This window comes from Felis catus, chromosome A1 (genome assembly GCF_018350175.1).
Source record: "Felis catus isolate Fca126 chromosome A1, F.catus_Fca126_mat1.0, whole genome shotgun sequence".
Taxonomy (NCBI): domain Eukaryota; kingdom Metazoa; phylum Chordata; class Mammalia; order Carnivora; family Felidae; genus Felis; species Felis catus.
This window is the reverse complement of record NC_058368.1, coordinates 27588384-27732562: the sequence shown is the minus strand read 5'-3', so window position 1 is coordinate 27732562 and position 144179 is coordinate 27588384. Positions and strand designations below refer to the sequence as shown.

Here is a 144179-nt window from a genome sequence, read left to right as displayed (position 1 = left end):
ACCTAGACATTCCACTGTTCATGTGCTCACCAAGTCCAGTACAAGCATGATTCATCAGAGTTTAAAACACAAACTATTTACATACCTATCAATAGTAGATGGATTGTAAATCAAACCATCCTGCTGTATACTTTGAACTTATACAGCGACGGATATCAATTATATCTTAACTAAACCAGAAAACTACGCGAAATAAGGCAAAGACAAGATAACCGACAAATAAATGGTGGTATATTCCTACAGTGTAATACTACATATGAGAAGTTCTATAGTCGTCGTCCTAAAGGGCTAGTTGGCCATTTCTCTAACTTCCTCAAGCTCTTTTCAGGCATGATGGTGTTTCTATCCAGCCCCTCTCACTCATGTCACCTAGATTAAACTACAGGTTCAGCCGCAATGGTCGAGACTCAAAATAACTGTGATTTAGCAGCTTAGAAATTGTCTCTTAGGTGCTCGTCTCAGCACACGCAGGCCAGGGCTGGCACAGTGATGGTGTTACTTACTATGGTGTCAAGGGTCCAGGCTTCTATTGTGTTGCTCTGTCTTCTCTCGGGTGCTTCCCTTATCTACATCAAATGCATAAATAATCCAGCCAGTGAGGAGGGAGAAAGGGAAACTGCAGGGCGAGTTTACCTCTAGGTGTACAACCCAGAGATTGTACTCATCACTTTTGCTCACACTTCACTGGTCAAATTTAGCTGCACAGCTACACCTAGTTACAAGAAAGGCCAGGAAGTGTAGTCTTACTTTAGTCACCTAACACACATTTCTTGAGTATCTAGTATAAACCAGACACTGAGGCTACAGTAGTGGATAAACCCAACAAAAATCCCTCAGGGCACCTGCGTGGCTCAGTTGGTTAGGTGTCCAACTTTGGTTCATGTCATGATCTCGCAGTTTGTGAGTTCTGGCCCCGCATCGGGCTCTGTGCTGACAGCTCAGAGCCTGGAGCCTGCTTCCGATTCTGTGTCTCCCTCTCTCTCTGCCCCTCCCCTGCTCATGCTCTGTCTCTCTCTGTCTCTAAAATAGATAAACATTAAAAAAAAATCCCTCTGCCACATTCTTTCATTCTAGATGGGCAACTCACAAAGCAAGTAAGTAAAATATGTAATGTGTTAGATACTGTTAAATACTGAGGTAATCAGATTTCAAGCCAGCCTCCAGTGATTCTCGCTTCCTACCCCAAATTTGGGATAAATTGTAATGCAGCAGGAAACAACTTATAGATTATAGCACCTGGAAGTGTGGTGCAGTCTAAAATGAAAACATGGGCTTGGCTTCAGAACTGGTCTGAGGGCAGGAGCTGGAAAGTCTTTGAGGACAATGCTGGCACAAGTTTAGGAACATTATAGAAGGGGTCCCTGTTATTTGGTGTTAGATAGCAGCACCGTTACCTGTGGTGACGTGGGAAGCAAAGGTACCTAATGACCTAAGTGAGCTGGGTAAGGAGATAGCCAGGCAGAATGTGGAAGGTCCTGCCTGATTCATTCTTGCTGCTTATAGTAAGATGTGGGAAGATAGAGATAACCTAAATGAAAGGTTATTGCCCAAAAAGGAGCTAGGAATTGCTGATTTTGGTAGTTCTCAACCTCTGTAAATGGCAAACTATGCTAAGGTTAAGAATTGGCTCCAGGAAGAGATCAAATCAGAGAACCATCATGAAAGCCTGATTTAAAGTGGAAAATGCGAGAGTGGCTATTAATTCCTTCGTTAAGAAGACATCAGAACGATCCAAGGAAATAAATATCTCAAGGAACCATTCAGTCAAAGAATAAAACTTTCAGAAGCTTAAAAATGTTGTCCTTTAACAGTCTGGCAGAAGACCAAAGAAGACAGAAGACAAGATATGGTTTTTGTCCAATGGGATAAGCCCAAGTAAGATTTATAAAAAACCCCTCAGACTTTTTAGGACAATTGTATTTTCAGAAATACCACCAGTTTGGACTGAAAGGGACAGATTCATGATGAAATGAAAAGTCTCATTATGACAGAGATCAGGCGGGGAACACCAGCAACCACATACATGGGTTGTTTTTCATGGAAAAGGAAACATAACTCAAAGGGCAGAACTTAAAGCCCACAATGTGTAGCCAAATGCCACAAACAATTATTCTCATGCCTTGAGTCCTAATCAAGGAAGTACCAACCCCTATCTTGCTGGATTTTAAAATCGCTATAGCCCAATGGCACCAACTTCCTCCCATTTTCCCCCTTTGAATAAACACCTATACTGGTTATCCTATGCACATCCTACCACTTTATGTGGGATACGTTGGAAGCAGATAACTTGACCCTTTACTTCACAGGTCTCAGGTCAAGAGAAACCATACTGGATGAGCTATACGCAAGAACTACATGTGTGGAGTCTCACCTGCACCAGACTTGCTTTAGATAACAAGAGTCTAGATTTTGAGCTGATGCTGTAATGGCATGAGACTTGGGGGGAGGGGGTCTTGGGAGGAGATGAGGATAACTTGCATGTGAACCTGTGGGGACCAGTGGTCGTATTGTGGTAGCTGGTCTCCAAGGTGGCCTCTAATGATTCTTGTGTTCTGCTATTCTTGCCCTTAAGTAGTTTCCTCCAACTTTGAAGGCGACCATCTGGTGTAACCTCCAGCCCCTATCACGATGACCCTAACTCTAGCTGACATCTTGGTGCAACGTGAACACGAACCACACAGCCAAGCTGCTCCTGAATTTCTGCCTTCCAGAAACTGTTGGGGGAAACACATACTGAATGTTTTTTTTAAGCCACTATATGTTGGGGGTAATACATGATGCAGCAATGGACAACGAATACAAGTACAAGGAGAAAAATTAAAGTGGAAATTGAATGGGAAGTAAAATCTGTATGAAATTTTAGATAGGGTGGCCAGGGAATATCTTCTTGTGACCTCTCAGTAGGGATCTCATGGATGCAAGGGTACAGGAAGAGCGTGTTGATACTCAAAACATTAAACAACCAATATGACACAGGTACTGACCAATCACAGCATGTGTCCCACCCAATAAAAGCTAATACAGTTCAAAAACATTCCCTAGGGCCCCATGTTGAAACCCAGCTGAATTTCAGCCTTGAGCAAATGGAATATAGTCAAATATCCTGAAGTGAGAGAATGTCTGTCTTTGATAAACAACAAAAAGTTTGATGTGAGCAGAAGGAGAGAGTACTAGGAAATGAGGATAAAAGCCTAATATGGGGCCAGACCATGTAGGGTCCTTTAAGTCATAGTAAAGCTTTTGGCTTTTACTCTGCATGAAATGGGAAGCATTTGGAGGATTTGGTGCAGGGGAGTAACATGATATAGCATGTCTTAACAAGGTCACTCTCACCGATATTTTGAGAATAGATAGGAAGGAAAGCAAGAGTAGAAACAGGGAGGCAAGTTGAGAGGCAGCTGCAATAATCCAGATAAGAAATGATGTTGGCATGTACACATGTGCACACGTGCGCACACACACACACACACACACACACACACACACAGTAGAGGTGGTGAGAAATGCCTAGATTCTTGATATATTTTAAAAGTATAATGAACAGGATTTTAAGTGTAGGATGAACAGAAACAGATTGGATTTGACTTGTAGAAAAAGAGTCAAGGATGATATGTAGGTTTTCAGCCTTAGAAGATAGAGTTACCATCAATGAAGTTAGGGAAGGCTGTGAGACGGGTGTTTCTGGTATTGGTGGTGAGGAAGGGTATTGTCATGAGCTCACGTTTGGACATGTCGAGTTTTAAGAGCCTATTAGACATCCAAGTAGAGTAAGCTGTTGAAGTTCAAGTGTGGTTTCAAGGAAGATGTCCAGACTAAAGATACAAGTTCGGAACTCATTAGCTTATGAAATGTTTTTAAAGTCAAGTGGTTGGATGAGACTACCTAGAAAGTGAGTTTAAACAGAAAAGAGAATTTGGGTGTCCTTTTCCCTAGTTTTAAATTATAGAAGGAATTTTATCACTATGGAAGAGAAACATCAATATCGAAGGAGAACTAGAATTCTCTCCCTGCTTACTCCAGATCTAAGCCCATGAGTTAGTAAGAATGTATAGGTATCCAGGAGTGGGCATTAGCGAGTCAGGCCAATGTTTTGGTGGTGTGGGGTGAACACTGAGAGTGTAAGAACAAACAGACATACCCGAACCTCCGAAACTCAAGTCCGATCAGGAACACAATCACAGACAAGGTGGAAAAGCTGTTGACCAACACTGCAGTTGGTGAACCAACTCTTTATATTCTAGCTCAGTGGTTCTCAATGTTGGCTATACTTTGGAATCACTTGGAGAGCTTTAGAATCACTGAGGCTTGGGTCCCACCCCAGATTTCCAATTTCATTGGTCTGGGGTATGGCATGGACACTGGGGGTTTTACATACTTGCCAGGGATTCCCATGTACAGCCAAGGTTGAGAATCAGCACTGTGGATGAAAAACAACACTACAGTTCATAAGGTATCCTTATCAGCTCCTTTAGGAGCAGCTCTTGGCTTGCTTTTTGTCCAGAAGGACATTACAGAGAGGTTACTAAACTGTAACAAAACAAGAGCTTAGAAGACTGAAAAAAAAAAAAAAAATATATATATATATATATATATATATATATATATATATATGGAGAGTCTTGAACTTATATTTTGTATTGCTTCCCGTAGGTCATTTCTCAGAACATTAGGCCTAGACTAAGTGCTGGCTGCTCGCAGAACAACAATTCGGGGTTTTTTTTTTTTTTTTTTGAGGTTTGTGATAGAGTAGGTGTTGTACCACATAGAGCAGACTCATTGGCTGGCCTGTGAACAAAGGACAACAAAATATGCACACAGAGTGTACTAAAACACAGGCTGTTCCATGAATGGAATACCTGACACTTTTTAGGAGACTGTGGAAAAGGTAAGGATATAAACATTGTTTACCGACGTAAGAAATTTCTGGTCCGGCAGTGCTTTCAAAACTCCTTCTGAACACACATCTGGGAAATCTGTTTGTCAGAGATTCTGTGGGTTCTGCTTGGCCCCCCCGTGCAGCTGACCCTGAGAAGCTCACACTGTTCTTGTGGCTGGAATATGGGGACGTCAGCTTGATGACGTGAGTTTTGTGGCACAGTGTTATAGAAATAAAAGTATTTTGAAGAGCAAGCCCACATCAGCCATACTCCCTTGTGCATTCAGTAACTTATCACGGCTGTAAAGTAGGAAGAACAAGAAAAATGTGCGGGAAGTGGCACAGTTTGTACTCTGTCAGTACTAGATAGGGGTTCTTTACTGCTCAAGGTAGATTAAAACAACCCAGTAGATTTGGTCTCAAAACCTCACATATTCACACAGAGGCTGCCACAAGACACGAAGTCGGGACCCTAACAAAAAAACCAGTGTTTTGTATTTCCTAGTTGTGTTTGTCAGCAATGCTTTTCAGACGCAAATGGCCTTGCATCATCATGCTGTTATTCCCTTTTAGGGGGTGTATTTAATCCAAGAAAAAAAACATGCTCCTCTCTCTCTCTCTGCCCCTCCCCTGCTCATGCTCTGTCTGTCTCTGTCTCAAAAATAAATAAAAAAAAAAACATTAAAACAAAATTAAAAAGGGGCGCCTGAGTGGCTCAGTCGGTTAAGCGATCGACTTCGGCTCAGATCATGATCTCGCAGTTCATGAGTTCTAGCCCCGCGTTGGGCTCTGTGCTGACGGCTCAGAGCCTGGAGCCTGCTTCAGATTCTGTGTCTCCCTCTCTCTCTGCCCCTCCCCTGCTCATGCTCTGTCTCTCTCTGTCTCTAAAATAGATAAACATTAAAAAAAAAATCCCTCTGCCACATTCTTTCATTCTAGATGGGCAACTCACAAAGCAAGTAAGTAAAATATGTAATGTGTTAGATACTGTTAAATACTGAGGTAATCAGATTTCAAGCCAGCCTCCAGTGATTCTCGCTTCCTACCCCAAATTTGGGATAAATTGTAATGCAGCAGGAAACAACTTATAGATTATAGCACCTGGAAGTGTGGTGCAGTCTAAAATGAAAACATGGGCTTGGCTTCAGAACTGGTCTGAGGGCAGGAGCTGGAAAGTCTTTGAGGACAATGCTGGCACAAGTTTAGGAACATTATAGAAGGGGTCCCTGTTATTTGGTGTTAGATAGCAGCACCGTTACCTGTGGTGACGTGGGAAGCAAAGGTACCTAATGACCTAAGTGAGCTGGGTAAGGAGATAGCCAGGCAGAATGTGGAAGGTCCTGCCTGATTCATTCTTGCTGCTTATAGTAAGATGTGGGAAGATAGAGATAACCTAAATGAAAGGTTATTGCCCAAAAAGGAGCTAGGAATTGCTGATTTTGGTAGTTCTCAACCTCTGTAAATGGCAAACTATGCTAAGGTTAAGAATTGGCTCCAGGAAGAGATCAAATCAGAGAACCATCATGAAAGCCTGATTTAAAGTGGAAAATGCGAGAGTGGCTATTAATTCCTTCGTTAAGAAGACATCAGAACGATCCAAGGAAATAAATATCTCAAGGAACCATTCAGTCAAAGAATAAAACTTTCAGAAGCTTAAAAATGTTGTCCTTTAACAGTCTGGCAGAAGACCAAAGAAGACAGAAGACAAGATATGGTTTTTGTCCAATGGGATAAGCCCAAGTAAGATTTATAAAAAACCCCTCAGACTTTTTAGGACAATTGTATTTTCAGAAATACCACCAGTTTGGACTGAAAGGGACAGATTCATGATGAAATGAAAAGTCTCATTATGACAGAGATCAGGCGGGGAACACCAGCAACCACATACATGGGTTGTTTTTCATGGAAAAGGAAACATAACTCAAAGGGCAGAACTTAAAGCCCACAATGTGTAGCCAAATGCCACAAACAATTATTCTCATGCCTTGAGTCCTAATCAAGGAAGTACCAACCCCTATCTTGCTGGATTTTAAAATCGCTATAGCCCAATGGCACCAACTTCCTCCCATTTTCCCCCTTTGAATAAACACCTATACTGGTTATCCTATGCACATCCTACCACTTTATGTGGGATACGTTGGAAGCAGATAACTTGACCCTTTACTTCACAGGTCTCAGGTCAAGAGAAACCATACTGGATGAGCTATACGCAAGAACTACATGTGTGGAGTCTCACCTGCACCAGACTTGCTTTAGATAACAAGAGTCTAGATTTTGAGCTGATGCTGTAATGGCATGAGACTTGGGGGGAGGGGGTCTTGGGAGGAGATGAGGATAACTTGCATGTGAACCTGTGGGGACCAGTGGTCGTATTGTGGTAGCTGGTCTCCAAGGTGGCCTCTAATGATTCTTGTGTTCTGCTATTCTTGCCCTTAAGTAGTTTCCTCCAACTTTGAAGGCGACCATCTGGTGTAACCTCCAGCCCCTATCACGATGACCCTAACTCTAGCTGACATCTTGGTGCAACGTGAACACGAACCACACAGCCAAGCTGCTCCTGAATTTCTGCCTTCCAGAAACTGTTGGGGGAAACACATACTGAATGTTTTTTTTAAGCCACTATATGTTGGGGGTAATACATGATGCAGCAATGGACAACGAATACAAGTACAAGGAGAAAAATTAAAGTGGAAATTGAATGGGAAGTAAAATCTGTATGAAATTTTAGATAGGGTGGCCAGGGAATATCTTCTTGTGACCTCTCAGTAGGGATCTCATGGATGCAAGGGTACAGGAAGAGCGTGTTGATACTCAAAACATTAAACAACCAATATGACACAGGTACTGACCAATCACAGCATGTGTCCCACCCAATAAAAGCTAATACAGTTCAAAAACATTCCCTAGGGCCCCATGTTGAAACCCAGCTGAATTTCAGCCTTGAGCAAATGGAATATAGTCAAATATCCTGAAGTGAGAGAATGTCTGTCTTTGATAAACAACAAAAAGTTTGATGTGAGCAGAAGGAGAGAGTACTAGGAAATGAGGATAAAAGCCTAATATGGGGCCAGACCATGTAGGGTCCTTTAAGTCATAGTAAAGCTTTTGGCTTTTACTCTGCATGAAATGGGAAGCATTTGGAGGATTTGGTGCAGGGGAGTAACATGATATAGCATGTCTTAACAAGGTCACTCTCACCGATATTTTGAGAATAGATAGGAAGGAAAGCAAGAGTAGAAACAGGGAGGCAAGTTGAGAGGCAGCTGCAATAATCCAGATAAGAAATGATGTTGGCATGTACACATGTGCACACGTGCGCACACACACACACACACACACACACACACACACACACACACAGTAGAGGTGGTGAGAAATGCCTAGATTCTTGATATATTTTAAAAGTATAATGAACAGGATTTTAAGTGTAGGATGAACAGAAACAGATTGGATTTGACTTGTAGAAAAAGAGTCAAGGATGATATGTAGGTTTTCAGCCTTAGAAGATAGAGTTACCATCAATGAAGTTAGGGAAGGCTGTGAGACGGGTGTTTCTGGTATTGGTGGTGAGGAAGGGTATTGTCATGAGCTCACGTTTGGACATGTCGAGTTTTAAGAGCCTATTAGACATCCAAGTAGAGTAAGCTGTTGAAGTTCAAGTGTGGTTTCAAGGAAGATGTCCAGACTAAAGATACAAGTTCGGAACTCATTAGCTTATGAAATGTTTTTAAAGTCAAGTGGTTGGATGAGACTACCTAGAAAGTGAGTTTAAACAGAAAAGAGAATTTGGGTGTCCTTTTCCCTAGTTTTAAATTATAGAAGGAATTTTATCACTATGGAAGAGAAACATCAATATCGAAGGAGAACTAGAATTCTCTCCCTGCTTACTCCAGATCTAAGCCCATGAGTTAGTAAGAATGTATAGGTATCCAGGAGTGGGCATTAGCGAGTCAGGCCAATGTTTTGGTGGTGTGGGGTGAACACTGAGAGTGTAAGAACAAACAGACATACCCGAACCTCCGAAACTCAAGTCCGATCAGGAACACAATCACAGACAAGGTGGAAAAGCTGTTGACCAACACTGCAGTTGGTGAACCAACTCTTTATATTCTAGCTCAGTGGTTCTCAATGTTGGCTATACTTTGGAATCACTTGGAGAGCTTTAGAATCACTGAGGCTTGGGTCCCACCCCAGATTTCCAATTTCATTGGTCTGGGGTATGGCATGGACACTGGGGGTTTTACATACTTGCCAGGGATTCCCATGTACAGCCAAGGTTGAGAATCAGCACTGTGGATGAAAAACAACACTACAGTTCATAAGGTATCCTTATCAGCTCCTTTAGGAGCAGCTCTTGGCTTGCTTTTTGTCCAGAAGGACATTACAGAGAGGTTACTAAACTGTAACAAAACAAGAGCTTAGAAGACTGAAAAAAAAAAAAAAAAATATATATATATATATATATATATATATATATATATATATATGGAGAGTCTTGAACTTATATTTTGTATTGCTTCCCGTAGGTCATTTCTCAGAACATTAGGCCTAGACTAAGTGCTGGCTGCTCGCAGAACAACAATTCGGGGTTTTTTTTTTTTTTTTTTGAGGTTTGTGATAGAGTAGGTGTTGTACCACATAGAGCAGACTCATTGGCTGGCCTGTGAACAAAGGACAACAAAATATGCACACAGAGTGTACTAAAACACAGGCTGTTCCATGAATGGAATACCTGACACTTTTTAGGAGACTGTGGAAAAGGTAAGGATATAAACATTGTTTACCGACGTAAGAAATTTCTGGTCCGGCAGTGCTTTCAAAACTCCTTCTGAACACACATCTGGGAAATCTGTTTGTCAGAGATTCTGTGGGTTCTGCTTGGCCCCCCCGTGCAGCTGACCCTGAGAAGCTCACACTGTTCTTGTGGCTGGAATATGGGGACGTCAGCTTGATGACGTGAGTTTTGTGGCACAGTGTTATAGAAATAAAAGTATTTTGAAGAGCAAGCCCACATCAGCCATACTCCCTTGTGCATTCAGTAACTTATCACGGCTGTAAAGTAGGAAGAACAAGAAAAATGTGCGGGAAGTGGCACAGTTTGTACTCTGTCAGTACTAGATAGGGGTTCTTTACTGCTCAAGGTAGATTAAAACAACCCAGTAGATTTGGTCTCAAAACCTCACATATTCACACAGAGGCTGCCACAAGACACGAAGTCGGGACCCTAACAAAAAAACCAGTGTTTTGTATTTCCTAGTTGTGTTTGTCAGCAATGCTTTTCAGACGCAAATGGCCTTGCATCATCATGCTGTTATTCCCTTTTAGGGGGTGTATTTAATCCAAGAAAAAAAACATGCTCCTCTCTCTCTCTCTGCCCCTCCCCTGCTCATGCTCTGTCTGTCTCTGTCTCAAAAATAAATAAAAAAAAAAACATTAAAACAAAATTAAAAAGGGGCGCCTGAGTGGCTCAGTCGGTTAAGCGATCGACTTCGGCTCAGATCATGATCTCGCAGTTCATGAGTTCTAGCCCCGCGTTGGGCTCTGTGCTGACGGCTCAGAGCCTGGAGCCTGCTTCAGATTCTGTGTCTCCCTCTCTCTCTGCCCCTCCCCTGCTCATGCTCTGTCTCTCTCTGTCTCAAAAGTAAATTAAAAAACATTAAAAAAATTAAAAAAAAAAACATGCTCCTGAGTTACGGAATATGCCAAGAGGAATGTTCAACCCGCTGGGAAAATAAATGAAGCAAACAAAAGTATTCTGTTATGATAGTAATAGGTGGATTCGTTCTCTGGTACCATCAACAATCTCTGCTTCAAACCAGTGTTTACTTCTGGCTAGGATGTGTTCCAAAGAGATGAGTGACACGGGCACTTTAGGAATTTTAAACAAGAAAAGTTCCCCATGTTGTCTCTTCTTAAAAGCGGCATGACCTTGAGCGAATTATGCGACTCTCTGAACCTGTTTCCCTCTGTGTACAACCACTCTTCCCCATTTGCTTTTACATGACTTCAGGGCCAAATGTGATCCTTCCACACTGGAAATCATAAAGGTTTTTGTTTTTTATACTTATTACTTAACAAGTTAACAATGGCATACCCAATAATCTGGATCTATAAATAGTATCGTAAGCATGCAGTAGTGTGATGGTAGCATTTTTACAGATAATGTAAATGTTCTCTGCAGGAGAGGTTCAAGGTTAAAAAGAAATTTTCCATTTATTATCTCATTATTTACCCTGACACAACCTGTGAAGAATGTTAGTTTCTTGATCTTTAATTTCAAGCAAGCAATTCAGAACTATTGCATAAGAATTCTTTTCAACGTTTGTTTATTTATTTATTTATTTATTTATTTATTTATTTATTTATTTTTTGGGACAGAGAGAGACAGAGCATGAACGGGGGAGGGGCAGAGAGAGAGGGAGACACAGAATCGGAAACAGGCTCCAGGCTCCGAGCCATCAGCCCAGAGCCCGACGCGGGGCTCGAACCCACGGACCGCGAGATCGTGACCTGGCTGAAGTCGGACGCTTAACCGGCTGCGCCACCCAGGCGCCCCGTATTGCATAAGAATTCTTACACACACACACACACACACACAACACACACACACACAACACACACACACACACGTGTGTGTGTGTGTGTGTGCGTGCACATATTTACATATACATTTACTGGGTACATACTGCTGTGTGTCAGACATGGTTAGGCATTTTTACCTGTGTTATGTCAGTTCCCAAAGTAGGCTTCAAATCGAATTCCTCTAATTCTCTACTACCCTCTGCACTATCTTACTCTGCTTCATCGTATTGGGCATTTTAAAGGAGATACTATCCAGTAAGAAAATAAAAATTAAAAGATACTGACATAGTCCGTTTGGGCCTACTAGAACAAAATACCGCAGACTGGGTGGCTTATAGACAGAAATGTACTGCTTACAGTTCCAGAGCCTGGAAGTCCGAGATCAAAGTGCCAGCATGGTCAGGTGGGGGCCTTCTGGGTAAGACTTCTTGTTTTGTATCTTCACATAGCAAAAGGAGCGGAGAAAGCTCTGTCAATCTCTGTTATAAAAGCACTAAGCCCCTTCATGAGGGTTCTACCTACATGACCTAGCTGCCTTTCTAAAGGCCTACCCACTAATGCCATCACCTTTGGGGGTTAGGATTTCAACCCTAACACACATATTCTGACCACAGCAGACACAGTGACATCACTTGCAAGACTTCCATTGGTATGTGGATAAAAGATATGTGCATAGAGAAAGAACAAATATTTTTATATGTACATGGAAATACATTATTGTATAGCTCTTTCAGTTCCTCTTAAATACTCAAGTTCAGAAAATCATATACATAAGATGCTGCTGTTAATAGCAAGCAAGTGATTTGATTTATCTTAGTTTCCTAGGGCTGTTGTAACAAAAGTACCATAAACTGGGTGGCTTGAAGCAGCAGAAATGTATTCTCTTACATTTCTGGAGGCTGGAAGCTTGGAATCAAGGTGTTGACAGGGTTGGTTCCTTCTGGATACTCTGAGGGACAATGTGTTCTGTGTTTGCCTTCTAGCTTCTGGTATTTGTTGGAAATCCTTAACTTGTAGCTGTATCACTCCTATCTCTGCCTCTGCCATCACATGGCCTTCCTTGTGTGTCCATGTGCCTCTAAATCTCTCTCTCCTTATAAGGACACCAGTCATTGTATTTAGGGCCCACCCTAACCAGTATGCCTTCAAGTTTACCTTGATTATATCTGCAAAGATCCCATTTCCAAATGAGGACACATTCACAGGGATAGGGTTAGATCTTCAACATTATCTCTTCGGGGGATCGCAATTCAACCTTCAGCAACACACAGCCCCATTACACGTAAATACTTGAGCATGCATTTCCTAAAAATGGAGACACTTTTCGACATAACCATAGTATACACATAAAAATCATGAAATTAACATCGATACCATACTACCATCTAGGCCACATATGCCACTTAAATTTTACCACTTGCCTCAAAAAATCCTTCATAACTAAGCAAACAAAGAGCAAACGTTTTCCCCCATTCCCCCTTTCTTTGTGATCAAAGATCCAGTCTAGAAGAATCTAGCTGTCGTGACTCTTATCTCTTTCAAGCTAGACCTGTTCCCGATTTTTCCTTGTTGCTAGTGACCTTGACATTTTTTGAAGAGTACAGGCCAGTAATTCTGCAGTGTTCTTTGCAAAGGTTTGTCTGATGGTTCCTCAAGATTCCAATAAAGCTATGCATTTTGGCAGAAATACAACAGAGGTTGTCTTTTTTCCTCAGTACATCAGATTGGGAAATGTATTATGGCAGTTTATTCCAATATTGGTCATGCTATTATCATTTGCTGAAAATAGTACATGTTCAATTTCTCCATTGTATACTTAATGAATAATTAATAAGCAACTGGTCTGTCATCTGTGGGAAGATACTCTGAGACTATGTAAATATCCCTTTCCTCATCAGACTTTTACACACTGGTTTTAACATCCACTGATATTTTTTTCCTGAATCATTTGTGATTGCAAAATTAATTCTGGCTCCGTCATCTCTTCAACACTTATTAGGTGACATTCTGCTTTAAGGAAGAGTTTTCTCTTTTCCCTTATATATCCATTTATACAAATAAGGACTCATGGGTATCTATTTTATTCAATGGGTTATAATCCATTATTATCATTATTTATTTAGATTGCCACATTTGGCCAATGAGAAATCCCTTCATGCTGGCTCCTGATACTTTTGACCTGTCCCCATCATTTTTTGAGTACTTCCTTACTTTCTGTTACAAGATGTTCCAGGCTTATCTTGTACTTTTCCTGCTTCAACCATACAATTATCCAAGAAACCCTCTCTCCATTTAGTGAGGAATGATATTTAGAAACCATTTGAGTGCAAGGTGTATATATTTTTACTGGGGTATCATTGTTTCTAAGCTCTTTCCAAAGACATGCATAGGAAATACACACACACACACACACACACACACACACACACACTCTTCCATATCCATCCATACAGATATTTTAATCCATTGGGATTAATTCCCATGATTCCCATAACAATATGGGAAAAAAAAGAATTCTAAAGATAGCTTCCCTAAGATTCTTGTCTCTCATTTATTCAATCAAACATTAATGTAGGTATTGCTCTTAAGTGGTTTTGCAGATATCATTCAAGCCCCAAATCAGATGCTTCAGGTAGGTAAGTCTTGCCTATTCAGGTGAGTTCTTTAATTTTTTTTTTTCAATGTTTATTTATTTTTGGGACAGAGAGAGACAGAGCATGAACGGGGGAGGGGCAGAGAGAGAGGGAGACACAGAATCGGAAACAGGCTCCAGGCTCTGAGCCATCAGCCCAGAGCCTGACGTGGGGCTCGAACTCACGGACTGCGAGATCGTGACCTGGCTGAAGTCGGACGCTTAACCGACTGCGCCACCCAGGCGCCCCAGGTGAGTTCTTTAAAAGTAGAGAGTTTTCTTCAGCTGGAAGCAGAAGAGAAGTCAAAGATGTGAAGCACAAGAAGGTTTGACATGTTGCTGGCTTAAAGGTAAAGATGAAGGGACAATATGTTGAAGAATGCAGGTGGCCTCCAGTGGCCGAAAATGGCCCTGACAGCCAGAAAGAAACAGGGACCTCAGTCCTACAACCACAAGGAACTAAATTCTGTCAACAACCTGACCAAAACAGATTCTTTCCCAGAGCCTCCAGATAAAAGCCTAGCCTGACGGACACCTTGATGTTAGTCTTGTGAGACCTTGAACATAGAACCCAACTGAACTCCCTTGGATTTCTGACCTACAGAACCAAGAGCCAATTAATAAATGAGTGTTGTTTTAAGTCACTGAATTTGTGGTAATTTTATAGTAGCAATAGAAACTTATACAGATAGACTATGAGATAAATATAAAACGGAATTTACACTGATTCTGATTGAATACCACAGGGGTTTTCTGATCTTCCCTTTTTCGTATCTGTACCTCTCATAGGCCAAGGGCTCAGACCCACAAAATTGCAACCTCAGTCTCACTTCAGATGCCAAATACAAGTCCAGGTTGTTACCTGTGCTTCTGATAGACTGACTAGAATTTGGAGGTTCCTAAGACTGCCTCCTTGGGTTTGATTAATTTACTAGAGTAAGTCACAGAACTCAGAGAAACATTTACTTTTGTTAACCAGTTTCCTCTGAAGGATGCTGTAGAGGATACAGATGAGCAGCCAGATAAAGAGGTGCATAGGATAAAGTCCAGAAGAGTGCCAAGCACAGGAGTTTCTATCCCCTTAGAACTGGGGTGCAGGATGCTCCTGAGTTCACCGACCTGGAAACTCATCAAATCTCGTAGTTCAGCACTTTTTAACAGCCTAAGGTGCAGCCTCCAGCCCCTTCCTCCTTCGCAGAGGTTGGTGGGTGGGGCTGAAATTTGCAACCTTCTAATTACTTGGTTTTTGTGACCCCCTTATCCTGAGGCTATCCAGGGACCCCACCCTAAGCCACTCATTAGCATAAACTCAGACTGCTCCAAAGCAATTTAGTTTGGATAACAAGAGATGCTCCTCGGTATTGCTGAAGCAATTCCGAGGGTTTTAGGAGATCTGTGACAGGAACCAGGGGCAAAGACCAACTATATTTCTTCTTATACCACAATTAGGAACACGTCTTCCACACATTTCTTCTCCTTTTGGAACAGAGAGAGAAAAAGGAAGGGCCAGATTCGGGAACATGTCGAACATCATAAATTCTAATTATAATAGTCAGGTAATACAAAGAACTTGCTTTGCTATCTGGTAGAAAAAGACCTCCTCTCTCAACTGTAAATCTGGCTGAGAGACAAGGACAAAATAATTGCATATTCACCTCCGTCTTTCAATAAAAGCAGAAAGCTTTCCGTTTCAAATTTGTTTTGTTTTGTACCACATGTGGGTTAATTAGATAAAACCATGTCATGTGCCAGATTCAATCAGCCTGAAAATGATCAGAAAACCGGGTTTGGCATTGTTTATGCTGTTCTGGCTCCGAGAGACAAAAGCACAAAATGTACATTGGCTCCAGAAAATAACGTGTGCGTACGGGCGCCAGCTTTTCTTTCATGGGATTATCTCTAGCTGGCACCTGAACAGCGGAAGCCGCTCTGGGTGACCATTGGACGAGCCTACATGATGTAGATTCCCATTTTCCGGGGGTGGACGCCTCCATGAAGGGCACTTACTTCACTGCCTTTGACATAGGCCAGAACCAGCTTTCCAGCTACTGGCAGTCAGTCAACTGAAAATACGTGTTGAAGCGAAAAACTGAAAATGCATTTTTGTTTGGCTTATCCCCGTGTGACTTCCTGGAGGCTTATTTCTTTGGTTTTAAAATCTCCTATCAGATTAGAAATACGGTCCTGAAACCACGCCTCAGCTGTATTTCTTTGCCTTAGGTAGTTCAGTGAATTTTATTACGGGGAAGAAGGCAGAGTATTTCACTGTCTTCCTACTTAAGTTCCAAGGGATGAACTTTGTAGCAATTATCCAAGCCATCATGGAGTGAGCAATAGTCGTTTTAAAAAACTAATCATCTGATGGATGATAAAATCCAAATTAACTCGTTTTTTGCCTTCTCTTTGTGCTATGTAAACTATCTGATATCAGTGCACAGGGGAATAGGATTCCACATTGCTCAACTCATACTTTTTTTTTAGAAGAATATTTTTTAGAATATTCTAGAGTGTGTGATGGGAGGTGATGGATGAAACTATTTTTGCTCTGGTCACAAGTGAGCACCTGAGATAGGAAAACTAAGGGGACTCCATGAAGAATTGCTTTTTTGTTCATTTTCCTGCATTTTTTTTTTTTTTTTTTTTTGCTGGGACCTGCACCCTCCCCCCCCCCCCCCCCCCACACACACACACATGCCTTATAATAGGTATGTCCTCTCTGTAAGGGTCAAAGAGTTCATGCTTTCTTTGGAAGCTTCCAGCACAGTAGATAACATCTGAGGAGTGACCAGGTCACTTTAAGACTGTCATGTGTGTTTTCCAGACCCCTGACTCCAGATACCTGACACAACCACCACCGGCTCCAGGACATAAATGACTTATGGAGGATGCCTAGATACTTGTCTTTGTCTTTGTTCCTGGTTGCCTGAGAGGACACGTACATGAGACCACAATCCTCAAAAAACCCCGCAGACCCCAAGCAAAGGAGAGACTCACTCTACTTTCCTTTCCCAATTTCCCAGATGCTCGGTCTGTATCTGCATTCTTTCTCTATCTTCAATAAAGAAATGCTCTCACTTCCTTCCAGCTGATGTTTGATTTCTATCCTACGTGAAGCCAAGGACCCCCTTGGCTGGTCCTATGGGACCCCTTCTGGGTCCTCAGGCCTGGCCTGCCTATGTCATACCTACTTGTCAAATTCAATGGGCACATTAGACCCTCATCTTACTTGGTTTACCTACAGGTATCTGGCATTTTCCACTGTTTCATCCTTTTTGAAATTTCCTTGCTTTCCATGACCCCACTCTCTCCTGATTTCTACCTCTTCTACCTTTCTGGCTTTTTATTTGTAGTTTCCTCCTTCTCTCCCTTCCTCCCATCTGCTTTCTCAGTCTTGGTGTGCACAGAGTCTAATTCATTCTTTCTTTCTTTCTTTCTTTCTTTCTTTCTTTCTTTCTTTCTTTCTTTCTTCTTTCTTTCTTTCTTTCTTTCTTTCTTTCTTTCTTTCTTTCTTTCTTTCTTTCTTTCTTTCTTTCTTTCTTTCTTTCTTTCTTTCTTTCTTTCTGTTCTATATGTGTTTTCCTACCCCAGTAGTTGCCACTGGCAGAAATCTAAGAATCACTTCGAACTCTTCCCTTTCCCTTTTCCCTTCTATCTGCTCAATCCCCTGTCTTCTTGACACTATCTCTTCACTCCTTAGATTTCTCCCCTTGGATTAGTAAGACTACTTCGGTGACAAATATGGAAAATCCCACTAAAACCTGGCTTAAAACTAGGGTGATGGTTTCTTCAACAAGTCAATGGTATGAAAAATGTGGGGAAAGGGATTTTTGTGATTAAATGCGACTAATGTGACATAAACATCAGCTGCTGCATGTTTGTTTGGATTTTGTTCGGATCCCAACATGAACAAACCAGCTATTTTAAAGTTTTTTTTTGTAACAATCAGGGAAATTTGGATAAGTACTGGATATTAGATGACACTGTACTGTACAAGGGCAGGCTGCCCCAAGGTGGGTTTCCTTGGCATGAACACTATTTTGAGTTAAATATAATCTGAACACAGCATATGGAGGAAAAGCCCTCTTCCTGATTCTCAACTGCCTGGATATACATTGGAAAGAAGAGCCCGTACCAGACAGGGAGCTATTAACAGAAACTCCCATTTACCTAAGAAACTTACCTGTATAATAGAGCAAACTTTTTCCGAAACATCTCCTTTCACCTTCCTGCTAGTGGCCTTCCTACTTGTTGTCTCCTCAGACCCTACCCCGCTCCTTAGCTCATATAAACTTCATGTTGCCTCATTGTCTTTGGAATTCGATGTCTGTATGGATTCCTCATACGTACACCTGTTAAATTTGATTTTCTCCTCTTAATCCCTCTCATGTCAATTTGATGCCAAGTCCAGCTAGAAGAACTGTGAAAGGCAGAGGACAGTCTTCCTCCCCGACAACACAAAAGGCTACCAACTATTTTTGTTAGGTTCACAATGACGTGACATGAGAACATGTCCATACTGAAACGCCTACTGAAATAATCAGAAATAATCAGAAATGACGTGATACCTTGATTTTCTTTAAAATACTTCATCAGAAAAGGAAAATAGATGAAGAATTGCAGCAGAATCTTGACAATTGTTGAATCTGGATTTGCGGAATATGAGGGTTCATTCTACTATCTTTATGCTTTTTAAATACTTAAAGAAAAATTAAAACAAAGGGAATTTTTACTTTAAACTAAGAAGTTCAGAGATGAGGTAGACTTTAATTGAAGCTTGAAATAGTAGTTAATATCATGAGGGCCTCAGTTTCTTTTTAATCTCCTTGTGGCTTTCAACGGTGTTTGCTTCATCCTAAAGTCCTAACGTAATTATTTATAGCACTGACTTTCATTCACCTGTAACCTAGTTTGAGATGGGAACTAAAATGGTCACCGTAGCTCATGGTTGTCCCACGATTGCCAACCACAGTTAGGTCTTTACGCTTCTCTGTTCATGTCTAGCAGAAGAGAGAAAAAGCTGCTCTCCCAGAAGCACCCAGCAAATACTTTCTATAACCCCAATGTCCTAGAAGAGATATGTGCCATCCATGAAACAAACATATGCTTAGAATGATGTGATACCTTGGTTGGCTTAGGTTACTCAGGACCCACCCTGACAGTTGGGGGCAGAGTCAATCCTTGGGTCCCTTTGGGTGGGGCCAAGAGGGATTGAAGTGGGGAGGAAACTAATAAAGGTCACCATATCCCTCCTTGCCGTGTCTGCCTACGTTCCTAGTTCAGCACCCGACATTTCTTACTGAGACTTTTGAAATAACTTTCTTGCAGATTTCCCTCCTTTTGTTTTGACCCATCAATCCCACACCACTACCAGAATGATCTTCTTAGCGTGTAGATCTGATCGTGTCACTGCCACAGTCTACGTGTTTTGATGTCTTGGCTTTACCTATAAGGTCAATTCCAAATGCCTTTTCTTATTAAGTAAAGCTGTTTAATATCTGGCCCTCCTCTGGTTATCTGTCCACTCTCATCTATCTATATTCTCTTGTCTATACTTTAAGCTTTAGCAGAACTGAATTACTTGTAGTACCGCTCATACACATTGCTTTCTCATACCTTGTTCCCAAGCCTGTCTCAGTCTTATCAATCCAGCAAATCTGTATTCATTCTCCCATAGTCAGCTTGAACGCTGTCTTCCGTGAATCCTTTCCTCTTTTTTTAGACCCATCCTCCTTTATGCTCGCTGCACTTGCCACACGGGAGAGCCCTCTTTTCTGACCAGACCAGGATAGTGGTTGATGGGTTAATTGAAAAACTAAATAAATCAGGGATCATAACGATAATGAAATATGCTTTAAACATTATTATTAATATTTTATTTTATTTTATTTTATTTTATTTTATTTTATTTTATTTTGAGAGACAAGGAGAGAGTGCAAGCTGGGGTGAGGGGCAGAGGGAGAGAGAGAGAGAGAGAGAGAGAGAGAGAGAGAGAGAGAGAGAATCTCCCTGCTGAGTGTGGAGCCCAACACGGGGCTTGATCCTATGACCCTGGGATCGTGACCTAAGCCTAAATCAAGAGTTGGCTGCTTAACTGACTGAGCCACCCAGGTGCCCCTAAACATTATTTTTTAAAGATCCCTTATAAATCACTATTTCTCACTAAGGAGATTTCTTCTTCTTCTTCTTCTTCTTCTTCTTCTTCTTCTTCTTCTTCTTCTTTTTTCCTAAGTAACCTCTATGTGCATCGTGAAGCTTGAACTCACCACCCTGAGATCAAGGGTCTCATGCTCTACCAACTGAGCCAGCCAGGCACCCCTCACTAAAGAGCTTTTTCAGACTTTGATTTTTATCCTAAAAGCATCCTTCCTCCCATTGCCTGTGAAATTTTGATAACACAACAGACACACGCTGTATCTATTCATGTGCTCCATGTTGATCTTCAGGGTTAAGGCCTTTTACATGGATGTGGGTCCTCTGCCTCAGATTTCTTCCGCATAGATAATCTTCCGATATGATTCCTAATTTGGGTTCCTTTAAAATAGAGGGGGAACAAAACATTTGAAAAACAAACTGAATGTAGAATCATGCTCCATTGTTACGATTCTCACCCCATGCCTACCATTTAACAGCATTTCATTTTACTTTATTTTTAAATGTGTATTTATTATTTTTGAGAGAGAGCAAGGGAGAGCACTAGCGGGGTAGGAGCAGAGAGCGAGGGAGACACAGAATCCTAAACAGGCTCCAGGCTCTGAGCTGTCAGCACAGAACCAGACACAGGGCTTGAACTCACAAACTGTGAGATCATGACTTAAGTAGAAGTCAGACACTTAACTGATTGAGCCACCTAGGCACCCCTATTATTTTATTTTTATTTTTTAATGTTCATTTATTTATTTTGGTGGGGGAGGGGCAGAGAGAGAATCTGAAGCAGACTCCCCGTTGTCAGCACAGAGCCCAACATCTGGCTGGATCCCACAAACCACATCATGACCTGAGCTGAAATTAAGAGTTGGAGGCTTGGGGCGCCTGGGTGGCTCAGTCGGTTAAGTGTCCGACTTCAGCTCAGGTCACGATCTCGCGGTCCATGAGTTCGAGCCCCGCATCAGGCTCTGGGCTGATGGCTCAGAGCCTGGAGCCTGCTTCAGATTCTGTGTCTCCCTCTCTCTCTGCCCCTCCCCTCTCCCTCTGCCCCTCCCCTCTCTCTCTGCCCCTCCCCCGTTCATGCTCTGTCTCTGTCTCAAAAATAAATAAAACGTTAAAAAAAAAAAAAGAGTTGGAGGCTTAACTGACAGAGCCACCCAGGCACCCCTGAGTTGTTTTTTTAAAAAAATATATATGCATAAGTTGCTTTTTATGAAGTATTTCTAATGCATTTAATTTCATTTTCATAAAAATAATTTTTTCTCTCCCCACACTTACACTTTCTCATTATATATAATGTTTAATCACATTTTATCATTTCAAAGACAGGACAATCACTTGGAGATCAAACACAATCGCTGGCGGGGGCAGGGGGCAGCAATGAGAAAATACATAGGAAACAAATAGGTGAAAGAAGTCATAAACAGAAAATAGTAACTAACACTTTCATAGAATTTACAAGGCATCCAGCACTGTTTTAAGAGCTTTACAAAAGCTGGGGCACCTGGGTGCCTCAGAGGGATGAGCGTCTGACTTGAGCTCAGGTCGTGATCTCTCTCAGTTAGTGAGTTCAAGCCCCATGTTGGGCTCACTGCTCTCAGCAGAGAACCCACTTCAGATCCTCTGTCTCCCTCTCTCTGCTCCTTCCCCACTTGTGCTCTCTCAAAAACAAATAAAACATTTAAAAAAAAAATAAGAGCTTTACAAAACCCATTAATCCTCACCACGGAAGTTCCATTATCATCTCCCATTTTCCTGATGAGGAGACTGAGGCACACAGAGGTCTCTTTTTTTTTTTTTTTTTTTTTTGCTAAAAGTATTCTTAAGCAACAAATGTTTAAGACATCTTTTACCAAAATGTTTCTAAGATATATTACCAGCACCTGCCTTTCTTTTACAAAGTCTATTGAACATAATGTAACCTGTCTTTGAAATGGTGTAACTAATAAAAACGGGCTGATGAAAATGTAACGTGCCTTCCTTTTCGGGTTTCACAAAAAGCATTCCTTTTCGTTCTCAGGGAAACCAGAGAAGTGAATTTAGCTCAAGACATCTGTGTGAGGCGAGAGGGGACTTAATTGTTCATTTCCACCCTTTCCTTGGGGGTGAGGGTGACCTTAGCAACGAACCAAAAGCTGAGAACTGATAGTCTCTGTGGAAGCTTTTTCTTTAAAATTGGAGTCATCAGACCCTTCTCTGAAGATCCCTGTTAAAAGTGACCATGCCCTCCCATAAATACCAACAGCATTGTGGTAGTAACTGTGTGTAGTATACGGTAACTGCACGTACAAACTGCCTCCATATCCTTCTCTCCTCCCCCCCCCCCCCCCCCCGCCTTTTTTCATTTTATCCTTGCAACTTTCCTGAGTCTGAATGTTGGGCAATGTCATTCCCCTTCCACAGATAAGGAGCGATTTGGAGAGGTAAATGGGTATTGCAGGGACACAAGCCCAGAAAAATGATAGACCATACACTAGAACTCACACCTCTTCCAATGGTTACAAACGGCAAAAGAGGGGCCAAGAGGGTTCAGGAGTTGGAAAACCCTTCACTGGCTTCATCTGTCGGTGAATTTTTGCACCAAAGGCTTCACTTAAACATTAATAATAAAATGGGTCTTTCTACATCCAAGTCAGCACAAAACCATTTGTGGGGAGTGAGGTTTATTTCCTTGCTTATGTTTCTTCTTTGTAATTTCATCTTAAATATAACCGTCCATGCGGAGCGAAGGGTAGAATACGCAAATTACCACTTCTATTGCTTTCATGGATTGGAGAATTGCGGCATTAAACAGAAGTATGATCAGTAGTTGCGGGTGGGAAGAAAGGTCTGGTGTGGGTCAGAGACCTATAGGCAGTGCAGTTGGAGCCTCCGGGTCTCCCTAGAATAGCAATTTGATGAGAATAACATCAGACCATAGGGCTTAAGTCCTGGCCCCTGGTAGGAAGAAGGGTTGGGGAAGAGCCAGCTCCACCACACAATGCCCAGGAGGCCCAACCTTGACTTTGGGCCTCCGAATCTCCGTCAAACAAAAAATCCTACACGTCCTAGGGGGTCTCAGCTCAGAGTCTGACCCCAGGTTTCACTGGGACAAAACGGTCCCCGCCTGGGTGAGAAGGAGATCTTCTGGGGCCACGCCCTCCTTTGGGGCAGCGAGGGGCGGTGCCAACTAAACCCGCGAATGAACCGCCCTAACTAGTTTGTCCCTGCGGCCGTCTCGTAGGCGACGCCCCGGCGCCCGGAGTCCTCCCCGCCTCCCATTGCCATGGCTGCCGGTGGCGGCGTCGCTCCTGCCGGGGAAGGTCTGCGTTACGCCGAGTATTCGCCGCCGGCGACCAAAAGGGCCGATGCGGACATCGACCACGGACTGGTGAGTCCCTCCGGCCGTTCCCGCCCGTCTCCGGGCCTGCGTGCTGGCACCCCGCGGACTCCTGTAGGCCGTGCGTCACTCCTCACCCCTCTCTCCCTTCCGACGGTGGTAGTCCCGGCGTTCACGTCCTGGTCCCACCCCCTCTTTCGTGAGCCGAGCTGTGCTCCGTGCCGGGCGTGGACGAGTAGGCGTGTGTAGCCTCTGTTCCCTCAAGGAGCTTACAGTCTTGCGGGGAGATAGACCAGGAGACAGGCAGTTGCGGATACCGCGTGGTAAGTACGGTAGGATGGATTCGCCGATCACCCATCATCCTAGGTAGGATGGATTCACCTATCGCCTAGAGTGGACCCCACTCCAGCCTTGCGGGGGTAAGGAGTGAAGTCAGAGGAGGCTTCTTGGAGAAAGACGGTTAAAAACTAAGATCTGAAGAATGAGTGGCAGATAACTCAGCGAAAGGGAGAGGAAAAAGTGTTTCAGGCACCGGTAGTAGTGTCTACAGTGTCGTAAGCCAGAGAAACAGGGCCCAGTTGGAAATTGCAAGTGGTTTCTTCAGGCTAAAATGCAGAGCTGGGAAAAGTAAGTGTCCAGTAGAAGCGTAATGCAAGCCACATACAGACCTTTACGTTTTCTGTAGCCATTTTTAAAACGTGAAAAACAGGTGAAGTTAATTTAATTATCTTTTTAACGTTTATTTTTGAGAGAGAGAGCGGGGGAGGGGCAGAGAGAGAGGGAGACACAGAATCGGAAGTAGGCTCAAGGCTCTGAGCTGTCAACACAGAGCCTGATAGGGGGCTCGAACTCACAAACCGGGAGATCATGACCTGAGCGGAAGTCGGATGTTTAACCGACTGAGCTACCCAGGTGCCCCAGGTGAATTTAGTTTTAACAATGTATTTTATTTAGCCCCGTGATTCCACATTGATATTTTGACATGTAATCAATATAAAATTGTTGAGGTATTTTTTATTTGTATCCTTTTTTTATTGTACCAAGTCGTTGAAATCCAGTGTGTGTTTTACACTAATGGCACATCTTACCTGAGACTAGCCACATTTCAAGCGCTCAGCCACACGTAGCTAGTGGCTACATTATTAATCCGTGCAGTTGCCAGATATAAGTGGGGGCTAGAACATGCGAAGTATCTGATAAAACACGTGAACAAGTTAGGATATCCTGAGGGCAGTGATACCATTTTGATGAGCTTTAAGCAGAGAAGTGACAGGTTTGGCTGTTGTAGAGTTCTCTCAGGCTTTGTGTAAGAAGAGTGGAAGAAGTCTAGAAACATGGCTGTTTTGTTTCTTTTTCACGTGGCATTCCATGCTGTGCCAGCCTGCCGTGATGTAGACCTTGCCTTTAGATGCACAGCACTTAACTGTCCCATACCCTTTGTTGACTACTGTACTGTGACATTTTTTTCTTAATTTTTTTTTTCAACGTTTATTTATTTTTGGGACAGAGAGAGACAGAGCATGAACGGGGGAGGGGCAGAGAGAGAGGGAGACACAGAATCGGAAACAGGCTCCAGGCTCTGAGCCATCAGCCCAGAGCCCGACGCGGGGCTCGAACCCACGGACCGCGAGATCGTGACCTGGCTGAAGTCGGATGCTTAACCGACTGCGCCACCCAGGCGCCCCTGTACTGTGACATTTTTTATGTTGACCTGTCGTTTTCCGGTATTTTTCTAAGTTTCCTAAGAGCAGGGACTGGGGATTTTCTTCTAGTAACCGCTCACTTTGTGGGCACTCAGTTATCCTTCCTTGATTAACTGATACATTTCTGGAGCGGTCAGATTGGGCTTGCCTGGGAAGGTTTCCGGAAGCAATGTGTTTTCATTCAACAGACATTTCTTGAATACTGCTAGGTGCCAGTTATTATTCTAAGGCCTTGGGATAGGTGAGTAAACAAAACAGGTGAAAGTTTGAAGTAGTAAGCTCTGAGCTCTTACTTGTTTGAGTCATTTCATACCACAACCTTGGGAGGAAGGTTCTTTTTCTCATTTAAGAAATGAGGAGATTCAGAAAGTGGTAAGTAGGGGCGCCTGGGTGGCTCAGTCGGTTAAGTGTCCGACTTCAGCTCAGGTCATGATCTCACGGTTTGTGAGTTCGAGTCCCGCGTCGGGCTTTGTGCTGACAGCTCAGAGCCTGGAGCCTGCTTCAGATTCTGTGTCTGCCCCTCCCCTGCTCATGCTCTGTCTCTCTCTGTCTCAAAAATAAATAAAAACATTAAAAAAAAAAAGTGGTAACTTACCCAGGATCATTGTCATAATAAGTAAGGGGCAGACCTAGGATTCCCTCTACCCTTCCACCGTGACTTGCTGACTTCTTAGAAATAAGGCTTTTTGAGGGTAATATTCAGTCTGTGATGTAGACCGGGTAAGTTCTTAGGTAGAGGAATCTCTTTATGGAGAATTGTAGAAATCTCAGTACTGGACCGACTTGCAAGGCAGTTGGCAGCTCTGGTATTTTGAAGATAGAAGTAATATTGGTGATCTTTCACATCTGTAGGTACTTCATTTGGAAGAGGGTATGTGTAGAATTTAAGATGTCAGTTAGATGTCTTCAGTAGGCCAGGCACGTGAAGGCTAAAGTGTGGGCCAGTGATTCTAAAGTGATTCCTGTCCTACCTAGTGCCCCCTTTTTTACAATAAATATTTTGTAAAGTCTTCTGTAATATCCTAAAATGATCATCATAGACATTGAAATATACTCATAAAAATAACTTTTAAAAGTCAACGCAGTGCAGGGCACCTGGGTGGCTCAGTTGGTTAAGTGGCGTCTCACTCTTGTTTTCAGATTAGGTCATGATTGCACGGGTTCGTTAGATCAAGCCCCGCGTAGGACTCTGCACTGACATCACAGAGCCTGCTTGGGATTCGGTCTTCGCTCTCTCTCCCTCCTTCCCTCCCTCCCCTTCTCTCAAAATAAATCAATTAAAAAAAAAAAACAACCAATGTAGTGCTTTAACTGATACATAAAGGTGAAATATTTTATTAGAAAATAACAGGTTTGCTATTTAGGTATGTAAATGCTCAGACATGATTATATTAGAAGATAAAATGAAGTAATCAATTGCTGGCATATTGCAAAGAATCACTATGAATGTGACAACTATAAATGCAGACTGATTTCACATGCATTCTGGCATTTCAGATACCGTAAGGGCCATCATCATTGACAAACTGATTTTTCCCAAATTGTTAACAATGTTTGGTAAAATTTTGAACACAACAAAGTGGATACTTCCCTCAATTTACATAAATAATAGTTGCACTTCTGAAAAATTTGGTCTTCTTTAAAATAGCACAAAAATGGGGCGCCTGGGTGGCTCAGTCGGTTGAGCCTCCAACTTCGGCTCAGGTCACGATCTCGCGGTCCGTGAGTTCCGGCCCCGCGTCGGGCTCTGGGCTGATGGCTCAGAGCCTGGAGCGTGCTTCTGATTCTGTGTCTCCCTCTCTCTCTGCCCCTCCCCCGTTCATGCTCTGTCTCTCTCTGTGCCAATAAATAAATAAACGTTAAAAAAAATTTTTTTAAATAGCACAAAAATGATATGTTTTATATATACTATATTATAAAAGTTTAGACTAAGATGATCATAAATAAACTTTTCACCTACTTAATGCCCAGCAGATCTTTTAAAATCCTGAGGGATGCAGACAGTTCTCTGTTATACAGGGTTGTCTTACACATTTTAGGACTTCTAGGATGAATAGTTCCCCATCCACCAAATACCCTCCGTCCTATCCAAATGATTGTGACAACCAAAAGGTCCTCACAGATTTTCAAAATGTCCCTAAGGATCTGTTCTGCTTCTGTTGGAATCATTGGCCCAGGTAATGACCAATGATGTGTTCGAAGATAAGAGAACTGATAGTAATAATTTTGGGAGAGCTTGGAAGTACTGAAAGTGATGGGAAGCTGACAAAGAGTAAGTGTTAGGAAAAAAGAAACAACCCAGGAGTGGGACATGTGGGTAATCTTAGGAAATAAAATAGTAAAAAATAAAATATCAAGGAGTTGAAGAAGAAATTTTTTACATTGTTTCTTAAAAAGATCCAATATATTTTAAAGTTGTTGAAATATACTAAAGCAGCTGTAGATGTTAAATAACTCTTTCTCAGGTAAACTTCCCTTTAGAGACTAGGAATTAATGTGCAATAACCAGTTTAGGAGATTAAAAAGATAAAAATACAGGCAAAAATACCTGTGTCATACCTTGAATAAAATAGTAGCTTAAAATTAATTCTTTAATAGAGGTCATGGTCAGATTTTGCTTTGTAGCAAAACTGATTCTTATGAAAAAGTAGAGAAGAAACTTGAATGTGAGGAAAGAATATTACCAGTTTTTAAAGCATTTTGAAAAAAACCCGGTTTGTATGAAATGATAGCCTTCAGTTTTCAGTACTTTCCCAAAAAGCGTAACTCCTAGTGTCAGTAGCATAGTGTAACATGTAATTAGCCACATACACATTTCAGTATAGGCCAGCTTGGAAACGAAAACCTATCAAACATGTAAGTCATTAACTACTTACTACCAAAACAAATCACTTCTAGTATTTTTCATTGCAATTTGATTTAAAATGTTTACCTTGAAGCTTCCCTTTGAAGAAATCACATGACTTACATATTGTATACCCATATTTTTAATTTTATCTGATTTTTTCCCTCACTGTTATCATAAGCGGAGGTTAACTTTATATGATAAGAGGAGGCTGAAATCTAAGCTCCATGGGCAGGGACTTTGCTTGCTGTCTGTGTTTTTCCAGCATTTATAATGGTGCCTGATATGTGATAAGCTTTCCAAGAAGAAATTGCTGAATGAATAAATGTTACTCTGGAATGGGAAGGAATGAGAACTATTCTCTCAGTGAATGGAGTTAATAAGAATTTCCACTTGTCTCACCACTGAGTCCTACAAACACAAATACAAACTTCAGCTGCCTAAAATGTAGCTTATTATGTTCTCTCCCCATACGAGCTGATTCTCTTCTTTCCCCTGTCGTGAACAATGCCATTATCAATTCTGGTTTCTTCTCGATCTCCAGGTTTCTTCTGTTAGTCCGTTACCCTGATCTCTGATTTCTTTCTCTGACCTTGCCACTGCTATTCTGTTAGTCTTTATCATCTCTCCCCTGGCCTATTGTAATAGCCTTTAAAAAACAGTCCTCTTGGCTTCTGGTACTTTATCCTTTTTAAACTTCACACTGCCATCAGTTATTTTTATAACCTTTTTATAAGTGTACCATGGTCCAAACTTTCCTCAGGGTGGTATACAGGGCTTTCTATCAACTGACCCCCAAACAACTCACCCCAACCCTATTTTCCATTCCCCACACTGCACTGTACCCTGTGCTCTGACTTCACTTGGTGTGGTTTTCTCCTCTGTCTGAAATTCTTTGCCTGGGAAACTCCTGTTCATTTTGTGAGACTCAGGTTACTGATGTGAAGCCTTGCCTGACTCAAGTTCCCTCTCCCTAGTAATGTTTCCTCTTGTGTACTTCCTCAGAAAGTTGTACAGTTTTTTGAAATATTTCATATATCAAAATTATTCATCGTTGGGGTGCTGGGGTGGCTCAGTCAGTTAAGCATCCGACTCTTGATTTCGGCTCAGGTCATGACCTCACAGTTTGAGTTCAAGCCCTGTGGTGGACTCTATGCTGACAGTGCAGAGCCTGCTTGGGATTCTCTCTCTCCCTCTCTTTCTATGCCCCTTCTCTCTGCATGTGCACTCTCTCTCAAAATACATAAATAAACTTTAAAAAGTTATTCATCTTTGTATAAGCACCCAGGCTGTGAAGTCTTCTGAGCCAGAACTTTTTTATGCTTCTGTGATTGCACTGTAATTGACCCAGGGTAGTCACTTAATTGTTTATTAAATGAACAGCTATTAACTTTATTACTGTTGAGTGACTTAAACATGAATGTTTGATTCTGACATTGATGAATGTGTTTTTTCTGTAGGATTTCTCCTTTATGTTAGCCTCTGAGGGAGAACAGGAGTCTTTGTCTTACTTAGCACCGGGCCTGGTGCATGCTGAGTAAATGTTTGTATATGTATATGGTAAATGCTAGATAAATATTTGTGGTATGAGTGAATAGTCTCCATCTTTACTCTCTGCATCGCCAGTTCTGCCTCTTCCTGAGGCAGAATGATTTTTTTCCTTCTTAATTTCCCACTGGTACAGCTATTGTCTATCTTGAACTTAAGTGTTATAGTCTCCATACAAGTTTCAGCATTTTATAACACTTTCAGGCAATTTATATTTATTGAGAAGGTTATTTACTGCTTATGCTGTTTTGGAAGAATAAAATGCCTTAGGGAATTAGTAAACAAATTTGATGCTCTTTTTCCCCTCCCCCAGCAGTGGCAGTTGTGACGGAGTGAGCTGTTTTCCCAATTTTCAGAAATACTTGGGATTCATAGTAGTGGAACATTTAAATTTTTTGGTTTGTTTGGTTTTTTTGTTTGTTTTTTTTCTGGTGAAGATTTGAAATTAGGTGACAGTAATAGATACCAGACTTGACCCACTTGTTGATTTGCTGGTATTTAAATAGTGCTTCTCCTTTTTGAAATATGTCTTTTAAACTAAGATTAGATAGCCTTCATAGGCAGGGACCAAGTTTTAAGGATCCTCATTCTCTCAGCTCTCAACATAGTACCAGTAACCTGGTTACTGCTCCATAAATTTTTATTGAATGTTTAAATTAGCAATTGAATGAAAACAACTGGATAGGAAAAAAATAGAAGATGAGAGAAATGTTTTATAGAATTATGAACTGATAGCCCTAAGGAATAAAAAAGAATAAGATAAATGAGACTCTCTTGTTTCACTTTTTAATGGTAAAGAGAGGGCTAAAATATAAGTAATAGTATGTATAATCAGAGTATACATAATACTCTGACTTCTGATGTGCTTTTCTAGGTTTTGGTAATTTTATTGCTTATTAACCTCCAATAACACAGTCTCCAACTCTGTTTTTAAAGTTTGTCAATTCAGTTTAATTAAAAAAATTTTGGGGGCACCTGGGTGGCTCAGTCGGTTAAGCGTCCGACTTCAGCTCAGGTCACGATCTTGCAGTCCGTGAGTTCAAGCCCCGTGTCGGGCTCTGGGCTGATGGCTCAGAGGCTGGAGCCTGCTTCCGATTCTGTGTCTCCCTCTCTCTCTGCCCCTCCCCCGTTCATGCTCTGTCTCTCTCTGTCTCAAAAATAAATAAACGTTAAAAAAAATTAAAAAAAATTTTTTTTGAACACCAAATATATGGAAGCTATATACTAGATGTCTGTGGGGAGGATGTGGATAAACCAGGATTGCCACTCTCAAGGACGGATGTCAGCAAATTTATTTTGTAGAGGGCTAAATAGTATTTTAGGCTTTGCAGGCCATAGGGTCTCTACTACACTACCGAACTCTGCCATTGTAAAGCAAAAAGTAGCCATAGATAATCCATAAATGTGGCTGTGTTCCAAAAAAAACTATTCCAATAAAACTTTATTTTATTTATCCAACAAAATAGTTGGAGGGCCGCATTTGGCCTGTGGGCTTTCAGTTTGCCTGTCACTGCTCGAGAAGGTAAATTGGATCAAATTTAAATACCTAATGCAAGACCGATTCTATTAAGTGCTGTCCTACTTTAAAACTCCTAGAAGAGAAAACATGGGCAGCAATTTCTTTGATATTGGCCTTAGCAACATGTTTTAGATATGTCTCTTCGGGCAAGAGAGACAAAAGCAAAACTACCTAAATGTGAGATACGGAGTCCCATTTTATTAGGTAAAGTACTGAGGCTAAGTGCTGTAGTAAGTACAAAGATGAATCAAACATGGGTTTCTCCTCAAGAGCCTTGAAAAATATCTCATTTTTCAAGAGAAGCTAGAAAGAGAGAAAACCAACTGTAGCTTATATTAAGGGGGGAAAAATAAGGGAAAATATGTTGGGATAAGATTGTGGATATACCTGAGTGGCAGGTTAAGGAACGAGTACCTTATCTATAGGCTGTTGCAGTTTTGTAGGAGCTGTGTGATCAGTAGTGGGCTTCAGGAAGATAAAGCCTAGGGCATTGTTCAAGAAGGGTAGAGGATAGAGAAGCAAGAGAAGAGGGCAAGACCAGTTAAGATTGTATTACAGTGGACAGTCCTCTGGAGTCTAGAAGCCGTAATGGCAGCTGTAATAGTGGCGGTAGCTAAATGTTTTGTACCAGGTATTAGGCTAGTTCTTTAAATGCATGAACCAATTTAGTGCATGTAATAACCCTGTGAAACGTAGATACTGTTATAATCCCCCACTGATGGATGAACGAATCAAAGCTCAAAGCAGTGAAATAATTTGCCCAGGGCCACACAGTTGATGTGTGGATGAGCTCCAAAGGTGTTCTGCTTTGTTTTCTTTTCTTTTTAATGTTTATTTATTTTTGAGAGAGAGCCAGAGCATGAGCAGGAGGGGGGCAGAGAGCGAGGGAGACACAGAATCCGAAGCAGTCTCCAGGCTCTGAGCTGTCAGCACCGAGCCCGACATGAGGCTCGAACTCATGAGCTGCAAGATCGTGACGTGAGCCGAAGTCAGTCGCTTAACCAACTGAGCCACCCAGGCACCCCGGAATTCTGCTTTCTTTACTCTGCTTTTACTCAAAATATATTCCATCCCCATTGCCCTTCAACCTGTCTGTGTCCTCAAGGTCTAACTAGGAAAACAGACATATTTAAATTATGTAAAACAAAGGAAATGGAATGTAGAGAGTTGGTTTTACAGGTGAAGGAGTTGTTGAGAAGATGGGATTGTGAGGCAGTGCAGAGGCTGAGAACAGGAAAAAGCCACTAGCGCTCTCCGGCTGCAGGGTCAAAAGGAAGAGGTGTTTTCATAACCACTGTTCTGTAACTAGACCGTGGGGGTCTGTGCAGGAGGGAGCTGGAGCCTCGGGACGCGGCTGCTGCGAGAGCTGCTGCTACAAGGCAGAGGAAAGGGGAGAAATACCGTGGACTTCCCTTTTTTCCCACCCTCCTGTCTCCCACCATTGAGCCCCATTCATCAGACTCAACTGGAGCCAGGTGACACAGGAGCCTGCAGGACTCAGCTCTCCTCCCAAAAGAACAGAGTAGGGAAAAGCTGGGAAATGGATCAGTGAATGCAAACAGGTCTGGGACCAACACACTCTTATCTATTTTCAGCTGTAAGGTGATTTGAATTTCACAGATGTGAGAAATTTGAAAGCATAGTCTCCTACAAGCAGTGTTACCAAACACTAGTTTATAAATGGTGTGCATTCCCTTAGCCCACAGGTCTATGTAACTCACAGCGTAAGACAGAGTATTTCAGGAACTCCATTTTCACTGTCTTATGTGCTCTGAATGTTATCTAAATGCTGTTAGGGATTCAATAAACATTATTAGCTCTCGTGAAAATCTAATCACATATAACATTTTTTTTCTTTTAAAATTAGATGTTTTTTCAACTACAGTTTTAGATTTACAGAAAAGTGAGAAGAGAGCACACAGAATATCCATGTACCCACACTCAGTTTCCCCTTTTAACATCTTGTGTTAGTATGGTACATTTCTTGTAATTAACAAGCCATTGTTGCTTCATACATTATTAACCAGAGTCCCTACTTTATTCAGAATCTCTTGGTTTTTACCTACAGCCCTTCTAATGTATTCCAGGATCTCATCCAGGAGATCACATTACATGTAGTTTTCATGTCTCTTTTGGCTCCTCTTGGCCGACAGTTTCTCAGACTTGCCTTGTTTTTGATGCGCCTGACAGATTTGAGGAATGCTATTCCGATATTTTGTAGTGCCCCTCCACTGGAATTTGTCCATATGGAAGGCACGTACTAGAAACATGATTTCTCACTATTTAGGTTCTCCTTGAACTAATCTGATGACGTAGGATTTGTCTGGTTTCTCCACTGTAAAGTTAGCTGTTTTTTCCCCTTTCCCTTCCCCTACTGGACTTTTTGGAAGGAAGTCACTATGTATGGCCTACATTTAAGGAGTAGGGAGTTATGCTTCCCCTCCTTGAGGGTGGAGTTCTTTATGAAAGTACTTGGAATTTTTCTGCACAGGAGATTTGTCTCTTCTCCCCCATTTATTTATTTATTCCATCATGTATTTATATTGGCCTGGATTCATGGATATTTATACTTTGGGTTATAACAGTATTGTTTATTTTGTTGTTTAAATTATTCTTCCTTCGGCTTGGTATCTCTTTCAGTTGGTTCCCATATACCTTTGACATACCCCATTATTGTGGAGTTTTTTTGAGCACTTCCTTACTTCTGGCACTATAAGGCGTTCTAGGCTTATTTTGTATATTTCTTGCCCCTGTCCTAGAATCAGCCATTTCTCTTAGAAGCCTTGTGTGTATAACATTTTATCTCATGGGAAACTTCATTCTGGGTCACAACTCTGGATCCTAATAGTTTCATTTTTATCCTCTTACCCAACTTGTCCCCATTTTCCTTATCTTCCTCTTGTGTAGCTGATGAAGTATGATAGTAAAAGATTTCCTTGTCTTGGAGTAAGTGGCTTTGCTTTTAGTCCACTAGAGAATGTGGCATTTCTCCTATAGCTTCAGCAATGCACTTTTTTGCTTTGTTGGTTTGGCTTTATTTTTGTTTTTCAATATCTGCCAACAGAGAGTGTCAGGGGATTGTGAAATCAGAGAGAGAGAGAGAGAGAGAGAGAGAGAGAGAGATTGATTCATCAATTGTTCTGTATTTATCATTATATTTCAAGTTTGTTATAGTTTTACCAGGTCAGTGAACAGAAGTGCCTATGTCCAGGGATATGGTAAAATATCACATATTCCTCTAAGTAATTTATTATGGTCTTCCAGAGAATAATTCCACTTCCTTTTGGTATCTCTGGAATTTCACAATAACTATCATCACCATCACAACTGAAAAAATAGTTTTGGGGGTGCCTGGGTGGCTCAGTCGGTTAAAACGTCCGACTTCTGCTCAGGTCATATTCTCCTGGTTTGTTAGTTCGAGCCCACATCCGACTTCTGCTGTCAGCGCACGGCCCACTTTGGATCTTCTGTCCTCCTCTCTCTACCCCTTCCCCCGTCATGCTGTCTCTCTCCCTCAAAAATAAATAAACATTAAAAAATTAGTTTTGTATAGCAGGCATATAGAACTGAGGAGATAAGAACTAAGCCAGCCATGAAATCAGTTACAGATGGTACTACAAACAGCACTTTTCCCCTCAAATACTGCCTACATACAATGATGTTACAGTTTTATTCACCAAAAACTTTATTACTATATAGTATTTAATAATATTTCTAAATATATGGTTTTTGTAAAATTAGTAGATTTTTAAAGAGTAGATTTATTTATTTATTTATTTATTTATTATTATTTTTTTTAATTTTTTTTTTCAACGTTTATTTATTTTTGGGACAGAGAGAGACAGAGCATGAACGGGGGAGGGGCAGAGAGAGAGGGAGACACAGAATCGGAAACAGGCTCCAGGCTCTGAGCCATCAGCCCAGAGCCCGACGCGGGGCTCGAACTCACGGACGGCGAGATCGTGACCTGGCTGAAGTCGGACACTTAACCGACTGCGCCACCCAGGCGCCCCTATTTTTTTTTTTTAAAGAGAGAGAACATGAGCAGGGGAGAGGGACAGAGGGAGGGAGAGAGAGAGAGAGAATCTTTTATTTTTATTTATTTTTTTATTTTAAAGAGAGAGCATGCAAGTAGGGGAGAGGGGCAGATGGAGAGAGAGAATCTTAAGCAGGCTCCACACTCAGCATGGAGTCTGATGCAGGGCTCGATCCTACAACCCTGCAATCATGACCTGAGCTGAAATCAAGAGTCAGACACTCAACTGACACCCCTTTTCCAATGTGTGGCTTGAACTCATGACCCTGAGATCAAGACCTGAGCTGAGATCAAGAGTCGGACGCTTAAGCGACTGAGCCACCCAGGCACCCCTGTGAAGAATTTTAAATAGAAGTTTTAAAAAAGGCTCTGAATTGATACCCAGTTTGTATATTCCTTTAACTGATTCAGGGTAGCCCGTTTCAGCCTTTCCCTCCATTCTGGAAAACTTGTACTATTCTATTTAAACTACATGGAATATCATGTAGTTTAGAACTGTTGACTCATTCATTCTCATTTCTAAGTGTCAACACATCTATTTCTTTTTTTTTAATTTTTAAAAAATATTTATTTTTGAGAGAGAGAGACAGAGAGAGAGAGAGAGAGAGAGAGAGAGAGAGAGAGAGAGAGAGAGAGAGAAGGGTAGGGGCAGAGAGAGAGGGAGACACAGAATCTGAAGCAGGCTCCAGGCTCTGAGCTGTCAGCACAGAGCCCAATGCAGGGCTTGAACTCAAAAACCGTGAGATCATGACCTGAGCTAAAGTTGGATGCTTAACCAACTGAGCCACCCAGGTGCCCCTAACACATCTATTTCTGATAATAAAGTTGTCTATATTGGTATCATAGAGTTTTTGACTCTGAGATTTTGTAGAGGATTACTTTTTCACTTTTGGGGGCGCCTGGGTGGTTCAGTTGTTAAGCATCTGACTTCAGCTCAGGTCGTGATCTCATATTTCGTGAGTTTGAGCCCTTTGTTGGGCTCTGTGCTAACAGCTCAGAGCCTGGAGCCTGGTTCGGATTCTGTGTCTCCCTCTCTCTCTGTCCCACCCCCACTCACACTCTGTCTCTCTCTCTCAAAAATAAACATTAAGGGGCGCCTGGGTGGTGCAGTCGGTTAAGCGTCCGACTTCAGCCAGGTCACGATCTCGCGGTCCGTGAGTTCGAGCCCCGCGTCCGGCTCTGGGCTGATGGCTCAGAGCCTGGAGCCTGTTTCCGATTCTGTGTCTCCCTCTCTCGCTGCCCCTGCCCCGTTCATGCTCTGTCTCTCTCTGTCCCAAAAATAAATAAACGTTGAAAAAAAAAATTAAAAAAAAAATAAACATTAAAAATAAATAAAGGAGGTTTTTTTTTTTTAATTCACTTTCGGCCAGTACAAGTTTTTTCCAGATTTGTTTGCCCCAAAACACTGCCTCTTAATCTTTTCAAATGTAAGTTCTTTTATAAAATGAAAAATTTCATACCTGTCTCCTCCTGCTTCCATAATATTAGTAATATTTTCTATTTTTATTCATTGCATGTATGAAAAGAAGATAAAACTGTATGATACGCATGAATGTACTGAGTGCATGATGTGCATGCAAATGGTTAAGGAGGAAGTAAACTAACAGTTAATGTCTGCTAAGTACTAAACACTGTGATTACATTGTCCCATTTCTCATCATAACCCTGTGAAGTTAGATGCTACTTTTCTTACATATAAGAAAACCGAGGACCAAAGAGTTCTCAAGGTCATATAGCTAGTAAGTGGCAGGACTAGAATATGAAACCAATTTTGACTTTGGAAGTCCTTGACTTTTTCACTAAATTAGATTGCTGCTTCATCATTTAGATATCGGAAATTGATGAAATCCAACTCCAAGAAATGATTTATAGCCCTGATATTTGTGGTAATTTTCAGAGTCTTCAGATGCTTCAGGATAGTTTAAAATTCTTAAACCTTGAAGCAGAGTTAATTTTATCTCACCTTAACTCAGAAAGGAAGAAAAGAATACTGTGTAATGAAATTTAAGCTGTGAGTATTACCACTCTAAGAAATTGTTGCCTAAAGTAAAATAGGTTCTTGTAAGGGAGTAAAAGTAGCTTTTAGAAAGTGGCATGATTTGCCAAGCAAGAAGAATAAGCAAAGCTACAGAGTGTTGCAGGTAAGGTGTACATCAGGTGTAATCTAAGAGTTTAGGGAGTACTTGCCCAGGGCCTCTAAAGTCAGTGTAATAAAAGCTTGTAGGAGTGCATGATAGAGAAGAGGCCAGCTAGAGATTCAGCAAGATCATTTTTATGCTCAGGGTGCAAACTTAAGTGCAAGGATAAAAAGGGAGATGCCAGAGATCAGTGCATTTGTTTTTATTGGAGAGTGCCAGGAAGAATTTGTTTTTAAAGTTTATTTGTAAGTAGATAGGTCAGTGCATGTTTTACATATGCACTAATTTATTTAATTATCCCCTGTTGTTGGGTATTCTAATTGTTTCCAACTTTTTATATTATGAATAGTGCAGTTATAAATATTCTCATATATAAGTTTTTATGCACCTCTCTGATTATTTTCTTAGTGTAATTTTTTCTAATTGTAGTTACTGAGCCTAGTGTCTTGCATATATTTAAGGCTGTTGATTCCTATGCTGAAATTACTTTCAAGACAGATTGTCCCCATTTGCATTCCCAGCATCAGTTCATGAGATTGTTCATTGAGTTACTCCCTCAACAACTTGTATGACTTTCAGTTGTTGGCTAAATTGTGTGCCTTTCATTAGTACTGGTCTTTATACTGAAAGAATGACAGAGTGCCACATGTAACAATCCAGAAGAAAAGTTGAAGGAAATATGAGTAATTCCACTTATTTGCTTATTGAAGTGGTCAGTTTTATCCGCTTCCATACTTAAAAACTGAATTATTTTATATTAAATGTGAGAGTATTGAAAATACAACTTATTGGGAGTGGGTGAGGGAATATAAAATTTTGTGAAAAAATAGGGAATTATGAGGAGTAAGGGCATCAAGGACCGGTGCTAGAATCTAGTTTGGCATGAAATAATTAAATGACATTATGTTCTCTAGGTCATTAAAAAACTAATAAATAGGATAAGACATTATAAGGTGTTTGTGAATGGGTGTTGAAGTCAGATAGGGATGTTTCATTGCCTATCAGCTCACACTGGAAAGATTGACGAGTTTTTATAATCTTTTAAAAGAGCATGGCAATAATTTAAATTTTTTTTAATGTTTATTATTTATTTTTGGGAGAAATAGAGAGACAAAGTGCCAACAGGAGAGGGGCAGAGAGAAAGGGAGACACAGAATCCGAAGCAGGCTTCAGGCTCTGAGTTATCAGCACAGAGCCCAAGGTGGGGCTCGAACCCATGAAACACGAGCCGAAGTTGGATGCTTAACCGACTGAGCCACGCAGGTGCCCCATTTTTTAAAAAAAAATTTTTAATGTTTATTATTTATTTTTGAGAGAGATAGAGTGCAAGCAGGAGAGGGCATGGCAATAATTTTAAGTTGTTGCTTGAAGACATAGGGTCTTGGGGCGCCTGGGTGGCGCAGTCGGTTAAGCGTCCGACTTCAGCCAGGTCACGATCTCGCGGTCCGTGAGTTTGAGCCCCGCGTCCGGCTCTGGGCTGATGGCTCGGAGCCTGGAGCCTGTTTCCGATTCTGTGTCTCCCTCTCTCTCTGCCCCTCCCCCGTTCATGCTCTGTCTCTCTCTGTCCCAAAAATAAATAAACATTGAAAAAAAAATTAAAAAAAAAAAAAAAGACATAGGGTCTGGTCTGGAATTAGGATACTTGTATTTTAGTCCAGGTGCAGACACTAATGACCAATGCTAAACCTTGGACAAGGAATGTCACTTTTTAGGACATCAGTGTCTTCCTCTATAAAATGTGGGTTTTTCTATGCTAGATGTTTTCTGTAATTCCTTTCAGCTCTATGATTGTGACATTGACTTACCGTATTAGTCAGAAACGACAACAAAACGTTGGACACCCTATGGAAGCTGTTGGAAATAAAGCAAAACAGAAACATATCTTTTTGTAAAAAAGTATGGTGTCTCTATATCTGGAATAATTTGTGTATTTCTGCTTGTACCTTTTAAAACAGTCAAATAGAAATGGAAATTTTCCAGGGGTGCCTGGGTGGCTCAGTGAGTAAAGTGTCTGACTTCGGCTCAGGTCATGATCTTACAGTTTGTGGGTTCGAACCCCACGTCAGGTTCTGGGCTGACAGCTCAGAGCCTGGAAGCTGCTTCAGATTCTGTGTCTTCTCTCTCTCTGCCCATCCCCCACTCGTGCTCTGTCTCTCTTGCTCTCAAAAATAAATAATAAACATGGAAAAAACATTTTGATTTTTTTCCTTTTTAAATATATATTTATTTATTTATTTATTTATTTATTTATTTTCAATATATGAAATTTATTGTCAAATTGATTTCCATACAACACCCAGCGCTCATCCCAAAAGGTGCCCTCCTCAATACCCATCCCCCACCCTCTCCTCCCTCCCACCCCCCATCAACCCTCAGTTTGTTCTCAGTTGAAAAAAACATTTTTAAAGAGAAATGGAAACTTGCCAGAAAGAGATGTATTGAGGGAAGAAGTATGTATTGAGTGTGGAGGTGTGGGGAAGGGAAAGCTCATTTGAAGAAAGGCAAAATTTGTTTAGAACTGTAATTCAAGGATAGTTTAGAACTCTTAATTCAGCACATCATTGGACATGGAAATAATTTAATAAAAGTACAGGAATAAAATGGTAAAGGATATCCATTGGATAAAAAAGTCTCAGTCCTCCAAATTTTAGAAAACAGAACTGAGGATACTCCTTAAACATAAAAGAGATCAATTTAGGGCCAGCAAATTAAATAGCAGTGATGAACAAGTTAAAGTAACTCTTAGACCTAAATGAACCTTGAAGTGCCCAGAAGACCCAGCTTTTGAGAAGAGGTATATCTGAAGCTTCAGATCAAAGAACACATTTCAGAAGTTGTATTTATAGATTTGATGTGTTTAACATCAAGAGCTACAAAGGAAGAATACAGAGCCTATGATAGTTATTACTTTTTAATAGGTATTTTCCAAATGCTGTGGTTATTTTTCAGTATCATTCTGAGTTAGCTTTCTGATCAGAATTTTGCTTCAAAAGTCTTGTCTGTTTTTGGTCTGTCTGCTTAATCTTGAGATGATTCCATATTGTTAAATAGATGGAAGGTTGACTTTATGTTTTATGAGTTGTCTGATCTAATCTGTTTAAAATATTCCATAGGTAACTAGTCTAATCTGTATTTAACATTTTATAGATATTTAATATATTCTATAGATGATCCCTGCCCTCTATCACACATACACATTCACTTGGGATGACCAAAGGTCACAATGAGTTAAGGGCAGAACCCTAGTCAGAAGTCAGGTTTCCCAGCTTCTAACCTTTATTTTGTCTCTATACCTTCCCTTTTTCCTCTTTGGCCTAACCTTGACTGTGTCCTTCAGCTTTATCTGGACTCTTCTCAGAAGCCATCTATTGCCCAGAAGCAGAGTACTCAATCAGCTGGCCATCTGTCTGTCTAACCATCTGTCCCCATATACATCCATCCTGTCAACTAACTACTAGCTTATTTAGCCCATACTATATTTGGGGAATATAAAGATGAATAAAGCCTACTTTTTGCTCTCTAGAGGCTCATGATTTAGTAAGGGAGACAATTCTGGGATCACAATGGAGAAATAAACTGGGAGATAGAGAGGTGGTATTGATGTTGGAATAGGGGAGATTCCAATGACATTGATTTCTTTCATATTTGAGAGTTTACTTGATCTTGCTGCCTGTCTAGAGTAGTTCCATTTTTCTTCTTTCCTGTTTAGTAGCTGAAAAGCCATGTTCGCAACACTCTTCTCTGTTAGGGATAAGGATTGATCATATCACCTTTTCGTGAAGGGTGGTGACATAGAAGGGCAGGGACTAGTGGAGTCAGTGAGGGTAGTGGGGATATGACTCAGGTACCTCTGCTCCCTTGCTCACAGCCAGCAGCTTCAGAGGAGAGAGAACTTATTTTAATAAAAAGTGCCGTGTTCTGGATACAGGGTTGGGACCAGCTCCTACGGAAACTGTGTAAGAGTAGGTACAGGTTTCTTATTGGCAGCCTCTGTCAAATATCTGCAAAAGCCCTCTTTCAGCCTCTCAATTCCATTGCTCCCTACTACATCAACGAAAATGAAATAAAGATATTAAAATGAAGTCTTCCCCTCTCAAGTTATATCTAGTGTTAAAGTGAAAGTTTTCACAAAATTTCTAATTCCAATTACTATATGATTATAATTTTATACGCATGGAATAGTTTTTAGTTAGTGCATCCTTGTTCCAAAATTTATTGATGAACTGTGTTAACACTGGCAAAGTATGTGTACTAGATTATTCTTAGCGCTCTGGTTATCTCAGTATAATTGTATAAAGCGGTGGATCTTAACTTCGATGTTCCCACATATTAATATAGCAACACGAGAAAATGGATGGGGTTTACAACCATGTGCTTTTGCAAGTAGCCTAGAGCATGCTTTATATGTGGTCCATAATCTGACGTAAAATCTGAGCCTAAGAATGGAAGTGTCCTATGCATCAACTTTTGAGAATCATTGACAACTAGTATTGGCATACCTTTATTATCCAAGAAGTATTTCTAGCTAAAAATCTAGTAAGTTTTAAAAGGAATTAAATATACTTATGGATAAATAAAATAATGAAAGCAAACTAGTAAAATTTGAAGGCATGCATGGTTTAAGATTGTGAATCAGTTTGTAACCTTTGTGAGGTTAGTTTCTCTAACTGAAACTTACTGATCTGTTTCTCTATCCCTACTGCAGTGTCTGGTCTGTAGTAGGCACCCAGATTAAATGTTTAAATGTTGATTTAATTAGTGAATAATATATGAATCAAGGGCATATGCCTAAAAGCTTTATTTTCTGGTCCTAAAGCAGAAATCTGTATCAGTCAGGATTTTCCAGAAAACAGAACCAAGTAGTATGTATTATTTACCTATTTATTTATTTTGATGATTTGGCGTAAATAGTTATGTGGACTGGCAAGTCTAAAATTTGTAGGGCGGGCCTGCAGGCTGGAAACTTTCAGACGGCAGCTTATTCTTGAGGCAGAATTTCTGCTTCCTTAGGGAAACCTCAGTTTTGTTCTTAGTGCCTTTCAGCTGATTGTGTGAGGCCCACCAATATTATCAAAGATAAATTTCTTTAAAGATAATACGCACTAGCCACAGGTATGAAATACCTACACAATAGTGTTTAAATGACTGACGTAGCCAAATGGACATATGAAATGAACCATCACAGTGTCTTTAGGTTTAAGGACATGAAACCAAATGTACAGCCTGGTTTGGCAAACCTGTGATGAGCCCAGGAGCTCTTTGTGCTCTCTGAGGCATCCAGGGCTAGGTTGATACCGGGGCAGGATTTTGACAAGCTATGTTGAATGTGAAAAAGAAAGCTGCTTATCTTATTAGGAAAAGGGGAGATAAGGTTTACATCAGTGGGTCACTGAAGAAATGCAAAATAGTACTTGAAGACTGTTCTTAAGAAATCACTATTTACAGCAAGGATTTCAGTTTGGGGATTTTAATTATATTAGAAAGTGGAGAAATACTCAATTGGACCATGCCTGAGTTTTGTTTCTTAACTATGTTTGACTTTTGGCTTTGTTTTGTTTTATTGTTTTGCTTTGTTTTTGTTTTGCCCTTTGATTTACTATGTAGTCTTGTATAAATTAATGCTTGTATATAGTTAAAAATAAATCAAGTGACTTAAAAAATTTTTTTAATGTTTTATTTAATTTATTTTTATTTATTTATTTTTAACGTTTATTTATTTTTGAGACAGAGAGACAGAGCATGAACGGGGGAGGGTCAGAGAGAGAGGGAGACACAGAATCTGAAACAGGCTTCAGCACAGAGCTGAAGCTGTCAGCACAGAGCCCTATGCAGGGCTCGAACTTACAGACTGCGAGATCATGACCTGAGCTGAAGTCGGACGCTCAACTGACTGAGCCACCCAGGCGCCGCAAAATATGTTTTTATTTTATTTTTGAGAGAGAGAGAGAGAGAGAGAGAGAGGAAAGGAGGGTCAGAGAGAGAGGGAGACACAGAATCTGAAGCAGGCTCCAGGCTCTGAGCTCTCAGCACAGAGCTGGATGCGAGTCTCGAACCCATGAACCGCGAGATCATGACCTGAGCTGAAGTTGGATGCTTAACCGACTGAGCCACCCATGCGCCCCTCAAGTGACCTTAAAGTGGAGGAAATACAGATGTAGTTAGTTTTGCCTTCGCTTTTTACGTAATTTAAGATTTTCAGGGGAATTGGTATTTTGAGAGAGGTTCAAGAGTGTTTGCTTTTGACAATGGCTGGTAAAGGCAGGTAGATTAATGTGGACTAGTCCAATTTAGATATGATAGTCTGTGAAATTCATGTCAGCTTGAAGATTTTAGGGAAGGGTAATTGTAAAAATTATCTTCCTAATGTCATTTTATCATGACTGACATTTTTTCTTGAATGTCAATTCTCTTCCTCTCTTTCTTTTGATCTGAATGTGCAATACTTCTTTCCCAAATTCTACTGATTTGCCAGCAGTCTTTCTTGTTTCCTCTCTTTTTTCTTTTCCACTTATGTTGTCTAAATTCAAAGAGCTTTCTTTGTAGAAATTGAACCAAATAATAAGGCAGCATAAAACTCTGAGTTCAGCAGAAAGTGATTTGCTTGTGATTAACCCTTGAGAATTGAGAGTCACTGCAAGATAACAAAGAAAGAGTGTTTTTTGATACAACTTGCTCATTCTTCTTTTCCAATCGTAGACGAGACCTTTTTTTTTTTTCTCTCCAGTTGTTATGAATTCACATACTGCTTTGGTTGGGCTTTATGTGTTACACTTATCATGGCATGCTTTTAGAAAAATAAGTACCAAAAGAGAGCTTATGGCCTCCCTTTCCTCTGACTGCAGTCCTGTCACAGACTTTACTCTCAGCAAAAAGGGAACCCATTTTCCAGTTGTTTAAGGCAAATAACCTTGACATCTCTTCTTACCCCCCAGCTTTATTGAGGTATAATTGACACATAAAAATTGTTTACATGTAAGGTATACATGCAATTTGATACACATTGTGAAATGATTACCACAATCAAACTAATTAACACATACATCACCTCACATTGTGTGTGTGGATATGTCTGGTGAGACACTCAAAGACCTACTCTTAGCAAAGTCAAGTGTAAAACTTAACTCATCTTATAACTAAAAATTTGACCAACATCACCCCCATTTCTCCTACCCCCAGCCTGGCAATCACTGTTCTAGTCTGCTTCTGTGAGATCTTACAGTTTTGTCTTTCTGTGTCTGGCTTATTTCACTTTGCATAATGCCCTTAAGGCCCATCCACGTTGTTGGCAAATGTTAGAATTTCCTTCTTTTTTGTGGGTAATATCCCTTGTATATATACATATTTTCTTTATCCATTCATCTGTCAGTAGACACGGTTTCTTTCATACAGTCTCTCAACAAATCTTAATGCCTTTATCTTGAAAGTATATCCAGAATCTGACCCCTGCCCCCCTCCGGCTCCGTCACTAATCACTTTGGTCCCAGCAACCATTATCTCTTGGATATTTTAATAGGCTCCTAACGCATCTCCATACCTATGGCTTTGACATTCTATTCTTAACATGACAACTAGTGGTCATTTTACAGTTCTAACTAAGATAATGTTAGGCCTCTTCTCAAAACGATCAAGTCTCCTATCACTCAGAGAGAAGTTAAAGTTTTTATGTTGATCCTTAAGGCCTGACATGAGCTGTTCCCCATGTTATCTTCTGATCTCATTACCTTTTCCTCCCCCCCCCTTCCCCCTCCCACGTTCTGCTCTGTGTACCCTGGCCTTCTGGTATTCCTCAGGCACACTAGGTATACCCCTGCTTTGGGGCCTTCAAACTTGTTCCACCTGCCCAGTGATCTATCTTCCTTAAATATTGGCATGGCTTCTTGACTTCCTTCAGTTTTATTTTTGTTTTTTTCCAAAAATCACGTTTTCAGTGAATCTTTCCCTGCTTATTCTATCTAAATTTTCTGTTCTCAGTATATAAATACACATCCTTGTCTTTACCTGCTTAATATTCTCCATAGCACATAACACTTTCTATTGTCTCTTTTCCTGATTTATATTGTTTAATGTCTATTTCTTGTGCTAAAATGTAGCTTCAGAAGGATAAGGATTTTGTCTGATAAATCATCAGGACTTAGAATTGTGACTGGCATATAATATCGTAGGCACTCACTGAGTATTTATTGAAATCAGTCAACCAGTCAGAGATGAGAGATGGCCTCCAAATAGCTACTTGAAAAATATCTAACTCTTTTATTGGGAGTTTCTTTATTTTTCTTTGTGTAACAACTCAATCATTTCTTCATGTTTTCCTATATGGACCTGTGGATTATCTTCACTTACGTAATGAAATTTACTGACGTACGACTTTTTACTTCATTTTCTTGGTCATCCATGAGACTTTTGGATATGTATGTATCTGGTCCAGGATGTTTAGAGACATGATTATGTGTTATTTTCTTAATTAAATGTGACTGTCCTTGTCCATTATATTTTCCTATTTCAAATAAAATTCTGTTCAGTAGCAGACTCCAATGTAGTATACAAATCATACAAACTCCAAAAGGCATCTGGATAGTGGGGAACCTTCTTAAGGTCATTTTTATCTCATTATACAAGTTTTTGAAAACCTATTATGTACTGGATACTTTGTTAGATTTTAGAAATGCAAAGAGATAAACAGTCCCTACTTAGGAGGGGTTGAGGTAGACAGATAAAACCATTATTAATAATGTATCATGTATTATAATCTGTTAAATACCGTGAGAGCACTAGTGAGGGCACTAAAGAGGTTTGCTTGGGTGAGGAGGTGAATGGGGAAAGCTTCATTGGGAGATGACTTAAAGCTATTTGTTGAGGAATAAGTAGGGATTTTCCAGGTGGACTGAGGAGAGAGGAATAGAAAGGAGTAAAAGTAAAGAAGGACTAGCAGAGATCTGCTATTGTTTGCACAGTGTGCTGGTCAGTTTTTATAATCTTGTCTCATAAATCATTTTGAGCATCCTATGACGTAGGCATTCACATTGCCATTTTATCGATGAGGAAATGGGCCCAGACAGATCAGCTTAGGGTAACAGAACTGGTAAATGTTGGTTTGGATTTTGAACCTGTTTAACTTTGAAGCCCATGTTTATCTATACATTCAGGAGTGGAATGTATGGATAATCAGGGTGGAAGATTGAGAGAGTTCATACCTGCTGCATGGATGAAAAACATGAATGAAGTCTTATTTAAAAAGTAAATATTTAGAATAGTAAAGGCAAAGAGGCATGGTATGAATTTGGGTTGAGGATGATGATGATACTGAACAGATTTGAAGGTCAGCAGACATCAGAAGCCATAATTTTCTACTAATGCCATTTAGTGTGGACATAAAACTTATCTTCAGCCAGGCTTAGCAGTCTAGGGAAAAGATTGTCTATGGTAACTCTCTAACCATTTTGAAACCAATCAATGATTTCGTTGAGAAGTTACCATTCATTGGTTTCTGCATATGCTATTATGCATATGCCTGGACATTTTAAAATTTAAAATATTCATACTTTGTGTATGGTCAAAGGTAATACTTTATGAAAAGTGAAAAACGCTTTGTGGCATTTTTCACAGATATAATCTAAAATTGTCATGAATTTTTAAGACTTAATTAAATACCATTGGCCAATATCACATACATTTGTTTTGTGTATACATATAGTCTTTGTTTTCCATGGTGACCATAATGAAATTGTTAAGAGCTGAATTTCCAAATTTGGCGCAAGTAGAATATTTTCTGTTTTCCTTATATATAGACCACTGTTCCCAAACACTAGTCTGGACCGGTTGTAAAGAATTAGTTGGTGGAATTTTTAACTGACTTGTAACTGACTTCTTTCTTAGGTGAACATTTTCCCCCCAAGTTTTAATTTAAATTCCAGTTAGTTAACATATGGTGTAATATTAGTTTCAGGTGTAGATTTTAGTGATTCATCACTTACATACAACACCTGGTGCTCATCACAAGTGCCGCCCTTAATCCCCATCACCTATGTAACCCATCCCCTTGCTCATCTCCCTTCCAGTAACCCTCAGTTTGTTCTGTATAGTTAACAGTCTGTTTCTTGGTTTGCCTCTCTCCTTTCCCATGTTCATTTTTTTAAAAGTTTGTTTGTTTGTTTATTTTTTGAGAAAGCATGAGTGCACAATCAGGGGAGGGGCAGAGAGAGAGTGGGAGACACAGAATCCAAAGCAGGCTCAGCACAGAGCTGTCAACACAGAGCCTGACTCTGGGCTCACACTCAGGAACCGGGAGATCATGACTTGAGCCGAAGTAGATACTTAACTGACTGAGCCATCCAGGTGCTCACTGCCCAGGTTCATTCGTTTTTTTTCTTAAATTCCACGTAAGTTAAATTATATGGTATTTGTATTTCTTATATGTGCACATTTTTATAGAAAGATCAGCTTCTTTAAGTATGTGCTAGCCTAATTTTGTACAGAAAAGAAAAATGTATCTAAGAATTTATTTAGATCTTCTGTATACCTAGAAAATAATAGCTGCTTTTCAAACCCATATACATCTTAATCTTCAGAGAAGATGTTTCAAAACTAAAACTTGTACAAGGCGGCTTTGTGGATATTTCTGAAAACAATAACAAAAATCCTTGTATAGCATCCATATTTACCATCTTATCTCTCCTATGTATGTATGACACCTGTGACAGTTGTAGCTAAGTCAGAGTACAGTTGTATACACATATTTCTTTTCAGTTTTTTATTTTTTTATTTTTTAAAAAAATTTTTAACGTTTATTTTTGAGACAGAGACAGAGCATGAATGGGGAGGGTCAGAGAGAAGGAAACACAGAATCTGAAACAGGCTCCAGGCTCCGAGCTGTCAACACAGAGCCTGATGTGGGGCTCGAACTCACGGACTGTTAGATCATGACCTGAGCCAAAGTCGGCCACTTAACCGACTGAGCCACCCAGGTGCCCCAGTTTTTTATTTTATTGTTTAAGTTTACTTATTTTGAGAGAGAGAGACAGCACAAGCTGGGAAGAGGCAGAGAGAGAGAGGATCCCAGGCAGGTTCCCACTCAGCGCAGAGCCCCATGTGGGGCTCGAACTCACGAACCGTGAGATCATGACCTGAGCCAAAATCAAGAGTCGGATGCTCAATCGACTGAGACACCCAGGTGCCCCTACACATCTTTCTTTTTAAAGAACAGTGCCTGATTTCTTCTATTTTCAGCACCTACTGTAATTTTCCTAAGTCAAAGAAATAACATTTCTCTAGTTTTCTGTGAAATCACAGATGTACCATGTCTAGTTGCATGAGCAATTTTAGACATTTAACCTGGTTATTGCCTAGTTGTTAGAAAATGACTGTCTTTGTGGTAGTAATGCTGTGCCTCATTCACCATTTTGCTTTTAAATTGTCTTTTCAGTGTCGTTTTTGTTGTTCTGTTACTGGCAATTTAGTTTTAAAGAATCATTATTTAAAACACATTCAAAATAAAAATTGAAGTATATCGTGTGCTTGACACTGGATCAGATATGATGTTGCTTATATAAAAGAAAGAAATTAGATCCTGTTAGCCTGAGGATATAATACTGAAATTTAAGTAAATGTGAAATAGCATAGTGATAGAGCGTATGTGAAATTTTTTTTGAATAGTGGTAAATTAGAGATGTTGATGGAATTCTCTGATATTTACAGAGTTAGGCCAAATGAACCATGGGCTATTTAAACGCCCCAGTATGTTTTAGATGTTATTTTACTTTTAAAAATTAAAGTCGAATAAAGGTATTGTCAAGAATTCTGTGTGAACTACTTGCTGAGATTTCAGATTCAATCTCCTGTACTTCCTGTTTTCTACATTTGCAATTAGATAGTTTCTTTTCCCCTTTGGCGTCATTCAGATATGTGGAGGGCTGGGGGAATTTATTGTTGCCTTAGAGCTCTCTCAATTTGTGTCTGAAAAAAAATACCAATGATGTTTTAGTGCATGAAAAACTGTTACATAGCAGATAAATGTGTTTTTCTAGGAAATTGATCATATTCTTATTTTGGACCAGTTAATGTTAAAGTTTTAACTTAATTGCTTTATATCTAACAGTTTTGGTATTTCCATAGAAAACTTTGTGAGAAAGACCTATGTTCTTATTTTAGAGTCTAAGATCTGATTGTGTAAGATACATGGTATTTTTTGAAAATCTCAAGTGGAGTTCAATTTCCAAATAATATATTTTTATTTTTTATAAATGGTTTATAAATGGTTTATCGTGTAAACGATTTTAATATCAATTAATTAAAATATAATTAAAGAGGTAAATCAGTTATAGTTCTTCCAATAAGGAAGATGAGGTTGGTTTTTTTTTTTTAATATTTATTTATTTATTTATTTATTTATTTATTTTTTTTAAAGAATTTTTTTTTTTCAACGTTTATTTATTTTTGGGACAGAGAGAGACAGAGCATAAACGGGGGAGGGGCAGAGAGAGAGGGAGACACAGAATCGGAAACAGGCTCCAGGCTCTGAGCCATCAGCCCAGAGCCTGACGCGGGGCTCGAACTCCCGGACCGCGAGATCGTGACCTGGCTGAAGTCGGACGCTTAACCGACTGCGCCACCCAGGCGCCCCAAATATTTATTTATTTTTGAGAGAGAGAGAGACCAAGCGTGAGTGGAGGATGGACAAAGAAAGAGGGAGAATCCAAAGCAGGCTCCAGGTTCTGAGCTGTCAGCACAGAGGCTGACGCTGTCCTCAAACTCACAAACCATGAGATCATGACCTGAGCCGAAGCCGGACGCTCAACCGACTGAGCCACCTAGGTGCCCCAGAAAGATGAGTTTTTGATGAAAGCTGTGCACAGCTTTGTCCATTCACTGTGGGTAAATAAGATTTGACTGCAGTTTTTGGTCATATATTGAACATTCTTATCTGCGCCAGTGATCTACCTAATTTGGGTTTGGTTTCTTTTTGATTTTAAAGGTTGTAAGGCCTTTCATGTTTATCTTTCTATAAAGTTAGTCTTGAGAAACAGAGGTTAACTCTGTCATCAGTGTTATTTTTCTGGTATTATTTTGATATATTATTGTATTATTAAACTTTTCTTGTATTGTTGAATGAATGTAAAGTGAAATATATGTGGCAGGTCTTCTCATGTGCTCTAGGACCACGAAGGTAAATGATACACCCTTTTTGACCTTAGCGAGCTTATTTATTTATATATTTTTTATGGAGGTTCTCATGTTGGGCTTGTGAACTAAAGGGCTTCAGAGAAACCTTTGGATCCCTTCAAATTATGTATAAAAAATTTGCTGTGTGTACATATGTGTGGTTTTCTGGGGTGACCCATAGATTTAACCAGATTTTTAAAAGGTTCTTTGTATGTAGAAAAGCTAAAGGAGACAGAGCACATCTAACTATAAACTAGTGTAGTAAATGTTGTAATAAGCGTAAAAATAAAGGTCTTTGGGAGATTAAACGTTGGAGGCCCATCACGTTTCAGGTCCTACATAGGACTCATTTGATATGGACCTTTGCCTTGCTACATGCTATGTCTGTTGTGCATAATATAGTGACTGATGTACAGTAATTTTTGTGTCAGTGAGGGTCCTGGCAGTAATGGATGGTTTTTTTTTTTTTGAAGATAGTTTAATGAAGAGATTATTTGCAGAGGTAGGCATGGTTTAAGGTAACCAGAAATGGGTGATGAATCATCCAGGGGCTAGCAATGGTTGGGGACTGCTATCCACCCAGAGAAAGGGGCAAGAGAATGGGAATTATGTATGTTCCAGAACCCAATGAGAGTCGTGGGCATGGAAGAGGAGCTCTTTAACAGGAGCTGTGGCTGAAAAGGAAACATAACAGGAAGTAAATTGTACCATTACTTCTATCTTTTTCCACCTTTTGCTTTTCTGCTGATGCTTCCTGTTTAAGAATATGGTCTTTTGTGCACAGTTATCAATCCCACTTGGCCACATAAAAGTGGGTGCTGGGCTCAGAATACTTCCCTACCAAGAGATGAGGAGTTCACATACCCTGTGCTGGGATTACCACCTTTGTGGGATTTGTTCTGCTGAAGCATAGCCAATGGCTCTCACATATGCCCTCAGCTTTCAGTATTTCAGACTCCAGGGATGGTGTGGGGTGGAGACGGGTGAGTCCTTCTGTTGCGCCACCAGAGGGGTGGGTGTTTGTAGGCCCATTTCCCTTAGTTAGCTAGCACTGGGGGTGGGGGAGGGGGAACCCATTAGCCATAACGGACTGATGCATACAGCTGGAGCTGAACTTTGTCTTCTTTCGCGTAAGTAAAGCATTATTCAGTGCTTGACTGTGTAATGTTTTCCTTGGCAACTTTGATACCAAGATGCAACAGGCAGAAGTGTTTGGAGTCCTCTCCTGGGATTCGTCACCTGTGCCTGGTGTTCTTTTTGAAACTTCCTCTCTTTGGTAAAACCCAGACAGAAACTAGTGGGCAAGTGAGGACTTGGATAATGTGGATAAGGGGATGCAGAAGTACAGAGCAAGTCAGAGAAGGGTGGAGAATGAATCTAGAAGGACAAATGAAGAATGACAGCAGAGTGCTTAATACTTATTTGTTGAATTCAATTGAATATTGTTAAACATTTTAGATTTACATATTAAAGGGAAAAATGACCAGATGCCTAATGGTTTAATGTTTCTGATATAAATACCTCCAAATGAAAATCTCTTTGGAATTGTAGAGGCAACAATTTGTATTTTGAGTAGTTAAAATAGTAAAAGTGACACAATTATTAATCTATAAAAATGTGAAATTAGAATAACACAACTTTTTAAGACTATATTTTTCAAATATGGTTTTTTGAAATGTGAGAATTTGGATTATTTAATTTAGAGAAGACCAACTCATTTTCTAGGGCCTACCTCAAAAATTACTTCTATGAATCTTCCCTTAGACAAATTTAAGTGTTTGCAGAACACTGTTCTTTTTTCTGCTATACCACTTATATTCTATTAATAGTAGTTATTTTATTGATAATATTAAAAGCAGTTCACATTTACTGACTGTTTACTATGTGCCAACCCACTGTGTTAAGTCCTTTACATACATAATTACATTTTATCCTCACAATAACCCTAGGAAGTATAGATACTGTTGTTTCGTGCTTGAGATGCCTCACCGGACAGAAGTTCCACAAAGGCCAAAGGTCTTTATGTGCTGGTATTAATATTTCTGCAGCATTTTGTTGTTAGCATCCTCTAGGTATTCTTTTAGTTGAGTACCTTTTCATATGTTTATTAGCCATTTAGATTTTTTTCTATAAAGTCCCTGACCTTTTGCCCATGGTTCTGTTGGATTGTCTCCCTTACTAGTAATATGGAGGAATTCTGTACGTGTCTTTGGATATATGCTCATTGTCTATTATGTGTTACAAATGACTTCTCCAATTCTGTGGCAGATTTAGACTAAAGTGTTAAGAACAGGACATATCTGGTAGGCAAATATAAATATTTCTAGACAGATGAAAGACTAAACAAGGTTATAAGGAAGGAATAAATTCACACATGAAACAGTTGAGTAGTTTGTTAGGACTGAGGTTCATTAAAGTGAACCAGTGGAAGATAAGACTGGAAATTTCAAACCATACAGCCTCAGGGAAGCTTTAGAAAATGGTAAACATATACCTCAACAGAATATCCTCTTTAAATCTATACCTCCCTTCTGTTCAGGACAGACAACCTGTCTAGACAACCTGAAGGGAACTTTGGAAACTGTTTTGCCTCTCTGGGTAGCTAGCTCCTCTGCTGGGGGACAAAAATCTTTCTTTACTAGGGTGTCCAGTGTTACTGCCTGGTAAAAAAGTATATCTTAGCATTAGAACTGAGGAGGAGAACCATAGATGAACTTCCTTCATCTTGTCTATGAAGAGCTCTAGATTTCTAAGAGACAGATGCTGGATACTGAAGTTAGAGCACTCTCATAACGTCCCTCCAGGCTCAACCTCTGTCTTACTACTTCTGCACCAGTGTGAAATGAATCCATTCTGTTCCCTACTGAGGAAATTTTTTTTCTAGATGTATTTTTTAGTCTTTCCTGGATCTTACAGATTTACCTCTCACCATTAGTGAAAAACATTTCTATCGTGTCTCTCCTGAATTCTGTATCCATCAAAATTTGATTTGGCTGCAAGCGCCTAAAAATAATAGTGGCTTACAAAGATAGAATTTTATTTTTATCTTGTGTAAATAGAGGCAGTCCTGGGGTGCTATGGCGTCTCCCTGATCATCTGGGGCACAGTCTCCTTTCATTTCATTGTTTTTCCTTCTTTATCCAACATGGCTGCTCTAGGTAGAATGTCTACATTTCTAGCCGGTAAGAAGGAGGAATAGAAAAGGAGAAGGACATTTCTTCCATTCCCCAAAGGACTTCTCAGAAGTTGCATATACCACCCTGCTTATATCTTATAAGCCAGTATTTAGTTAACATAGTCATAGTCTAAGGGAGGCTTGGAAATATGTCTGACTAAAAATAGGAATTCCCGATCCGAGAGAAGAAAGGGGGAATGGATGTTGGGGTGGGGGAGCTATTGAGCTCTGTTATGTAAACCTTATCTGTTTTGATTTAAATATTTTTCTGAGATGGTAAAGGAGAAAAGCATAGAATAATATGGAGTATATAATCAATTTAAATTAGGTTTTGATCAGAATGAGCTCATAACTTTATGGATTCTAAATTCTTGGCTCTTATTTAAAAAACTTTGCATTGGTCTGTAAAGGTAGAAATAAACTAACTTTTAAATTATTCATAATTCTTACTAATTTTTGGCACTTTGACTTCTTTACTAAACATAGATCTAATGTTTTATCAAAATTTAAAATATAGCAAATGCTATTGCAAATATAAAGGAAATATGTTCCTTCTATCTTTGTAGAAGATAAATATATTTAACCACTATTAAGAATAACCTATAGAAAATATTTTAGCATAAAAGCTCTTGGGTAGAATGGATTCATATATACAGAAATTAAGTGAAATCTAGAATAATTTTAGTTTACTGAAAATTAATTTTTTTAATGTTTATTTATTTAGAAGCACAGAGATACAGAGCATGAGCAGGGGAGGGGCAGACAGAGAGGGAGACAGAGAATCTGAAGTGGGCTGCAGGCTGTTAGCTGTCAGCACAGAGCCTGATGCGGGGCTTGGACTCACGAGCCATGAGATCATGACCTGAGCCGAAGTTGGATGCTTAACCGACTGAGCCACCCAGGTGCCCCAAGTTTACTGAAGATTAGCTAATACGGTACACAGCAGGTAGAATCCCATAGACACTGCAGATTTAAAAAAAAATTGTTTTTCACAGCAGAGCTTGAGTAAAATGTAGTATTTAACATAATTATTCTCATTATTTTAAATGGTTTACTTGAAAAAAAAAGCCAGTGTAAGACTATAAGTGATAATCATTTTTTTTCCTTCACAGGCAAGAAGTTTGATAGCTGTCGGACTGGGTGTTGCAACTCTTGCCTTTGCAGGTAAGATAAGTAAAGCATACTTCTCAATAAATGTTGCAGGAGAAATATTTCCAAATAGCTTCTATAGTGATTCATGAGGATACCCTCTGTATTCTGAGGTTTGGGTTTTAAGACATTATACATTTTCATTTGTTTCTCCATTTATAGTCCCTGAACATTTGTCAGTGTAGCAAAAGCTAGACAACTGTGTAGTGAAGAAAATTAACAATAAGAAGCTAGGAAAACTAGCCCCAATAATAGTTGATCTTCATAGTATTTTTTTTTTAGTTTGAACTATAATGTACTTTAAAAACATTCTTCAGTATGAAGCAATGTAAGTGATATGGGGTTCCTCTGTTCTCCCTTGTTTTTTTGTTTGTTTATTGTTTTTTTTCTTGCAGTAAGATGTCACATTTCCTGAGCAGTCACTTTTTTTGATGAGCATAGTTATTCCCTGTAATGTATTAATTACTTCATTTTTTTTAAACACATTGATGTAATAATTTCTTCTGAAAACTTGGGAGAATTTCTTTTACTGTCCAAATCACCAAAGAATAGTTATAAAAATTTAAAGCAAAATTATTATCTCTTCCAGTTGTAAATTGGATAGCTATTTGCTAATCAGGTGTTGATCTGAGAGCATCTCTCGTTACATTTTTTGTTTTAGCATTTGTGTCTCTTAAGTTTCGTGGATTTGATTTTGTTTGTTGGATCTTCTCTTTAAGCGAAGCTACATTCCATGTGGTTATGTGGAGTTGGTAAGATCCAATTGCAAAATGGGACATAAAAGATTGTTGTTTTGTTTTGTTTTATATGATACTTAATTTCACGCAACTCTCTTAAAGCACCTTAAGCATAAACACTTAAAAATCAAGATCAGTGGTTCACATTCTCTTGGTCTTTGTGCCATCAACGTCTTGTGTCTCATCGTGATGACTACACTGAGGTTTTCTGAGAAGACTATCGTCCAAAAAGGAATTCTGACAAACGTGGCCCTAAACATGAAACGTGAATTTTAGTATCAACTATTTTAGCAGAATTGGTATAGTTATTTTGAAATTCAAATGGAAGATTTTTATTTGAAATTAAAGACAGATGCTGTACTTTTGCTAGGGTTTTCTTTCTAAAATGAGAAGAATTGGTGTGTGAATTGTGTACATACCACACTTTTGCCAAGTTCTTATTACTAACTAGAATGTTAATAGCAGGCAGCTCTCTTCCAGAGCCAAATGCAACTGAATAATGGAATTTAGGAGAAAGTACACTTAGACTTGTTGGAACTTGGTCTTCTGGTTTATGGTTAACGTAAACCTTCAGATGTCACTTGTTGAAGACTTTACCTACTTTTTTCATCAAGACTGCCTGATTATATGTGCTTTTATATTTTAAATTTTGAGATAATTTAAAAGCTATACTGTGTACTATTGTAGAATCAAATGGAAATTGACATCTATAGGACAAGAGGTTTGGATGAGTTAGGCTCTCACTTATTCAGTGTCACTTATTTAACTTATTTAATTCCCCTTTATTTAATGCCCTCCTTGAGGTCAAGAACTTTTTCTCTTCTATGTGGATTGACTATTTCCCATCTCCCATATCTAGCATCCTATTTTTCACATGTTGTTTGCACAGGAATAATAGTGTGTTTAGACAGGTAACTTCTTTTTTTTTTTTAATGTTTTCTTTTTTTAATATTTATTTACTTTTGGGAGACAGAGTACAAGCAGGAGAGGGGAAGAGAGAGAGGGAGACACAGAATCTGAAGCCGGCTCCACGCTCTGAGCTGTCAACACATAGCCCGACGTGGGGCTTGAACCCATGAAGCGCGGGATCATGACCTGGGCCAAAGTCTGACGCCTAACCGACTGAGCCACCCAGGCGCCCCTAGACAGGAAATTTCTAAGAGGTGTATGTAATTGAGCTTTCCCAGTGGAAATCTTGATTTGCAAAGAAGGTTATGGTTGGAAATTGAATAAAATCCAGAGTATCATAGTGGGTTTTCTAGCAAGACTTTTGGGAAGAGAGACACTACTGTTGATCGGTACATAATGCTGATTAGGGTACAAAAGGTAAATTAATCAGGTAATATTTTATTCTTGTTCTATGCCCTCAAAATAGTTTGGGACCTGTTTTGCTATTGATGACTCAGGAGTTTTAATTATTAGGATACCTAAGAAAATAAAGCACCAAAATAAATTATGCTTTTAGGAGAATAAATTTGGTGAGAAATTGACAGTAAATATCTTTGGTGAATATTTCTTACATAGTTGCTTTTTACTTTGTAGATAATTCCATTAAATTGTTCCTATGTTTTACAGATCCTAAATAGTATTTGTTCTCTTAAGTATTTCAAAGTGATTATCACTGGGAAAATCAGTACAGATAACCAGATGTGTGAATCTACACATACATAAAAGGACTTTATCTATAGTTTGTGTTAGAGTACTAGGATGTTTTTTTTTTTTTTTTGGTTACCTATCCTATCGTATAAATAGAAGATATTATACATAAACATTGACATTTTCTAATTTTATAATCATTGATTAGAACTTGATAAATAATAACTTTATTTTTATTTTTATTTTATTTTTTATTTTCGAGAGAGACAGAATGTGCGAGCCGGGGAGAGGGGCAGAGGGAGAAAGAGAGAATCCCAAGCAGGTTTTATGCTCAGCACAGAGCCCAATGCAAGAGCTCGATCCACGACCCTGGGATCATGACCTGACCTGCAAGAGTTGGATGCTGAACCAGCTGAGCCACCCAGACATCCCTCAATCTAATAACTATTTTAATTCTGTTAAAATGAAATGCTTCCTCCATTCAATAAATCAGACATTTGGAAAAATAGAACTTTCTGGTAAATTTTGAAATAGTTATTGAAATAATACATAGAAAAGAAACTATCGATAAATATTGTAGTTACTACCTTGTGGGTATTGTCTTTCCATATTATGGAAAATATGTTTGCTCTTATTCCTGTTGTTTTTTTAGGTCGCTATGCATTTCAGATCTGGAGACCCCTAGAACAAGTAATCACAGAAACGGCAAAGAAGATTTCCACTCCTGTGAGTTAAAGATGGCTTTAGTTAGAAGGCTTGTTTTGATTTTTGTTTATATGCCATATTTGATAGTAATTTAGAAAATGTCTTAGATTTTTCAACATTTGTAGTTTACTTTCTTCATGATACCCTTGGGGTGTTTGTCTATTTCTTGATTTGTTTCAGTCTCTTAGTCACGTTATTTTTATTTCTAATCTTATTCCTGATTTTGACATCTAATTATTATATCTCTCTTAGTAGTATTACACCAACTTTGAGGTAATTTATCTTCCTTGTTTAATTAATATTAATTCTTTTAGTGATTGTCTATATTAATTCTTGTGGTAGAAGCTGGATATAGTTGATGACTAAAACAGACAAGTTCCTTGCCCTGATGGAGTTTACCCAAGAGTTTATTTCATCTTAAAATTTGAAACTGATCCCCGTGTACCACCGCCTGATCATTTCAAACATAAAATTATAAGATTCCAATGCTGAAATCCTATAGGGCTTATACATTCATCTATAGGCATTGTAGCTACTCTGCTGAGCTAAATGTAAGTGAAGAATGAATGATAGTAGATACTTAAAAGCTACTGTGTAGTGGACTGGTTTGTAACTACTGGACACAATGCAAAGAAAACTCACTGAAGTGTTGCAGCATAATCGTTGACTTCTGGGAAATAGAAGCAGATATGGGATAGATCAACTTGGCTTGCAGCAATTGGAGAATGAATGACTTGTTTTAGCAAAGGCATTACAGGCTTGTGAGGCTTAGTTAGCCATGAACAATGACCACACTTTCAAAGGATGACATACAAATAATTAAACTCAGGTCCAAAAGAACTGCAAGTGATTTTGCAGACCTATAAATGTATGTCTGTGATTAGAGGGAGCATGTGTGTTTTTTTTTTCCTGTGTTCCTATTTATATTTTATTTGGCTACAGTATTAATAGGTATTTAGCATTCGTTCAGTAATTATTCATTAAGGGCCTTCTACATGCCAGACATTACTGTGGAGAGTGGGGGGGTATAGTCAAGGACCATATAAAGATATTGCCCTTAGGAGTGTATATTTTAGTGGACACAGACAATTAACAAGTGAATGAATAAGTAAAGTATATACTATGTAGAAGTGTTGACTGCTTATAAGAAAACTGAATCAGGCTAAGAGTTTAAAGAATAACAGCAGAGAGGAATTGATACTAGATGGGTCAGGGAAGGCCTCACTGAGAAGATGAGAGAGCAGATGTGAATCTCTGAAGAAAGAGCTATCTAGGGACTGAAACACTGCAGAGGTCCTGAAGTGGAAATGAGCTTTGCAGCAAGAATAGCCCCAGTGAAATATGCAAAGGGAATAGTGGTAGAATAGGGACCAGATCATTTGAGGCCCCATAGACTAGGATCAAAAGTGTGAATTTTACTTCAAGTATAATGGAAAGCTTTTGGAAGGTTTTGAGCATGGGGGCAGTGTGATTTGCATTTTATTTTATTTTTAATGTTTATTTATTTTTGAGAGACAGAATGTGAGCGGGGCAGGAGCGGAGAGAGAGGGAGACACAGAATCCAAAGCAGGCTCTATCCAGGCTGAGCTGTCAGCACAGAACCCGATGCGGGGCTCGAACTCATGAACCATGAGATCATGACCTGAGCCGAAGTCAGACGCTTAACCAACTGAGCCACCCAGGTGCCCGTGATTTGCATTTTAGATGATCACTTTGCTGCATGGAGGGTCAACAAGAACAAGCCAGAGTAAAAGCTCTCAATCCAGTTAAGAGGGTATTGAGATACTTCAGGTAATAGATAAATGGTGGCTTGAAATACAGGAATGAAAATAGTGGCATAGTTCCTTAATTCAGTGTTACTTATGTCTTTCCATATGTTTATAAATAATGAATGGAGAGAATTTCAGAAATTATTTCTCTTCTGTTAAGGTGATATTCAGTAGATATATTTATGCTATAAATAAAGGACTCCCAAGTTTTGTAGAACTGCATTATTTAACATTGTAAAGGAAGAGAGAGCAAGAAAATGAGAAAATTTTCACTGCTCTGTGGAGGCTCACGGATAAGGTAGAATAATTTGAGAGATTGTCATGGGTATACTAAATAGAGAAATAATGTGTCCCTCTTTCCTTTTCCTTTGTGGGCTTGAGTTAAGAAACAGTTTTTGATAAATCTGGCCCTGTTTTCCCCCACAAAATACTACTGTTGCAGTTTGCAGTGAAAATATTTTTTAGAACATCTTTATCATCGTCACTGTCATCATAATTATACCTCTGTGAAGATAAGGGTGTTTTAAACAATTCTTTAAATATTAATAATTCTAGGGAAACTGAGAAATTAAATATGTGCATGCTTTCTCTTGGCACTAATGATTCCAAAAAGTCAAACTTCATAAAACACAGCATTTACAATGTTTTGATGTTATTAATATGATTCATTATTAAACCAAATAGGGTTGTTAAAAAAATAGGAATTTGTAACTGTGTGCCACTAAATCTGTCGCTCAAGAGAACCTGGAAAGCATTCAAGGTTCAAGTTTCTATGTTTTTAAAAAAAAATTTTTTTTAAGGGAGCCTGGGTGGCTCAGTCGGTTAAGCATCCGACTTCCGCTCAGGTCATGATCTCACACTCCGTGAGTTAGAGCCCTGCCTCGGGCTCTGTGCTGACAGCTCAGAACCTGGAGCCTGCTTAGGATTCTATGTCTCCCTCTCTCTTTGCCCCTCCCCTGCTCATGCTCTCTCTCTGTCTCAAAAGTAAATTTAAAAAAATGAAAAAAAAATTTTTTTAATGTTTATTTTTGAGACAGAGACACAGTGTGAGCGGGGGAAGGGCAGTGAGAGAGAGACAGAATCTGAAGCAGGCTCCAGGCTCTGAGCTGTCAGCACAGAGCCGCCCCACCCCCCCTTCCCCCCCATCCCCGTGAGGCTCAAACACAGGAACTGCTAGATGATCACCTGAACCAAAGTCAGGTGCTTAACCAACTGAGCCACCCAGGCGCCCCTCTATGGGTTCTTTTTAAATTTCTTCTTGAAGTTTGTTTTCTCTGTACTTTATTTAACATCACTTTGTCCTTAAATCTCATCTTTGTATTTTCATACCTTTTTTTCCCCCCATTTTTCTTGAATACTACCTGGAGTAATTTTTTCATATGGAATGCATGGATGGTAAATGTTTTAAGTTCTTCTCTACTAAACGGTTTGTTTCTTTTCTCTCATTGTTAGTCACCAGCTGCTGGCTCCTTGGAAATCTGGTGAGCCAGTGTGAGGGAAGAACAGAAGTTTCTGCTCAGGGGCCACCTGGCTGGCTCAGTCAGTGGAGCCTGCAACTCTAGGCTCATGAGTCTGAACCCCATATTGAGTGTAGATTACTTAAAAAAAAATCTCTGCTCAGACTGAACCTCAGTGCCCACATACATGCTTTCCTGTATACTCTCAGCCACATTTTCTGGTAACTGAGACTCTCAGCCGGAATTTCTTGTGTTCTTATTCTTACTCCTTTGTAAGCAGCCTGTTTCGGTTTTCTTTCGTTGTTTGTGTTTTAGGTTTTTAGTTTTTTGGCAATTTTTATTTGTTTTTTAACTCTGGAAGTTTTGGTTTTTTTTTTTTTTTCTTTATTACTGATGTTCTGAAATTTCACAGGTATTCTCAGTGAAATTTAAGTGAAAACTCCCTATCTTTTATTCTAGAAGATTCTCCTATACTTTTTCTTTAATTATTTTTTCTTTTACATTTTCTCTCTTTTCTGTTGCTGGAACTCTTACTAGAGACACATTGGACCTCTGAGGCTATCCTTTATGTCACTGAACAGTTTCTTTCTTATTTTTCATCTTCTTATCTTTTTGTTTTACATTCCACAGTATTTCCATAGCTTATCTTCCAGATCACCAGATTGGGTTTTAGCAATGGCTAGTCTGTTATGTAATCCATCACTAAATGTTTTACTTCAGTAATATTTAATATCTCTTTTCATAGCAATTTACTCTTTTATGGATATAAGATACTAATTTGAAAATTGTCAAGTCCTCTTCTGCTTTCTGATTTACCTCCTTCCTCCAAAAGCCAGTTGTTACTTGTTCATCTTTCCTCTGTTTTGTTGCCCCCCGTGGTATTGGATTTGTTCAAATGTCTGACAGTCCTTGGTTATTGGTGTATGTTTGTGAGGACTGAGTTGAATAATATAAATGTTATAATAGTATAACAGTTTGGTAAACTCACTTTATTAAAAAAATTTTTTTTAATGTTTATTTATTTTTGAGAGGCAGAGCACAAGCAGGGGAGGGGCAGAGAGAGAGGGAGACATAGAATCTGAAGCAGGCTCCAGGCTCTGAGCTGTCAGCACAGAGCCTGACCTGGGGCTCGGACTCACAGACCATGAGATCATGACCTGAGCCAAAGTTGTACACTTTAATGGACTGAGCCACCCAGGTCGCCCCTGTACATTCACTTTAATTGAACAAGAGTGTTGATAGTGGGCTGTGAATACAAAGATGGTTTATGTCAACAGGCATGTTTTCCAAAGCAAGGAACCCAGAGGCAGGCTTGAGACCTCCAGAGAGAGGTTGAGGAAAGATTAAGCACTGAGTATATTTCATTCCTTGGCATAACTGTCCCCCTCACTGGCCTCCTGGGTTCTGTAGTGTGATCTGCTAGTACTCTCCTTTGCTTCTGTTGGGACCTACCACCCACAATGAGATACATCTCAGGCTAGTAGTTGTTTTTCTTAGCCAGAGGGCAAAAATGGCAGGTGGTGGGCCCCTTATGCTCTGTGTTAATGGAGTTAGAAATGGTCATCTCTGCTGTTCTGGTTTAAGTAATTATCCTGATGTCATTATTATATTTGTTGACTCTAAAGTTAGTGTTTTCCTTATTTCCTGGGAAGGCTTTTCCACTTTCCTCTGGTGTTTGAAGCTGCAGTGATGTTTTTGTGTCTTTAATTGTAATCTTACCTGTTTTCAGCTTTCTGGTTTTCTCTTTGTCTCATTTCTTGTTTTCTAGGCCTCATATGGACTTTTCTGTTTAAAAATATCTCTCTTCTTATTTCAGAGGCACTTTAGGAAGCAAAAGACCTTTTTTAATTCAATCTTCTGTTTTGAACCAGTAGTTTTTTTGCTTGACCTTTCATATGTTAGTATCTGTTATAAACTCAGTCAGTGTTTACCCCTAATTTTTTTCCTGGGGAAGAAACGCAAGTCACTCATCTTCTTCTGAGGCTTTTCTTTTTCTTTTTAATTTTTTAAAATGTTTTTATTTATTTTTGAGACAGAGAGAGACAGAGCATGAGCAGGGGAGGGGCAGAGAGAGAGGGAGACACAGAATCCAAAGCAGGCTCCGGGCTCCGAGCTGTCAGCACAGAGCCTGATGCGGGGCTCGAACTCACGGACTGTGCGATCATGACTTGAGCCCAAGTTGGACATCTAACCGACTTAGCCACTCAGGCGCCCTGAGGCTTTTATTTTTCTATTTGTGAAAATGTCCCTTTATTTGAATATAGTTTTTAAAAATTGGACTTCTTTTGTTTTATGGTTAAGTGAATTTCATGGAAACAACACAAATTAAAATCGTACCTCTGTGGCTCTATAAACGAAATAGATTATTGTAAATAATAGGAGATTATAGTTTATGGTAAATTTATTTCTTCTTAAGATTGTGGAATGATATAGTTCTTTGGTTGTGTGGAGGGCTTTTGTATTTTAAGCTCTTGGCTGAGCCAATTAACGAAGTTTTGTTGAACTTGGTTCATTTCATATCTCCTTTGATAATATGTGACACCATGGCATTTAATGCTAATTTCAGAACGAAAATGATTTTGAGGTATGTTGTTTATGTATATAATTTATGGTAGAATAACACAAAATAATAATTTGTAACGTGCAGGGTATATTTCAAATGGCAGCATAAAAGTCGTGGCATCCTGTTTCTATTCTTGGAAATTCTGTTAGAAAAATATAACCATTTACTCTATTTGATGGAGTTTTTGTATAGTTAAACTGTTCCTTATAGATATGCAGAGATTAACTTATTCATAAGAAGGTCAGTGTTTTAGGGTATGAGTCTCATCTAGATGCTATATTTTAAGTAGCTTTTTCTAGGGCACCTGGGTGGCTCAGTCGGTTAAGCATCCAACATCAGCTGAGGTCCTGATCTCACGGTCCATGGGTTCGAGCTCTGTGTCAGGCTCTGTGCTGACAGCTCAGAGCCTGGAGCCTGCTTCGGATTCTGTGGAATCCGAATTCTGTCTCTCTCTGCCTCTCCCTGACTCACTCTGCTGTGTCTCTGTTTCTCTCAAAAATAAATAAACATTACAAAGAATTTTAAAAAAAATTAAGTAGTTTTTTCTGTGTCTCCTTTTCTACCTGGGCAAACCAGAAAGTAAATCAATTGCTCTGATACAATACCTGCTGTTAGGGCTAATGAGTTTCTGACTCATGGGGTGACACTTTATGAAACATCAGTTTATCATGTTTATTATGCTGAGATTTTGGAGTTCCCTAAGGTAAATAAATACTTACAGAAATGTCAGGGAGTAAGGTACATATCTAGTAAAAATTTTGATCTGTTGAGAGAAAACTTAAAACTGGCTGTTACTCCTCTGTGAAGTCCCCTCGTTCTTTATATAATCTCCACGTGCATGTGTGTGTATAATTTGTCCAGGTTACTATGTGTACTTCCATAATTTGGTTCTTTTGCTCCCCTTACAACTTAGAGATGGGTATTTTTAGTTTTCTTTCTAGATTGTAAATTACTTGAAACTTGAAATAGTACGTCATATCCCTCACGGCACTGGTGCATTGATACATTAGCATCTATGTGATAAGGATGGAACTTGACCTGTCTCTTTTGAAATGTTGCTGGCATGTAATAGGTGCTGAAGTGTTTGTAAAATGAATTAATTGCCAGGGAATTATTCCCAGGTGGAAATTTATATGAAGCTGTTCAAAGAGAGCAGCTTATATAAATGACCAGATCTGGCTCCCTGGGACTCATTTTTAAGTTTGTTTTCTTGGTCTTTTATTTAGTCCTCCTTTTTAAAAAAATTATACGAATAGTCTGTGTTCATTGTTGAAAACTTAGGAAATAAAGAAGAAAAAAAAATATTCATAACGTCACCAACCAGAAGTAACATTTTAGTGTATATATACTTTCAGAGTTTGTTTTATGTAAACATACACTTATTTATCTTTCCTTACAAAAGTAGAGTTTCATGTTTTAGAAACATGTATACAGTACAGTCATCGATGCATTTTTTGTTTTCCTTCTAAAGTTGAGTTCGTGCATCCTGTTGCTTTGTTACGAGCTCCTAAAGAGCTGTCTCCCATTCCTTCTCTCCTGTTCTCTCTCAAACCCAGTCTCATCAGACTCTCACTCCTACTCCCTGCGACTCTTGTCAAAGACTTTGACCTCTTTGATAAATCTAGCAGTCAGTTCTCAGCTCACATCTGATTTGACCTACAGAAGTGTTTGAAACTTTTTCCCTTCCTTACTTTGGGCTGCTTTTCCTTCAGCCTTACTGCCGGTCCTACTCAGTCTGCTTACGGATTGCTCTCCATTTGTGTGCCCCTAAAACCTGCAATCTCTAGGGCTCGCTGTTTGGACGTCTTACCTACTCTTACTCCTTAGGTGATCTCATTCAGTCTCATGGCTTTACATTCTGTCTATATATACTCGTGACTCCTAAATGTTATCTCCAGGTCAGACTTTTCCATTTAGATATTTAACAGACATTTCAAACTCAATATATCCAAAACCAGTCTCCTGATACCTATTACCCTCAATAAACAACTGCTCCCTCTCTAAGTCATTTAGTGGCAGTTTGGCAATTTAGGCCAGAAACCTTAAAGTCATTTGCAGTTTAAGTTCCCTGGAACTGAGACAAAGCAGACAGACAGAAATTAGCAAGCTGGTAGTTCATCAGGGAGTGCTTTTAGGATCAACAGCTCCAGAAGGGAAGAGAAGGAAGGACAGAAGGACAATTTAGGCTGCAGTAGGCCTCAGCCAACCCCATAGTGAGCTCTGAAGCACGGGTAGCTCATTGTGGTTGTCCCAGGTTGGGGCAAGGAGCCACAAGACTGAATGATGTCACTCGATAAGTGAACATAGATAGGAAGTTTAAGGACTGAACTCAATGAACTACCATGTTTATACTCCCATATCAACCAGTCATTAAATAGAAAACTGCCCTGGGAAGGGGGCCTGAGCTTGACTTTCTTTAGCCAAGGCAACTCCTCTAACGAGTCTGACAGCTGAGTGCTGTGTGCCAGCAACAGCCCCAACGTCCACGAAGTAAGTCCTTCACGTCTGAAGGGGAAGCTGCACGTGTATAGCAGTGTTTACTGCATCATCTTTAATCCCTTTTTCATATCCCTTCTGTAATCTGCCAAGCAAATTATTAGTTTTCCTTTCAGAATACATCTAGAATGTGACCAGTTTCAAACTACCTCCTCTATTACCACGTTGGCCCATACCACCATCATCTCTTGCCTAGGTTATTGTTATCTCCTCTTAACTGGTCTCCTGATTCTCTCCTGCACCTTTCTTCCTATTCTTCACATGGTATTTAGAGTAATCCTTTCAAACAAAAGCCAAATGACATGACTCCAGTGCCCTGGTTTCTCCTACCATTGAGAATAGAATCCTAAAGATTGCTGCTACTTACAGGGCCCCCCACAATCTGGCCCCTAGTTGCCTCTCTGATACCATGGTCTTCCTTGCTCATGCATTTCCAGCCACCTTTCAGTGACCTTTCAGTCCAGTTTTGTGCTCTCTCTTGGCCTTGCTGTCTGCTATTCTGACGTCCTCCCCACTTTGTCAGTTCCTCCTCTTCCTCTTCCTTCTCTATCAGCCAGTCCAGTGGGTAAAAAAGATGTGTGTCATATCAATATTAAATGACTTGTCAAGGTTACCCAATGAGAAAATTATTGCAGAGCTTAGGAAGAGTTCGAGCCTTTGCTTCTGTTGATTGCTTTGATTCTGTTATATCTTAGTGTAGAAAAATTAATGTATTTGAATGTGAAAAAATTGTTAATGTTTTTTAAGTTCGTCTTGGTCATAGTTTCTTGTAAAGGATCCTTGTTTAGTGCCCCCCCCTACAGTTTCAGGTTGCCTTGTAGTAAAATGCATTACTCTTATTGCAGCTATGATAGGTTTGAGGTCCTGCCACCTCATACATGCAACTAATTATTTCATGCTCTTTCTTTCCTGTACAGAGCCTTTCATCCTACTATAAAGGAGGATTTGAACAGAAAATGAGTAGGCGAGAAGCTAGTCTTATTTTGGGTATAAGGTAGGTGAGCTACATAAGTCTTATTTTATTCTGTGGCCAAGCTTGTCTTGAAAAAGGGAGAAAATGTTACAGTAAAGTTTTCCTTATATTTTAAATTATGAATAGGAAGCAGAGGAAAAAATACAAAATTTTTACATTTTAAAAGCCCAAATCCCTAAAAATATCAGGCAAAGATGTGATGTGTCCTTATTCCTTAACAAGGGGCTCTGAGCTCTTATGTTTGAATACAGTAGTAAAATTTCAAAGCAATTGTCAAAATCTCCCTTACTGTGATACCCCATTCTTTCTGAACTCAGTTTTATAATTTATTATCTATCGTATTTTCTGTTATAATATAGGATCTATTTCACAGTTCTTTTCTTTTTTCACTATTTGACATCTAGCATATTTTATTATAATTGTTTCACCCTAGTATCTATTGTGTGACTTTGGACCACATAGGAGAAAGCTAATGATGTTGTGTGATTGCTCTGTGATAACATTTAACACTTAAAGTTAAGAATATGCCCCCTGCCATTTAGTTGCTAGTCGCTATATTCATTTGTTTACCTTATGTTCCCTTAGAGCCCACTCAAATTTTTGTGGGGGTTGGTTACAGTATGTCATCTGCAGCAGATCTTCTGATGATTTAATCAACATCATTAAGCAGAATAGATCACAAAGTCCTGTATTGATACAGTTTTTTGGATCTCTTGTAGATTTGCACATTTTTAAGGCCAAAACATGTTATTATTTCTTTTGACTTAGCAAGAAAAGGTAAGGGGTAGGGAGCAAAGGAAATGGTTCGGTTGAGCTTGGTGCTTTATTTAAATATAAGAGATGAAGTTTCTCACTGAGAATAGGTTTTAGGTAGGGGAGAGAACCAAAATAGGAAGTTGGCTCTATTTCTGACCATTCTTTGCTTTAATATTATTCAGGATGGCCTTGTTATTTTTCTGGAACTATTATTGGGCCCCCAGAGCATCCCATTCATAGTCTTGAAATGTGAATATGGAACTTACTATAAAACCAAACACAAAGGTTTTTGAGAGTATCAGTCGATATCATCCAAAGCATTCCTGTTGTTACGACAGGTAATTAGGAGTTGACTTAAGATTTCTGTTTTTAAAGGTTTATCTTGTTAACCTAGAAACTGTAGAAAATTTCACAAAGATGATTTGCTGGTTAAGCGTATATACTCTCAGGGAGTCTGGGTGGCTCATTTGGTTAAGTGTCAGACTCCTGATTTCAGCTCAGGCCATGATCTGACAGTTTATGAGAGTGAGTCCCGGATCTGGCTCTGCACTGACAGTGTGGAGCCTGCTTGGGATTCTCTCCCTCCCTCTCTCTCTCTGCTCCTCCCCTGCTCACTTGCATGCACATGTGCTCTCTCTCACAATGTAAACTGAAAAGTATATGCTCGTAACAGGTGAATCTATGAATACCAGTTTTACCATTTACTAGCTGCATGACCTCAGTGTCCTCATTTGTAAAATAGAGATAATAATAGTTTCTGTCTGGTAGGGTTGTTGTGGAGACCGATACATAGACAATAATGCACGTAAACACAGCACTTAGTGCCACAAGATTAGAGAATGCCACTCAGTCCTGTGAACCCCACTTCCCAAGTCCCAGTCACGTGCATTCCAGGGAACAGTTTGTATTCCTTGATGTAGGCAACATGATACTTAAAGTTATATTTCAATTTCATGGTGAAATTGTCTGTACTGGAGATACATCCGAGCTTTATTTAATTTTTGTACTGTGTTTAAGAACTAGGATTCTCCCATCCTGTTTAATCTTTAGAATAACAAATAAATGTCTTATGTATTAACAAATAACAACAAATACCAGCTGAGCCAAACAGATTCTTATCCTGCTTCTGTCACTGAAGCACTGCATTATAGGATCCCAGTCAAGTTATTTTTAGCTTTTCTGCCCTTCAGTTTCTTCATTTTTGAATGGAGTTAGTAATATTTAGTCTGGTTGAAATAATATAAAATGATATGACGATATCTTTTTATAATAGTGCCTACCAAATAACAGATGCTAAATAAATGTCGGCTTCTCTTTCTTACTGTTTGTATCACAAATGCAGAAGCTAAATATTTGCCCTTTACATATTAAACAGAAAGGTAACCCTTATTTGCTTTCCTCTAGCCTTTTCTTTCAGTCAGGTAGTGTTGTTTTTGAGAAGACTCTTCAAGATGTGAATACGTTGCTGTGGCTCCCTTCTCTGTGATCATTGAATCTAAACTACTTAGACTATGTAACAAGTAGGTAGAGGCACAGTGGAGCTGACTGTTGATGACCTATTAAAAAAATACTCTATATGCTATTAGATGAGTCTATGCATTCTTACTGATTTCTCGAAGCCTAAAATATTTTACCGAGCGGTCCAGGAAAACTATTGTTCATACTTGTTACTTTCTGAAATGATGCACATTTGAGATTTTCATACTTTCTGAACACTCCTGTGGAATTATGTTAAGCTAAATGTTATTCAAAAGACCAATAGTAAGAGTGATGAAACCAAAACTGCTCCATTTGCCACGAGATTAGAGAACACCACTCAGTCCCATGAACCCCACTTCCCAAGTCCCAGTCACACGCATTCCTGGGAACAGTTTGTATTCCTTGATGTAGGCAACGTGATATTTAAAGTTATATTTCAATTTCACGGTGAAATTGTCCGTACTGGAGATATATCCGAGCTTTATTTAATTTTTGTACTGTTTAAGAACTAGGATTCTCCCATCCCGTTTAATCTTTAGAGTAACAAATAAAGGTACTAAAGTGTATTAAATTCCTAGAGCCTTAATATAGCAGTCAGGAAAAGGGAATAAATTCTGCAGGCACACAAGAATATTTCCCTTATCCCCAGAGCTCACCACTAGGACTCTGATCATTATTATCTTAAAGGCATAATGTTTTGAATGGCCATACTTGTACATAGAAACTTTCCTTGCATTTCTTACTTCCTTCAGTATATTTCAGTGGTTGGCAGACTACAGTGTACATAATGCTTTATGGACTTTTATGTACAAAACCAAGTGTTAAAGGCAATGTAAGTGATTATGAACGATAATCTATGAGATATAATTATCAAGGATAATTTTCAGATTTTGTCCTACATGCTAAATTAAAGTTTAATATCCAGGGTAAGATGCAGCTTACCATTTATACTCCCCCCAAAGAACATAGAATGTACATTTGGATTTTACCCAATTTACATCTTCATTATCTAGTGGTTCACATTTGATTTGTTTTATGAAATGTTTTTTAAAGCACCTCTTTTTCCATTTTAAGATTTTCTGCAATACAGTAATCCTTTATAGTGTCAGTGTTTACTAATATAGAGCCATTATTTGAAGGAGTTTACCTTTTAGAGCCATTTTGTTTTGGAGGACTATATAAAATGCATTAAGCACATATTGAATATTCAATACTGGATGCTATTTTAAGATACAAATCATAGCTTCTGCTCTTTAGTATCTACCTTAAGAAGACATGTCAAATACATGCAGAACAACTAGAAAGTATAACTAATAAAGGAAAGAAGGGCTGTAGAGCACCACACAAGAGAATGAGAAATGTAAGTTTGCGGCGGGAAACTAACCATACTGGAATTAAAAAAAATAATGTGTGTTCCATTTCTTAATAGGCAATTAATAAAGTATTCACAGCCATGATGTAATTTTAATGACTTATTTTTCAAAACTTAGTAGTCTTTAGAATCAGACACTGTCTTGATTATCCGGGAAGTATCTACAAACCAAAAAGTAAGTTTGAAATGGTCCCCCAAAGGACTTTCATAAGCCAAAAGGAATACCCTAAAGTCCTTATACTAAAAGACTTTTTTATTATTAAAAAGGTTTTTTTAATTTAAAAAATTTCCCTCTTGTTTCATTGAGATATAATTGACATATAACATTGTATATTAGTTTAAGATGTATAACATAATGATTTGACATATGTATAATATGTACAGATTGCAAAATGGTTACCATAACAACTTTAGTTAACATCCTTCACCTCACATAGTTACAGATGTATTTTTTCTTGTGATGAGAACTTTTAAGATCTACTGTTCCAGCACCTTTCAAATATAAACTACAGCATTGTTGACTGTAGTCACCATGCTGTATATTCCATCCCCAGGACTCACTTATCTTATAACTGTAAGTTGTACCTTTTGACTACCTTCACTCATTTCCCCCACCCTTCTCCTCTTGCCTCTGGCAACCACCAGTCTGTTCTGTTTTTGGGAGTTTGGCTTTTTTAGATTCCACATATAAATGAGATCATACGGTATTTGTCTTTCTGTCTTTGACTGATTTTTTTACTTAGCATAATGCTGTCAGGGTCAATTCATGTTGTCACCAAGTAGCAAGATTTTCTTCTTTTTAATGACTGAAAAATATTCTGGTGTGTGTGTGTGTGTGTGTGTGTGTGACATTTTTATTCATTCATCTGCCCATGGACACAGGTTGTTTCCATGTCTTGCTACAGTGAACATGGGGGTGCTGATATCTCTTTGAGAGACTGATACTTTTTTTTAAGTTTATTCATTTATTTTTGAGAGAGACAGAGACAGCATGAGTGGAGGAGGGGCAGAGAGAGGGAGAGAGAGAATCCCGAGCAGGCTCCACACTGTCAGCACAGAGCCCAATGAAGGGCTCAAACTCACAAAACCAAGACATCGTGACCCGAGCCGAAACCAAGAGTTGGACAGTGAACCGACTGAACCACCCAGGCGTCCTGAGAGTGATTTTATTTCCTTCAGATATATACCTAGAAGTAGAATTGCTGGATCATATGGTAGTTTTATTTTTAATTTTTTCAGAGCCTCCATACTGTTCCATAGTAGCTGTACCAGTCTACATTTCCACCAACAGTGTACAGGGGTTCCCTTCACATCTTTCTAACACTTGTTTGTCTCTTGTCTTTTTGATGGTAGTCATTCTAGAAGGTGTGATGTGATATTTCATTGTTGTTTTGATTTGCATTTTCCCTGATGACCAGTGATGCTGATCACCTTCGCGTGTACCTGTTTGCCATTTTATGTTTTTGGAAAAATGTCTAGGGAGATCCTCCACTCATTTTAAAATGAGATCTATCTATCATCTGTCTGTCTGTCCGTCTATCTATCTTTGCTATTGAATTGTATGAGTTCTTTATATATTTTGGATATAACCTCTTATCAGATATATGATTTGCAAATATTTTGTCTTATTCCATAGGTTGTTTTTTCACTTTGTTGATGGTTTTCCTTTCTGTGTAGAAACTTCTTAAACTTTGATGGAGTCCCATTGTTTTAATTTTGTTGCCTAGCTTTTGATTTCAGATTTTAAAAATTACTGCCAAGAACGATGTCAAGGAGTTTACCCCCTGTGTTTTATTCTAGGAGTTTTATGGTTTCAGGTCTTTAGTTCAAGGCTTTAATCTGTTTTGAGTTGGTTTTGTGTATGGTATAAGATAAGGGTCCAGTTTTATTCCTTTGCATGTCAGCTGTCCAAATTTCCCAACGCCATATTGACAAGACTATCTTGTTTTACATTTTTGGCTCCTTTGTCATAAACTAATTGACCATATATACATGGGTTTATTTCTGAGGTCTCTCAGAACTGTTTCATTGATCTGTGTGTTTCTTTCTAAGTTAATATTATACTGTTTTGATTTTTATAGCTTTGTAATATACTTTAAATGCAGGAGGTGTGATGCCTCCAGCTTTGTCATTTACCAAGATCTTTGGCTGTTTGGAGTCTTTTGTGGTTCCATACAAATTTTAAGATTGTTCTATTTTTGTGAAAAATGCCTTTGGAATTTTGATAGGTCTTTCATTGAATCTGTAGATTGCTTTGAATAGTATGGACATTTTAACAAATTTCTTCCAACTTATGAGCATGGAATATCTTTCTATTTATTAGTGTTTTCAATTTCTTTCATCAGAATTTTACAGTTTTCATTGTACAGGTCTTAACTTCATTGATTAAGTTTATTACTAGGTATTTTATTCTTCTTGATGCAATTGTGAAAGGGATCATTTTCTTTTTTTCTTTTTTTGGAGAAAGAGTGTGTGTGTGTGTGTACATGTGAGCAGGGGTAGGGGCAAAGGAAGAGGAAGAGAGAGAATCTTAAGCAGGCTCCACATCCAGCACAGAGCCTGATACGGGGCTTAATCTCACAACTCTGAGATCATGACCCAAGTCAAAATCAAGAGTCAGATACTTAACTGATTGAGTCATCCAGGCACCAGTGGGGTTGTTTTCTTAATTTCTCTTTCTGATTATTTGTTATTAGTATATAGAAAGGTAACAGATTTTTGTATATTGATTTTATATCTTCCAACTTCACTGAATTTGTTGATCAGTTCTAAGTTTCAGGGTTTTCTTTATATAATATCATGTAATCTGCAGTTTTACTTCTTTGTTTCCAATTTGGATGCCTTTCATTTCTTTATCTTGCCTAATTGCTCTATGACTTCTAGTACTATGTTGGATAAAAGTGGTGAGAGCAGGCAACCTTGTGTTGTATCTGATCTTAGGGGAAAAACTTTGAGCTTTTCACCATTGAGTGCGATATTTGCTATGCATTTGTCATATGGCCTTTATCGTGTTGAAATATGTTCCCTCTATACCCATTTTGTTGAGAGTTTTTATCATGAGTGGGTGCTGAATTTTGTCAAATGTTTTTCTGTGTCTTTGGGGAGATCATATGATTTCTATCCTGTATTTTGTTTCGCATTTATGGTGTTTCACATCGATAGGTGGATGTTGAACCATCTTTTCGTCCCTGGAGTAATCCTACTTGTTCATGATGTATGATCCTTTTACTATAATTTTCTTTTCTATAGTGTCCTTGTCCTCTTGTGGTGTCAGGATAATACTGGTCTCATAAAATGAATTTGGAAATGTTTCTTCTTGTTTTTTGAAAAGTTTGAGGGGAATTGGTATTCTTTAAATGTTTGGTAGATTTCATTTAAGCCATAGGTCCTGAGCTTTTCTTTGTTGGGAGGTTTTTGATTAATGATTTAATCTCATTATTAATAATTGGTCTGCTCAGCTTTTCTGTTTCATCCTGATTCAATCTTGGTAGGTTGTATGTTTCTGGGACTTACCTGTTTCTTCTACATTTCCATTTTGTGGATGTATAATTGTTAATATAGTCTCTAATGACCCTTTGTATTTCTGTGGTATCACTTTTAATGTCTTCTCTTTCATTTCTGATTTTATTTGAGTACTGTCTTCTTTTTTCTTGGTGAGTATAGCTAATGGTTTGTCTATTTTGATTATCTTTAAAAAAATAATTTAGTTTCATTGATCTTTTGTCATCTTTTTAGTCACTATTTCATTTATTTTTACTCTAATCCTTGTTATTTCCTTCCTTCAGCTAAGTTTGGTCTTAGTTTTTCCTTTTTTTTCTAGTTACCTGGGGGATAAAGGAGGTTATTTATTTGAGCTCTTTCCTTTTTCTTAATATAGGCATTTATTACTATAAACTTTCCTCTTAAAACTGCTTTTGCTGCATCCTATAAATTTGTTACATTATATTTCCATTTTCTTTTGTCTCAAAATATTTTTTCTCTTTTGGTTTCGTCTTTGACTCAAGACATTTTTCATTCATAGAAGAATGTTTTATATGCTTATTGCTTTAACATGTTTGGTGATCTGGTATTTAACCTCAGAAGATTAGAAGTAGTAAGTAATGGTCAAGGAATAGCTAGAGACTGGAACAATGGCAGAATCAAGGCTTGACAGCTGATAGCAAGGGAGGCAGTTCTAAAAGTAAATAGAAAAACTTAAATGGAAAGCATTCTAGAACTCTTTAAAACAAGGGTAAGAAATCTCTGCAGACCTTAAGAATTTCTTTGCACTTAATTTATACTCATGATAATACTTTTGAGTCCTTCAAGAGACGTCAAATTAGGTTATTTATACCCCACTTTTGAAAGGAAATATGTAATGTACTTTCATAAGCATCCTTTGTCTTCATAATAATTACTAAAAACTATTTATTTTTGAACACTTTGAACACTGTATATGATGTTATGCTAATCCTTTTACTTGCATTATCTAATTTATCCTTAGAATAATCCTGGGAGGTGGTTTATTGTGTCCATTTTACTTAGGAGAGTTTAAGTGAGCAAGACAGAGTGTTGTAGCTAATGAGTGGTGGAATCTGGATGTTAAACCTATGTCTGAATATCTCTCTAAAAGTACCTGCTTTTTAGCTATTGCAGTGTGGTTCATTCATATGAATTAAATTACTTTGCGTTTTGCAACAGCCATGCTATACTTTAAGTCAGTTGCTATTATCCCCATTTGAGACCCATAAATACTAAGTAGCTTAGATAAGATAATATAGCTATTAATAAGCAATACCAGAATTTTGTTGTTGTTAGTGTTAATTTTGTTTCCTTGCCTGGAGAATGTGCTAGTGAGAAACATTTCCAATACTGGATAGATTAGTTTTTACTGAAATAATTTTAGGTTTATTTAACTTTCTCCTTTAATTTTTGTTTACAGCATAGGCTCTAACAGCTAGGATTTTCCCATAGGTTTCTCCCAAGCTAAATAAATTATGAGCTATGAAATCTAACAGAAGACCATGGGGGAGGAGAAGAGGGGAAAAAAAGTTACAGAGACGGAGGGGGGCAAACCATTAGAGACTCTTAAGGACTGAGAACAAACTGAGGGTTGATGGCGGGTAGGGGAGAGGGGAAAGTGGGTGATGGGCATGGAAGAGGGCACTTCTTGGGATGAGCACTGGGTGTTGTATGGAAACCAATTTAATAATAAATTATATTAAAAAATTATGAGTTATGAAGAGTTTTGAGATGCTCTGTTGAAATGTAATAATAATAAAAGCTAACTAGTTTGGAACACTTGATCTAGCACTTTGTTGGCTTTAACTGATTCAGTCCTTACAGTTGCTCTGTGAGGAATATGTCTTTCTGAGCCCTGTTTTACAATGAGAAAACTGAAGTATGGGGAGGTTAAAAAATTTCACCAAGGTTACCCCTATCCTAAATAGGAATGGGATTAAAATCTGGTAGTCTAGGAGCTCTGGAGTCTGAATATGTGTCTATTACACACTATATAAAATACCTTCTCCTCAAATAACTTGAAGCATAAGTTTTCAAACTGAGTATAATCTATAGACTGTGACTGTCCTACCCTATATATTGTGTTTTATTTTTTAAAGTGATTAAGAATAGAGATTGGCATTACAAAGGAGGAAAAATGCATGTGACATTGAATCAATGGTTTATTTTGATAGTTAGTAAAATTAAGGGACAAGCTGTAATTTCATATTTATCCACAAGATGGTGAAATTCTCATTAGTTTTTAATTCCTTAAAACCCATATAAACTGTTAATTTATACTCTGCATTTGACACTATTTATTATAAGCACTTTAATTTCTTTTTACAGCCCATCTGCTGGCAAGGCCAAGATTAGAACAGCTCATAGGAGAATTATGATTTTGAATCACCCAGATAAAGGTAGGCAAAATTCCTAATTTTCAAAATATGTGGATGTGAATCTGCTCTGAATTTCTTTTCAGTTTACTTAAACTCATTATAAGTGATATATGTATACACATACACCCACACACACACATACATATATTTGAAATGGAAGATTATGTGCCACATGTATTGTGATTTTTCTTATAAATAAATATGCTTTTGGGTTAGAGTTCATTGACCCACAGAAGTGGTGGGTTTATATCATAAGCTTTCAAGAATTTAGTTACTGATTTTTATGTATGTGTACCTAACTACTGTTTGAGGCTCCTAGCATTTTGATTGGGAAAGAGAAAACATGAATTGTAGACTCTGTATAAACTGATTTGGGCATCATGAGTTATGTTGGTTTAACCTTAAACATAAAAACATAAGATTTAGAGGATATCCTCTAAATCTCTGTAATATGTCATAGATAATTCTGTATTTCTTAATTTTATTCTGGAAGGCTCTGAGGCTGAGCCATTTGTTTTTAACTGGCCAGGTTTTTAATGTAAATTTATCTTACAGAAAGACAATTATTATAACTTTAACTACACTACAGCTGCTTGAGAGAGAAAGCCCATATGTTCATTACTGTTTCTTCTCTAAAATAACAGATGGTAGAAAGTTGCACTGTATTTCAGAAGTCAAGGGTGGTGGGGGGGAGTGAAGGGTTTTTTGGATTCTTATTTACAGGATTTCAGTTTTCTAATTATTTTGAAAAAAATTAAAAACAAATTTTGGATTTCTGCACATCCTAACTCACACCAAAGTAGGGCATTCTTTTTGAGTTTTCTTACTTAATTATTTCCTATAAAAATTCTTTTCACTAAACGTCATCATTGATTTTTGCATTTGCTACTCTTTAGTATGAATAAACAGAAAATAAACTTTGAAAAGAGGTTTTACTTAAAATTTCCAAATAGCTTTAACAGTTACTGAAAGATCTACTCAACTATTACTTTGTATTGTGGGGTTTCTGAGTAATTGACTCAGGCAGAAATGTGTTTAAAGTGCCTCCTTAAAGCCCTCTTTCTCCTAAACATCCTTTGTCCCTTCCAGGTCAAGTGTGTGCCCTTCTCTGATTGATTGCAGTGGGATCAGGCACTCAGGTCTTTCAGACGATTGACAAGTTGTTGACGGTGCCTACTGGCAAGGAAACCAGTTCTAAAATGGATCTAAGAGAACATCTATTTTCAGATACCTGTAGTGAAAGAAAAAAGAAAATGTGTATCTTATACAGTAGTATTCAAAAAATTACTTGATTTGTGTTGAGGTCATATATTTATCAGAGGTGGGATTGTTGATTGCCTGTAGCATGCTTACTGATAATCCTGTCTGGCCCTGTGTAGGAGGCAGGATGTTAGGGAAGGGACCTGGAAGCAGGAGGCTGGCGTTTTTCTCTGGCTTCTGCCTTCCAGCCAGCAATATGGCCTTGAACACTTCCTTAAACTCTCCAAATGTCAATTTTATGTTCTGGAAGATGAAGGGATTTATTTCTAAAGTCCTTTTGGTTATAGAATGTAATATCTTTATATACCTATTCAATTAATGAAAAACCTGTAGTCTGTATTTTTCTTTCTTTCTTTTTTTAACTTTTATTTATTTTTGAGGGATAGAGACAGAGCATGAATGAGGGAGGAGCAGAGAGAGAGGGAGACACAGAATCCAAGGCAGGCTCCAGGCTCTGAACTGTCAGCACAGAGCCCAACACAGGGCTCGAACCCACAAACTGTGAGATCATGACCTGAGCTGAAGTCAGACGTTTAACCGACTGAGCCACCCAGGTGCCCTTGTACTCTGTGTTTCTATTCGGATCACTTTTTTTTTTTTTAAGTTTATTCATTTTTGAGAGAAAGACAGAATGGGGAGAGGCAGAGAGAGGGAGAGAAAGAGAATCCCAAGTAGGCTCCATGCTGTCAGCACAGAGCCTGATGTGGGGCTCACACTCACAAACCGTGAGATCATGACCTGAGCTGAAATCAAGAGTTGGACGCTTAACCGACTGAGCCACCCAGGTGCCCCCAGATCACATTTTTAAGAAAGATACTTTTAATCATTTTGGATTATTGTACCCTTTAAGAATATGTTGGCAACTGTGTACATTTTGTCCATATAATTGCTCATTCACCCACAATTTTGAAAAAACATTTGGAGTTTCAGAGAGTTCATAGACCTCAACACCCAGCTATATGCTCACAGTTAAGAACTCCTGTTCTAGGGACACCTGGGTGGCTTACTTGGTTAAGCGTCTGACTTTGGCTCAGGTCATGATCTCACAATTTCTGAGTTTAAGCCCCACATCGGGCTCTGTGCTGTCAGCACAGAGCCTGCTTTGTATCCTCTGTACCACCCCCCACCCCCGACCCTCTTCTGCATACATGCACATACATTCTCTCTCTGTCTCAAATAAATAAACATAAAAAAGAACTGCTCTAGTACAAGTAGGGTGAATTAAGGAATACTGGAATTACTGAAGGGAGAATATTCATAGATGATGGAGTTGGGAGATAATAGTCCATAAATCCTGAAATTGTCTCTTGAGAAGGAAGGTTGTTTTATTTTATTTTTTTGTTTTGTTTTGTTCTGAATGAGAAGAAGATAACAGATTTTAAACAAAAATGCCTCACTGTCCTCAGAGAGAGAAAGCCAGAAGTATTGGGGGAAATATGAGAATGGGCAACTGTTAATTTTGTCTCCTCTTTTTCTTTCTTTTTTTATAAATTTTTTTTTTAACATTTATTTATTTTTGAGACAGAGAGAGACAGAGCATGAATGGGGGAGGGCCAGAGAGAGAGGGAGACACAGAATCTGAAACAGGCTCCAGGCTCTGAGCGGTCAGCACAGAGCCCGACGCGGGGCTCAAACTCACATACCGCGAGATCGTGACCTGAGCCGAAGTCGGACGCTTAACCGACTGAGCCACCCAGGTGCCCCTGTCTCCTCTTTTTCTAATTCTTCACCATATTGCTTTGGCCAGATCAGCACTGACTGTTACATAGGTAGTTGAAAAAATTTAAATCCGTTACTCCATGCTTCTGAAATTCATGAATGTACCCCCACTTTATCCCTAAGTCACTTTTACTGCCAGCTAGTAAAACAAAGTTAGAACTTCAGATGTGTGATCAACTATAATTTGTCACACATTTCATTATCAGCTTATGCAAAGAAAGTGACACCAGAAAAGTAGGTGTGGTAATGGCTGAAAATACATTTTTTGTAACCAGTTTTAAATAAGCATTCAGATGTGCTTTGGTAAAAAGTAAATTTTGCTATTCAATTTAGGGAGATAAGATCTCAGTTGATCTAATGTATTCAGATTAGATTATGTTTTTTTGAAATTGCTGGAGAGGCTAGATGTTTGGAAATAAGTAGTTTGATATTATGCCTAATGAATGAATATAGAAAGGAAGACAGACTAGGTAAATTTGAAAAACTGTAGAACCTCAACGATTGCTTACAAACTCTCTAATCCAGTGCTACTCAGAGGATAGTTTGCTCGTGCATGCAGGCCGGCTTGTCACCTGTATGCAGTGGGTTTCAAACAAAAATCAAAGTAAGCATTTAGAAGCCTCTAGCAATTTGACATTGTGGTGACATCCAAATGTGTGATACTTTTGTAATTTGTGAAAGTATCGGTCCACTACAAATTGGAAATATTTTAAAAGGTGCTTGTTTACCATAGTTTGAAAGACACTGATCTGATCAATGTTGCCTCCTAAGTCAGGACTGTTTCTGCTCATCCTGGGGAAAATGGCCTGTTAGCTCTCCTGAAAGATTTTTAGTGATGGAGAGCTTTCCGCTTTACAAGCAGCCTGTGGGTAGGCAGCTCTAACTACTAGAAAGTTCTTACATTTAGCTGCAGTTTACCTGCCTGCAGCAGAGATTCTCCGTCTTTTCTCATTTATGCCCTCTTTCAATAAACATACAGTACTTTCACTCTTCTTTCACAGTGTTTCAGTAAAAATTAAATATTGGGGCTACAGACAAATCAAAGTATACCACTGAATGGATTTCCCCTAATTACTCTCATTGTAGAAGAAGCTAAATTTGACACATAGCCCTAGTAATAAGATATTACAATTTATTACAATATGTTACACTTAGAAGATGTACTGCAGACATTCATAAAAAGAAAGACATGATCACCAAGAGTCAAAATGGATTCACTAAGAAAGAGTGGTGCTTAATGAGCTTGATTTCCTTTTTTGATAGATGTACTAGACTCATACTTGTTTCAAAGGGCTCATCTTTTCTTCCCCTTATTTCAACAATTTTAATTAGATTTAAGGCTTTGTATTTGAGTTAATAACTTTTTTAGTAAATGTATGATTTTGTTTTATCCACATTGATTTTCCTTGGTAAATAGATGATGTGATCTTTAAAACAAAAAGAACATGGGTTATTCATCTTTATAGTCTGAATAGCTGACACTTGAACTTTTTTTTTCATGAGTAATGAATAAGAAAATGGATAAAAAGCAAGCATACAAATAAAATTTACAGGTAAAATAGAATTGGGATTGATAATACATAATGATCATATGAAATATTTTACATACTTAGTGATTTATATGAAACCATCTGTAACTATTCTTTCAGTCATTCAGAAGGTATTTATTTAACTTCTGTAATGTGCTAGATGTGGTAAATCTTGGGGCTTTAACTGTAAAACAGGACAACTGGATCTTTGGCTTCATGGAGCATGAATTCTACTGGAGAGACAGACAAAAAAGAAGTAAACCTATTTCACGTTGTGGTTAGTGTAGTAAAGGGTGTGAGAAAGAGGCAGCTTTACATACAGTGACTGGGAAGGCCTCCGTGAGGAGACCTGAAGGATGAAAAGAAGCCAGCTGTGTGAAGAATGCTTGCGAGGCCAGGGAACTAGCATAAGCAAAAGCTCTAGGGGTGTTTAATTACTTGAAAGAAGACTAGAATGATAGGGGTGTAATATGCAGGGGGAGAGAGAGCAGGAGACGAGGTGGTGTCCACATTTTGAAAACTGCAGGTGTGCTTTATGATAATGAAATGCTGTAGGTGGTGTGTAATACTTGATTCTAAACACAGTGGGAAGTTTCTGTCAGCCTTTAAGCAGTAGAGTGATGTAATTTACTTCTTAAGAAATTTTTCTCCTCAATCTCTGCTTCTTTTTCTTTTTTTAAATATACTTTGTTTTGAAGTATACAAGCAGAAAAGTGCACACATCATAAGTATATATCTACATAAATTTTTACAAACACACCTGTATAACCATCCCCTATGTCAAAAACTAGAACATCACCACACCCCTGACACCCCTTCATGAGCCCTTCCAGTTCTGCTTCACTCTTAAAAAGAACCACTGTCTTGATTCATAGTATCACAAATTCGTCTTGCCTCTTTTGAATGTGTGTAGTCATTTGCACCTGGCTGCTTTCGTTCAGTATTTATCCTTGTGAGAATTATCCATATTGTAATGTGAAGCAATAGTGTGTTCATTCTCACTGATATATAGCAGCCTTAGCAAGGTGGGCTCTGTGGGCCTCCAGGGGTTCCTGAGACCCTTTCAGGAGCTCTTAGGTGAAACTGTTTCCCTTTTCCTGCGTGGACATTTGTAATGATGTTGCAAAAACATCATTGGTGTGTAAACTGCTAGTGCCTTAGCACCAGTAAAGGCAGTGGCACCAAAGTGTCCGTACACCCATATGAAAAAAATGCATGTTGACTCCATCTCGCATCGTATAGAAAGTTAATTCTTAATGGATTTTAATGTAAATGTGTGATATGAAACAGCAATACATCTCTATATTTCAAAACACAGAGTAGGTAAAGATGTCTTAAATAAGGCATAAATAGTACTTAAGGTATTTAAAAGGAAAAATGTGCCTCTGTTTGTGAGAAAAATTAGCCTGTAGTTTTGCTTTTTTAGAAAGTTAATAGATTTTGCTTTCAGGGTCACTCTAGCCTCTTAAAGGAATTGGCAGTGTTCTCCTTTGTTCTCTGAACGAGTTTGTGTAAGATGTGTTACTTCTTGTTTTAATATTTGTAAGAATTCACCAATGAAGCCATCTGGGCTTGGAGACTTCTTTGTGGGAAGGTTTAAAATTACAGATTCAGCATTTAAAAAATACACACCTCTTCAGATTTTCTGTTTCTCCTTATCCCTAGTTTTGGGTAACTTTTTTATAGGAATTTTTCCAGTTCACCTAAAATTTCAGATTGGTACAAGGTTGTTTATAATATCCCCTTGTTACCTTTTTTTGTCTTTTAAAGTTTATTTATTTATTTTGAGAGAACAAGAGAATGAGAGCGAGGGAGGGGCAGAGAGAGAGAGAGAATCCCAAGCAGGCTCAGCACTATCAGCTCAGGGCCCAACTCACAAACGGTGAGATCATACCTGAGAGAAATGAAGAGTCAGACACTCAGCTGACTGAGCCACCCAGGCACCCCTGCCCTTAATACCTTTTTAATGTTTGTAGTAGCTGTGGTTTTCACTACTTTTTCATTCTCAGTGTTAACGTAATTTGTTCATTGGTATCATCCCCTTTGTTCTCTTGACGGGTCATGCTAAAGGTCAATATATGTGTATTAGTCTTTTAAAAACTTATGGTCGTATTTTGTTATTCTGCATTTGTAAGTTAATTTTCTGTATCATGAATTGTTATTTTTATTTCTTCTAACTTTGGTTTTAATTTGCTGTTCGTTTTCTTTTTCCTTTTTTTTTTTTTAAGTTTATTTATTTTGAGAGAGAGCAAGCAGGGGAGGGGCAGAGAGAGAGAGAGAGAGAGGGAGAGAGAGGGAGAGGGAGAGGGAATCCCAAGAAGGCTCTGCACTATCAGTGCAGAGCCTTGACACGGGACCCACACCCATAGACCATGAGACCACGACCTGAGCCAAAGTCATATGCTTAACCCACTGAGCCACGCAGGCACCCTGCTGTTCTTTTTCTGTTTTTTAAACTGAATATTCAGGTCATTGGTTTTAGCTACCATTAGTTCAAAGTTTTTTTCTTTCACTCATGTGTTAACATATATTGCCTAATTTCCTAGTGACCGAATATTTTCTAGTTATCTGTGTTAGTGACTTCTGTCTTCATTCCACTTGGGAAGAGAACATACTCTGGTTTCTTTAGAAGTTGTTTAGAAGTTTTAGTTGTTTTAGAAGTTCTTTGGAAGTTGTTTGAACCTTACTTTATGATACTCTGGTTTCTTTTTTTTTTTTTTTTTTAATTTTTTTTTCAACGTTTTTATTTATTTTTGGGACAGAGAGAGACAGAGCACGAACAGGGGAGGGGCAGAGAGAGAGGGAGACACAGAATCGGAAACAGGCTCCAGGCTCTGAGCCATCAGCCCAGAGCCCGACGCGGGGCTCGAACTCGCGGACCGCGAGATCGTGACCTGGCTGAAGTCGGACGCTTAACCGACTGCGCCACCCAGGCGCCCCTACTCTGGTTTCTTTAGAAGTTGTTTAGAAGTTTAGTTGTTTTAGAAGTTCTTTAGAAGTTGTTTGAACCTTACTTTATGATCCAGCATATATATGGTTAATTTTTGGTAAGTAATCTGTGAACACATTGTATAGTCTGTAATTCTTGAATTCAGTATTAAAGATATATGAGGTATATATCTCCATTTAGGTTTTGTTTTGCTTCACTTACTGTGATGGTATGGTTATATAACTTGGGGACAGATAATTTAGAGTTGTTATGTTTTCCTTGTGGGTTGACTCCTCATTTTGAAATATCCTTCTTTATATCTAGTATTGCTTCTTGCCATAAAGTCTGCTTTATTTGAAACTGTAGCTTCCCCAGCTTTCTTTTGGTTAGCGTTTACATGGTATATCCTTTCCTGTCTTTTTCTTTCAGCCTTTTTTAACTCTTGAAGTTTGACGCTTCTAAGCAGCAGGTTTTAGTTTTTTAATGAGATCTAACAGGTTTTGACTTTCAATACAAGTATTTAGTTCTTTTATGTTTAATGTACTTATTGATGTTTGAATATATATATTTATATACATTGAAAAGTTGTGAGAACAGACATTTTTGTCTTGTTTCTGATCTTAGGGAAAAACATCCAGTCTTTACCACATTAGTATGGTATTATCTGTAGGTTTTTTTAATGGATGCCCTTTATCAGGTTAGGAAATTCCCTTCTATTTTTGTTTTTTATTCTATAGATGTAATGGATTCCATTAATTGATTTTCAGTTGTTAAACCAACCTCAGATCCCTGGGATAAATTTCACCTGGTCTAGCATATAATTTTTTTAATATGTTGCTATATTCAGTTTGCTAGTATTTTCTTGGGTTTTTGGAATACATATTCATAAGAAATATAGATCTGTAGTTTTATTGTGATGTCTTTGGTTTTAGTGTCAAGATAATGTGGGCCTTATAAATGAGTTAGGAAGTGTTTCCTCCTCTTCTATAAACCGTCTAGGCCTGGGCTTTTCTTTGTGCATAGTTTTTTGATTACTGATTCAATCTCTTAAGTTGTTATAGGTCTATTCGATTGTCTATTCCTTCTTGAGTCAGGTTTCAGTAATTTGTGTCCTCCAAGGAATTCGTCCATTTTATCTAAGTAATCCAATTTGTTGAAATGCAACTGTTCATAGTATTCTTTTATAACCTTTTTTTATTTCTCTAAGGTTGATAGTAATACTGGTTTCTAATTCCAATAATTTGAATCTGTTCTCTTTTTCTTGGTCGAACAAGAAAAAGGTTTTTATTGCTGATCAACAAGTTAAAGGTTTCCTTTCAAAGAACCAGCTTTTGGGTTCATTGATTTTTCTGTAATTCTTTTTTTTCTATTCTCTTTCATTAATTTCTGTTTTAATTTTTACTGTTTTCTTCCTTATAATTGCTTTGGGTTTAGTTTATTCTTCTCCTTACATTGTCTTAAGGTTGAAGGTTAGGTCGTTGATTTAAGATTTTCTTTTTTTAACATAGGCATTTATAGCTATAATTGCCTCGTAAGCACTGCTTTAGTTGTGCTCCATAAGTTTGAGTATGTTGTGTCTTCATTTTCATTTATCTTCACGTACTTTCTAATTTCCCTTTTTTGACTCATTTGACTCATTGATTGTTCAAGAGTATGTTGTTTAATTTCCACATATTTATTTCCTAAATCTGTCCTTATTGATTTCTAGTTTCATACCATTGTGTTTGGAAAACATAATGTGATTATTTCTATCCTTTTAGCCTATTGAGGTTTGTTTAATGGCCTAGCATATGGTCTCTCCTGGAGAATGTTCCATGTGCACTTGAGAAGAATGTATATTCTGCTTTTTGGGGGGCGGAGTGTTTTGTTCTGTAGATGTCTGTTAGATCTAGTTGGTATAAGTGTTGTGCAATTCTTCTGTTTTCTTGATCTTTTTTCTAGTTGTTATATCCATTATTGAAAGTGGGGCATTAAATTTTGTTGTTGAATTATCTGCTTCTTTCTTCATGCTGTTAGTTTCTGTTTCATATATTTTGGTCCTCTGTTGTTAGATGCATACATGTTTATAATTGTTGTATCCTCTTAATGAATTTGATCCTGTTAGGTGTTCCTTTTAAAAATCTCGTTTACATTTTTAAAGTCTATTTTGAGAATACGCACTCTAGCTTTTCTATGGTTGGTTTTTTCATGATATATCTTTTTGCATCCTTTTACTTTCAATCTGTGTTTTTGTGTCTCTGGCAAACAGCATATAGTTGGGTCATGTTCTTTTTAAACAAAATCTGACAACATTTTGATTAATTGAATTGTTTAACCCATTCACATGTATTATTACTAATAATATAGTTGGATTTATGTCTGATTTACTTTTTGTTTTCTATGTCTCATGTCTTTTTTTTTTTTTACTCCTCTGTTCCTCCTTTACTATTTTCTTTTATGTGGAGTGAATATTTTCTAGCATTTTAATTTCATTAATTATTTTTTCACTGTTTCTGAGGTTTTTAAAAAGTGATTGCTGTAGGGTTTCTCATACATACCCTTCCTTTATCAGACTCTGTTTCATATTTGTACTAGATTCCACTAATATTTAGAAACATTAGTCTTACATAGCTCTATTCCTTGTGTACCCTTTTTGTGGTATTATTGTTACACATATTATATCTACTAATGTTACAAACCCAACAGTACACTTAGTATTACTACTTTATCATCTCCTGTTATTTCCTTAGTCCATATTAGCTTTGTTCCCACAGACCTCCTTTGTACTATTACTAGCAAATATATTTTGCATGTGTTTCTAAATGTTATAGGTTCAACAATACATTCTGTATGTATTATCTTCTACCATTCATTGCCTTTTCAGTGAATTAAGAGAAGAAAGAAAAATATGTGTTTATATTGTCTTCTATAATTATGGTGATCTTTACCTAGTGTTCTTTGTGTGTGTGAATTTAGATTGCTGTCTATGGTCATTTGCTCGCAGCCTAAAGAAATTCCTCTAGTATTTCTTCTCAAGTGGTCTGCTAACAACAAATTCTTTCAGGTTTGTGTATATGGGATAGCGTTTGTTTTGCCTTCGTTTCTGAATGAAGGCCTTGCTGAATTTAGGATTCTTGGCCTACCGTTTTTTTCTTTGAGGACTTTGATTATGTATCCCACTGCTTCTGGCCACCATTGTTTCTGTTACGTCAGCTATCAGTCTTATTGGAGGGTTTTTTAAATAAGTGACACATTGTTTTCCTGTTGCTACTTTTAAAAGATAAACCTAGGCGGGCGACTTCGGCTCAGGTCATGATCTCGCGGTCCATGAGTTCGAGCCCCGCGTTGGGCTCTGTGCTGACAGCTCAGAGCCTGGAGCCTGCTTCAGGTTCCGTGTCTCCCTCTCTCTCTGACCCTCCCCCGTTCATGCTCTGTCTCTCTCTATCTCAAAAATAAATAAACGTTAAAAAAAAATTAACAGATAAACCTAGGCATATTAAAAAGGTTTATTTGAGCAAAAATCTGTTTGAATTGGGTAGCACCAAACTGCAATTGGTTAGGAACACGCCACTGACAGGAGCTAGGGGAAATACTTGTATAGAGAAGAGGCAGAAGCAAAACAAAGAAATTGTTTGATTGACTACAGCTTAATAAGCATTTGCTTTATTTGGAAGAGTCTGGTTGGCTGTTGGCGATTAGTTGCCCTCAGGTTTCAATTTCTTAATGTTGAGGGATTTACAGGCTTAGGTTTTGGTTTGGTTATGTAGGCTACTAAGGCATAAAAGCCACTTCCGTACAATGGCCACCTTACTTAATTTAACACTGCTTTATAGATTTTCTCCTTGCCTTTGACTTTCAGCATTTTTACTGTGATGTGTCTGTGTTTAGATCTCTTTTTATTTATCCTTCTTGGAGTTTGGTGAGCTCTTTCGGTGAGTAGGTTATTGTTTTTCAGGAAACTTTGGACATTTTTAACCATATTTTTTTTAAAGATTTTTTTTTTTTTTTCATTTTCTTTCCCCTCATCTTCTGGTACTCACATTACATGTATATTTGTGGTTTTAATGATGTCCCACATTTGTCTGAGACTGTTGTTTTTTTCTCATTCTTTTTTCTTTTTGATCTTTGGCTTGAGAAATCTCAATTGCTCTATCTTCAAGTTCACTACTTCTTTCTTAGGCCAGTTCAAGTCTACTCTTGAGCACCTCTAGTGATTTTTCAATTTTGTTCTGTGGATGTATAATGGCTTCTTGGGAATCTTTTCCTATAAATCCAACATCTGATTATTTTCACAGGTAGTTTCTGTTGCTGCTTTTTCATTGTGTATGTATGGGTCATACTGTCATGACCTGTTAATTTGTATGCCTCATAGTATTTTGTTGGAAACTGAACATTTTAGATTATGTATTGTAGCAGCTCAGGGTATTTGTCCACCCCAGGGAGGGCTTATTATTTTTATTTATTTGTTTAGTAACTGGATTATTTTAGTGAAGTCGATACCCTCACCCCCCCCCCCCCACCTCCCCTTGTTAAGCTTTTTACACTGTTCCTCAAGGTGGCATAGTTTTGGGTATGCAACTCAGCCACTGTGGGATGACAGTGGTATTGGTCGGGCACTCTTCCTCTCTTTTCTTGATCACACCCAATTGTAAACTCCACTAATTGCTGACCAGTTGCTCAGTTGTTCTCAACAATGCCCTGGGACACAAATTTCTCTACGAATGAATACAATCAAATAGTTGCACCTTTGATGAAACGGTTTCTGGAGTCAGTGTCTGATGTTTGTTCTGAACCCAGGAGGGCTCCTCTCTGCTGTTTGTTCCCTGTTTCTGTCCTGTGAACATACAGTCACTGTGTATGTTCACTGGATTCATGAATCTTCTCCCAGTTGCTTTTCAGAACCTCTGCTGTCCCTCCCTGTACTGTCCTTGAGAGCACCCTCCATGCTCTGTTGTAAATGAAGTCAGTTCCTTTGGAAAGAGGTTTGGGGCTCTCTGTTTCATGGCCTGTTTACTTCATAGGAAAAATATCTGCCAGGGCTCTGGAGTTGAGACTGGGAACTATGGCAGTCTTCTCTCCAAATGAAACCCCCGCTGTAGGATCTAAGCATGCAACACAGGGAGCAGTAGCCTGAGGTCTTCTTGGCTTGCCTCTCTTGTGTGGAACCACCACGCTTTATGGACTGGAGAAGGACTCTTGAGGCCCAGTATTCTAAAGGAGCCACACTTAAGGTAGAGCTTCTGTATCACTTGCTTAGCACTTAGCCTCAGCAGCAGGCAGCTGGGGGAAGGAAGAGAAATAATGGAGATCATGCTCCTCCCAGAAAGAAAACCCTTTGTCCAGGAGGTAGGGAGAGAGGGGAGCCCTGTGTTTCTGGCTGCATCAATCCAGCAGAAGTGTTGGTCTGGCTGAGCCGAGAGGAGAGGAGGGAAGCTGTTTTGGTTCAAATACCAGTTTCCTGCCTTTCTTACTGAATTGTCATAGATTTTCCTGAATAGATGTTTCTTTTTTACTTTTGCTTTTAAGACCATTTTCAGAGGTTTTAAGTGGCTGGGGTTATTTACATAGTTTTCACCAGTTCCACTGGGGAGCAGATCAGTGGAACTCCTCATGCCAGAAGTCCATCTGTCTCCACATGATTTTAACATCTTTCTTTTAAGAATTGTGGGTGGCCTTTAAGGATCCTTCAAATCAGCAGATGGTAATACTTTTTACTTCTGTCTTACAGGTTTGGAATGTAGACATTCATAAGTTTTAATGAAGGTTGAAGAATATGTAAAAACCCATGAAAAGATCTACCTAAGGAAAGCCCAAGGATATAAGGGAACTTGTATTTTCTTAATCCTCAGATTGGTGTGCTAATTATGAAACTCACATTAGTAACAATTATTCTACTTAATTAGGTATAATTATTAAGTTATAACTAATATTATTAGTTATATATAATTATTAATAATTATACCTAACTTTGAAACACTTACTAATCATAGAATATTTATTTTCTTTTGTACTTGTTAGGATTTCTTACTCAGCTGTTTTGCAGACATTTATTTTTTAAAGCACCTACTCGTGACACTCTTGTTACTGTTTTCCGTATCTTTGGGTCTTTGGAGTGGTTTTTCTTCTATGAAGCTGGTACCTGATGCAAGAAAAATAATATGGGGTGCCTGGATGGGCTTGGTCAGTTAAGTGTTTGACTCTTGATTTCAGCTCAGGTCATGATCTCACACGTTGGTGAGTTTGAGCCCCGTGTCTAGCTCTATGCTGACAATGTGAAGGTTGCTTGAGGTTCTCTTTCTGCCTCTCTCTGTCACTCCCTTGTTGTCTCTTTCTCTCAAAATAAATAAACTTAAAGAAAAACTTTTAAGAAAATAATAGATAGTAACTCATCACTTTTTCTACTCCTCCACAAAGAGTACCTCAAGCCCCATCGGTGTACTCAGAGCTGTGTTGATAATACAGAGATATAAGGTTGTTCTTCAAGGTATTTATTATCTAATGGGTACATAGATATATACTTCAAATGATAAATCACACTCATGATTTCAATCTTCTCTAGAAGGAAGGGGATGGCCTAGGATGGGATTATGGGCTTGAAGAAAGCAGAAAAGGTCTACAACAACCACATGTTCGATACGATAGGAATTTAATACCCAAGAAATCTTGTAAACAAAATGGTGTGGTATGGTGATCAAGAAGATTGCCATCTTGGGGTACCTGGCTGGCCCAGTCAGTGGAGTGTATGACTCTTGATCTTGGGGTTGTCAGTTTGACCCCACATTGGGTAGAGAGATTACTTTAAAATCTTTTAAAAAAGAAGAATATGGGCAGCTCAGGAGCCAGGCTTCCTAGGAATCCTGGTTCCACTTCATATGAACTCTGTGGCTGGTGTTGGGCAACTTACTACACTTTGTTTTGTGATTTAGACTCTTTAATTTATGAAAATAGAATTGGAAACACCAAATAACGCCTAGTCACTACCCTCATCATCATGGTCTTGATCATAGGTTTGTTGAACCTAGTGATTTTTGGACAGTATGAATTTGTAGTGTCATCAGACTGCAGGAGGTCGACATACCTCAGTAAATTTTTCAATAAGCTTTTCAAAATTGAAATATACATTCATGAAAGTACATAGGTGATAAGTATACAACTCAATGAATTGTCACAAAATGAATTCATTTATGCAGCTATTACCCAGATTAAGAAATAAAACCGTACAAATCTCTCCTCAGGTACTTTTCCTGTCATTCCCCACTCTTCAGAGGTGACCACTGTCAGGCTTTTATAGCCATAGATTAGCTTTGCCTTTTTGTGAATGTCATGTAAGTGGAATCCTGTAGTGTGCAGTCTTCCGTATTCATCTTCTTTCATTTATTATCTTTGTGAGATTCATTTATGTAGCAGTGAATGTTATAGAAATGATTCATTCATTTGTATTGCTGTATAGTATTCCATGGTACGAATATATATTCTCCATTTATTCATTTTTTGTTGTGTTGTCTCCTTTTCTTATTGACGTTTGAGAACATTATATATTCTAACATTCTAGACATGAGTCTTTTGTGTTGTAAATATCTTCTCTCTGTGTCTTGCTTTTGCCTCTTAATGGTGTCCATTCATTGAACAGAAATTCTTAATTTTAGGGGTGTGTGGGTGGTTCAGTTGGCTAAGCATCTGACTCTTGATTGCAGCTCAGGTCATGATCTCCTGGTTTGTGAGATTGAGCCCCATGTCAGGCTCTGCACTGACACCACAGAGCCTGCTTGGGATTCTCTCTTTCCCTCTCTCTCTGTCCCTCCCCAACTCATGCACACCTGCACACATTCTCTCTCTCTCAAAATAATTAAATAAACTTAAGAAAAAAATATCAATGTTAATAAAGTCCAGTTTGTCAGATTTTTCCTTTATACCTAGTGCATTTTTTCTCTGTTTACGAAATTTTTGCCTGTCTCAAGGTCATGAAGATAATTTCTGAAATCTTTTACCTGACATAATTGTATTTGTAATAAACTGGAATCAATTTTTGTATATGGTGTGAGATAAGGGGAAAGTTTCAATTTGTTTTTAAGTAGGCTCCACGCCCTGTGCAGAGCCCAGTGTGGGCTTTTTTCTGTCTGCTAATTGCTAAATGAGCATGTTACGATTTCAATATCCAGAGTGCATATCAATCAATTACAGGTTATATTTGAATTCAATTAATATTTTAATATTTGTTGAGGACATGCAGAATGCCTGGCATTGCCTTGGTAACTCTAAACATTTAAACAGCTTTCCAAGATTGACATTACCTAAGTTAAGATCATTTTCAAAGATAATCATGAAATCAGTTTATTTCATAACCAAGTGCATATGGAAACTTTCATCAACGTTGCTTGTAATTCTTACTGTATATTCAAGGACACTCCTTGATATATTCCATAAGTGTTTATAGCAGTTCAAATCTTGATGTAAAAATGTCAGTATTATCCTCAAGGGCAAAAAGCTAAATATAGCTTCCTCCGGCATTGCCCTTTCTGCTATAACCATGTTTGTTGATTTGTTTCCCTGCTTTTTTATTCCTATGTAAAGTGGGTGGTACCATATTAATGAAAGGCTTGGATAAAACCTGGACAATTTACACACCAATGCTATCTAGGTGTATTTTGTTTTTTTGTAAGCTAGTGAGGTCTTATGAGGTTTTCAAAAGCCATAGATGGTTTGTACTCAAGGGGAGAGTAAAAAAATAAAAACAAACACAGAGAGATAGGTGAACCATAATATGATTGTTAGCTCAAGCGTTAAGCAGTAAAAATGTTCAGGGGTAGAAATGAGAAGGCATATAATGCTTAAATAGCCTAATGTGACTGTTTGGGGCTAGTATTTTTGTATGTCAGTTAGGTTCTGTTTGTGATTTATAATGATTCTGAGTTTGAAAATCAGCTCAATTTCCTTCTTACTATTTGCATTAGAAAGAATTCTAAAAAAAAGAACTGATGTAATTTTCTTTTAGGGTACAGTGAATCTAAGACTACTCAAGTATACATAAGTATCCTAATAGGATTATTTTGGAGAACAGAGAGCATTTCCTTTAAACATTATTTTTATTACCACTCATTTATTAGTTCATTCATCTACATTAGTAAATATGATTTTTAGGATTGGATAGTACATAGTTGATTTTCTAACATGTTTTTCATTTTTGTGGACATGTATGGTTTGATACATCTCTGAAAGTTCCTGTGGATTGCTTTACCTCCTTCAGAAAGATACCCTCCTTCATAGATGAATATTCTTCTCTTTACAGAAAAAAAGTCTTGAACAGAGACCATTATTTTATTTACCTAACCATCCACTTAATTTCAGAAAATTCTGTGATCAAATATTTGAATGGCAGTGTCTGACCAATGAAATGTTTGAGTGTTCAAATTATTCCTGATCATAGCTTTCTTTCATTATTTTCCTCAGAGGTTATCTTTGATTGTTGGGTATCTGTAGTGCTTCACTAAACAAATTTAATTTATGCTGTTATGATTTCTACTTAGCTTAAAAATAATTTGTCAACAGGATGAATGTGTGGGAAAATATCAGAGGATTCCAATTACGAGTGTTTTTCTTTATTTGAGACTTTTAAAAATGTCAGTGATGAAGTTTTAATCCATTTGTTTTTTCTTTGTCCTCCTAGGTGGATCTCCTTACTTAGCAACCAAAATAAATGAAGCAAAAGACTTGCTGGAAGCAACCACCAAACATTGATTGATGCCCAAGAAGCACTCTGAAGGAAGAGAAGGGGGAATTTAAAGCAAGAAAGGCCTGCAAATTAATCTAAGCCACGACCTTCACAGTTTCCGTACATGTATTGACCACAATCATTTATTTCAATATTAAGGTATATAATAATAAAATATTAATAATCTATCTGTTTATTATCTTTTAAAGGAACACTTTGCTTATTTTCCTCCTTTCTCTGTGGTAGTTACACAGTGTAAGATTTTTGTTCATTAGTCCTAAGGTCCCCCGGCTCCCCTCCCTCACTCAAGTGTCATCATCAGTAACGTGGGATTTGTGAGCAATTAGTAGAGATTTTCTTAACTGCTTCTATTTATATTCACATTGTCCCTTGTTTCCTCAGAGGACTTTAGTACTCTGCCTGTGTAAGGTGCTTTACATGTTTTGAGATCAAACACTGACTGCCATCCCATGGGGAAATGATCGGAAACTCCATCGAATTTACTAAATGGTGTTTTGTAAAGTAGTGGTTAGGACTTGTTAAAGAACTCTGTTCTCTCTGAGACCCTATAAGTGAAGCATGAGAACTTGGAGAGCTACTAAAATGATTAAAGATTTGCAAAATGAGCCCTGTGAGGAAAGGCTGAAAAGACGTAGGAAAAGTCTGAGGAATTTGTCTTTAATTACAGCCTTCCAGTACTGTATATTTATTCAATTATTCATTTTGCAAGTATTTATTGACCACCTATGATGTGAAGGCACTATAGTGGGTCCTCTGAGAGTTACAGGTGTGAACTAACCATGGATCTTGACTCCCCCAAAAGTTATATTTAGAGGAAAGATAAATCACAGGAACGCTATTAGGGAAGTACAGGTGATATGCTAAAGAAGTTCAAAGAAAAAGAGAATATTTTAAGCTGAGAGCATAAGGAGGAGCCTCAGAGAATAAGTGGCTTAAGAGCTGGGCTTTAAATACAATTAGTAAGAAATATACCACATGATCGGTGAGTCAGTGTTGTTTCCCCTGAGATCAGTCACAATTAGTAGAAATAAGATTTATTAGTGTGATTACAGTACAAGGTTTCTCAAAAGCAATAGATGGACGCATGATCATGAAGGGCCAGCCTTTTATACTGCATGGAATTATTATCTCATAGAGCCCCAGTCATCATCACTTTACTATCCCAAAGTTGAGAAAACAGATTCAGATACCGGGTACCAGCAATATTTTCCTGTAATCCTTTATAAATCCTGGGTCATCCCAGGTAAACTGAGCCACTATACTTCATCTGTCTTCAAATACTTTTTTAATATTCTAGTTGCATCTCTCAATTTATGACATCCTATATAGTTTGATGGTTCTCAATATTCGCAATATTGACATCTTGAGTTGAGTAATTCCTCTCTCCTGTGCATTGTGAGATAATTAGCAACATCCCTGCCCTTAACTGCTAAAGGCCAATAGCACCCCCTCAGGGTGACAACCAGAAATGTTTGCAGACATTGCCAAATGTTCCTTGGAGGGAAAATCGCCCCTGGTTGAGAGCCACTGCTGTAAATTTTAAGTACTTTTTCCTTTGGTACATAAAATAATGATCTCACTGAAAATCAGTTGAATCTTAGGATCACTAAAATATTGTTCTCACTTTAAAGTCCCCATGGATGTCCTAATTTTCTTGTGCATTAGGGTTTTTCGTTTTTCTGGTCATTGTTATCCCTGTACCTTGAATGCCCTGATCCCTGCATCTGCACCTGCCAAAAGCGCAGGAATATTCAAGGCCAAGCTAAAATGTATCCCTGTCTTTCTGGCGTTTCCAGCAAAAGTAATACCATGAGTTGTCAGTTCTCTGAGAGCAGGGACCATATCTATCTGTTCACTGCTGCGTTGGCATTCAATAAATATTTGTTGAATGAATGAATAAATTCCCATAGCACTTTATTCCTCACTCATGATAGTTACAACTTGGTACCTTGTGGAAAAAAACTCTTTGTGTAACATGCCTTATTTCTCAAAAATGCAAGAACCATTGGAGCAAGAATATTGTCGTTCATCTTCATAACCTCTTTTTAGTATGGAGCACTTGCACACGGCAGATACGAAGTTGTGAGCACTGAGAAAATGTTGTTTTCCAAATAGTGTGTTTTAAAAAATGGTACCACTAATTTTAAAAGTTATCTTAAGCAATATTGGGGTGTTCTCAGGACACACTGTTTTAAAAAAAAATTATTTTGTTTAACGTTTATTTATTATTGAGAGACCGAGCGAGACAGAGCATGAGCATGGGAGGGGCAAAGAGAGGAGGAGACACAGAATTTGAAGCAGGCTTCAGGCTCTGAGCTGTCAGCACAGAGCTCGATGCGGGGCTCGAACCCACCAACTGCGAGATTGTGACGTGAGCCGAAGTCGAACGCCCAACCAACTGAGCCACCCAGGCGCCCCTCAGGATATACGTTTTAATTGACATGCTATTTTCTAATCCATACTGTATTTTATGAGAATTTGAGCCTGTAGCATTAGCTTGGAATTTCTTTCCTTCATCCCATTTTCCTGCTAAGCATGTGCCTAAGAGTCTGACAAGATACAGCTTTGAATACTCTCCTTCTGTTACGTGATCTTGGGCAGTTAATCTGCAAGTCTATAGTGACCTCATTTATAAAATAGAGAAAATAATCCTATTTAATAAGGTTATTGTGGGAAATAAGGATATGTAAAGCATTTAGTCACATAGCAAATGCTCAAAAAATAGAATTATTGCTTTGTTCACTGCCCATTTAATTTAAAATCTTTCAGAATACCTTGAATTCAGGTTTAAAGGTGTGTTCCAGTAATCATTAATTTTACTCTTGAATCTGCAGTTTGGGTACATGGTGGGGACAGTTCGTCTCTATTCCATGCAGCATCAGCTGTCTCTGGAGGAGCCACTTCATGTGGCTGGCAAGTCGGGACCGGTTTTGGCTGGGAAGTTCACCAGGACAAGTCAGCCAGGAGCCTCACTTGCTGTCCGAATAGGCTTCTCCATGGAGCTGTGGAGAGAAGCATCATCACATTCTGGTGGCCGTGTTACAAAGAAAGTGAAGGGACAGGAAGTAGAAGCTGCAAACTGAGGCCGGGTCTGAAAACCGGCAGTGGTTCCGATAGGCACAGAGAATGCCAAGTCTCAGAGGGAGAGGATAGAGAAGATAGTGAAAGAATTAGTGGATTAGTGGCCATTTTTTAAATAAATTTTTTTTTTTAACGTTTCTTTATTTTTGAGACAGAGAGCATGAACGGGGGAGGGTCAGAGAGAGGGAGACACAGAATCTGAAACAGGCTCCAGGCTCTGAGCTGTCAGCACAGAGCCCGACGCGGGCCTCGAACTCCTGGACTGCGAGATCATGACCTGAGCCGAAGTCGGCCGCCTAACCCACTGAGCCACCCAGGCGCCCCATAGTGGCCATTTTTAATATGTAGCAGGGCAGGGTTTAGATTCTCGTCTCCTTACTCAAGTCAGTTAAGGCATTGCTTTCAAAATGTTGTCAGGAGTGTGGAATTCAAGTAAACTAGCTAGAGTAGTTTCAGATGACACAACTACTACTTTAGGTAGATATTAATTTAGTAGTCATTCTGCAAATGGCATTGTACTTACGGAATAGAATTTTAAAAGCTACCCACCCTCAACTCCTTATTATCTAAAAAGCTTATTTGAATCGTCACTTATCCTCAGTAAAGATGGCTTTTACATATTTGCTGTCATTGCATATTCTTCTTAATTAGGTTCTTCGTTGATACTGCAGTTTCTGTTTATTCTTACATCTTAGATGCAATCTGAGGAAGCAGGAAAGACCTTTTAAAAAAAAAACAATTACTTCCCAGATTCCAGAGAAAATGTAAGTCAAATGGACAGTTAATTAAAGGGAGCATAGAATGCCACTTAGACTATAATTGGTGGTGCAATCTCCAGCCTAAAGTCAAAAGTGGAGAGAAGTCCAGTAAGGGAAAAAAAAAAGTATGGTGATTTTGGAAGACATTGTTTTAGTCTTCAAACCATTTCCTTTATTTGGTTTGAAAATTATGTGAGGCAGTAAAGTTATAAAATACATTTATTCTTAAAATGTGTAATATGCTCAAACTAAATAGAAAAACAGATTCTTAAAAACAGAGAACTTTTTTTTTTTTTGCCTGATACTTTTGAAATAAGAAATATTAAAGAGTCGTATTACCAGTCATGCTTGTGATGACCAGCATGGTCATTAGAAATAACATATCATATCCAAGGACAGAAATTCTTTTGTTGTCATGGGGAACCTTGAACACAGAAAAGAGCCTTTAATGACATATTTCCGACACATTTGGCAATTAGCTTAAGGTGGTTTAATGACATACGTAGGAGAAGATGAATCAGCTAGGCTCTTAATGTCAAAAATACTGAAGTTTCCCTGACTCAACTCACTTAGAATGAACTACAGGGGCCGTGGTGCAAAGTTAAATATCTAAGTAGATCGGCTCATTTTGCACATTGGCAACCACGCCATCCACAGGCACTCAGCCCCTTGCCCACAGTCACCTCCTTAAAGGCCTCTGGCTCCAAGGAGGATTTGATGGTAGCAAAGTGAATGTGTCAGCATTGTGCTTCCCTCCTAACAGAAAGGCAACCCAGAGAGCATATCCCGTTAACGCTAGATCAGTATCATCTACTTGTCAAAAGCATTCCGTCAATTACGAGCTGAATTTTATTTATGGCAGAGTTATACACATTAGGAAATTAGAATTTTAACTTATTAGCTGGAAAAGTTGAGAAGTTCTCTGGACTCATTTTTTTAGGTAGAATCTAAGTGATTTGGATCATTGCCCACCAGTAAAATTGCTGGGCATGGTCGACAAAGAAAATGTTCCTTCTAATGATTTTTATGAGCTGAGCAGCTATTGTTCCCAGTTGAGTGCTCTTTTCCTTTTTTTATTGTTGCTGAGCAAAAGAATTTATAAAAAGCTTTTTTTTTTTTATTAAAAACCCTGCTCAATTGAAATGCAAGTTCATTAAGTACTATTCATTTCTCTTCCTGCCATAATAACCCCCTGTCCCCCTCTGCTCAATTCAATAGTGCCTAGCCGCACTGGTCAACACTTTAAGTCTGAACAGACTATTATATACTATAGATATGCAATCTCCAACATCAAGAAAGAGTTTTATTTCAGATGGGCAGAGTATGATCACTCAGGTTAAAATTGGCCATAAATTTCACATTAGTTCCTCAACTTAAGGGGGGGAAGATGCCCCTGGAAATTTAAATCAACGGTGGGAAACTTAATTCAATTTTGACAAGATGGAAATCACATTGAGATATTGGTTCAGTATTGACATCTAAGCAGTAGTGCTAAAGACTAAGAAATTAGAATCGGCTTGTTAGTGTAAGTTCAAGAGATTTTATTAATAATAGCAAATATTTGTTGAACACCATGTGCCAAGCCTCCTACCTACATTTTCTCTTTTAATTTTCACAGTACCCCTAAGAGATAGTTACTATCTGTATCCCCCATTTCACAGATGGAGAAAGAGAGGTAAGGTCAGAGGAGTTTAGGAACCTTGCCAAAAATTCCATAGTTAGTAAGCAGTGAAACTGGGATGCAAATCCAGTTTGGCTTGACTCTGAAGCACATGCTCTTTACATGCTCTATTGTATTAAACTAATTCTGGACACATGGGAATCGTAAAATGAAGGGACTTGACTCATTCTTTGCTTGTGAACCTTGGGTTATAGATTGTGAAAGGCTTATGGGAAGGGTCGTGTCATTTGGCGTTACATTTGGCGTTATGAACAAGGAGTGCCTAATGTCTTTTATTCTGCCCTGGAAGCTTGTGATATCCATCCAACTGCACATACTGAGAGTTCACTTAAGGAGTTTAGCAGCGTGAGTTTCTCTGACTTCAGTGGGGATGAGATTTTATTTGAAACTTTCATGGGCAGAAGTTTCCTACGAAAACATCTAGAGCAACGTTCAGAAGATGGCGTGTGAAATTGAATCAGCAGACCTTGGGGGAGAAATGAAGAAATTGCTCGGTGTGATAAAGATGAGAATAAGAAAGCTGAATTTATTGAAAGGAACAGAGAGGTAGTGAAAAAATTAAGGTTAACAAGAGAGACAACTGAACCAAGAAGAGATCACTTACGGCATTTGAAAGAGAATTGCCAGTGCTCAGTAGAACATTTCAAAATCATTTGCCAATATTCCCAGCTGTGGACTGGGTTATTTGTTCATGCCACGCTTTTATGCCAAATTCCAAAATTACATTTTGCACAGTTATAGGCTTGTCTAGTAGGACCCATAGATCTTTAGTTGCCAATCTAAGAATGTGTCTTGAGATTATCACTTAATTTTCTATGCTTTCAGAAAGGTGCTCTAATCAAATGGTGAAAAGGTTTCAAACTTCCAGAGATTTATAACTATGCATGACTCTCCTATTCATAGGAGATTTGTGCGTTCCTTGAATGTTAGATACACATGTATTCAAGAATAAGTACATTCCAAAGCCAACTCCAGGATCTTCCATCTATCTACTCTTAGATTACCCTTGCCTTTGTTCTTTCCTTCTGTAAATGTGGATAATCAGGAGTTGACTTCAGAAGTGTTTACGTTTTGGCTTCTCTGCCTCTGGAGTAGGATGAAATCTAATAGTGTTTGTCCTGTGATGGTGAGATGCCATACTGTATCTGCGTGGTCTCTATCTTTCAAATTGTGCCGGCACATTCTATAGTACGGTGTTGCAGAAAGCCGCATGCACACACAGAAATGCAACCTTCCCTAATTAACCCTGCTTGGGTCTGATTTTATGCCTTGTTCCTCAGCTTCTTGGGACATAGGTATTCAGTTAGCACTTGATTCTGTCCCGGTTTACACTTACATACTATATACTTGTTTGGGCTTTTCTCCCCTTGCAAGCAGATTTTTTAACCTAATGTGTAAAAATTAAATACATACATACATATATACATACACACTGTTGTGTTTGTTTTGCTTTAAAATTGTAAAGGATAAACTGTGGAATACTTTTAGCTGTCTCATTTTCCCAGCACAGTGAAAATGAAGTCTGACTTGCTAAAATTGAATTTACACTCAATTTTTTTCTGTCGTACAACTCTTGTAGAAAAGGCACTAATCTTGTATGTAACGTAACTTCGTCTACACTGAGCTTTCATGCAGGCGCTGCTTTTATTTCTTTTATTTCCACTTCAGGAGATGCCTGGCCGGGTGTCCCTCAGGACACGGTATTGATTGGTTTACTTCTAAGGATAACTGTCAGGCACCAAAATTGTGAACATGTGGATTTTCTTAGAAGCCGTTAGTGAAACTTGGGTTTTTACCCTGCATACCAAAATAAGCAAGGGGGAAAAAAAAAAATAGAAATGAGCCCAGTAATACTTTAAATTTTATTTTTGTAGGTATCTTGTAATGCAAATACCAAAGAGAGTGCCTGTTCCCTTGGTTTCCTTCTTCCTTGCCTCGGGTGTATCCCTAGCAGTTTTTGGTCTGCGGCACTTCTAACTGCCTAAACAACTCGAAACGTAGGCATTGGTAGTGGAAATGCTGATACAACCCGAACTGTTACCCTAGAATGTGTTACCGAGTATGTGGGCACAGATGCCTGATTCCGTACTTAGTGTAAGTGAAGGATAAGGCTACTACTGTTCAGTTTCCAGCTTCTGACAGGAGGGGAGTCCAGGTAGGTGTGGACCCTCTGTTTCTCCAATCTCACCCTTCATCATCCCACCGCCCCCACACATGCCGTGCCCCATAAAGTGGTCGCTTTGTAATTACCTCCCACGGCCAGAGCATGCAGCAGTCACTTAAGTGTTCTGGGAGGGTCTCGTGTTGTCCTGAGGCCCCATCCTGTGATCTGTTCTTCAGATCGGTGGAGGAACCAGGACTGACGGTGTTGAGCCAACATAGGGTGTGTCTGTCATAAAATACAAGCTTGAATTTTGTTTCATCGGAGAGGGATGTTTTTCACAGCAGTCTGGTGAATTAAGAACAGCATACAGACTCATACGGTGAACGCGTTATATTTGGCTCTGCCGACAGGATTTATGTATGGAACATCAATTTTCTGTACAGACATAATTGAGTACATATTACCATGGTATGAGAACTGCAAGAATGCGTATGGTGTGTGGGATGTTAAGTTTTAAGAAATGTAACGAAGGGGAAAATCAGAGAAACCTGAAAACAACGCAACTGATAACATTAACTTGAATTTTTTTTGCTCAGAATACGTGTGAAGTACATATGTTCTATGCAGAAATACAAAGACAAATACATTATTTTAATATGTTACCATCTTCCTTTTGGGGTTGAATTTTTTCACAGAGCAAGAATACATAGCGGGCAGTTCCTAGGGTCTGATGTATGGCCCAGTAACACTCTCAGTTTGTTAACAGCTTCTTCCCGTAGGGCTGTGAGTAAAGTGTGGTGTCAGGAGGTCTGAGGGTCTCTCCTACTTCCTACTATCCAGGGAATAGTGTGCTTTGCCCCAAAGCCTGGCTGAAAGTTACTCTTGGGGAAAGAAGAAGAACCTGGCTGACAAATCTGTCACCCGTTTGAAGGAATCATCTGGAGCCACAAACAACCTAGTTAGTGGAGATCAGCAGGAGTTTAGGCAGTAATTGTCCAGAGCCCCATTCATTGGCGGTGGTGGGATTATCATAGAATAATGTGACTTTAGGGGACATATTGATCAACCGAAAGAGGTTTAAAGCTTCTCAGTGTTGGTGTTACAGTAACGGTTTCGACTTTCTGGATTCAGTAAGGAAATGCATAGCAGTTGACTGCTTGACTTCAGGTTTTGTGTCCCCCCTGTGTTCCCCCAGTAGCATCCGTTTCTGGTTCTTAGGCTGCCTAGCCTGAAACCGAGCTTTTGGTCTTTGCTGTCTGGGAGTTACACATCCACAGCGCGGCAGTCAGAGTTTTTCTTTCTCCTAATAAACCAAACTGCCTTTGTCGTCTCCTACTCTTGGCCTCTTTTTCACCTTCGTACCAGTCACGCTTGCATCAGGCTGGGAGCCGCGGCAGCATCCGGCGTCGGGGCACTGGGGCGTGATTCCTGCTGGGCCATCGGTGAGCTCTGGGCCCACAGCCCAGCACCCCAGCCTGCCTCGCCGCATTTGCTCCTGCTGGAATACCATCCACCTACCTGCCCACAGAGTGAGACGGTGAGACCAATGAGAAACGAGTGGGAAATAACGAGAGACGCGTTGAATGTTCTGGACACCTTGAAGAGAGATGTTTATTCAAGTCATTATTAATATTTTTTGCAAAGTATGGCAACATTGATTTTTTTCATCCGAGAACCATTTTGCATGTGTACAGAGTTGGAATGTCGAATTGAACCTTTCTCTTATAAATGGGCGAAGTACCTCGCCCACCGCCTAATAGCACAGACTTTGAAGTTGCTATTTTTTATTTCCAGCTTCAGGCATGAATCTTTGCTCCATTTTGTGGGTGGCCGGGAGATAATACTGCATTATTTTAAGTTTTCTACCTAGGGCTGGGTGTGTGAGCTGATGTCGAGCACATACACCGTTGTGCACAGGATGCTCTGTACATCTATGCTGCAAACTCGCCAGGCGCAAGGATTTAAAATTTTCCTTGGCAACCCAGCCAGTCAGGTGTCCAACTATACCTGGAAGCCAATTAGTATTTTTCACAGAGGCAGGTGCAAAGCTGCTTAACATCTGTAAGTGACTCTGATGGGATCTGCATATGTTCAGCCCTATATGAAGATGTTTTTCACTTGACACTGAGTCATCTTTGGTCTTGTTCTCCACCCACTCCATTAAGCAGACGCACCTACACATGTTGCTGATTTGATCTGCTTTCAGACGAGGATGGTGCCTCGAGTTTCTCTTCCTGATGCTAGTATTTCTGTAGATGCCTCTTGGAAAACTATCTGCCCATCCAAAGTGCTTTCAGAGGGGACGGGACGACAAATCCTTATGTTAATTATCAAGGCATTTTCTGATAATCCTGTGGGTCTGACCTAAATTACCCAATAAGGATTTATTTGAGGATTTTGCGTTTTCTTTTTCGACAATGTGTTTGAAGATGGCGGTTTTCCTCCAAGAAAAGAACACACCTGAGTTCCTGAAACGTTGAGGACTGAAGACTTGGGTTCTAATTGCCCTGGTTCCGCAGCTAATGAGCTATGTGACTTTGGGCAGGACACAGCCTTTTCGAAATACTTGAATGCGCTGCTTTCTCAGATGCGTGCAATCTGGAGAAGCACTTGTTCCCGAGTCACACAGACCTAAGTTTAAATCTCTGCTCCACCTTCTGTCAGTAGAGTGATCTTGTGGAAGTTCTGTTTCCTGTCCCATAGAATGGGTATAATATTATGTGCCTCAGAGGGTTATTTCCAGAGTTTAAAGATTTCATAGATACGGATGTGCGTGCTTGTTAGCGCCTGTGCACGGTAGCTTTTCCACAAATGTTCATTTTTACTGCTTGTCTCTTTGACTTTACTAGTTTTTTATTTCAAGTACTACACAAACATAATAACAATTAAATGATTTTTAAAGAATGAATAACGGGCGCCTGGGTAGCTCAGTTGGTTAAGTAACTGATTCTTGATTTCGGCTCAGGTCATGATCTCAGGGTTGGTGAGTTTGAGGCCCATGTCAGGCTCTGGGTTGACAGCGTGGAGTCTGCTTGGGATTCTGTCTCCCTCTCTCTGTGCCCCTCCCCTGCTTGCACTTTCTCTTTCTCTTAACAAACAAACAAAAAATAAAAGAATAAAAGAATGAATAGCAAATTACCAATAATTCCAACATCTGAACATCAACCATTTTCTTTTTTCTGGGGCCCCTTCGAGTGCATCTTAATATAGAGCCTTAGGAATTTATCTTCTAGAAAACCCCTGTGGACAAATACACAGATCTCTAGATGGGAAATCAAACTATATTTTACAATGACATTGTAATAAAATTAGAATGTTTTTATTGAAATGAATAACCGATTATCAATAATTGTGACTAAATAAGAACATTTATTCTTATTTAACAGCTGAAAATCGATCCAAGAGAATTTAGAGAAAAAAACAGTCCTTTGGCCAGCTTTACGGCAAAGCCAGGTATGACAACTGGTAATTACTGAGCACCTGATATTTGTGCCAGACAGTATTTAAAAAAAAATTTTTTTTAGTGTTTATTTATTTTCCAGAGAGACAGAGAGAGAGAGTGTGAGCAGGGGAGAGGCAGACACACACACACACACACACACACAGAATCCAAAGCAGGCTCCAGGCTCTGAGCTGTCAGCACAGAGCCCGATGTGGACTCGAACCCATGAACTGTGAGATCATGACCTGAGCTGAAGTCTGATACTTAACCGACTGAGCCACCCAAGCACCCCCAAAACATGCTATATACATGATGTCTTTAATCCTTACAACAACCCACTCAACTAGGTATTTTTATCCCCATTTCATCCATAAATAGGGGAGTTCAAGAGCTTAAGCACTTGCTCAGAATCCCAGTTAGGAAGGAATGGAGTTGCCTCTGCTTCCAATCCGACTAACCCCGAAGTCCGTCCTCTTTCCCTTGTCCAGCTGCCTCCCAGGAAGCGTTCCCAGCCAAGTACAAAACTCGCCCTCAAGACTTTTAGCCTGAGTTCCCGAAAACGTCACTCCTGGCTTAGAGAGGAGGCTGGGGATTTTATGAAGTCTCCTCGGGGTGGTCATTCATTCCAACATGATCACAGTCCAAGGGCCTCCCTACCTCTGAAGACATTTGTCACTTGTCATGTTGCGTTCAGGATGCCAGAGGAGCCATCCAGCGAAATGAACGGAGGCCCTTTTGTGACAAATAGACTTAAGGAGCTGAAGCTGGAGCGGGAAAAGACCTTGTAGATCTGCAGGCCTCCTCCAGGCGCTGTCTGATGGATTTCCAGATCCATGGCATTTTCTAAGCACTTGATCACAGCAAAGAGGATAAACATTGTGAGTTAAAAGGGATAGCATCAGGCCTGGGGGCAAAAGAGAGTGGTACCACTTTTAAGTCCCCTCCGTTGGGAAACGGCAGGCTTCCAAAAACTCGGGCTTTGGAGACAGACTAATGTGGTTTTAAATTCTGACTCATACACTTCCTTGCTGTGTGGCTTTGGACAAGTTATTTAACTACTTCTTTATTTTTTCTTTCTTTTTTAAAGATGTAGGTCTACAGTTTTAAGGAATTATTTCTTTTAAAGTAAAAGGAGATCACAAATTATTGCTTTATACCATTGTATCACTCTTGTTTTATTGACAAGGTCTTTATTTATTTATTTATTTATTTTTATTTTATTTTTATTTTTTTTTAAATTTTTTTTTCAACGTTTTTATTTATTTTTGGGACAGAGAGAGACAGAGCATGAACGGGGAGGGGCAGAGAGAGAGGGAGACACAGAATCGGAAACAGGCTCCAGGCTCCGAGCCATCAGCCCAGAGCCCGACGCGGGGCTCGAACTCACAGACCGCGAGATCGTGACCTGGCTGAAGTCGGACGCTTAACCGACTGCGCCACCCAGGCGCCCCTGACAAGGTCTTTATTTATTTATTAAAAAAATGTTAATTCCAGCATCATTAACACCCAGCGTTATATTAGTTTCAGGTGTACAATATATAGTGATTCAACACTTCTGTACATTACTCAGGGCTCATCGTAATAAGACTTTACTTAACTTCTCTGAGCCCTCAGTTTCCTTATCTGTAACATGGGGATCATGTCACCACTTCACACAATTGCCATGAGGATGAAAGAAAGTGATGCGAGCAAAACCTCCTGGTGCACAGCCAGCACTCCCTAGCTGCACATCATCGATTTCCTTTCACGAAGCCAGGGCTCCTCTATTTGGGCTGTTCCTTGGAATCACGTCTGTAGCTTTTACAACCCTTAATGCCCAGGCAGCACCCCGGATCAGACTTTCTGGGATGGGAGCCAGGCAACAGTTTCTTTAAAGCCCTCCTGGTATTTCCTTGTCCAGCCAAGGTTGGGCATCCCGGGGCTGGGTACAGTACGAGTGACCCAGCATGTGCCCAGGCTCTGTAGGAACACAGCTCCAGCAGGTGTGGGGCCTGAGGGCCGCAGTGCAGTGTGGGAGGGACTCTCCGCTCTCCCTGGGGGCTGCGGGCAGAGCTGTCCCCAGGGCCTGGTGGAGGTTAATCACCCTGGGGCCTCTCCTTCCCCCACAGCACTTTTATCCAAGTGAGACCAGCTTCACATGGAATTTGAGGGCGTCTTGGAAAAGAAACAGGGCCAAAGCAGACTGCTTAAGGGGAGATGGCATGCAAAGAGGGAGAAGAGACAGCAGAAGGAGATGGTGAGAGCAAGCCTTTCCCCGCAGGTCCTGACATCACAGGCGCTCTGACTTTCAGTGGAAGGTGCCCAGAGTTCCCCTTTCTTCCTCTGGAGTCAAGGACCGCTGATCGACTCATTACACTGAATGGGGTCTCTCCGAATCATTATTGGGAAGTGCAGTGTGGTCTGTCGCAGGACCAGAGGTATCACTGGGCAGCTAGTCAGAAATGCAGACTCTCAAACCCGCATCCCTCGGCAAACCTGAATCAGAATCTCTAGGGATGGGGCCTAGGACTATGCATTTGAACAAAGTTCCCAAGTGAGTCTTGCGCTCATTAAAGAATGAGAAGCACCGCTACACTAAAAACCAAACAGGCTTTAGAGGTGAATGTGCTTCTGAATTTGAACCCTGGTTCGGTCACTTACTGAGTGATCTTTGAAAAGTTAACTTCTCTGAACTCTAGTTTCCTCATCTGAAAATTGGTGGTCAATATTTTTACCATAATAATGGACTGCCAAGGGAATTGTGGATGGAGTCCAGGGGGTCTGCGAACTTGGGTAGGAACAAAAGCATTTTTATTTTCACTAATCTATACCTGAAATTTAGCATGCTTTTTAACTAGGAATGTAGGCAGCAAACCACAGGAGTTTTAGCAACCGACAACTTTGTCAGCAGTAGAAGGCACAGAGATTCGCATCTCACATTACCATTGCTGCAGATATCTCTACACGCGTTTGTTTTCATCTACTTCAAAATTACAGTTGTTAGACTCACTGCTAGTTCTCAGTATTTAATGTATTAATAATGAGGCACTGGGGCGCCTGGGTGGCTCGGTTAAGCTTCCGACTTCAGCTCAGGTCATGATCTTGCAGTTCGCGAGTTCTAGCCCTGAGTCGGGCTCTGTGCTGACAGAGCTCAGAGCCTGGAGCCTGTTTCAGATTCTGTCTCCCTCTCTCTCTGCACCTCATCCATTCGCACTGTGGGTCTTTGTCTCTCAAAAATAAACATTTAAAAAAATTTTTTTTAAAAAACTATAATGAGGCACTTACATTACTCCATCGTAAATGTTTTTATCTTTTTGAAAATTGTGTTTTAAACTAATTGGTGTCCTTTGGAATTTTATTCACTTATTTATTTTATGTATGTGTTTGAAAGCTTTATTCTGAAAAGGGGTTTAGTGGTTCAGGGCACAAGAAAAGCTTAGGAAACCCCTCTCCTGCCTTGCAAGTTTGATGATTACACAAGGGAATCCAATGTGTCTAACGCTTAGCAGGGATGCGAATGAAAGCAACTTGATTGCCCTCCTTGGCATCATCATGCTTTGTCCTACACTCGGACCAAAGGATCCCCCAGCCTTTCCCTGTACACTATGTCTAGTCAGCATTCCCTGCAGGCATCTTTCTGGTTTATTCTGGTTTTATGGAATGAAAATTATTCTTTTTTGAGGGTCTGCTCTGTGTCAGAGAGGTGAAGGAAAGCTGTTGAGACTCACCCTAGCCAGGAATGGGAAAGCAGGCTTTCAACCTTCACACCGCTATGTGTACTCCAGGTGTAGGGGGATAGGTTAAGGGCTCCTGCATCGTCCTGGCTCAAGAAGGCAGCAGAAGTGATATCAGCTGGCTCACTAAACACCTATAATCTCTTAGTTCTTATACATTCAACGAACATATATAGAACATATATAGAAAATGCATAGGGAGAAAGCTCTTGGTGATGGTTTTTTGGATTTGACACCAAAAGCAAATGCAACAAAAGCAAAAACACACAAGTGGGACTATGTAAACTAAAGAGCTTCTACACAGCAAAGGAAACCATCAACAAAATGAAAAGGCAGCCTACCAAACTGGAGAAAATATTTGCAAATCATTTATCAGAGAAGAGGTTACTGTCCCAAATATAGAAAGAACTCATGTACCTCAATAGCAAAAAAAAAAAAAAAACAACCCAAACAATTTGATTAAAAAATGGGCAGAGGATCTGAATAGATATTCTTCTAGAAAAGACAGATGGCCAGCAGGTTCATCAAGGAAATGCAAATCAAAACCACAATGATATATTACCTTACACCTGTTAATGGAAAGATAAGAGATAACAAGTGTCGGCAAGGATGTAGAGAAAAGGAAATCCTTGAGCACTATTGGTGGGCTTGTAAATTAATGCAGCAATGAAGGAAAACAATATGGAGACTCCTCAAAAAATTTAAAATAGAACTACCATATGATCGAGCAATACCATTTCTGGGAGGGTATCCAAAGGAAAGGAAATCAGGATATTGAAGAAATGTCTGCACTCCTCTATTCAGTACAGCATTATTCACAATAACCAAGATACAGAAACAACCTTAATGTCTATCAACAGATGAATGATTAAGACGATATGGTTTATACATATACATATATATATGTGTGTATATATATATATATATATATATATATATATATATATATATATAATGGAAAATCATTCAACTACGAGGAAGAAGGAAATCCTGCCATTTGTAACAGCACAGACCTTGAGGCATTTTGCTAAGTTAACTAAGTCAGAGAAAGACAAATACTGGATGATCTTACTTATATGTGGAATCTAAAAAAACAAACTTGAGGAAACAGAGAGTAGAATGGTTGCCATGGGCTGGTGCATGGGATAAACGGAGAGATGTTGGTCGAAGGGCACAAGCTTTCAGTTATAAGATGAATAAGTTCTGGGGGTCTAATGTCCAGCATGGTGACCATAGTTAGCAGTACTGTGTTGTATGCATGCAAGTTGTTAGGAGAGTAGACCTTAAATATTCTTACCACAAAATTATAAAACGGTAATTATATGAGGTGATGGAAGTGTTAATTAAGCCTACTGTAATTATTCTGCAACGACAGTATATAAGAGGATCCAATTATCAGCTTATATACCTTAAATATATACAGTGTTGTATGTCAGTTATATCTCAACAAAGCCAGACCAACAATAACAACAAAAACCAACTTCGAAAATCATTAAGTCCAATTGACTCTATCCACACGTGATTATGCACCCATGGGCTTTACCTTTTGTTTGATTGTGTCTTATTCCGTGGTTCTTGGCCTGGGGTTCCAGGATTCTAGGCCCCTGAGAGATTTTTATTTCATTACAGACCCTTCATAACAATGGTCTAACTAGGCCAATGTAAACTGTGCTGGTTTACTGGGGACAGACCATTTAGGGAGCACTGAGAAGCCCGGGGTTAGGAGGGAAAGGAAATAACATTTAGTGAGTGCTCGGCACGGTGCATTTTACATTCACTTTAACTTCTACTTATTAATACACAAAAAGGTATTTACAGAAAAGAATTGTGCCCATTTCACAGGCCAAAAAAAACCCTGAAGAGGGTAAATGACTTTCTGGCAGTCACCCAGCTAGCAACAAGGAACACAGTTGGCATCCAGACTTTGATGGATCTGCTTGACACCCAAGACAACCAAGGCCAGGCTCTTTAAAACACAGGTGTTGCTTCCCACGGAAGGCGCTTCCTACCACCAATGGGTCCCTGTAGCCACACCAACCCCGCATGTGAGAGACCCTCTGTAGCCTGCTTGAGGTCCATCAGGGTCACCAAGTTGTCAAAGAAAGGAGCCCTCCAGTCTCAGGAGAGTCTTTGAAGCATCCCACTTTGATCTTGGCGTGGAACTTGGGCTCTCTGTGGGCCTCAGGCACGTTGGTCATCAAGCTCCACTTGACCCGGCTCCATATTTCACTGCGCTGCACGCCTGCCATTTTGCTCTGCTGATGGGAGTATCCATGGGGCCGAGTTGAAAGCTCTCCTGCAGCCCTTGGAGATTGCATCTGTTGTTGCTTCCTTATCTCTGTGTCCTTTCATTCTAGCAGACAAGGAAATTAAATAGGTCTGGCACCACTTGCTCTCCGGAAAGCTACTTTGGCTGCTAAATCTCCCCAAAAGGGTGGATTTATTTGGGTGTTTCCTTCCGAAGTGAGTGAACAGGCCTTTTCAGAGCTGCCCACGATTAGCCAAAGGGCCTGAGTGCCGTGCCAGGCCCACCTGTCAAGAGGATGGCGGCCAAATGGGGCAGATGGAATCCAAACAGGGCCAACAGATAGCCTCTTAATTTAGCCTCAGAGTCCTTTCCCACTCTGTTCCGAGGGCCCCTGGAAATAGGAAAACCGTGGAAGGCAAGAACCTGAGTCAGAGAAAACCATCCAGGAGCCTGTGCGTTGCAAACTCACCTCCGGACCGCAACAGCAATTCTTTAGAAGGAAAAAAAAGGCCGAACAACAAAATTAAATATTGGTTTTTATTCATGCTGCCTGGAAGGCTCTCCCTTGCCTTGTCCTTTTTGCGAATAAATGTCTACCTCTCCATCCTTCAAAGGTCATCCCCTCTCAGGAGCCTTCCCCAGCACTGCCCCTCCTTCACCCACCCCACCAGGCAGAGCCCGCTGGTGCTTCTTTGTGTATCCTTAGCATATTGAAATGACCTCTTGACATAATTGTGAGTTCTCATTATTGTATATTTTTAATTTTGACGTCCTCTAAGAGGGAGGTAAGGTGGATTTCAAATATACAATTAAAATGTGAAATAAGCCACATACTTTAAAGTAGGTGACAAAATCAGGGCACAGGGAAATAAGGGGTAGAGAGGGAGTAAAAAAAAATGAAGAATGAGGTTTATGCATAGAATACATACTCTGGGGTCTTCTACTCAGGCTTCAGATGGGCCACGGCTTCAGCCCTAAGCCTTATAGCAGCCAACCCAACCCTTTTAGGGGTCACGAACAGTGTCCTCAGCAGTATCCTCAGAGCGGACATAATACGTTTCAGGGGCTGTGTTATGCGACATCCTTTACTGCCCCCCTATGGCATCACACCCGAGTGCCCTTCAGGGTAAGCAATTCTGTGGGGAGGCCGATACAATCAGATCTGGCTACATGGGCTCTGTTGGCCTGGCTCGACTCACAGATGGGCTTTACCGAATCAGAGGGACTGCAGGGCTTTCTGGCCTCAGTGGAGATTTGGATACGTGTTGTGTGGTGGTCGTGAAGGATGTCCATTGTCTTCGTTACCGAGCATCCGAGCCTCCTTCCTAGCCTTGTTGAATTCCCTGAGCTCGGGCAAATCCTGCGTGCCCTTGGAGAAGCTGAAAATGGCAGCTACTTGCTCCATCAGCCTTCTTTACAACTGGCAGGTGGGCAGACCTCTAACTCGCCCCAGAGTTCTGACAACGTAGGTGCTGGTAGTAGCTGCGGAAGGACGACCTTTCGAGGGCAAGCGCTGGTAACGGCCCTGACTGGTGGCACCCAGTGACTGACGTTAGCAGTATCTGTAATGTAGACTGTGACCTCCCCATTTGATCCAAGGCACTGTCCTGGCTGCAGGCCCCTGGCTGAACCTGGTTCCTCTGCCTCCCTGGTGATTCTGTGTGCCTCTTGATATCCTCGTAATGAGTTTATTTTCTGCTTAAATCAGCTTGAGTTCGTTCCGGTTGCTTGCAAGAAAGGGCCTGCCTGATTTGCATAGCCCTTCGATTCTGCCTCCTGGCTGCTTACACACAGAGCGAAGGAAAGTTGACCTACTATGAAAATCAGGATTGTATAAAAACATAAGGACACGATTCAGGTCTGCCCACAGAGGGTCCCCAAGAGGCATGGAGAGAAGAATTGAACAGAGGGAAGACTATTCCAGCACTGACCCACCTGAAATCTCAAAGCCTAGAATTGCACAGTCCAGTATGGTAGCCAATGGCCACACGTGGTGGTTAAAATATGAATTTAAGTTACTTAACATTAAATACAATTAAACATTTATTTTCTCAGGTGCACTAGCCACATATCCAGTGTTCAATAGCCACCTGCACCTAGTGGCTACCATTTTGCACAGGAAAGATACAGAATAGTTCCATCATTGCAGAAAGTTCCATTGGACCATGCTGGCCTAACCCTTGAAAAAACCCTTGAGTGTCAGGATTACTGCCTTGTTTGGTCACATCCATCTTTCTGGTGGCTGATGAGGTTAGGAGTACAGAGGCAGTGAGGCAGTAGTTCTGTGCTTCTTCATCCTGGTGGACCTCAAATCCACACCAGCTGGCAGGATCCGGAAACACTGGGTGTGCCCTGTGAGAAATAGGCAGAGGTATGGGGAGCCCCAGTTAACCTCCCGCATTTTTGTCTTGTTTATGTCTTTGGACTGCTTGTTGTTGGCTGCTTCCTAGGAAAACAAAAGTAAGGCAACTTTCAATCTAGTCCTGACCATCATGCTCACGGTTCTAGGACCTGGACTGTGCTCTGCAGCCCAGGAGGGGCAGAGGCTGCCTCATGTAGAGACATGTGTTAGCGGTGGGGCCCCCTGTGCTTACCCAGGACCTGGCACAGTACTTGACATTGGAAGTACCCAGCCAACATTCATTGGGTTGGCACAGAGCTAATGCAGACCCCAAGGAACTTTATGTAGGACAGTCAAATAATGTTCATGCCAAATATCTTTCATTTAGGGGCGAGGGAGACGCTGTAATAATGATGACATGATGATGTATGAAAAAAATGGGAGTATATGGTATAAGCTTATTATCATTGGGCTTATGGAAAAATAGGTTGCATGCGTGAGTTAGGGGACTTTTTTCTAATTTTTTTTTTAATGTTTATTTATTTCTGAGAGAGGGAGGGAGAAAGAGCATGAGTGGAGGAGGAGCAGAGAGAGAGACACACACAGAATCCAAAGCAGGCTCCAGGCTCTGAGCTGTCAGCACAGAGCCCGACGCGGGGCTCGAACTCACGAACTGCGAGATCATGACCTGAGCCGAATTCAGACACTTAACCGACTGAGCCACCCAGGCGCCCCAGTTAAAAAAAAAATTTTTTTTTAATGTTTCTTTATTCCTGAGAGAGAGAGAGAGAAAGAGAGTTACGGGATTTTTTTCTTCTAAAATTCCTTAAATATATACATATATATTTTTTATATATCTGATATATACATATATTTATACACAGATATGTATATTTATATATATCTGATATATATATTTATATACAGATATATACACATATATATATTATACAGATATATATATTTATATATATCTGATATATATGTATCAGAGTGGTTAAGAATATGTTCAGACAGATGTGATCCCTTCTATGAAATGAGAGCAGTGATAGTGCCTACTCCCTGGGTTGTATGACGATTAAATGAGATAATGCATGAAAAACATTTAGGACAGTCCTCGGCACATCAGATATGCTAATACAAGATGGGAATTACTGTGATTTTGCTCTAGAAATCTTCAGGATAATAAAAGATCAAGGAGCCTTGGCATCCGGGTTGTGTTATGACTTTGGTCCCCTTTCCTGTGGGACAGGGATGAGAAGGGGCTGGGCCTGGGGGTGGTTTCTGGATCCTGAAAGCCCCAGCCCTCGGCCCACAGGGCAGTTGTGCTAAGTCTCCGTTGCGTGCCCCTGCACGAGGACGCTGCCAGGTTTCTCATACCATTTTACACTTCTTGGTTTAAGCTATGGAGGTTTGGAGGGATTTTTTTTTTTTAATTATAAGTCTGTCATCTTTGCAAATGATTTTGTCTTTTACAGCAATCCCACTCAAAACAAACACACTCTCCAGTTTTCTTTTTGTTGCCCTGTCTCCTCCTTTCCCTTCACATCCAGCAGCTATTTTTTTTACTAAAATTTTTTTTAATGTTTAATTATTTTTGAGAGAGAGAGAGAGAGAGAGAGAGAGAGAGGGAGAGAGCAAGCAGGGGAGGGGCAGAGAGCAAGGGAGACACAGAATTTGAAGTAGGCTCCGGGTTCTGAGCTGTCAGCACAGAGCTCAACGCGGGGCTCGAACCCACAAGCCATGAGATCATGACCTGAGCCAAAGTTGGACATTTAACCAACTGAGCCACCCAGGTGCCCCCACATCCAGAAGCTATTAATAAGGGCCTCAGTCAGCAACCTGGGGTGGGGGGGGGGACCCAAAGAGCTGCCTCCTCTCCTTCTCTCTCTCTCTCTCTCTCTCTCTCTCTCTCTCTCTCTGTGTATTTTTGTCTTTTTCCGTGCATCTCTTTCTGTTCCCTCCTCCCTTGCCTATCACTCTTTGGCTCCTTGTGTCCCTGGAGTCTTCAAAGCCCCTCTGGGGACTGTGGTCTGGAACTACTAATAAAACCCATGCCACCCCCCAACCTCCACCACACCCTTGATAGACATTTGCTGCAGGAGCAGGAAGGGGGCTGCACCTCAGCAAATGGTTCCTCTTTCCCAGGCAGGAGATAAAAATGCGCCCTTCCTTCTGACAGCCCTTTTTGCTAAAGAGAAATCGTGTACATGGGCTCTTGCTGGGAAAACCTTCTGGGTGAGGAGGTCCCATCACAAAACAAACTTTCAAATATATCAATTGTATTGAAACAAAATCTTTGTGGCTGTTTAACTGATTTAGTCTGCTTCGAAACATGCAGAATAACTACAAATAAAATGTTTATAATTATAGCATTGCATTGAAAATCCTAGCCCTTTCATAATCTATTTTTTGATCTATTACCCTACTCTTTGTTTCTTAGGGTAACCTTTTTATAGTAGGAGAGGTGGTATTATTATTATCGTCTCCATTTTTGAAGGTGGGAATTGAGGCTCAGAGAGATGCCGTGATTTGCTCACCCTCACGAAGTTTCATTGCCCCAGGACCCCCATCTGCTGGGGACCTTGAGGCCCTCACTCCCCTCCACGGCCCCAGCTCCCAGATTCTCTGGTTCCCATCAGAAATTCCAAATAAGGGGCTCCTGAGTGGCTCAGTCGGTTAAGCATCTGACTCTTGATCTTGGCTGAGGGTCATGATCTCAGGGTCATGAGATTGAGTCCTGGGTCAAGCTTCAGGCTGAATGTGGAGCCTGCTTAAGATTCTCTCTCTCCCCCTCTCTCCCCCTCCCCTGCTTGCTCTCACGCACGTGCTCTCTCTCTCTCTCAAAATAAATAAACATTAAAAAAAAAAAAAAAAGAAATTCCAAACAACTCAGACCAGACTTGCCCCAGAGAGTCTGGGTGGCTTCAATGCACACAGTGTTCTCTCTAACTTGTCACCTACGGCCACATGTGCTGGCCGGGGCTCCAAACTGAGTGCCGCTCAGAGATCTAATCAGGTCCGCAGTTTCAGTCACTGCAGTGAATCTACAGCGAGTGGAACAGCAAGAGCCAAAGCAGAAACCCTGGTGACAGTAGGAGCTCTCTGAGGGTTTGGTGGAATAAATTACTCAAACGCTTGGGTTTCTCGAGATGCCGTGAAACTTAATTCCTACTATGATACTGGGATAAACAAAATGTAATCTACAGCATTGTCCTAGCTCATCCAAATCGTATCTTCTTTTTCCATGTAAGTGATTGCAAAAAAAAACCATTGCAGAGACCTTCTGGAGCATTATCTTTTTTGGATCCGATTTTAACCGGAAGGCCAAATATTTCGCACCAAAGGCAAGTGCATAGTTGCCGCGAATGTAAGGCGAACTCCAAGGTGAAGTGGCTGGCTCCCCTGTACGATGGGAGATGCAAATGTTTTAAAGCTACTCAACAATTTCCCCTCGCAGCTGCCCATTTTATCTCGTGCAAAACTAGCAATGATACAAGCAGTTGATTATGGTTTACAATAGCAATAAACCTCTCACAATTGGTTGTTTCCAAAATAAATAGCCATTCTGTTAAATGTTAAATAACAAGTCATAAACCGCTGAAAACAACCAATTTCTTGTGGATTATTGCCTGAATAAATTTCAGCAGGAATGGCAGATCATTAAGCCGTGAACACCACAGATCAAAACCATTGAAATTAAAAAAAAAAAAAAAATCAATCAACTAATCCATGAAGAAGATCTCCCATTTTACAAACCAAATCACACCACATCTTGTAACATATTCTTTGGGTCTTTTCCTCCGTTGGTCAACGGTTAGCTCTATTCTTGCCCAAATCCTTACACGCTTTTTCAGAGATTGAAGAATTTCCGGCCTCGTGGTTAAATTGGCCCGTTCTGAGAGCATGAGGTTTCACTCAGCCACATTCTATAGGCATCACGTTTAAAGTCTACAATATTCCAATTGCTAAAACACAGACCTGTCCACTAAGTTAAACATTTGAGTCAAAGCTCAGCGGCAAATATATTCAAACTGTAGCTCTGATCGAGGCTGTTCTTACAAGAAGAGCCAACTTCATCGGGGTGATTGACAGAAGATTCCTTGCCATAGCAACCGGGGTTATCTCTCTGGAATAACAACATTAACCTCCTTCATAACCAGTTTTTCATCCTTATGTAGAAAAGGCAGTTGCATGCATCTCGCCTGATCCTTTATTTTTATTTTTGAGTGAACAGTTCGCACTTACACAAAAATAGGACAAGATGCAGGGAAACCAAATTAATTTTCAACTTCTCCCGAAAAAAGCATGACAATGGGTCTTGGAGGCAGAACAGCGAAAGGGCAGGAGGGGTCCCTGTCTCTTCTGAGCACAGGGCGATGGCGGAGAGATTTCTATTCATCGGCTGCCTCTAAAATAGCCTACTGCATTGCATTGATTTCCTTTGTGTTGTCACGGGGCTGGGGTGGAGACTTTTTTCAGATCTTATTCCTGCCTCATTCTGTGGCCTCATAACCCCTCATACACGTGTGCATGTACACCACCCCCCCACACACACCCTTACCTTAGCTGCGTTCAAGTACAAAATAATCAATGATCTGTGGAAAATGGTGGGAACATGCCTGCGTTCCATCTGGGAAAATATGCATATTCTATCACCTTTTTGAAAGAAACTGCTAACTGGATCCAAACCGCCTCTCGTCTTACATCTCGAGTTCTCTGGAAGCCTTGGACGTCAGTGGATTAAAATGTCACTGCAGCATCTCACCAGCACCTCGCAGAGATGCTGTGCTTACCTGTGACGCCAGTCTCTGCAAGTGAGAAGTGGGGCACTCAAGCCTCAAGGAGCACTAGGACAATGATGACGAGAGACAGACCGTGAACCTGGAGGGGCTGCCTCCAAGTCTCGTTCTCCCCATCTCCCATCTCAGAATCGTTTCCCATGGGAGCCAACTTAATTGCAACTGCTACCTTGACAGGCCGAACGATCTTTCTTGAGGCTTGTGTGTCGTTCAAAGTCACCATCTTGAAACCCAGGTTCCCAGGTGTAGTCTCGGAGAATTTTAGTCCTCTGCTGAGGAAAGGGCCTGGGTGGGAGAGTGAAACAAGGTGTCGCTTGGGCTAAAGCAAGAGGAATTTGGGAATACGGTATTGAAAAAGTGCGAAACAACGTGGGCCTAAGAAGGGGAAGGTAGCAGAATCGTTCCAAGTGAATCTGTGTCCCGACTTGGATTTAAGCGAACAAATTAGCCAAAAGGGATGACAACGGATTTCAAAAAAGTGTTCTGTGAAGAAACTGTGCACCTACTTTGGAAGTAGGAAGAACTCTTTGAGATCCCCCCTGTATGGGACACAAACATCGGAGGTGCCCTCAGATGCCCTTCAGGAGTACCTTGTTTCTGAAGAGGCCGCCCGTCCCCACATCCCCCACCAACGGCATCGCTGCTTTTGCCAAGCTCTGGAATGGACCCCTTGCCAAGCTGAGGCCCTAAACCTCACAGCCTCACTGTGGAGCACATTCATTCCAGATGCCGTCTACTCCAGGATTTAGATGTCATGCTACAGCCGGGGCATGGGACCTGGTTTCCGGAGTGGCTGCTCAGGGACCAGAAGACACCCAGAAGAGCAGGATGTTGCCTCCCCGGGAGTGAACGTGGACTCGGGTAACGAGATGGGGAACCTATTCTGTCTCTGAGGGGTGGCGTCTCCCGGCAAACCTACAGCCGTTCCTCAGGCTGAGGGGACACACCACAGAGCAGCCCGTGTCTTTGGCCACCCACCAAGAAGCCATTCTGGTGGCCATGGCATCACATTGCTTCTTGTCTTCCCTGCCCTTCTTCCCCTTTTCTTCTCACCCTCACCTCTCTAGGGTTTTACTTCCCAAAGAAAATAGCTGTACTATAATCCTTGTCTCAGGCTCTGCAAGGAGGATGTGACTGAGAAAATCACCTAGAAGTGTCATCAGGGCTGTGGCAACGTTCTCTAAACAGCTTTCAGGCAAATAAACGGGTGGGGAAAAGCGCAACCCTTCTCTTTCAGTGAGTCTATAGACCACCTGCCCACCCCTCCTTCGTTTACTGCAGGATCCCTGACTCTACAGTGATTTCTGGAAGCTGCAAGTTTCCTAAAGGCCGAGGTGTGAGAAAGGGTTGGTTAACTGCTCTTAAGAAATAGTGTAATGAGGGGCGCCTGGGTGGCTCAGCCTGTTTAGTGTCCGACTTCCGCTCAGGTCATGATCTCGAGGTCCGTGAGTTCAAGCCCGGCGTCGGGCTCTGTGCTGACAGCTCGGAGCCTGGAGCCTGCTTCGGATTCTGTGTCTCCCTCTTTCTCTGCCCCTCCCCGACTTGCACTCTGTCTCTCTGTCTCTCAAAAATAAACGTTTAAAAAATTTAATAAGAAAAGAAATAGCGTAATGGGCCTTTCTTATTCATCAACAAAGGCATTGAACTAGGAGAAAATTAAGCGTCTTTGCACCCAAGGTGTTTGCAATCAGTTTGTCTTAAAACAGAAAAGAAATGTATTTTAATAATCTAAAGAGCACCAACAGCAGCAAAACCCTGTCGCAAATTGCTGGGGCTATCAGACTGAAGAGACCTGGTGCCTACTTTCAAAACACACAGCGGGGGCGTTGCCTTTCCTGGTTGAGAGGAAAGAACCCTGATGCTCTCCCTTTCCCACTCAATGCTCTCCTCACGACGTCTTGCTAAATCCTGTGGCTCGTGTAAATATTTCATTCTTTACGGGTGTGTTGGTTTATTCATGGGCCTGGTCCAACCATCCTGTGATCTCTCTTTGTTTTGTGGAGTCTGTGTGCGACTGGTGGGTTGCAGCTGGTGCTAATGAGGCCAAAGTCTGGGTTCAATCCCCCTGGGGGCCAGTTAACTTCACTCTCCTCCACTGCCTGGGGCTGCGCCCAGCCACTCTGGCTAGAGCCTGTGTGTGTGACACTAGGGGGAGGGCACGCCAACAGAAAGGAGGGAGCAGCAGGAGATAGACGGTTCAACACACTGTCTACGCCTCTACTGGAGAATGTGGCTACGTCCTGTGGTGCCTTTGCCCTCTGCAAAGGTCAACGTTGGTTTTCTCCAGGATTCCCTATTTGATCCTCTCTAATTGTGCATGTGTTTTTGGCGTTTTCCTTTTTTATTTGATCAGCAAGTATTTGCCAAGTACCTGCCGTACATTAAGGACCGTGACATAGTTCCTTTGCTTCAATTCCCTGGCACATTCGTTGTTCATTCACTAGAGAAAACTGAAGGCTCTGTTGGGGGGGGGGGGGCGAGGTACAACCTACGGACACCAGAAAATAAACTAGGTGGGGTTACAGATTTTGTAGAATGTTTTGTGAGCATATTGAAAAAAAAATCATTTGTTCACTCAACAAAATGTGTTGATTATCTTTGTGTCTTGGGACTAGGGCTACAGCAGTGAAACGAAACAGATGGAAAAATTCCTGCTCTCAGGGAGTTTATAGTCCAGTATGGGGTCCAATAAACAACAAATAAGAGAAGCTGATGTGCGTTACCTGGTGACGAGTGTGAAGGAGAACAGTGAGGCAGGAACAGGAATGGGGGTGGCTGGGAAGGATGCTGCAATTATTAATAGGGAGGTCAGCACAGACCTGGCTGAAGAGTGAACGCTGCCAGCAACGACCCGGCAGGGGAGAGAGAGGGCGCTGTGTGAATAACAGGCGGGAGAACCTTCCAGTCGGAGGGAACGGCAAGGGTAGAGACCGTGAGGAGGGAGCATGCACGGCATGTTTGCAAAAGAGCAAAGAGGCCAGGGTAGCTGGAGCAGAGTGAGCAAAGCGGAAGCAATGGGCAATGCAGCAAGGAGGGAGGGAGGATGGGGTACCAGGGAGGGTCTACAGGCACTTGTGTGGGTGTCGGCTTCTTTCTGAAGAAGTCAGAAAATGCTTCATCAGCTTGGTCTTAAAGGCTGAGTCGTCTTAATGCAATCTCCCATGGAAAGAGGTGTTGCCAGACCTACCGTGTGGTTTGGGAGGGGACATTTGCGTGTACCAGGGTGTGTTTGCAGACTGGAAGACTGACCGGAGTCCACATCTATCTCCTGCCCCACCCCTGCCCCACCCTGTCCCCAAGGGTGTCTGTGCTAACAAGCCTGGGAATCACGTATGGTCCTGTGGTGGAAACCCACTCGGTCACTGGGATTACTTTTCCCACCAGCTGGGCAAGGGTGTGTGTGTGTGGGGGGGGCTCAGAGCAGATGTAGAAGAAAAGGGAATGAGTCATTTCTTGCCCTGTAGAGTTAGAGTCACCAGTTCATAGCTGACAAAGGAATAGGAAAATCACCTGGCAAGGCAACCCAAGGCCAAATGAGTGAGGAAGAAAGCAGATGTTCCCTGAGTTCCACGCAGGAGAGGGTGACCTCAAGGTGACCTCAGGGTGGCGGGGGGGGGGGGGCGTGCAGGGAGTGTTGGCAAGGGATTATGTTGGAACACATAGAGGAGGGGGAGATTTGAGTAGGTTGGGACGCATGGCTGAGATGTGGACCCGTGAGCAGGAGGGAGAACGCTACAAATTTATGTCCCCGTGTGAGGGACAGCAGGCTGTTTGGTACATGTTCAGGGCTCAGGAAGGAGACTGCCCAGGCTAGAATGGAACTGCTTTACTGGGAAGGAGTAGGAAAAGGGCTGGCAAAGAGTAGGGCAGATAGCGGAAATCCTGGAATGCCAGATGGAGAAGTTTGGACTTTTCCTCAGGGCGATTCTCTGCTTTGGACGGCAGGGTTATAGCAGACAGAACCATATCTCTTTCCTTTAGGCCTGTGTATATGTATGTTGTATGCCGGCTATAAAATACAGGGAACCCAGTTAAATTTGGACTTCAGATAAACAGCAGATAATCTTTCAGCCTGAGTATGTTCCATGAAATATTTGGGACATAAAAACAGAACACCCAGGTAAATTTGGATTTCAGATAAACGATGGACTTTTCTTTTTTAATAGAAGTATGTCCCATGGAATATTTGGGACATACTTATACTGAAAAAACATGCATTGTTTCTACGAAGTTCAAATGTAACTGGACATCGGGTGTCTTTATGTGCTAAGTTTGGCAACCCTAATATGTAGTATTGAATAAGTGTTGCTTTTCGATGCTGTGGACTCCAGCCGGGACCGAACCCCCTCCGGTGACACTAACCGGCCTGGAGAGCTCTGTCTTGGCCACCTCGGGTGCTGGCCCTCAGCACTCTGATGAGTCCAGTCTGAATTACTTAGAAGAACTGGTGGACCCCCAGCTGTCCCCTCAAGGGTCAGCTGCAGCTCCCCAAGTCTGCCCTTCTGGAGTTCAGCACCGAAGTCCTGACTTTTGCCAACAGACCGGTAGCAGCAGTGAAAATCAATAGTCTCCTCTCCTTCAGGACTCGGTCTCTCGCGAATGTGGTCCGCCACTCGGTTTAAGAACCGAAGCGCAAAGTGGGAAACGGAACAGAAGTTGTGTTGGAAGTCTAGAATGTGCCGAGCACGGTAGTGAGCATCTTGGACGTATGGTGGTATTTTATCCCCATAGGAATTCTAGGAGATACGCAGTACTCTGCCCATCCTATAGATTCAGAAGTAGAGAGTCAGCAAGGCGAAGTGATTTGCTCAGGGCAAATCCCGCTAGTGGGTCAGAGCCCGGGTTCAAACCCAGGCCGATTTGACTTTTAACACTACTGCCTGCTCACAGAGCCAGATATGCCACACACACGACTGGTTTGTTAGACTAACCTGTCCTCTAAAATTCCTAAGTGATAAACATCCTCTGAGAAACCGTTCCTGGTTGCTTTGAAAATGATCAGGTATCTCTCTCTGCGCTCGCACGATTTCCTTCCCACCTGTGTTGTTAAACAACGCCTGGCTCCCGCCACCCCGCTGTGCCGCAGAAACATTCGCTTTTCTGTATTCCCACTTATCCCTGAGGTCCTCAAGGTCAGCATCAGTGTTTTTCTATCAAGTGTGTCCCTTTCTACCTGCATGGCCTCGGATATTGGTCAGCGCACGGTAGACTCAATAGATATGTGCCACTGAATGCCGTTATAATTTCCAGTTGTCTTTTCCCATTTGTGCAGTGATGTCCAAGGATGCCGTCATGTTCGTGTGTCTCATTTGTGACTGCTGGTATTCTGCATTCTTATCTACTTTTTTACAGTGAGTTTTATATGTGTTTGTTCTTACCGAGGGCTCAACTGACTGGTCAATATCAATACTGGTAGAAGGTTCTTCCGCAGTCAAACGATGGACAAGTGGCTATCTTTGCAGAAGCCCAAACTAGTCTTCCCCGTTGTCCTTCTTTGCCATCTGTTGGGAGGTTTTGGAGGGAAGCAAACCCGACGGGAAGCCTAACTTCCTAGACTTAGGATCTTAAGGCCAATGTCTTTTCGGTCACAGTGATACAGGGATGGGATACCAAGAGAAGGGGCTAGAAGACACAATGAAAGAGAATGACCGATCAGTTCCGATCCTATTTCCTCACAAGAGCTTCATAGGAAAAGTCACCCTATATTTGAAAAGAGCACACGTTCCCACAAAACCTTCCAGGAGGTAGACGGACAAAATTTTCTCATGGTTCTGCTTCCAGAAGGAAATATGTGTATAAAAGGAAGTGCGGTATCCCATGTGCACACTGGCCCTTCAGGGGCCAGGCTGTGGAGCTGATGGCTGATGTTCACAGACAGGCTGTGGCTGAGGGGGTGGCATGGATTTTGAGCCTAGCCACCTGACACTCAAGCACTTAGTGAGGTCTATAAATGGAGATCATGGCATTTAAACATTTTTGATCTTTGTGATCTTCTGCAGGCCCGAGGTCCTTCCAGGAGTTTTATGACTAACAGTGATTGCCCTGTCACATTAATTCATTTCACATCGGCTGGTTTTTTTATAGGTCCTATCTGGGGCGACGATGACTGTGACAGAAATCTGGGCTTGTTCTTGCTGACAGAGTTAAATTTGGCCTGTGTTCCTTCTGCACAAGAAGAAAGCCTGAATTGCACTGAACAACTGTCTTGAGGGCATGTCCAGAGCTGAGTTTGTCTCTCTCATCTTCAACCTTTTATTGTTTTTGTTACTGTACATATTTCAGTGATGTCAGGCTTTTTTAAGGCTCCGCCTTGGGAGAAGCTCAAGAAATGGTCTGTGTTAACATTGGCGAGGTTAAGACAGTTTTATGCATATGAGCCTGGCTGTTTATTGATCCCATGGAATAAGAAACCATTTGGAATATCCTGGCTGTGAGAAATATAACCCTTGACCAGCCAAAGCCATTTGTCTGCCTTCTCAGTCGAGGCAGGCGCATTTAAAATCCCTCACCTGGGAGGAACTTCTTGGAAAGAATATTTCATGCAAAACGAATACGCTTCTTAGACTTGAATTGCAATTTGGCCGAGGAAAAATGAGCTCGTTATGTCTGGGCATGCATTTTGTTAGAGTCCATCTTGAGAGTGAGAGCATGGATTACTCAAGGGGTTCGTGTGTGTCATGTATCTTGGAGTAGATCTGGGATGCATCTTGCTCCCCATCCTGTATGAGGGGTTTGAGGCTGGGACCGCTGATTCTGTTGATTTAATGCTGTTTGTTGCTGGGGAGGAGATCCTAACAAAGTTCAGAATTTTAAAATAAAGTGCTAAAATATGCTAGGAGGAAATGGAGAACAGTTCTCCATTCCTATCTTGAGACCTTTATGGATATTTACTGGGTGTGGGGGGGGGGAACCTCCAAAACTTAAAGTCAGACTTAGATTTTGTACACATTTTGAATTCGGGAGAATGTCACATTGGCCTCCAGAGGTTCTGTTTTGTTCTTTTAAACTAGTCACTCTGTGAAATGCATTCTCTGAGGAATGTTGAAGAAACATCCAATCGATATTTTCAAGTTTCTACTGCTTTGGTGGCACCAACTGTGCCCAGAACTTTCTTCCTCACAACCTGCTATTTTCGAATGACTCACTGAGCTTAGAAGGTGGCTGAGTGGTGTGTGAGTACTTTACTAGAGAATGGATTTCAATAGCCCGTTGTGAGGTGATAAGGGCTGTGGGCCCTCCTAGGTGGATGAAGGCACGTGACTACAGAAACCTTAACAATTTTAATTAAAAAAAAATGTAGATATATTATACATAAAAATCATCATCGTCATCATCACCATCTGGATTTTGAGAAGCTGCTTTTCAGAGAATGACCCAGAAGGGCAAGACTTTTGAATACACAGGCTCCCCCTCAACATATGGGGATATAGGAAGTGCTGTCTGGCTTAGGGTTCCTCTCGTAATGTCACGGACATCATCTGGGGTGTCTGTTAAGGCAAGATTTTAGCGCCTTTTTGATTTTTTTTGCTTCTCAAATGCTAATTTGCATATGAATCCCACAGGATCTTGTTAAAATGCAGATTTGGGTTCAGTGGTTTTTAGGTGAGACTCAAGATTTTTCCTCACCATCAAGCTCCCAGGCAGTGCTCAGGACCCACCGTCTCCCTCCCGCAGGAAGATAAACACAACCTCTCTTTCTGCTGTCAACAGGACTGAGCTGGGCATCTCCTCTGGGATCTGGCTGCACCCTGGCTACTCATTTTTGCAACACAAGGGAAGAAACCAAAGGGTTGAGACACCTTTGGGGAAGGGTAGGGTTTTCCAAGGTGGAATGGGGGGAGGGGGGAAGGGGGTTCTCCTTACTGGGGAACTGTAAGGAGGGGGCTGTGTGGGGGCAACGGGGAGAGTGAGGAGCAGGGGAGAAAGGAAGGTGGCCGGAGGAAGGGGGTGGGGGTGTCCACGGGAAGCACCTGTTCTACCAGAACCTTTCCCAGACTCAAGTCTGTGGTCCTTCCTTCCATGACAAGCCAAGGCTCAAGTGAAATCTACAGAGAACGTCTGTTTCTCCAACATGGTGGTGCTACTCTGAGCTACACCTGACCCTTCACTGAAGGCTTTTTTACCAGTTCCATCGTAATCCTCTTACTACCATACATGTTTCAGCTGCACACGATGGGGTGCCACTTAATTGTTTCTTACCATTCTCTTTCAATCCCGCTCTTCCCTGCCCTTGGACGATACATAGAGGGCATAGCTTTTCTGGTTATTTCCAGGTGACAGTAGCCATTCTTATTAGCAGACATTAAAAACTCCACCACAATCTGATATCAAAATTGTTATCTGTCATCTTACTTAAACTGCTCCCCTCTTTCTAGCTCCAGCTGGATTCAGAAACCTGGAAGGAAGATAGAAACAGTTTCCTTCCTTCCTCCCGGTCAGCCCTCCCCTGGAAGGACAGCCCCGACACTCACAGTACAGATGCCTGACTGGGCCCGATGTCAATTGCTGACACTTTGGCCAGATGAGCCACATTACAGTCATTCTTGAGCCCTGCGAGTGGAGTAAGAGTTAAACCTTAATGCTTCGCTGTCATTCACCAGAAGGCATCATTTTCGAGATCCCTCTGTTAAGGGTCGAATTGTGCCCCCCACCCCGAAAAGATGGGAGTTGAAGTCCTAATGCCCATACCTCACTTATGACCTTACGAGGAAAAAAGGGTCATTACAGATGTCATCAGTTCAGCTGAGGTCATACTGGAATAGGGTGGGCCCCTAACCCAATATGACTGGGATCCTTGTAAGAAGAAAGCTACGTATACGCAGAAACACAGAGGTCTCCCTGTGGCCACAAAGGCAGAGGTTGGAGCGATGCAGCTTCCAAGCTAAAGAGTGCCAAAGCTTGCCGAAGACAAAAAGAAACGAGGAAGAGAAGGAGAAGGATCCTCCCCTAGGGTCTTCAGAGAAAGCCGGATCCCTACTGACACCTTGATTTTAAACTTCTAGCCTCTAGAATTCTAAGGGAAAAAATTACTGTTGTTTTAAGCCACCCAGATTGTGGTACTATGCTGTTGAAGTCCTAGCAAACCAACTCAGCCTCTTAGGGTCCTTACAGCGTGACTGTGAATTGCATTTGCTTGTGAGCATACCCGATCTCACTCAGTAGACTCAAAGCTCAAAGATTCCCTACAGCCCACTCCCCGACACAGATCACAGCGCTTGCGAGTAAATATTGGTTGAGTGGACACCTTTTAGAAGTTTAGAACTTAATGGTATGTTAAATACAAACAAAATACAAGAATTAACAAGGGAGAGATGCCTGCCCGCATTGGATCGGTGTGTATATTTTATTCATTACGACATGATATGATCTCATTTATGATTTACAGAAGTGAATTATTGTGCTGTAAGCTGAAACCCGTCAGTGGCTTCTCTCTGCAGCACGAATGCTACAAAACAAAAGTCTTCATCTCTTCTCTGGGTGGCAAAGATGGCCATCGTGTTAGTCAAATGGGAGACCCTCGTCTGTACCGCGTCCTAACTCCTCAGCATCTTTTCCGGTTACTCACTGAGCTGGAATGGCTGCTGGGGGACTCTTCCTGCCTGTGAGATTTACATTATTGGAGATTTAAAGCAAACACTATTTCAGAACTAGCAGTAACTTCAATAATTGACTGAAGTTAATGCCCCAAGGCAGAATCTCAGATCATCAATTTAACTTACCTGGTTCTTAATCGCTTGCAAATAGCTGGCATCTGGATGACTGCTGTGTACCTAAGAGGCCATGACAGGAGGGACCCAGTGCCTTGGAAGAGATTTGTGACGTTAGTCTCATTGGGTCTTTATTTCTTCATGGGTTCCTTTCTGAATAGCAACTTAGCAGAGACTCAGTTGAGAGGACCAGCTGCCTGCCTGTGTGTGTGTGTGTGTGTGTGTGTGTGTGTGTATTCATGCATGAACCAGAGCCAGCAGGGCTGAAGGACTGGGGAGGACCCACACTGCAATCTTTTAGAGACTGTATAAGAAAATACACTGAAGGCAAGAGAATGAAAAATTGAACTAATTAGAGAGGTTCTCAATTCCTTTAATGATTTTGTTTCTCCTTTCACAACCCCTTGTTCTTCGTATTTAAAGATTCTACTTCCATTTAGTGGTGTCATTTACTTCTTACTGAAGTGAGATGAGCAGTGGCTTTTTTTTTTTTTTTTTTTTTTGATACTGACAGAGCCCATGCCCTTCAACCTCATCCTTAAATCTATCACCCAGAGGTACGTCTTACTCAGTCTGGCTTTAATTCAGTCCAATAAATATGAATGATCTCCTACCTTATGCCAGACGCAGTGCCTGACAGTTGAATACAAAGACAAGTCAAACATAGCTGCAAATGATGAGGGGGTTAGAATATGGAGAGGGATTAGATAAATTGCATAGGTGTGGTAGGGTCCCTTCATTTTCTGTTCATAAGGGGGATTTTTACCAATCCTTGGAGGACAGTCAAGAGGTTAATCATATTGCCTCCCAAATCTGGAGTCTTATCCAGCATCTTCTGGTCATGAGTCTCTTCTCTGCAGCTGGCTCTATATCTAAGAAGGAACCCACCCAAAGGGCTAGAGCAGGTCTGTCTCACCTAAGGTGAGATAGACCTATGCTTCAGCCTCTTCCGGGTCCACTCCTTCAGACTACAATGTAGATATGTGAAATTCTTTACTGCATGGCTATTTGTTTGGAGGTTCTAATCAATCCAGAAATGGTACACATTGCCACCTTGGCAAGTAAAAAGTTGGATCCACTTTATTGCGGGTCCGGAAAGTGCTCAATGACCCTGACAATATAGGTCTCTGGGCAACTCTGGACTATAGCATTGTGGGGCACCCAGGGCCCAGTTGTGCTTTCTTACCCCCTTCCCCAGAATTGAAGTTATAAGGTCTGCAGTGAAGGCTAGCGGACCCCCCCACTGAGTCACAGATGAAGGAAAAGGAACTAGGAGGGCAGACACCTAGCCAGGCCTCCCAGCAGCAGGCCTGTCTGGTTTGTGACCTCATCCCTGTGCAGCTTGGGAATACAAAGGACCCTTTAGCCTGAGCAAAGAGGGGCCAGGAGAGCAAGAGAGGGGCTGAGCCTGTTCCCCACTCTTAAGGCCACTTACACCTACCCGCTGGTATATGGGACAGGATCCCAGGAATTTCTTCCTCTGTCCACTCATCAATCAGGTCAATCCCTCCTCCTTTGGGAATTGTGAAGAAAGGGTGAGAAAGAGGACCAAAATAGGCATTCCGATACTCCTTTCTGATCTTGGGGTGGAAATCCCCTTTCCTCCACGAACATGTGTACGTGCATGGGGCAGGAAAGGCAGCCGGGAATGTTCCTGGCAAGACAAACCACTGCCAGACAAAATCTCCGATGAGCGTTTGCAAATATGTAGGGAGGGTTACAATTGAAATTCTAGGTAGACGTGTCCTTCTGCCACACCTTCCAGACTTGGGGCTGTACATGGAGGTTGTCCCCTCACGTCGCCCCCTCCCCACCGCTGGTCTTGAATTTCTTCCCTCTGGTCATCCACCCTACGGCCACCTCCCCAGATCTCAGTGCAGGGGCCCCGCAGGTGCACTGGGAAAATGCTCTGCCTTTCTAAAGGGTTTCTTCAAGAATCCTCTGACCTAGAACTTTGCCTCCATGTGCAGTGCTGTCTCCGGCTCCGTCATCACAGCCGCTGGGCAGGTGCGCTGGGGACTGCTGACTGGCCCAGGGGAACCTGTGGGCAGGCTGACCGCCTTACCAGGCCATCTATGATGTCGCACCTAGCAAGATTTCCTCAGAGACCACACAGCCTGATCCTAGAACCCACCTGGAGAAAGGGGCGCGTTTCCAATTTGTCTCCTTTTGGTCTTGCTTCTTCGGAACAGCACATGCCCCACTCCCCCACTCCCCCACTCCCCCAGGCCAGGCGCCCTTCCAAGGCCATCAGGAGGTGCTCACTGGTGCAGAGGGAGATGGAGACGAGGTGCCAGGCCTGGGGCACTGTCTCGGATTAAACTGTCTTGATCCGGGACTTCTGATAAAAGCAGGCCGGAAGCAGCGTCCCTGGTTCATCCCCAGATAGACATGTAGATAAGTGAACCGATTCAAGGAATAGAGGGTAAGGGCTCCGTGGGAAATGCTGAGAAACTTTTGAAGGTTTCAAAGATGAAAAAAAGCTTAAATGTAGGCCGGCCCCAGAGGATGCACCCTGGAGGCAGCTCTCAGGGAGGGAAGTGCAGGCAGAGGAACCCGCCCGAGGGCAGAGGCCTGGAGGCGAAAGAAAAGGCAGATCCGGGCCGTGTTCGGGAAAGGTGGGGCTGACCCTTAGGCTGTGGTGCCGGAAGTAAGTAGGGACGTGGGAAGCCGGACCGTGCAGGGGGCCGGAAGCCAGGCTAGGGATGTCAGACGCCCTACCAGAGACACCCCACGGTTATTGAAGGTGTCTGGGGAGAGCGGCCCGGTCAGAGCAGTGCTTCGGCAAACAAGTCCCACAGCAGCGTCTGCCGGACTGGGGGACAGAAGGCCAGGAAGAAGGGGGACCGGCGGGGATGGCAGGCATGAGAAGGAGGATGGTGAGGAGGAGGAGGAGGGAGAGGATGGCAGGTAAGCGGGGATGGCAGGCATGAGAAGGAGGATGGTGAGGAGGAGGAGGAGGGAGAGGATGGCAGGTAAGCCTTAGAATGGCATGCACTGTTTCAAGCACGTCTCACGTCCCTAAGGTAATGCCCACACCACCACTGGGAGGGAGACTGCCATTTTCACCATTTTACAGATAACAAAACCGGGGGATAGAGAGGTTAAGTCACTTGTCCGGGGTCACCCGCCTAAGAGGTGGAAGACCCAGGGTGCCGCCAGATGCTCTAAGCTGTTTATTCAGGCAAAACAGGAGGGCCTGAGCGAAAGTGGGGAGCGCTAGAGGCGGGCTGCGAGACCGTGGGCCCAGAGGCCACCTGGTCCTGTGTGACGGCAGTGGGGCGGGGGTGGGTTGGGAGAAGAAAAAGTGAAAAGGCCCATCCAACGTGTTGCCATAGACCCCGGGCAACAGCAGCGGTGTCGCTGGAATGGGGACGCCCAGAGGGGGAGCTGGCACCCAGAGCAAAGTGGAGCACTGGTGGCCTGGACCAGCATCCCTGGGGCTGGAATCCTGCAAGAGCCTTTTTGCTACTTTGCCTCCTTTCACCCGCCCCTTACCAGCCACCCTTTACCCGGGGGAGCTCTACATAATGGAAAGCGCATCGTGTTATTCCTCGGTAAAATCCTTCAGTGTCTTCATGGCTCACAATTCTAAAAATCTGGGTTCCCGACTCTGGCTGACAAAACCCTACCTGCAGTGGCTCCAGCCAGTCTGTCTGACCCCGCGTCACAGCCCTCTGCCCTGGTCGGCCTGGCTCCCACCTCCCCACACCCATGGAGCCCTGCCTCCCCCCGCCGAGTGCCAGCTGCTCTCGCTCAGCATCCTTCCAGGCTCACGGGCTCCCGCCGAAATGCTCACTGGTAAACGAGGCCTGCCCCAGCTGTGTCGCCTGAGCTGGCACCTCTCGTCCCCATCTGTCACATGCACAGTTCTGTCAGTCGCCACCAACGTACTCGTGTTTACTTGCACATGTGCGTATGCGTCTCCTGTGGATGCGGAAACCGATTAGCACATGCTTGCTGACTTGAAACCGCAGCAATTTATTCTCCCACAGTTAACTCAGGCCGGAAGTCTGAAATCAGCGCTGGGCCTGGGCCAAAGTCAAGGTGTCCGTCCGCAGGGTCATTCTCCCTATGGAGGCTCTTAGAGGAGAACCTGGGCTGGCCTCTTCCACCTTCCGGTGGCCGGCAGCAGTCCTTGGCTTGCGGCTGCACCCCGCCAGCCCCCAAGGCCGGCTCTCTCAGCTCCGCGGCCGCGTCACCTCCTCTCTGTGTGTCTGTGTCAAAACCTCCCTCTGCTTCCCTCTTAGAAGAATACATATAATTGCATTTGAGGCCCCCTCTGATAATCAAGGATAATCTCCCATACCAAGACCCTTAACTCAATCACATCTACAAAGAACCTCTTTCCTTGCAAGCTGACATTTACAGGTTCCAGAGATTTAGGGCCTGATATTTTGGGGGGGGGGGGGAGAGGCATTATCCTGCCTCCTGCAATTTGTCTCCCTCCATTGCTCAGTGGGAGCAATCTGCTATGCCCCAGGCACCTAGGACTGTGCCCACAACATAGCAGATACTCAGCTGGTATTTACTAAGCGACTAAATAAATTAATATAGCCCAGTGTACTTTATTCTAAAAAGTATTTTTCATTATATGTTCATAATTTAATAACAATACGCCATACTGTTCTAACTCCTATAACAATAAAATAGCTTTGATATGACAGTCATCTTACAGAAATGAAAACATGATTTAATGAAATGGCATTTTATGAGCTTTAGGCAAAGCAAATGTTTGAATTATCTTGTTTAAATTAAATGGCTCTTTTGTGTTCAGTAGTAAGCATCACTAAGTGTGTCTATCTTGCTAATACAGTGGCATCATTATATTCTAAATTATACAATTTAATTACATGTAACTTGAAATTTAAACTGAAATATTGTTGAGGTACAAGCATAACCTTTACATCCACGCGTTATTATTATTTTTTTTTTCAAATGGCGTGACACTCAGGAAAATTTAACAAAATCGTATGTTTTCAACCAGCTACATAAACCGTAAGAACCAGACAAATTCAGTTCTAACCTTTGCTTTGCCACTTATTGGCTGCGTACCTCTGGGCAAGATCCTCGAGTCTTCTAGGATCTCCAGCTCCTGCTCTATAAAATGCGGTTCTCGAGAAGAGCAAGATGAATTCAGATAAGCACCTAACAGGTGTCCCTGGCGGTCAGCCAGTGTTAGCACCCCCTTCATCCTTCCTTTCTCACAAATGAGCCAGGGACAAAATCCACTTTCTTTCTTCCTTTCTTCTTTTCTTCCTTCTTTCCCTCCTTCCTTCCTTCCTCTCTCTTTCTTTCTTCCTTACTTTCTTTTATTTATTTATTTATTTATTTATTTATTTATTTTTTATTAAAAAAAAATTTTTTTTAATGTTTATTTATTTCTGAGACAGAGAGAGACAGAGCACGAGTGGGGCAGGGGCAGAGAGTGAGGGAGACACAGAATCCGAAACAGGCTCCAGGCTCCGAGCTGTCAGCACAGAACCTGAGGCGGGGCTCGAACTCATGAACGGTGAGATCGTGACCTGAGCCGAAATCAGACACTTAACCGACTGAGCCACCTGGGTGCCCCTCTTTCTTTCTTTAAAAATTTTTAATGTTGGGGCGCCTGGGTGGTGCAGTTGGTTAAGCGTCCGACTTCAGCTAGGTCACGATCTCGCGGTCCGTGAGTTCGAGCCCCGCGTCGGGCTCTGGGCTGATGGCTCAGAGCCTGGAGCCTGTTTCTGATTCTGTGTCTCCCTCTCTCTCTGCCCCTCCCCCGTTCATGCTCTGTCTCTCTCTGTCCCAAAAATAAATAAATGTTGAAAAAAAATTTAAAATAAATAAATAAATAAAAAATTTTAATGTTGATTTATTTTTGAGAGAGACAGAGGGGGTGAGGGGCAGAGAGGGAGGGAGACACAGAATCCAAGGCAGGCTCCAGGCTCCGGGCTGTCAGCACAGAGCCCGACTCGGAGCTTGAACTCATGAACCCTGAGATCATGACCTGAGCTGAAGTCAGATGCTTAACCAGCTGAGCCACCCAGGCCCCTCCCCACCCCCCAATCCATTTTAGATTTGATGACGCCACAAACCCACATACACTATACATAAATGCACTGGCCTAAAACATGTGACACGAAGGCCTAAGTCCTTCCGGTGTGAGCCGGGCTTGTTTCTTTGCCATTGCTCTGCGCAGTGAGGAACCACCCCGCGCGGTGAGAAACCACCCCGGCCACATTCTGGGATTTGATATCTCAGCCCGAGGGATGAGGGAAGAGGCACGAGAAGGATTGAAGTTGAGCCCTTTGCAGAGAGGACACCCTCCTTTGGGCACCTGGTGGTTGACAGAAGCTGGTGGAGACAAAGGAGGGGTGGTCATCTGAACTGTCCGAGAGACAGAGAGGAAGAGTGGGCTAAAGCATGGTGGTGCCCACGTTTCCTTCGAGGGGAAACAGACCATCTATGGGGGAGTGTTTTTGAAACACGGGACAGTTGAACAGTCTGAGGCTGAGCACGCAGTGGTGCCAGAAGTCGCAGAATATGTATCAAAGCAGAATGGGGTGGCCCCTCTTTTTTTACCCCTGAACCTCTCTTTATTATGGGCTCACCATTTATTTCATAGAATTTGAGATCCAGAAGAGTCCTCAGAGATAATTTGGCTCAACCTCCTTCCCCATGCAGACAATCCCTTAACGACCTTGACAGCAGATGGCCATCCTTTGTGGTGTTGCTTTTGTTATCATTTATTTTCTTTAGTAATCAGTTTTTGTAGAACATCATTAAGTGAAAGGGTTTATTTTTCAAGTCCCCATTGGAATGGCTGTCTGTTTACTGTCTCTGTGTGTGTCCCATATCAAATTAGACCCTGGGACTTTCTGCTCCCAGGTGACTCCAACTATTAGTAGGGGCAGAAAAGGGGACAGGAGGTCTTGACCTCTCGGGCAAGACTCCTGGGTAGGATTCAGGCCGGGGACTAGGGAAGAAGGTCAGGAATTAAAAAAAGAAAGAAAGAAAGAAAGAAAGAAAGAAAGAAAGAAAGAAAGAAAGAAAGAAAAAGAAAGAAAGAAAAAGAAAAATTCCTAGTTTAAGAAAGGTTTTTCTGACCTTCACTGTTGTTTTTCAAATCAGGCCAATTGAGATTTTTCTCCTTATACAAAGAAAGTTGGTTCAAAGTTAGTGTCAAGAAAACTTGTAGAAATACAGAAAAAACACACAAAAATAATAAACATTTGAGGGTCTTGCGATTATATGGTTTCTTCAATTTTCTTATTCTTCCCTTTTCATATTGGACTGTGGAAATTTTCCATGTTGTTATATGTTCTGCAACGTAATTCCTAATTATGCAGCACATTCTATTGTGTGGCTGTGGAATTATTTACTTTACCAGGCCCTCCTAGTTCCTCTCACCTCTTGCTTCTTCATGCTGGTCAGGGAAGCTGCTTTTGGCATAAGCGCTTCTTAATCTGCCTTGACTTTCATCCAGACCCAAAATGCTTGTCCCAGTGTATTTGGATGCGATGATACAATTACCGTGTGTTTCCTGGGAGTGATCACGGTGATGCTACGGAGTCCGTCTTTGGGCTTTGTGCCGATGATGTGTTAATTACACTCTGTCAAGCCCCAAACTTCGATTCCCCAAACGACTCTCGGTAAGAACGATCATTTGTGTTTCACGCCGCAAGTGAGAATCAGTCTAAATGGTAGCTTTAAATCAGCCTTGGCTGCTAACTTTGGCTCCATTGACTTGTCTATAGTCAAGGCTCAGGCCACGGCAAGGCTTGCAGTGGGCTGGCGAGACCAGAATGGGCTGCGGCAGAACCACCTGCCTCACATTCTGTGGCCACCGACCCAGGCCGCGGGTCGAATCAGGACTCCCCCTCCGGGAGCAGGCAGGGCTGCTCACACACCTCCATTTCTGCCCCACCTGGCTCTCTACTGTCCCTAATCTGCATGGGGCATCTGGCTGCACTGTCATTACCCAGGACAAGTGGCAATGGGGCCTGAAGGCAAAAGGCAAACACTTGCAATGGGACCCCCGGAGAAGCTCTGGGACCTGATGTTTTGAGAAAGACGTAAAGAGTCAGGGATGCTAAGGTTACTGAATCTTGAACCTGTGTAGGATAACCGGCTTGTTCGTTGGGTTAGTTGGCCCTGTAAGGACAGATACACCCCCCTACACACACACCTTTCAAAGAAACCCCTGGGCCAATAAGTCTTCATCTGCTGGTTTGATCTCTGAGTTCACAAACCTCTGTCTCATTTGGTGCTAACTGAACAGCTGTCCATAAAGCCAATCCTGGGATACTGACCTTGATTCTAAAACTTTCACCTCCTCTTCTTGTAGAGTCACACCCCGGATATTGTCACCATTTTCATTCTACTTCCTCCCTCATCCAATGCTAGATAGCCCTGCTGACTTTACTGGGAGTCCTTGGGTATCAGACTATGAATTTTCACATGAAAGAATGCCCTTCGTCTCTTCTTGGGGATGCAGTTCGTCACTGGGCCTTAAATAGTGTCGCTTGTGTTCCGGGTCTCATGACGGCATTGGTAGTGGTGAGGTTTTACCACGAGGCTTTGGAAGCAGTGGACACAGACATGCAGGAAAGGGTGACAAAGGAAGACACACGGGTAGTGGCCTGGGGTAGCGACTGATTTTGCCTGACACTCTCTTTCTCCCAGTGACAGACTTTGTCCCCTAGCTGCAGAGATGGGGAAGGGACCAGGCCTAATAATCATAGCTTCCCTTTCCCTGGCCACAGTGATGAGCCCAGGCATGGGCATGAGACCCGTATAGTTAGAGTTCATCAGAGTCTGTCCCTGGGATTGATTCACGTAGGCATGGTCTATGCCATGCGAGTGAAGACAGAAGATGAAACCAGTACATAAAGAAGAACAAAGATGGCAGAAGTGAGAGACAGGAGGAGAGAGAAGTATTATGGAGGCACCGAACACGGGTTCTGGTCCTTGGGGCCCTGGTCCCCTCCACTGCCACCTCAATTAAATGAAAACCTTTAGCATCTTTCTTAACCATGGGACCCATTTATTCTCTCGTCTTGCATAAGCTCGTTTGTGATGCCCTCTGACACAAGTGGCAAAATGGCCCCGACTAATGCACTTTCTGACGCCAGCAGGTGCCAGTGTGATTTGTGAGTACAGATGACACCTCCCTCTGGGGACTTCGGGAAATAACATGAGGACACTTTGAGGAAGACTTGCCTCCTGCAGGCAAGCAGGATGAGGTCTCCTGCCATAATAATTTGGATTGTAAAAGGGAAGTATGACCTTGTTTTATAATCATAGGCGTGTGAAACCAGGAAACATGTAGGTTATACTATCACAAATTCACACAAATCTCTTACCCAGACTGGCTCTTGGCTGGATCTCTCCCACCTGCTGGTGCCCTAGTGCATCAGACAAGCTCAGACACATGTCTAAAACGTGGAGATCACTCGGGCTCTGGCTGGACACACCGTCTACTTCACTCAATACTGTATGGAGAGGTTTGTGAGGTCTCAATGGCCAGATAAACGCAGGAGGAGGAGGAAGGGGAGAAGGAGGAGAAATAATCAAGGGTCACATCAGGATTTAAGGTTGAGGAGGCAGGTGTTTGGTGAGGCCACAAGCCTAGATAGAAAACCTATTGAGGGGGAGAGCAGGTATGTAAAAGATAAATTCAGAGTTGGACTTAACCACAGACAGTGCATGAAAGACCCAGGGATCCACTGTTCTGCTGTTTTAGCAGATGCTTAGAACACAGCTCTAGAACTTGGGAGAGGGCTAGATGTCACAGGCAAATAGAATTGAGACCATGAAGACCGGATAAAATATTTCAAGATGCTTGCATTAGTTTCCCAGGGCTTCTGGAATAAATTATCACAAACTTGGTGGCATGAAAGGGCAGAAATGTTTTCTCTTCTTATAGTGCAGGAGGCTAGATGCCTGAAATCAGGTTTTTGCCAGGACCACACTCCCTCTGAAGGCTCTAGAGAAGAATCCTTCCTTGCCTCTTCCTACCTTCTGATAGTTGCTGGCAATTTTTGGTCTTTCTTGGCTGGCAACTGCATCAATCCAATCTCTGCCTCTGTTGTCACACGGCCTTCCCTCTGCGTCTGTCTATCTTTGTGGGTCCTCCCCTTTTCTTATAAGGACATCAGTCATGCTGGATTCAGGACCCAACCTAATCCAGTATGACCCCATTTTAACTTAATTAATTGCACCTGCCAAGACTCTAGTCCCAGATAAGCTCACATTCTGAAGTTCCGAGTGAACATGAATTGTGTGTGGCGAGGCGTTATTCAATGTAGTATAAAGGTAAGGAAAAGAATGAAAGAAAGCTAAGGGCAGAATCCTGAGAAGCACTAACATTCTGGAGTTTAGAAGGGAAGTGTCAGCAGAGAAATGAGAGGAGAGATAGAGGAAGTAAAAATGTGAGAGCGGGGAAGCAAGGAAGCCAGAGGAGTAAAGAGTCTTCTTGAAGCACAATCACTAACCCACATCCATAGTTGTTGAGAGGTCAAGTGCGAGGGATTCAAATGGGTCAGTGCATGTGTCCACTGGGAAGTAGTGGTGACCTCCATAGGGTGACCAACCATCTTCGTTTACCCATGCCTGCGGGGGTGGGGAGCTGCTTTGGATGCAGCCCTTGCAGAGCAATGCCAGGCCCACCTAGATGGCCGGTTTCCTACCTCAGCATCAGCAGTTTTTTGGAACTGAGGATGGAGAGAAGTCAGGGATAAAGTTTAATGGGTTGGGGAGTGAGTAGGAATCAAGAAATGTACTCCTGTGGGTATGATTGTGGCTCTCGTGGTTGTGCTATGTTTTTCTGACAATTTCACTAGATTGGGAATTTCACTGGTTAGGATGTGGGCTTGGGCTTTAGTCCAAAGTGAGATCTTCAGTAAGGTCAGCTTAGTCTCTAACCACCTGACATCATGGAACAACCAAATTATTGGGGATCAGAGTGTCCCTCAAATTCAGTGAAAGCCACTCTGACCTTTCTTGTCTGGCAGGATACTCTAGGGCACACCATTTAAATGAACCCAATTTGAAAGTTCACCTATCTCTACTAAATATGATAGCTATCTTGCTCTGCCTTCAGAGCACTTATCTTCAAAGCATTCAGCACTAGGCAGAAGTCTTGATTTTTCCTTAAAAAGAAATCATCAGGATGTCTGACTCCATCCAGACCTTTGGATGTATGATTTCATTATTCATGGCTGGCGCTCCTCTTCTGGCTTTTGATCTGTAGTTTACAGAATATGTGCATAAGGAGACTCTCTTTTCCATAAACTGATCTCTTTACCCTCTCAGCCCAGAATAACTTTCCATTTATTCCTCTGATAAAGCGTTGATGCCGTGAGCCAGCATATATTAAGTCTATCATTATACAAACACAGCCCTAGACTTTTATCCAGCCCCGATCAGCAACCAGATCACTGTCAGTGCTCCTCAAGTGTTTTCTGATGATGAACAGCAAAGGGGGCCTGAGGTTTTTCACAACCATCAAATCTGGAGAAGGAATCTCATCTGAGAACAGTTTTCAAGGTCTATCACCAGTATTCCAGTGCTATTAGTAGGTTTCTAATGTAGTGAAATAAATAATCTCAGCCTTACTTCACTAATATGCATTTTAAAATACACATCAAAACACCATTTAATTAAAATTCGTCAATAGCTCTCTGCCTCTCTTCTGATGAAGATCAATCATTAACATAGCTTCCAAGGACCCTTCCCTCTCTTGGGAAGTCACAAATACATATATATCTTTTATTGCTCTCTATAGCACTTATAAAACAATTATTTGTTGATACAGACATCAATGTTTTATTCATATATCAGATCTTAAGTTCTTTGAGAGCAGGAGGATATTGTATCTATTTCACCCTTGTGTACCCAACAATGCCCCATCATGCTCTTGTAGATAGTAGGTGCTCTATGAAGTTTATTGAACTGAGTCATATTCAAAGGATTATTGAAAGCATTTACTTTTTTCATGGATTTCTGATAAATGTAAGAATCTTCATCTTCTCCCATTAATAATATTTTTAGTAAGCTTCATTTCCACTGGCTCTGTTAATAATGTAATTCAAAAGCAAAGAAGTTTATCTAAATATGTATGTCTGTGCTACTTTTGACCTCGTAAAGAGTATATTCCATTCATTCAATTCAATTCAGTAAATGTTCATTGAGTGCCTACGATGTCCAAGGCTCATAGTGTAGGAGTACAGTGCTTCATTTCAGTGGGGTGATTTGGGATTAAAAAAAAATCTCTGAATGAGTTTGGGCTCCCAAGTCCAACTGGAACAATCCACAAAATGATTCTCTCAAGTTTACTGTGTAGCCCTTCCTCTTCCCTCCATCCCTTCCTTTCTTCCATAAGGCGTTGTTGGACATCTCTTAGAGATGGTCGTAACAGCTCTGGATTAGATATTTTGGAAGGAGTGAGACAGAAGAAGAGATCATGCTGTCCTTGCCCATTTGGAAAGAAAAGTTCAGTAGATAAGGCACCCCACAGACAGCAAGAGATCTGGGGTTAATTCCCACCCCTGTTCTGTCACTAAGAACAAAGCAAACTTAACAAGTCTTCCCCACAGCTCAGGACGTCAGTTTGTTATCTGTAAAATTAGGGCATCAGACTGGATGATATCTAAAGAATAGTAGAGATTAGAAAGTCATTGAGCCAGATGACTCTCCCCAGTAACTAGAGCCTTTTGGCAGGAAGGCAAAGTATTGTTTTATTGTTTTTGTTTTAGTTTTGTACCTATAGAGAGCACTGTCCCCTCTCACGGTGCAAATGTTGGAAGAATCCAGTGCAAAGTTAGGTTAAATGGGAGGTCCTTTCCCAGCACCTCAGGGCTTTGTCCTGCTGCCATTCTTTGGCCACTTCCATTACCTATAAGGCTGGGAAAACATCTCAAGGCCTAGCATACTATCTTAAATCTAATGCATAAGGCTGGATATTTATTTTATTAGCATTTTCAACTGTACCAGCGATTTGGAGTTTGACGAGAGTGAATAGATGATATATTTCTTACCTAGTAATTATGAAGCCTTAAGGGAATAATTAGCTCACGGTCTTATAAATTTTATTTACTTTCCAATATTTTATATGATCTATATGAAGATAGAGATTGGGTTGTTTTTAATTTCAGACAGATGAACATAGGTAACCAAATCAACTGGAGACACTGTAGATGCTTGTCTCAAAGAAGTCTGAAATGAGATCAGTTACACGCATTCAGTCACAGCTAACTGAAAACCCGATGACTGAAATCCTAAGAACACCTTTTGCTCTCCCAACAAGTCTCAGGGCCTGGGTTTCTATCTGCGCCATTTTCTTGCTTTTTCAGTTGTAGAATGGCCACCGTAGCTCCAGATATCAACTCCCCACATGACTGTAACCACAAGAAGGAAGCAGAATAGACCTCTCCTTGTGTACCTCTTTTATTGGAAAGATCACTCTTCCAGAAGCCTTCCCTCCAGACTTCCCTTGTATCTCAGTGGCAAAGGAAGCTGCTAAAGAGAATATCTATTGTTGTTCTCAGCTTCTACTTGGGAAGGTATACAAGGGAAAAGAAGGTTGGCCATGTCTGTGGATGGCCTGCCAGAGTGTTTACCAGAATCCATCTCCTTGGCCACTCACCACCTTTGACATGACTCCTCCCCAATAGCCACTGTGGATGGAATGCTGTCACCCATTTTCTATGGGAGGACAAACGTACAGAATCACTCAGTTCCTACAGCTACCGCCAAATCCCCAATCTCTGGGTGGTTGGTAATCTCCATCATGTCTCCATGTAGACTCTTAAAGTGCAACAGCCTACAACTGAAAGATAATATACCTGCTTCGAACACGGTGGTGTAGAAGGAAGAAATTGTCTTTAATAAAATCTTGCATTTGGAAAAGGCATAATGGGAAACACATAATAGTCCCTGGTTTTTAGCACATACCCAGTCCTGTTGATCTTTAATAAACAGTAAGAATGTGAGAGGATTCAATTTCTTAGTTAACCTATCTGGAAGCCTATGATACACAGTAAGAACTATAACACAAGGCAAGGAAAATACGATGCAAGGCAAGGAAAGCCTTCAGCCCCATTTTCTGTGAGAGAAAATGGTGAAGGAAGTCGGATTGGGCAGGAAAAGCCTCCGGCTTGGCTACAGATCTGATAAAGTCTTTGCTAACTCAGAAGGGAGCTTCAGAGCAAAGATAGTTCATTAGAAGATCCCACATTGTGCAGAAATAGCCAGCCCTATCTAGTCACTGACTAGGGGCTTCTCGGAAAGACTGCGGCTTCTGATCTACAGCTGAGCAGCATCTCAAAGGGGCTCACAGCCAGAGGCTATCAGCTAACCATTCTCACTGCGCCTTCTTTCTTAAAGGGGTCCTGAATGGGGCTGCTGTGGAGGTGCAAGGATACGGCCAACAGTATAGTTGACCGGCTTCGTTTGTGTTCTCTCTTTATCAGTTAATGGTGGCTGCTGTGAAGAAGTTAAGAACGAGAGTGTTGGATGGGGAGGCTTCATTTTTATCAGACCTTTGCCTACAGGCGAAGAAAACTGAACGAGAGGAGTTGGAGAGGTTTGGCTCTAACTTTGCCCGGCTTAGCCTTTGCTATGTCCACGCTTCCCTGCTTCTGACTCCAGTAAGTCTCCGAATTGTGAAATGCTCCATCAGTTTAGATCGCTGGTTATCAGCAGAGAACATCCCAGAAGAGGTCTTTTTCTTCCCTTTGTCACGACAGATCTCTAACCAGTGTTTATCTTTTTCTTGTAGGACCTTGCCAGAAGCTGCAAAAAGGAGCCAACATAACCCCAAATCCTAAATGCTTCTTACCATTTCTCGTAACACTATAGCCTCAGTAGGCATGTGCTTTTGATACAGGTTGGCTGGGTCCGAGGACCTAGAGAGAGATCCACAGGACCAGCCATGAGGTTCCCTTGGCTTCACGCAGGATGGAAATCAAACATGAGCCTAGAGGAAGTGAGAGTAGGGTTGTTGTTTATTTTTTTAATGTTTATTTACTTCTGAGAGAGAGAGAGAGACAGAGAGAGAGAGACAGAGAGAGAGACAGAGACAGAGCACGAGCGGGGGAGGAGCAGAGAGAGAGGGAGACACAGAATCCGAAACAGGCTCCAGGCTCTGAGCTGTCAGCACAGAGCCCGACGCGGCGCTCGAACTCACAAACCGCGAGATCGTAACCTGAGCTGAAGCTGGATGCTCAACCGACTGAGCCACCCAGACGGGGATGTAGGAAGCAGGAAAAGTTTTACACAGGGTCCCTTTAATTTGTCTGTTTCAGTTTGAATCTCAGGAATGAAAATGAAGAGTCTGAAACAAATGTCTTCCCACCACCTAGTGAGTGTTACCAGTATCCCAGCCTTTAATGGAAGTTCCCACTGCCCCTGTACTGCCCCCTTGATTCTGTCATTCTGTATTTTCAGGTATATTACTTGTGCCTCTCTGTTTATTTCAACTAAATGTAAAAATAACGTGTTTAGCTACAAGTAACAGAAAACCTGAATTGCAGGGGCTTACACAATAAGTATGCTTTTATTTCCTCAACAAGACGCCTGGAGGTAGGTGGTTCCTGGGTAAGTTTAGCATTTCTATGACATCAAGACACACGACTGCCATCTCATTCCGTGTTTGGCCTTCTCCTCGTGGTCACAAGATGGTTGCCACAGCTCCAGGCCCTATATCACGACCAAGAGGCAGAAAGGAGGGTCACATACACCTGTTTGGCTTGTGTGCCTCCCACCTTCGATCAGGGAGGAAAACTCCTTCCCAGAGACCTCCCAGCAGTGTTCTGTTAGCACCGCCTCAGTGGCAGAGGGGGCTTGGAACATGAGCCTCTAGCGTTTTCACTCTAGAATGGGAGGAGGGCAAAAGGGAAGGGGGATTTGGAGAAGAGCCAGACAACAGTGTTTGCCATGGGATCATGCCTATTGATCTTAGTCCTTCAACCTCCAATTTGAAAACAGAGACGAACCATCTGTTTTTCCCTTCCTGGGGAGTTGCGAGTTATGAATAAATTATGCTGCCAGAGCCCCAGAGAGTCCTTAAAACAAAGCACTGTCAATCCAAGGTCCTCATTTCATTAAACCCATATTAGTTTCTATTGCTCATTTGATGGCATCTGATTGTTCCCTAGGATAAGATGTATTGGCGGTATTGGAGGGAGGAGAAAACTACCTCAAATCCACTCTGCCACCCCCCCTTCTCCCCCAGTGCTGAGTAATCACGGGACCCCAACGTCCTCCAGTCGTTTCAGCGTAACCAGCGAGCTAAGGCTACAAGTTCAGGGCAGGCGGATTGACATGTTTGAGAAACCTCTGTGCTGGAGTCCTGAGAAGGCCTTTGGACGGAGATACATGATTCATGGAGCGAATTTAGCCACCGGTGGCGAAGATGGAGCATCGGGGAAGCGCTGTGCCATTACATGCCCCTGAAATGACACGTTTGTAAAGCTGCCCATCTGCCTTTCTGCCCCCACTAGGCGCCCCTCGCTCTAATTCCATCTTCCCAATTTCCTGTGTCTCAGGACTCTTCAAAGGGTTTGGAAGCA

The 144179-nt window shown here is 40.9% G+C and overlaps 1 protein-coding gene and 1 long non-coding RNA gene across 2 annotated transcripts; both read left to right on the top strand.

Annotated features, from left to right (window-relative positions):
- The first annotated feature begins 23452 nt into the window (after positions 1 to 23452).
- Positions 23453 to 93916, top strand: DNAJC15 (DnaJ heat shock protein family (Hsp40) member C15). The gene is made up of 6 exons (XM_003980414.6): positions 23453 to 23604; positions 54785 to 54836; positions 57807 to 57880; positions 67062 to 67138; positions 76554 to 76624; positions 93684 to 93916. Exons 1-6 carry the CDS (start codon positions 23500 to 23502, stop codon positions 93752 to 93754), a joined length of 450 nt encoding a protein of 149 aa, XP_003980463.1. The 5' UTR covers positions 23453 to 23499; the 3' UTR covers positions 93755 to 93916.
- A 10564-nt stretch (positions 93917 to 104480) lies between these two features.
- Positions 104481 to 142730, top strand: LOC123384253. The gene is made up of 3 exons (XR_006595014.1): positions 104481 to 104826; positions 142080 to 142256; positions 142388 to 142730. It is a non-coding gene; the product is annotated as an uncharacterized LOC123384253 (long non-coding RNA).
- Positions 142731 to 144179: the final 1449 nt, after the last annotated feature.

Excerpts from the sequence above, each read along its gene's own strand:
- DNAJC15 (XM_003980414.6), top strand. The coding sequence starts at position 23,500 with ATGGCTGCCGGTGGCGGCGTCGCTCCTGCCGGGGAAGGTCTGCGTTAC. Across the intron at positions 54,837-57,806 it reads TGCAACTCTTGCCTTTGCAG|GTCGCTATGCATTTCAGATC; the intron begins GTAAGATAAGTA and ends TTGTTTTTTTAG. Across the intron at positions 67,139-76,553 it reads AGTCTTATTTTGGGTATAAG|CCCATCTGCTGGCAAGGCCA; the intron begins GTAGGTGAGCTA and ends TTCTTTTTACAG.